General features: G+C 35.9%; 1 protein-coding gene across 2 annotated transcripts; it reads left to right on the top strand.

Moving 5' to 3' along the window:
• Positions 1 to 47,563: 47,563 nt before the first annotated feature.
• Positions 47,564 to 143,209, top strand: PDK3 (pyruvate dehydrogenase kinase 3). 2 transcript variants are annotated; one of them, XM_051985085.1, is made up of 12 exons: positions 47,568 to 47,909; positions 72,095 to 72,236; positions 86,690 to 86,761; positions 90,712 to 90,896; positions 94,968 to 95,057; positions 103,495 to 103,572; positions 118,945 to 119,021; positions 122,464 to 122,565; positions 123,860 to 123,970; positions 129,809 to 129,922; positions 131,261 to 131,400; positions 133,529 to 143,209. In XM_051985085.1, exons 1-12 carry the CDS (start codon positions 47,804 to 47,806, stop codon positions 133,557 to 133,559), a joined length of 1,248 nt encoding a protein of 415 aa, XP_051841045.1. In that variant the 5' UTR covers positions 47,568 to 47,803; the 3' UTR covers positions 133,560 to 143,209. The 2 variants fall into 2 exon arrangements, with proteins under 2 accessions (XP_051841046.1, XP_051841045.1); XM_051985086.1 differs by lacking the exons at positions 122,464 to 122,565; positions 123,860 to 123,970 and having other exon boundaries at positions 47,564 to 47,909.
• The last annotated feature ends 970 nt before the right edge of the window (positions 143,210 to 144,179 follow it).

The following is a 144,179-nucleotide window of genomic DNA, read 5'->3' as shown; positions in this document are numbered from 1 at the left end:
GACTGTAGTTTCACACTTATAACAATAGCTAAAATTCCAAACACTAGAGACAGAAAACCCATTCTGTCACAAAAACACATTCATATTTTGTTCCTTTAGTATATCCATGTTTTGGTGTGTTGTAGTTGTTAAATAATTAACAAAACAGATTATATTTGCATCTGTTTTCTATTTCATGCATCTTGATTCTTACCCTATCTCTGCCCTTTTCTCCTCTCCAAAAAATTTCAACCATTCTTTTTTTTTAAAATAAGCCTGTTGGGAATGTGTATATAATTGGGCTTTTACTTTGCATTTGACCAACAAGACCACTTAAAATGTAGGCAACCACTGGAGACATTACAGAAACCTACTTTAGAAGACATTAAGTCTTCCCCTTCCTTATGGTGGGAGCAGTAACTTTCCATTGATTGTGAGGCTGGAACACAGCGCATCTCAAATTGTGCAACCAAGAGAGTTACACTGTCTTTCCCTCAGCTAAGATCCAGAAAGAGTAATGTGAAGTTCACCCATAGAACAGTGAATGAGAACAGAATAGGTAGGGAGAAGGGCTACCTTTTCTTCTTCTTATCTTTTACTGTATACCTTGGGATTGGAGTTTTGTTTTGTTCTATTTTGTTTGTCCTTTTTAGTTCTGGGACAAATAACTAAATGATAGTTTTTTTTAATAGCTCCTATTTTTTTTGAATGTCTTCAGAAATTCTCGCTAATTCACAGTTTCACAGGCCATAGTGGCTAGCAAATAGTTCCTAAAATCAGAGGAAGATGATAAACTCATGAAATGATATCTTAGCTTATGGTTCTTTGGGTCATCTTTTTCCAACAAGCAGAAAGGCCAGTGGTTCTACAGGCCTTCTTTCTCTGACCAGCACAAAAGTCTATGATTCTACATCCCACCTTTCTCCGATAGGTTAAAGGCCTGTTGTATTGGATGCTATCTTTCTCTAATGGGTAGCAAGGCCTGTGATTCTGTGCATCATCTTTCTCCAGCAGGCAGAAAGGTTAGTGGTATTGTGGCCCCTCTTTCTTTGTCAGGCAGAAAGGTCTATGGTTCTGCATGCCATCTTTCTCTAACAGGAAGAAAGGCCTGTGGTTCTGTGAGTCATCTTTCTCCAACTGGAAGGTTTTGTGAGCCATCTTTCTCCATCAGGCAGAAAGGCCAGTGGTTCAGTGGGCCATCTTTTTCTGATGGGCAAAAAAGCCTATGGTTCTGCAGGCCATCTTTCTATAACAGGAAGAAATACCTGTAGTTCTATGGGCCATCTTTCTCCAACAGGCTTAAATTAAAGGTCTGTGGTTCTGAAGGCCATCTTTCTTCGCTGGGCAGAAAGTCCAATGGTTCTGCATGCCATCTTTCACCAACAAGCAGAATGGCCTGTGGTTCTGTGGGCCATTTTTCTCTGACAGGCAGAAAGACCTTTGGTTCTGTGGGCCATCTTTGTAGGATAGGCAGAAAGGCCTAAATTCTATGTTCCATCTTTTTTCCAACAGGCAAAAAGGCCTGTGATTCTGCAGGCTATCTTTCTCCAATGGGAAGAAAGGCCTGTAGTTCTCCAGGCCATCTTTCTCCAATGGGCAGAAAGGCCTATGGTTCTGTGGACCATCATTCTCTGATACACAAAAAGGCCTATAGTTCTGCACGCCATCTTTCTCCAATGCGAAGAAAGGCCTATGGTTCTACAGCTCTCTTTCTCCGACGGGCGGAAAGACCTATGGTTCTTCAGGCCATCTTCTCTGACAGGCAGAAAAGCCTGTGGTTCTATAGGACATCTTTTTCTGACATGCTTAAAAGCCTGTGGTTTTGAATACCATTTTTCTCCAATGGACAGAAATGCCTATGATTGTTTTTACCATCTTTCTCTGACGGGCAAAAAGTCCTATGGTTCTCCACACCATTTTTCTCCAATGGGCAGAAAGGCCTGTGGTTCTGTGGGCCATCCTTCTCCAGTGTGCAGAAAGACCTATGGTTCTATATGCTATCTTTATCTAACAGGCTTAAAGGCCTGTGATTTTGCATGCCATCTTTCTCCAACAGGAAGAAAGGCCCATTGTTCTGTGGGCCATCTTTCTCCAACAGGCAGAAAGGCCTGTGGTTCAGTGTGCCATCTTTTTTCTTTTTCTTTTCTTTCTTTTTTTTTAAATTATAGCTTTTTATTTACAAGTTATATGCATGGGTAATTTTACAGCATTGACAATCGCCAAACCTTTTGTTCCAATTTTTCCTCTCCTTCCCTCCATCCCCTCCCCCAGATAGGCCATCTTTCTTCAGTGAGCAGAAAGGCCTATGGTTCTGCGTGCCTTTTTTCTACAACAGGGTTAAAGTCCCGTGGTTCTGTGGGCCATCTTTCTCCAACAGGGAGAAAGGCCTATGGTTCTGTGTACCATTATTCTCCAGTGGCAGAAAGGCCTGTGGTTCTGTGGACCATCTTTCTCTAACAGGCTTACAGGCCTGGGGTTCTGCACACCATCTTTTTCTAATGGAAAGAAAGGCCTGTGGTTCTGTGGTTGTCTTTCTCCGATGGGCAGAAAGACCTATGGTTCTCCAGGTGATCTTCTCTGACAGGCAGAAAGGCCTGTAGTCCTACAAGACATCTTTTTCCAACAGGCTGAAAGGCCTGTGGTTTTGCACGCCATTATTCTCCAATGGGCAGAAAGGCCTATGATTCTGTTCATCATCTTTCTCTGACAGGCAGAAAGTCCTATGGTTCTACATGCTATCGTTATCCAACAGGCTTAAAGGCCCATGACTCTGCATGCCATCTTACGGGAAGAAAGGCCCATGGTTCTGTGGGCCATAATTCTCCAACAGGAAGAAAGGCCTGTGGTTCTGAGAGCAATCTTTCTCTGAAAGGGAGAAAGGCTTATGGTTCTGTGCGTCATCTTTCTCCAATGAGCAGCAAGACCTGTAGTTATGTGGGCTATCTTTCTCCAACAGGCTTAAAGGCCATAGTTCTGCAGGCCATCTTTCTCTGACGGGCAGAAAGTTTAATGGTTCTGCATGCCATCTTTCTCCAATGGGCAGAAAGGCTTGTGATTCTGTAGGCCATTTTTCTCCAACAGGCTTAAAGGCCTATGATTCTGCATTCCATCTTTCTCCAACGGGAAGAAAGGCTTATGGTTCTGTGGGCCATCTTTCTCTGACAGGAAGAAAGGCCTAAGGTTCAGTGTGCCAACTTTCTCTAACAGGCAGAAAGGTCTATGATTCTCTGAGCCATCTTTTTCTGATGGGCACAAAGGCCTATGGTTCTGCAGGCCACCTTTCTCTGGCAGAGAGAAAGGCCTGCAGTTCTGTATGCCATTTTTCTCCAATGGGAAGAAAGCATTATGGTTCTGTGGGCCATCTTTCTCCAGCAGGAAGAAAGGCCTAAGATTCTATGCACCATCTTTCTCCAACAGGCAGAGAGGCTTGTGGTTCTCCAGGCCATCTTTCTCTGACAGACAGAAAGGCCTGTGGTTGGGTGGACCATATTTCTCCAACAGGTTTGAAGGCCTGTGGTTCTGCACACCATCTTTCTCCAACGGGAAGAATGGCCTATGCTTCTGTGGGCCATCTTTCTCCAATAGGCAGAGAGGCCTGTGGTTTTCCAGGCCATCTTTTTCTGATGAGCAGAAAGACCTGTGATTCTGTGGGACATCTTTCTCTGAAAGAGAGAAAGGCCTATGGTTCTGTGGGCCATCTTTCACCAATGGGCATAAAGGCCTATGTTTTTGCAAGTCATTATTCTTGAACGTCAGAAAGGCCCATGGTTCTGGGGGCCACAATTCTCTGACAGGAAGAAATGCCTAAGGTTCTTCGTATCATAGTTCTCCAACAGGCAGAAAGGCCTGTGGTTCTGTGGGCCATCTTTCTCTAACAGGAAGAAATGCCTAAAATTCTGTGTACCATATTTCTCCAACAGGCTGAAAGTTCTGTGGTCTGTGGGACATCTTTCTCCAACAGGAAGAAAGGCCTAAGTTTCTGTATGCTATCTTTCTCCAATAGACAGAAAGGCCTGTGGTTATCCAGGCTATCTTCTCTGACAGGCAGAAAGGCCTGTGCTTGGGTGGGCCATCTTTCTCTGATGAGCAGAAAGTCATATGGTTTTGCACACCATCTTTCTCCAGTGGGCAGAAAAGCCTGTGATTCTGTGGACCTTCTTTCTCCGACAGGCTTAAAGACCTGTGCTTCCTGCCGACCATCCAACGACGTGCAGAAAGAACTATGGTTCTATACGCTATCTTTCTCCAACAGGCTTAAAGGCCTGTGATTCTGCACGCCCTCTTTTCTCCAACGGGAAGAAAGGCCCATGGTTCTGTGGGCAATAATTCTCCAACAGGAAGAAATGTCTAAGGTTCTGTGTGCCTTCTTTCTCCAATAGGCAGAAAGGCCTGTGGTTCAGTGAGCCATCTTTTTCTGACAGGCAGAAAGGCCTTTGGTTCTGTGGGCCACTTTTCTCTGACAGATAGAAAGGCCTGTGGCTCTATGGGCCATCTTTATCCAACAGGGTTAAAGGCCTGTGGTTCTGCATGCCATTTTTCTCCAACGGGAAGAAAAGCCTAGGTTCTGTGGGCTATCTTTCTCTGACAGGAAGAAAGGCCTAAGGTTCTGAGGGCCAACTTTTTTCAACAGGCAGAAGGGCCTGTGATTCTCTGAGTCATCTTTTTCTGATGGACACAAAGGCCTATGATTCTGTAAGCCACTTTTCTTTGACAGGGAGAAAGGCCTATGGTTCTGTGTGTCATTATTCTCCAAAAGCAGAAAGGCCTATGATTCTGTGTGCCATTATTCTCCCAAAGCAGAAAGGCCTATAGTTCTGTGGGCCATATTTCTCAGACAGGAAATAAGGCCTAAGTTTCTGTGCACCATCTTTTTTAACAGGCAAAAAGCATTACGGTTCTCCAGACCATCTTCTCTGACAAGCAGAAAGGTCTGTATATATGTAGGTCATCTTTTTCCAACTGGCTTAAAGGCCTGTGATTTTGCTCACCATTTTTTCCCAATGGGCAGAAAGACCTATGATTGTGTTCATCATCTTTCTCTCATGAGCACAAAGTCATATAGTTCTTTGTGCCATCTTTCTCGGCAGAAAGGCCTGTGGTTCTATGGGCCTTCTTTCTCCAACAGGCTTAAAGGCCCATGATTCTGAATGCCATCTTTCTCCAACGGGAAGAAAGGCCCATGGTTCTATGGGCCATCGTTCTCCGACAGGAAGAAATGTCTAAGTTTCTGTACACTATCTTTCTCCAACAGACAGAAAGGCCTGTGGTTATCCAGGCCATCTTCTCTGACAGGCAGAAAGGCCTCTGGTTGGGTGGGCCATCTTTTTCCAATAGGCTTAAAGACTTGTGGTTTTGCTCACCATTTTTCCAAAATGGGCAGAAAGGCCTATGATTGTGTTCGTCATCTTTCTCTGACGAGCAGAGGGTCATGTGGTTCTTCATGCCCTCTTTCTCCAATTGGCAGAAAAGCCTGTGGTTCTGTGGGCCTTCTTTCTTCAATAGGCTTAAAGGCCTGTAATTCTGCTTGTCATCTTTCTCCAATGGGAAGAAAGGTCCATGGTTCTGTGGGCTCTAATTCTCTGACAGGAAGAAATGCCTAAGGTTCTGTGTGCCATCTTTCTCCAACAGGCAGAAAGTCCTGTGGTTCTGTGTACCGTCTTTCTTCAAGGGGAAGAAAGGCCTATGGTTCTATGAGCCCCAGTACTCCGACAGGGAGAAATGCCTAAGGTTCTTCGCACCATAGTTCTCCAATAGGCAGAAAGGCCTGTGCTTCTGTGGGCCATCTTTCTCTGATAGGAAGAAATGCCTAAGGTTCTGTGTGCCATATTTCTTCAACAGGCAGAAAGTCCTGTGGTTCTGTATGCCTTTTTTTTCCGACAGGAGTTAAGGCCTAAGTGTCTGTATGCTATCTTTCTCCAAAAGACAGAAAGGCCTGTGGTTATCCAGCCCATCTTCTCTGATAAGCAGAAAGGCCTGTGGTTGGGTGGGCCATCTTTCTCTGACAAGCAGAAAGTCATATGGTTTTGCACACCGTCTTTCTCCAATGGGCAGAAAAGCCTGTAGTTCTGTGGACCTTCTTTCTTCAACAGGCTTAAAGGCCTGTGCTTCCTGCCGACCATCCAACGACGTGCAGAAAGTACTATGGTTCTATATGCTATCTTTCTCTAACAGACTTAAAGGCCCGTGATTTTGCACGCCCTCTTTTCTCCAACGGGAAGAAAGGCCCATGATTCTGTGGGCAATAATTCTCCAACAGGAAGAAATGCCTAAGGTTCTGTGTGCCATCTTTCTTCAATAGGCAGAAAGGCCTGTGGTTCAGTGAGCCATCTTTTTCTGATGGGCAGAAAGGCCTATGGTTCTGTGGGCCACCTTTCTCTGACAGACAGAAAGTCCTGTGGGTTCTGTGGGCCATATTTCTCTGAAAGAGAGAGAGCCCTAAGTTTCTGTACGCTATCTTCTCTCCAATAGAAAGAAAGGCCTGTGGTTATCCAGGCCATCTTCTCTGATAGGCAGAAAGGCCTGTGATTGGGTGGGCCATCTTTTTCCAACAAGCTTAAAGGCCTGTGGTTTTGCTTGCCATTTTCCTCTAAAGGGCAGAAAGGCCTATGATTGTATTCATCATCTTTCTCTGATGAGCACAAAGTGATATGGTTCTTTGCGCCATCTTTCTCCAACTGGCAGAAAGGCCTGTGGTTCTGTGGGCCTTCTTTCTCCAACAGACTTAAAGGCCCGTGATTCTGCCTGTCATCTTTCTCCAAAAGGAAGAAAGGCCCATGGTTTTGTGGGCCATAATTCTATGACAGGAAGACATACCTAAGATTCTGTACACTATTTTTCTCCAACAGGCAGAACGTCCTGGTTCTGTATGCCATCTTTCTCCAAAAGGAAGAAAGGCCCATGGTTTTGTGGGCCATAATTCTATGGCAGGAAGAAATACCTAAGATTCTGTACACTATTTTTCTCTAACAGGCAGAACGTCCTGTAGTTCTGTATGCCATCTTTCTCCAAGGGGAAAAAAGGCCTATGGTTCTGTGGGCCTTCTTTCTCCAACAGACTTAAAGGCCCATGATTCTGCCTATCATCTTTCTCCAAAAGGAAGAAAGGCCCATGGTTTTGTGGGCCATAATTCTATGACAGGAAGAAATACCTAAGATTCTGTACACTATTTTTCTCCAACAGGCAGAACGTCCTGTGGTTCTGTATGCCATCTTTCTCCAAGGGGAAAAAAGGCCTATGGTTCTGTGGGACATCTTTCTCCAACAGGAAGAAAGGCCTAAGTTTCTGTATGCTATCTTTCTCCAATAGACAGAAAGGCCTGTGGTTATCCAGGCCATCTTCTTTGACAGGCAGAAAGGCTTGTGGTTGGGTGGGCCATCTTTCTCTGACGAGCAGAAAGCCATATGGTTTTATACACCATCTTTCTCCAACGGGCAGAAAAGCCTGTAATTCTGTGGACCTTCTTTCTCCAACAGGCTTAAAGACCTGTGGTTCCTGCCGACCATCCAACGACGTGCAGAAAGTACTATGGTTCTATATGCTATCTTTCTCCAACAAGCTTAAAGGCTCGTGATTCTGCACGCCATCTTTTCTCCAACGGGAAGAAAGGCCCATGGTTCTGTGGGCAATAATTCTCCAATAGGAAGACATTCCTAAGGTTCTGTGTGCCACCTTTCTCCAATAAGCAGAAAGGCCTATGGTTCAGTGAGCCATCTTTTTCTGATAGGCAGAAAGGCTAGTAGTTCAATGGTCCATCTTTCTCCAATGGGCAGAAAGGCCTATGGTTCTGTGTGCCATTATTCTCCAGTGGGCAGAAAGACATGTAGTTCTGTGGACCATCTTTCTCCAATGGGCAGAAAGGCCTATAGTTCTGTGGGGCATCCAATGGGCAGAAAGACATGTAGTTCTGTGGACCATTTTTCTCTAACAGGTTTAAAGGCCTGTGGTTCTGCATGCCATCTTTCTCCAATGGGAAGAAAAGCCTATGGTTCTGTGGGCTATCTTTCTCTGACAGGAAGAAAGGCCTAAGGTTCTGCATGCCAACTTTTTCCAAGAGGCAGAAAGCCCTGTGATTCTCTGAGCCATTTTTTTCTGATAGACACAAAGGCCTATGGTTCTGTGAGCCACCTTTATCTTACAGGAAGAAAAGCCTGTGGTTCTGTGGGAGATCTTTCTTTAAAAGGGAGAAAGGCTTATGGTTCTACAGTCCACCTTTCTCCAATGGGCAGAAAGGCCTATGGTTCTGTGTGCCATTATTCTCCAAAAGCAGAAAGGCCTATGATTCTGTGTGCCATTATTCTCCAAAAGCAGACAGTCCTGTGGTTCTGCATGCCATCTTCCTTCAAAGGGAAGAAAGGCCTAAGATTCTGTGCTCCATCTTTCTCCAACAGGCAAAAAGGCCTGTGGTTCTTGATGCCATCTTTCTCCGACAAGCAGAAAGGCCTATGGTTCTGTGGGCCATCTTTCTCAACAGTGTTAAAGCCCTGTGGTTCTGCATACTATCTTTCTACAAGGGGAGGAAAGGCCTATAGTTCTGTGGGCCATCTTCCTCTGACAGGAAAAAAGGCCTAAATTTCTATGCACCATCTTTTCCAACAGGCAAAAAGGTCTGTGGTTGTCCAGGCCATCTTCTCTGACAGGCAGAAAGGCCTGTGTATGTGTGGGTCATCTTTTTCCAACAGGCTTAAAGGCCTGTGATTTTGCTCGCCATTTTTCTAATGGGCAGAAAGGTCTATGATTATGTTTGTCATCTTTCTCTGACGAGCACAAAATCATATGGTTCTTCGTGCCATCTTTCTCCAATTGGCAGAAAGTCCTGTGGTTCTGTGGGCCTTCTTTTTCCAGCAGGCTTAAAGGCCTATGATTCTGCATGTCATCTTTCTCCAATGGGAAGAAAGGCTTATGGTTCTGCAGGCCACCTTTTTCTGACAGACAGAAAGGCCTGTGGTTATCCAGGCCATCTTCTCTGACAAGCAGAAAGTCATATGGTTTTGCACACCATCTTTCTCCAACAGGCAGAAAAGCCTGTGGTTCTGTGGGCCTTCGTTCTCTAACAGGCTTAAAGGCCTGTGATTCAATGAGCCATCTTTTTCTGACAGGCAGAAAGGCCTATGGCTCTCCTGACCATTTTCTCTGACAGGCAGAAAAGCCTGTGGTTGGGTGGGTCATCTTTTTCTGATAGACAGAAAGACTTATGGTTCTGTGGGCCATCTTTCTCCATCAGGGTTCCAGGTCTGTGATTCTACATTTCATCTTTCTCCAATGGGAAGAAAGGTAATGGTTCTGTGGGCCATCTTTCTCTGACAGGAAGAAAGGCCTAAGGTTCTATGCACCAACTTTCTTCAATGGGAGGAAAGGCCTGTGGTTCTGCAGGCCTTCTTTCTTTCACGGGCAGAAAGTCCAATGGTTCTGCATGCCATCTTTCTCCAACAGGCAGAAAGGCCTGTGGTTTTGTGGGCCATCTTTCTCCAGCAGAGTTCCAGGTTTGTGATTCTACATTTCATCTTTCTCCAACGGGAAGAAAGGCTATGGTTCTGTGGGCCATCTTTCTCTGACAGGAAGAAAGGCCTAAGGTTCTGTGTGCCAACTTTCTTCAATGGGAAGAAAGGACTGTGGTTCTGCAGGCCTTCTTTCTTTGATGGGCAGAAAGTCCAATGGTTCTGCATGCCATCTTTCTCCAACAGGCAGAAAGGCTTGTGGTTCTGTGGGCCATCTTTCTCCAACAGGGTTTAAGATTTGTGATCCTACATTTCATCTTTCTCCAACGGGAAGAAAGGCTATGGTTCTGTGGGCTTTCTTTCTTTGATGGGCAGAAAGTCCAATGGTTCTGCATGCCATCTTTCTCCAACAGGCAGAAAGGCTTGTGGTTCTGTGGGCCATCTTTCTCCAACAGGGTTCAAGGTTTGTGATTCTACATTTCATCTTTCTCCAACGGGAAGAAAGGCTATGGTTCTGTGGGCCTTCGTTCTTTGATGGGCAGAAAGTCCAATGATTCTGCATGCCATCTTTCTCCAACAGGCAGAAAGGTCTGTGGTTCTATGAGCCATCTTTCTCCAGCAGGGTTCCAGGTTTGTGATTCTACATTTCATCTTTCTCCAACGGGAAGAAAGGCTATGGTTCTGTGGGCTTTCTTTCTTTGATGGGCAGAAAGTCCAATGGTTCTGCATGCCATCTTTCTCCAACAGGCAGAAAGGCTTGTGGTTCTGTGGGCCATCTTTCTCCAACAGGGTTCAAGGTTTGTGATTCTACATTTCATCTTTCTCCAACGGGAAGAAAGGCTATGGTTCTGTGGGCTTTCTTTCTTTGATGGCAGAAAGTCCAATGGTTCTGCATGCCATCTTTCTCCAACAGGCAGAAAGGCTTGTGGTTCTGTGGGCCATCTTTCTCCAACAGGGTTCAAGGTTTGTGATTCTACATTTCATCTTTCTCCAACGGGAAGAAAGGCTATGGTTCTGTGGGCTTTCTTTCTTTGATGGGCAGAAAGTCCAATGGTTCTGCATGCCATCTTTCTCCAACAGGCAGAAAGGCCTGTGGTTCTGTGGGCCATCTTTCTCCAACAGGGTTTAAGATTTGTGATTCTACATTTCATCTTTCTCCAACGGGAAGAAAGGCTATGGTTCTGTGGGCCTTCGTTCTTTGATGGGCAGAAAGTCTAATGATTCTGCATGCCATCTTTCTCCAACAGGCAGAAAGGTCTGTGGTTCTGTGGGCCATCTTTCTCCAGCAATGTTCTAGGTCTGTGATTCTACATTTCATCTTTCTCCAATGGGAAGGAAGGATATGGTTCTGTGGGCTTTCTTTCTTTGATGGGCAGAAAGTCCAATGGTTCTGCATGCCACCTTTCTCCAACAAGCAGAAAAGCCTGTGGTTCTGCATGCCATCTTTTTTCAACAGGCAGAAAGGCCTGTGGTTCTGCAGGCCCTTTTTCTTTGATGGGCAGAAAGTCCAATGGTTCTGCATGCCATCTTTCTTCAAAAGGCAGAAAGGCCTGTGATTCTGTGGGCCATCTTTCTCTGACAGATAAAAAGGCCTAAGGTTCTATGCGCCAACTTTCTTCAATGGGAAGAAAGGCTTGTGGTTCTGCAGGCCTTCTTTCTTTTATGGGCAGAAAGTCCAATGGTTCTGCATGCCATCTTTTTCCAACAGGCAGAAAGGCCTGTGGTTCTGTGGGCCATCTTTCTCCAACAGGGTTCAAGGTTTGTGATTCTACATTTCATCTTTCTCCAACGAGAAGAAAGGCTATGGTTCTGTGGGCCTTCGTTTTTTGATGGGCAGAAAGTCCAATGGTTCTGCATGCCATCTTTCTCCAACAGGCAGAAAGGCTTGTGGTTCTGTGGGCCATCTTTTTCCAGCAGGGTTCCAGGTCTGTGATTCTACATTTCATCTTTCTCCAATGGGAAGAAAGGATATGGTTCTGTGGGCCATCTTTCTCTGACAGGAAGAAAGGCCTAAGGTTCTGTGTGCCAATTTTCTTCAATGGGAAGGAAGGCCTGTGGTTCTGCAGGCCTTCTTTCTTTGATGGGCAGAAAGTCCAATGGTTCTGCATGCCACCTTTCTCCAATAAGCAGAAAAGCCTGTGGTTCTGCATGCCATCTTTTTTCAACAGGCAGAAAGGCCTGTGGTTCTGCAGGCCTTCTTTCTTTGATGGGCAGAAAGTCCAATGGTTCTGCATGCCATCTTTCTTCAACAGGCAGAAAAGCCTATGTTCTGTGGGCCATCTTTCTCCAACAGGGTTCAAGGTCTGTGATTCTATATTTCATCTTTCTCCAACGGGAAGAAAGGCTATGATTCTGTGGACCATCTTTCTCTGATAGGAAAAAAGGCCTAAGGTTCTGTGACCCAACATTCTTCAATAGGAAGAAAGGCCTGTGGTTCTGCAGGCCTTCTTTCTTTGACGGGCAGAAAGTCCAATGGTTCTGCATGCCAACTTTCTCCAACAGGCAGAAAGGCCTGTGGTTTTGTGGGCCATCTTTTTCCAGCAGAGTTCCAGGTTTGTGATTCTACATTTCATCTTTCTCCAACGGGAAGAAAGGCTATGGTTCTCTGGGCCATCTTTCTCTGATGGGCAGAAAGTCCAATGGTTCTGCATGCCATCTTTCTCCAATGCTCAGAAAGGCCTATGGTTCTGTGGCCATCTTTCTCCAACAGGGTTCAAGGTTTGTGATTCTACATTTCATCTTTCTCCAACGGGAAGAAAGGCTATGGTTCTGTGGGCTTTCTTTCTTTGATGGGCAGAAAGTCCAATGGTTCTGCATGCCATCTTTCTCCAACAGGCAGAAAGGCTTGTGGTTCTGTGGGCCATCTTTCTCCAACAGGGTTTAAGATTTGTGATTCTACATTTCATCTTTCTCCAACGGGAAGAAAGGCTATGGTTCTGTGGGCTTTCTTTCTTTGATGGCAGAAAGTCCAATGGTTCTGCATGCCATCTTTCTCCAACAGGCAGAAAGGCTGTGGTTCTGTGGGCCATCTTTCTCCAACAGGGTTCAAGGTTTGTGATTCTACATTTCATCTTTCTCCAATGCTCAGAAAGGCCTATGCTTCTCCAGGCCACTCTGATAGGCAGAAAGGCCTGTGGTTCAGTAGGCCATCTTTTTCCAGCAGGGTTCCAGGTCTGTGATTCTATATTTCATCTTTCTCCAACGGGAAGAAAGGCTATGGTTCTGTGGGCTTTCTTTCTTTGATGGGCAGAAAGTCCAATGGTTCTGCATGGCATCTTTCTCCAACAGGCAGAAAGGCTTATGGTTCTGTGGGCCATCTTTTCTCCAACAGGGTTCAAGGTTTGTGATTCTACATTTCATCTTTCTCCAACGGGAAGAAAAGCTATGGTTCTGTGGGCTTTCTTTCTTTGATGGGCAGAAAGTCCAATGGTTCTGCATGCCACCTTTCTCCAACAAGCAGAAAAGCCTGTGGTTCTGCATGCCATCTTTTTTCAACAGGCAGAAAGGCCTGTGGTTCTGCAGGCCCTTTTTCTTTGATGGGCAGAAAGTCCAATGGTTCTGCATGCCATCTTTCTTCAAAAGGCAGAAAGGCCTGTGATTCTGTGGGCCATCTTTCTCTGACAGATAAAAAGGCCTAAGGTTCTATGCGCCAACTTTCTTCAATGGGAAGAAAGGCTTGTGGTTCTGCAGGCCTTCTTTCTTTTATGGGCAGAAAGTCCAATGGTTCTGCATGCCATCTTTTTCCAACAGGCAGAAAGGCTTGTGGTTCTGTGGGCCATCTTTCTCCAACAGGGTTCAAGGTTTGTGATTCTACATTTCATCTTTCTCCAACGGGAAGAAAGGCTATGGTTCTGTGGGCCTTCTTTCTTTGATGGGCAGAAAGTCCAATGGTTCTGCATGCCATCTTTCTCCAACAGGCAGAAAGGCTTGTGGTTCTGTGGGCCATCTTTTTCCAGCAGGGTTCCAGGTCTGTGATTCTACATTTCATCTTTCTCCAATGGGAAGAAAGGATATGGTTCTGTGGGCCATCTTTCTCTGACAGGAAGAAAGGCCTAAGGTTCTGTGTGCCAATTTTCTTCAATGGGAAGGAAGGCCTGTGGTTCTGCAGGCCTTCTTTCTTTGATGGGCAGAAAGTCCAATGGTTCTGCATGCCACCTTTCTCCAATAAGCAGAAAAGCCTGTGGTTCTGCATGCCATCTTTTTTCAACAGGCAGAAAGGCCTGTGGTTCTGCAGGCCTTCTTTCTTTGATGGGCAGAAAGTCCAATGGTTCTGCATGCCATCTTTCTTCAACAGGCAGAAAAGCCTATGTTCTGTGGGCCATCTTTCTCCAACAGGGTTCAAGGTCTGTGATTCTATATTTCATCTTTCTCCAACGGGAAGAAAGGCTATGATTCTGTGGACCATCTTTCTCTGATAGGAAAAAAGGCCTAAGGTTCTGTGACCCAACATTCTTCAATAGGAAGAAAGGCCTGTGGTTCTGCAGGCCTTCTTTCTTTGACGGGCAGAAAGTCCAATGGTTCTGCATGCCAACTTTCTCCAACAGGCAGAAAGGCCTGTGGTTTTGTGGGCCATCTTTTTCCAGCAGAGTTCCAGGTTTGTGATTCTACATTTCATCTTTCTCCAACGGGAAGAAAGGCTATGGTTCTCTGGGCCATCTTTCTCTGACAGGAAAAAAGGCCTAAGGTTCTGTGTGCCAACTGTCTTCAATAGGAAGAAAGGCCTGTGTTTCTGTGGCTGCCTTTCTCTGACGGGCAAAAAGGTATTTGGTTCTCCAGGCCATCTTCTCTGACAGAAAGGCCTTTGGTTCTACAGGACATCTTTTTTCCGACAGTCTTAAACACCTGTAGTTTTTCATGCCATTTTTCTCCAATGGGCAGGAAGGCTTATGTTTCCATTCATCATCTTTCTCCAACGGGCCGAAAGGCCTGTGGTTCTATGTGCCATTATTTTCCAACAGCAGAAAGGCATATGGTTCTGTGCGCAATCTTTTTTCAACAGAGTAAAGTCCTATGATTCTGCATGCTATCTTTCTCCAAAGGGAAGAAAAGTTTGTGGTTTTGTGGGCTATCTTACTCCGACAGGAAGAAAGGCCTAACATGCTGTTCGTCATCTTTCTCCAATAGGCAGAAAGGCCTGTGGTTCAGTAGACTATCTTTTTCTGATGGGCAGAAAGGCCTATGTTCTGCTGGCCACCTTTCTCTGACAGGGAGAAAGGCCTGTGGTTCTATGGGCCATCTTTCTCTGAAAGAGAGAAAGGCCTATGCTTCTCCAGGCCACTCTGATAGGCAGAAAGGCCCGTGTACCACATCTTTCTCTGACAGGCTTAAAGGCCAGTAGTTTTGCACACCATCTTTCTCCAATGCTCAGAAAGGCCTATGATTCTGTTAGTCATCTTTCTCCAACAGGCAGAAAGGCCTTGGGTTCTGCAGGCTATATTTCTCCGATGGGCAGAAAGTCCTATGGTTCTGCACACCATCTTTCTCCAACGTGAAGAAAGGCCTATGGTTCTGTGCTCCATCTTTCTCAAACAGGTTTAAAGACCTGTGGTTCTGCATACTATTTTTCTCTGACAGGCAGAAAAACCTGTGGTTCTGTGGGCCATCTTTCTCCAACAGGCTTAAAGGCCTGTAGTATTGTACACCATCTTTTTCCAATTTGCAGAAAAGCTCATGATTTTATTCATCATCTTTCTCCAACGGGTAGAAAGATCTGTCATTCTGCAGGCCATCCTTCTCCAAGATGCAGAAAGACCTATGGTTCTACACACTATCTTTATAAAATAGGCTTAAAGGTCCGTGATTCTGCACACCATCTTTCTCCAACAGGAAGTAAGGCCCATTATTCTATGGGCCATCTTTCTCTGACAGGAAGAAATGCCTAAGTTTCTGTGTGCCATCTTTCTCCAACAGGCAGAAAGACGTGTGGTTCAGTAGGCCATCTTTTTCTGATGGGCAGAAAGGCCTGTGGTTCTGTGGGCCTTCTTTCTCCAACAGGGAGAAAGGCCTATAGTTCTGCATGCCATTATTCTCTAATGGCACAAAAGCCTATGGTTCTGTGGGCTACCTTTCTCCAACAGGAAGAAAGACCTAAGGTTTTGTGCACTATCTTTCTTTAACAGGCAGAAAGACCTATGGTTCAGTGGCCGTCTTTTCTGATGGCCAGAAAGGCTCTCATTCTGTGAGCTACCTTTTTCTGACAGACAGCCTGTGTTTCTGTGGGCCATCCTTCTCTGAAAGGGAGAAATGCCTGTGGTTCTGTGGGCCATCTTTCTCTGGAAGGGAGAATGGCCTATGGTTCTCCAGACCATCTTCTCTGACAGGCAGAAAGACCTGTGGTTCTGTGGGCCATTATTCTCCAACATACTTAAACATGTAGTTCTGCACTCCACCTTTCTCCAACGCTCAGAAAGGTCTATGATTCTGTGGCCATCTTTCTCTGACAGGAAGAAAGGCCTTAGGTTCTGTGCCCCATCTTTCTCAAACAAGTTTAAACACCTGTGGTTCTGTACGCTGTCTTTCTCTGACAGGGAGAAAGGCCTATGTTTCTGTGGGCCATCTTTCTCCGACAGTCTTAAAGGCCTGTAGTTTTGCACGCCATCTTTCTCCAATGTGCAGAAAGGCCTATGATTCTGTTCGTCATCTTTCTCCAACGTGAAGAAAGGCCTATGATTCTGTGGCTATCTTTATCTGACAGAAAGAAAGGCCTAAGGTTCTTTGTGCCATCTTTCTCAAACAGGCTTAAATTAAAGACCTATGGCTCTGCATGCTGTCTTTTTCCGACAGGCAGAAAGACCTATGGTTCTCCAGGCCATCTTCTCTGACACACAGAAAGGCCTGTGGTTTTGCAGGCCATCTTTCTCCAATGTGCAGAAAGGCCTATAATTCTGTTTGTCATCTTTCTCCAACAGGCAGAAAGGCCTTGAGTTCTGTGGCTATCTTTCTCTGACAGGCTTAAAGACCTGCTGTTTTGCATGCCATCTTTTCCTGATGGGCAGAAAGGCCTGTGGTTCTGCTAGCCATCTATCTCCAATGGGAAGAAGATTTTGTGGTTCTGTGGCCATCTTTCTCCAACATGAAGAAAGGCTGATAATTCTCCAGGCCACCTTTTCTGACACGCAAAAAGGCTTGTGGTTGGGTGGGCCATCTTTCTCTAACAAGAAGAAAGGCCTGTGGTTCTGGGTGCATCTTTTTCTGACAGGCTTAAAGGCCTGTGGTTTTGCACACCATTTTTCCCCAATGGGCAGAAAGGTCGATGGTTCTTTTCATCATCTTTCTCTGACAGGTAGAAAGTCCTATGGTTCTGCATGCCATCTTTCTCCAATGGGCATAAATGCCCATGGGTCTCTGGGCCATCTTTCTCCAACAGGCTTAAAGGCCCATGATTCTGCATGCCATCTTTCTCCAATGGCAAGAAAGGCCCACGGCTCTGTGGGCCATAACTCTTCTATGGGAAGAAATGCCTAAGGTTCTGTGCACCATCTTTCTCCAATAGGCAGAAAGGCCTGTGGTTCAGTGGGCCATCTTTTTCTGACAGGCAGAAAGGCCTATGGTTCTGTGGGTCACCTTTCTCTGATGGAGAGAAAGGCCTGTGGTTCTGCGGGCCATCTTTCTGCGATGGACAGAAAGGCCTATAGTTCTCCAGGCCATCTTCTCTGACAGGCAGAAATGTCCGTGGTTGGGTTGGCCATCTTTCTCTGAGGAGCCAAAAGGCCTGTGTTTCTATGGGACATCTTTTTCCAACAGGCTTAAAGGCCTATGGTTTTGCTCGCCATTTTTCTCCAGTGGGCAGAAAGGCCTATGATTCTGTTTGTCATCTTTGTCTGACAGGCAGAAAGTCCTATAATTTTTCACGCCATCTTTCTCCAATGGGAAGAAAGGCCTCTGCTTCTTTGGGCCTTCTTTCTCCAACAAGCTTAAAGGCCTGTGGTTCTGCAGGCCATTCTTTTCAGACATGCAGAAAATACTATGGTTCTACACGCTATCTTTTTGCAAGAGGCTTAAAGGCCTGTGATTCTATACGCCATTTTCTCCAACGGGAAGAAAGGCCCATGGTTCTGTGGGCCATAATTTTCCAACAGGAAGAAATGCCTGAAGTTCTGTGTGCCTTCTTTCTCCAATAACCAGAAAGGCCTGTGGTTCTGTGGGGCATATTTTTCTGACGGGCAGAAAGGCCTATAGTTCTGTGGGCCATCTTTCTCTGAAAGGGAGAAAGGCTTATGGTTCTGTGGACCATCTTTCTCCAAGAGCCTTAAAGACCCATGATTCTGCATGCCATCTTTCTTCAATGGGAAGAATAGCCTATTCTTCTATGGGCCATCTTTTTATGCCAGGCAGAAACACCTAAGGTTCTGTGCTGTATCTTTCTTCAACAGGCAGAAAGGCCTATGGTTCTGCGGGCCATCTTTCCCCAATAGAGTTAAAGGCCTGTGGTTTTGCAAGCCATCTTTCTCCAGTGGACAGAAAGGCCTGTGGTTCTGCACACCATCTTTCTCCAAAGGGAAGAAAAGCCTGTGGTTCTGCAGGAAGTCTTTCTCTGCCAGGCAGGAAGGCCTTTGATTCTACAGGCCATCATTGTCTGCCAGGCAGAAAGACCTGTGGTTCTGTGGGACATCTCTTTACAGCAGGCTTAAAAGCCTATAGTTTTGCACGCCGTTTTTCTCCAATGGGCAAAAAGGCCTATGATTCTGTTCGTCGTCTTTCTCTGATGGGCAGAAAGTCCTATGGTTCTGCATGCCATCTTTCTCCAACGGGAAGAAAGACCCATGGTTCTGTGGGCCATCTTTCTCTGACAGGAAGAAATGCTTAAGGTTCTATGTGCCATCTTTCTCCAATAGGCAGAAAGGCCTGTAATTCAGTAGGCCATCTTTTCTAAGGAGCAGAAAGACCTATGGTTCTACAGGCCAGATTTCTCTGATGGGGAGAAAGACCTGTGGTTCTGTGGACCATCTTTCTCTGAAAGGAGAAAGGCCTATGGTTCTATGGACCAGCTTTCTTTGATGGGGAGAAAGGTCTGTGGTTCTGTGGGCCATCTTTCTTCGACAGGCTTAAAAGTCTGTGGTTTTGCATGCCATTTTTCTCCAATGGGCAGAAAGGCCTATGATTCTGTTCGTCGTCTTTCTCTGATGGACAGAAATTCCTATGATTCTGCACTCCATCTTTCTCCAACGGGAAGAAAGACCCATGGTTCTGTGGGCCATCTTTCTCTGACATGCAGAAAGACCTATGGTTCTACATGACATCTTTATCCAGCAGGCTTAAAGGCCCATGATTCTGCATGCCATCTTTCTCCAACGGGAAGAAAGGCCCATGGTTCTGTGCGCCATCTTTCTCCAAAAGGCAGAAAAGCCTGTGGTTCAGTGGACCATCTTTTTCTGATGGGCAGAAAGGCCTATGGTTCTACGGGCAACCTTTCTCTGAAAGGGAAAAAGACCTATGGTTCTGAGGACCATCTTTCTGCAACAGGCATAAGCAATAGGCTTATGGTTCTTCACGCCTATTCTCCAACAGCAGAAAAGCCTGTGGTTCTGTGGCTATCTTTCTCTAACAGGTTTAAAGTCTGTGTTTCTACATGCCATCTTTCTCCGAGGGGAAGAAAGGCCTAAGGTACTCTGACAAGCTTAAAGGCCTGTAATTTTGTATGCCATTTTTCTCCAATGCACAGAAAGGCCTTTGATTTTGTTCATCATCTTTCTTTAACGAGCAGAAAAGCCTGTGGTTCTGTGAGCCATCTTTCTTCCATAGGATTAAAGGCCTGTGGTTGTGCATGCCATCTTTCTCCGACAGGAAGAAAAGCCTATGATTCTGTGTGCCATCTTTCTACAACAAGGAAAAAGACCTGTTGTTTTTCCTGCCATCTTTCTCCAATGGGCAGAAAGGCCTGGAGTTCTGTGGGCCATCTTTCTCCAACAGAAGTAAAGGACAGTGGTTGTGCATACCATCTTTCTCCAACAGGAAGAAAAGCCTATGGTTCTGTGCACCATCTTTCTACAACAAGGAAAAAGACCTGTTGTTTTTCCTGCCATCTTTCTCCAATGGGCAGAAAGGCCTGGAGTTCTGTGGGCCATCTTTCTCCAACAGAAGTAAAGGACAGTGGTTGTGCATACCATCTTTCTCCAACAGGAAGAAAAGCCTATGGTTCTGTGCACGATCTTTCTACAACAAGGACAAAGACCTGTTGTTTTGCATCCCATCTTTCTCCAACAGGCAGAAAGGCCTGTGATTTTATTGGCCATCTTTCTCCAACGGGCAGAAAGACCTGTGGTTCTGTCGGCCATCTTTCTCCAACGGGCAGAAAGACCTGTGGTTCTGTCGGCCATCTTTCTCCAACAGGCAGAAAGAACAGTGGTTCTATGGCCATCTTTCTCCAACAGGCTTAAAGCCTTTTGGTTCTGGACACCATCTTTCTCCAACAGGCAGTAAATCCTGTGGTTCTGCATACCAACTTTTTCTAATGGGCAGAAAGGACTGTGGTTCTGTGGGCCATCTTTCTGCAGTAGGCTTAAAGTCCTGTGGTTCTGCACACCATCTTTCTCCAAGGGGAAGATAGGCCTATGGTTCTGCAGGTCATCTTTCTCCAATAAAGACCTGTGATTTTGTGGGCCATCTTTCTCTGAGGGGCAGAAAGGCCTGTGGTTCTGTGAACCATCTTTTTCTGATAGGAAGGAAGGCCTATGGTTCTGTGCACCATCTTTCTACAATAAACAGAAAGACCTATTGTTTTGTCTGCCATTTTTCCCTGATGGGCAGAAAGGTCTGTGGTTCTGCTGGCCATCTTTCTCCAATGGGCAGAATATCCTATGGTTCTGCACACCAACTTTCTCCAACAGGCTTAAAGGTCTGTGGTTCTGCACATCATCTTTTTCCAATGGGACGAAAGGCCTATGGTTTTGTGTGCCATCTTTCTACAACAAGGAGGAAGACCTGTTGTTTTGCCTGCCATGGTTCCCCGATGGGCAGAAAGATCTGTGGCTCTGCCAGCTATCTTTCTCCAAAGGACAGAATGTCTTATGGGTCTGCACACCAACTTTCTCTAATAGGCTTAAAGACCTGTGGTTCTGCACACCATTTTTCTCCAACAGGTAGAAAGGCCTGTGATTCTGATGCCATCTTAATCTAACAGGCTTAAAAGCCTATGGTTCTGTTCTACATATCATCTTTCATTAACAGGAAGAAAGACTTGTGGTTCTGCAGGCTATCTTTTTCTGATGGGTAGAAAAGCCTGGGGTTCTGCAGGCCATCTTTTTCTGATGGGTAGAAAAGCCTGTGGTTCTGCAGGCCATCTTTCTCTGACAGACAGTAAGGTCTATAGTTCTATGAGCCATCTTTCTCCGAGGGGCAGAAAGGCCTGTGGTTCTGTGAATCATCTTTCTTTGATAGGATTAAAGGCTTGTGGTTTTGCATGCCATCTTTCTCTGACAGGAAGAAAGGCCTATGATTCTGTGCGCCATCTTTCTACAATAAGGAGAAAGACCTATTGTTTTGCCTGCCATCTTTTCCTGATGGGCAAAAAAATCTGTAGTTCTGCCGGCCATCTTTCTCCAATGGGCAGAATGTCCTATGACTCTGCATGCCATCTTTCTCCAACAGGAAGAAAGGCCTATGGTTCTGTGTGCCATCTTACTCCAACAGGCTTAAAGAGCTGTGATTCTGCACAACATTTTTCTCCAACAGGAAGAAAGGCCTGTGGTCTTGCGAGCCATCTTTCTCCAATGGACAGAAAGGCCTATGGTTCTGCCATAGTTGTGCCAACAAGCATAACGGCTTGTAGTTCTGCAGGCCATCTATCTCTAACAGGCTTAAAGGCCTGTGGTTTTGCATGCCATTTTTCTCTAACAGGAAGAAAGACCTGTGGTTCTGCAGGCCATCTTTTTCTGATGGGTAGAAAGGCTTGTGGTTCTACGGACCATCTTTCTCCAATTGGCAGAAAGGCCTCTTGTTCTGCGTGCCAACTTTTTCCAATGGGCAGAAAGGCTTGTGATTCTCTGAGCCATCTTTTTCTGATGGACACAAAGGCCTATGGTTCTGTGAGCCACCTTTCTCTGATAGGGAGAAAGGCCTGTGGTTCTGTTGTCCATCTTTCTCCAACAGACAGAAAGATTTATGGTTCTGTCGGCCATCTTTCTCCAACGGACAGAAAAGCCTGTGGTTCTGCAGGCCATCTTTTTCCAACAGGCACAAAAGCCTGAGGTTCTGTAGCCATCTTTCTCCAACGAGCAGAATGTCCTATGGTTCTGCATACTAACTTTCTCCAACAGGCTTAAAAGTCTGTGGTTCTGCAGGCCATCTTTCTCCAACAGGCACAAAGGCCTGAGGTTCTGCTGGCCATCTTTCTCCAATGGGCAGAATGTCCTATGGTTCTGCACACCAACTTTCTCCAACAGGCTTTAAAGGTCTGTGGTTCTGCATGCCATCTTTCTCCAATGGGAAAAAAGGCTTATGGTTCTGTGTGCCATCTTTCTACAACAAGGAGAAAGACCTGTTGTTTTGCTTGCCATGTTTCCCCGATGGGTAGAAAGGTCTGTGGTTCTGCCAGCCATCTTTCTCCAACGGGAAGAAAGACCTATGGTTCTGCGAGCCATCTTTCTCCAATGGACAGAAAGGCCTATGGTTCTACCAATAGGCATAATGGCTTGTAGTTCTGCAGGCCATCTATCTCTAACAGGCTTAAAGGGCTGTGGTTTTGCATGCCATTTTTCTCCAACAGGAAGAAAGACCTATGGTTCTGCAGACCATCTTTTTCTGATGGGTAGAAAGGCTTGTGGTTCTACAGGCTATCTTGCTCCAACTGGCAGAAAGGCCTCTTGTTCTGCGTGCCAACTTTTTCACAGGCAGAAAAGGTCTGTGATTCTCTGAGCCATCTTTTTCTGATGGACACAAAGGCCTATGGTTTTGCGAGCCACTTTTCTCTGACAGGGAGAAAGGCTTGTGGTTCTGTCGGCCATCTTTCTCCAACGGGCAGAAAGGCCTGAGGTTCTGCTGGCCATCTTTCTCCAACGGACAGAATGTTCTATGGTTCTGCATACCAACTTTCTTTAAAAGGCTTAAAGGTCTGTGGTTCTGCCCACCATCTTTCTCCAACAGGAAGAAAGACCTATGATTTTGTGTGCCATCTTTTTACAACAAGGAGAAAGACCTGTTGTTTTGCTTGCCATGTTTCCCCAATGGGCAGAAAGGTCTGTGGTTCTGACGGCCATCTTTCTTCAATGGGCAGAATGTCCTATGGCTCTGCACACCACCTGTCTCCAATAGGCTTAAAGGTCTGTGGTTCTGCACACCATTTTTCTCCAACAGACAAAAAGACTTGTGGTTCTGCGAGCCATCTTTCTCCGACGGGGCAGAAAGACCTGTGGGTTCTATGGACCATTTTTCTCCGAAAGGAAGAAAGACCTAAGGTTCTGTACACCATCTTTCTCCAGTGGGCAGAAAGGCCCATGATTCTATGCGTCATCTTTCTCCCACAGACAGAAAGGCCTCTGGTTCTGCAGGCCATCTTTCTCCCAACAGGTAGAAAGGCCTGAAGTTCTGCAGGCCATCTTTCTCCCAACAGGTAGAAAGGCCTGAAGTTCTGCAGGCCATCTTTCTTTAAGGAGCAGAAAGGCTTGAAGTTCTGCAGGCCATCTTTCTTTCACGAGCAGAAAGGTTTATGGTTCTGAGAACCATTTTTCTCTGATAGGCAAAAAGGCCTGTGGTTCTGTGGGCCATCTTTCTCCAACAGGCTTAAAGGTCTGTGGTTTTGCACACCATCTTTCTCCAACAGACAGAAAGGCTTGTGGTTCTATGGGTTATCTTTCCTCAACAGGCTTAAAGACCTATGGTTTTGCATGCCATCTTTCTCCCATGGGTAGAAAGGCCTGTGGTTTTGCATGCCATCTTTCTCTGAAGGGCAGAATGGCATATGGTTCTGTAGGCTATCTTTCTCCAATGAGCAGAAAGGCCTGTGGTTCTCCATGCCATCTTTCTCTGACAGGGAGAAAACATGTGGTTCTGTGGGCCATCTTTCTCCAATGGCCAGAAAATAGGAACATCTTTCTTTTTCAGATAGATGCAATAATGTGGATGCATGTTAGTTCAAATGAGTCATTCTTTTCTTTAAGTACCTGTGATTTCATTGGTTTGGGTTTTTCTTCTATGAATGAAAATATTTATAATTAGATGGTGAAATAAATCTTAATTTAAGAAATTATGAAATGTGGCAGAATTCCCTTGTTCTTTGGGTACTTACTGAGAAAGACCATAATGACAGTGGAATATGAGGCTGCCATCACACTTCAGTTGTGATTACTAATGTATAGGGGCAAAGGGCCCAAAAAACAGAGACAAAAAAAGGGAGAGATACAAAGATATTTTGAAATGAGGATAGGGTGGTGGAGAAAAGCATATAGCATAAGGAAGAGGGTGTGGAGGAGGATAAGAACAGAGAGTAACTCATATAACCATAGATTGGAGAGCATTTGGAATCATGGACAGAGATGGAAATGGTGCAGAGTGCTCCAGGACAGGAATTTGAGGTCTGATTTTTATAGGATTGAGAGGAATAGACTCTTACCTGGGACACTTTTAGGTTGTCCATTTATTTATCTAAAGCATCTCAAAGTTGCTATTGACTTTTTGTTTTTTTGTTTTGCTTTATTTAAAGTTAACATACTAGGTGGCACAGTGGACCAAACACTGATCCTAGAGTCAGGAGGACCTGAGTTCAAATCCAGCCTCAGACACTCAACACTTACTAGCTGTGTGATCTGGACAAGTCACTTAATTACAGTTGCCTTATCAAATCAATAAGTAAATGAATGAAATTAATGTATCTGGGTCATTTCAAAGTTATCAGTAATGGGTGATGTCCTATTGGACTTAGTGTGAATATCTACAACTCATCTGAGATTACATATCACAGGACCAAAAAGCTGTGACGACAAAGACTAGATGCTTTCTCTAATTTCACACATTACCAGGATGTGATTTTTGGTTAATATATGATCCAATTAGTAAATTATGTCTTTTTGGTCCCAAATCCTTTGCAACCTTATTACTGCCTATCGTTACTTTATGATTGCTGTTGAGTCAGACTCTTCGTGGCAGAGATATTGAGTGGTTTGCCATTTTCTTCTCCAGCTCATTTTATAGATGAAGAAACTGAGGCAAACAGCATTAAATGACTTGTCTAGGGTCCCACAGATAGTATCTGAAGCCAGATTTGAATTTAGATGAGTCTTCCTGACTCTAGGCCTGGTGCCTGTGCTACTTAGCTACCCTACTTCATATTAGCTACTAATAAAACTATTATACTGACTAGAAAGAGATTAGAGGGACCAAAACAAGTTAGAATTTTACACAGATAGTCTTTAATAAATACTTCTGTGGACAAAAACCTTTTATCCTTAATTTTACTTAGCAATGACCTTTCTAAAGTTAACTAGGATGATACTCAAACAATTAGCACCTTTTTTTCCCCACTAGGCCTATAGTGAATCCTTTCTATTTTCTAGTTTGTTAAAACTTGAGCTTTGCTAGCATAGACTTAGGATTATTTCTATTCCACATTTACTCAGGGTTATTTTTATGTCACAATAAGGGTGCAGGTACAGATAGAAGATAAAAAAATTTGTAAATAGGGCAGAAAATGATTATGCTACTTTATATCCTCTTGCTGTTTACCTAGCTTTTAATGTCTTAATTCAGTGGGTTTTTAGACAAGATTTTTCATGACTAATATGGAAATATGCTTTGCATTGACTATACATATTTGTAGTAGTATTTTTTTTCAGGTTTTCTCATTGGGTGAGAGATGGGAAGGAGAGTAAGAAAATTTGGAGTTGGGAAAAAAGTAAATCCTCTGCTTTAAATTTTTTTTAAATTGTTAACAAAATAAAAATAACATTTATGAATTATAAGACTTGTATATACTGTTGCAGTGGTAGGGCAAGGGCTTTGATTTCTAGAATTTAGTACCAGAAATAGCTTATTATTCTTGGACCTCTAAGCCCTCTGTAAAATGAGGGTAGTTTTGGACTAGATGATCTTTTTTAGTCCCTCATAGCTCTCTTATCCATGATCCTATGTGTGGTAGGGATGGTTAACAATGTACCAAGGTTGAGAGGAGAAAAAAAGATGGGACAAACAGAATCTGAATCTGATTCATATATAGTGGTTTTTTTTTAATGAAAAAAGTGAAAGAATTGTTGGCATAATCTTTGAAAAATATTGGAGTGATATTTTAAACACAAAATCTCAATGTATAAGATTTTCTTATTCATTTTTCTTCCATTATTTGGAAATGATTCCAGAAGGTAAAATATAATTCTTCCTTTCTTATACTTGCTGGGAAATACTCTTGATTTAAAAATCTATTACAGAAGCCAATGAACTTAGTGGCAGCCAAGGATAACTGGGCTGGCAGTTCTAAACTGTGCTATATTTTGGGCAAATTTATGGACAAGAGTTGAACAGAATGCATAGAGATGGATGGGTTGCAATCTGCATCATTGAATGAAATACCTAAATCATTGATATCATGGATCCATTTAAGTAAGCTTGGTAGTAACAGTACTAGATTCTAGTACATTTATTTCTCTTCAAGAGAGACAATTTAATTCAAGATAGAATTAGTTAGTTTGTTTTAATATCTTCTTAACTAGTCTCCCTATTTCCAGGCTCTTCCTTCTCTAATGTTTCTGTCATATAAGAAAGGTTTAAGTTAGTCACTCCATTGCTCAAAAACTTTTAGGAGTTCCCTATTGCCCGTAGGATAAAATATAAATTCCTCTGCCTGACATTTGAACCCTTCCATATTATGTCTTCAATCTACCTTTCCAGCCTTATTGCTTCCTTTATGCATTCCACAGTCTTGTTAAAATGAACAACTATATAATTACTGAACTTGGCATTCCTCTCCTGTACTTTTGAACAAGTTGTTCAACATGCCCAGAATATGCTTCTTTATATTTCCCTTTTAGAATTTCTAGTTTCCTTCATAGCTCTTCCCTGATTCTTTCAATTGTTAGCATAGTTTCCTTGCATTTATTTATCTGTATATATATTGAATAATATTTATTTCCAACCCTGTCACTAACACCATCACACAAACCCTAAGAAGTTCCTTTAGGGAAGTAACTTATTTCATGTTCATGGCACCTAGGCCAGTCTTTCATATATAATAGCAACAAGTCATATATAATAAGCAACAAACATTTATTAAATTCCTACTATGCGACAGGCACTAAGGTAAGAGCTTGCATACAAAAGATACTCCTTGCTTTCAGGGAGCTCACATAGGATAGGTAACATGAAAAAAACCTATTCATAAATAATGATATACAGAAGGTAAATTGGAAAGAATTGACAGAGGAAAGGCATTAAGAATAAGAAATCATTATCCACAGGGGGACTTAAAAAGCTAAAAGGCATAAGAAATGATCAAAAAAATGATTTCAGAAAGACCTGGAGAGACTTACATGAACTGATGCAAAATGAAGTCAGTAGAACTAGGAAAACATTATACATGGCAACAAGATTATACAATGATCAATTTTGATGGACATGACTCTTCAACAGTGAGGGGATTCAGTCCAGTTCCAATGGTCTTGTGATGGAGAGAACCATCTGCATTTGGCGAGAGGACTGGGTGTGGATCACAACACAGTATTTTCACTCTTTTATTGTTTGCTTTTTTGTTTTTCATTTTTCCCTTTTCGATTTGATTTTTGTGCAGCATGATAAATGTAGAAATAAGAACTATACTTGTTTAACATATATTGGATTACTTGCTAAGAGAGGGGATGGGGAAGGAGAGGGAGAAAAAAATTTAGAACACAAGGGTTTGCAAGAGTGAATGTTGAAAACTATCTTTGTATGTGTTTTGAAAATAAGAAGCTTTATAAAAAAAAGAAAAGGGCCTGAAGCAAAGTAGTGACAAGAGTGGAAGAGGGGTTTTTGTTGCCAAGGTGGAATCTACAAAATGTGACAGACCTTTTCCCCCCTTTTCCCATTTTGCACAGCCAAAAATGTCTCTGTGTTGTAAGAGAAATAATTATGTCCACTTGAGCAGAATCAGGTTTTGTATTTCCCCTTCCTCAAAAAAGTGAATAAATTTGTCTAGGAAGTGGAGGGGATGAAGACTTGAAACAATGAAATGATTTCCTAGTTGTTTAAGAGCACCAAGAATCAGTAACCAGCATAAGGCATAACTGTATATCCTCATGTCTCCAGAGCAGGCAAGAAAACTGCCCAGTTAAATCAAGGCTATACCCTTAAAATATGATTTCAATGAAATTGTTAAATAAATCTATTCTTTGTTAAAAATAAAAAATTATGAAATCGAAAAAGCTAAAAACCAATGAAGAAACAGTTAAAATATCCAGAATCAGGAGATGGAATATTTTGTTCAAAAAACAAAGAGCTCAGTATTACTGGATTCAGCATATATTCATAACACATAAGAAGGTAGAATGGGGTCAAGTTGTAAAGAGTTTTAAACGCTAAACATGGTATTTTATATTTGATCTGGGAGATAATATGGAGCCACTAAAGATTAGTGAATGGAGTAATGTGATCAGACCTGCACTTGAAAGATAACTTTGTCAGTTGAGTGAAAAAGAGACTGAAATGAGGAGAGACTTGAGACAGGAAGATGAACCAGCAGGCTGCTCAAGTCCAACAAGAGATGATATCAGATTAGTGTTAGTGTGACAGGTGTCAGAGAACTAAAAGAACTTGGTAACAGATTGGCTACTCAAGGGTAAGAGAGATGCATTAAAAAAGGATAAAGAACAAAATTAAATATCATTTGCTTAACTACCAACCAGATGAATTTAAATATATTGACTTTCTTCAGTCACAAGAAAAGATGAAATAATTAAGGAAAGGAAAATGGACTCATGGTACAGCCATTATCAGTCTCAGAGACTAATTAGAATCTAAGAGCTGATGTTTAATTTTTTTCAGGAGGACACATTTTAATAACCATTTATAAAATGCTTTAAAGTTTATAAAATAATTTTAAAACAATTTTTATTTGTCCTAATTGCATATAAAAATTTAAGCATTTAAAGTTTTGAGTTCTAAATTGTATTTCACTCTGAGACAGTAAAAGCAATTTGATAAAGGTTATATATATGCAATCATGTAAACATTCATATTAGCTATTTTGTGGAAGAAAACTCAGAAGGGGAGGGAGAAAGGGAAGAAAAAAGGATAGGAAGGAGGGAGGGACAAAGGAAGAAAGTAAGAGGGAGGAAGAAGGAAAGAAGGAATGAAGGAAGGGAGAGAGAGGGAGAAAAAGCATAGAAAGGAAGGAAAAAAAAGGGAGGAGGTAAAAAAAGGAAGGAGGAAAGGGAAAGAAGGAGGGAGGGAAGAAAGAAAAAAGTATGTTGTGCTCTGTGTTCTTTTTCTGAATGTAGACATTTTTTCATATGAATCCTTTGGAACTATTTTGGATCATTGTATTAATCAGAATAGCTAAGTCATTTCACAATTCAGTGTACAATATAGCTGTTACTGTATATAATGTTCTCCTGATTCTGTTTTCACTCTGCATCAGTTCATGTAAATCCAAGTTTTTCTGACTGATTTCTAATTTTGAGCAAAAATGGCAAATACAAAACAATGGAAACAGTGACTGAATCTGTATTAATGAAGAGGAAGGAGGGCTGACCTTGGGAGTCAAATGATGCTCAGAACTGAAGCTCATTTCCATCACTAGTTTTATGATCCTGGCCAAGCTATTTAATCTCCATTAGTCTCAGTGTTATCTGAAAAAGGGATATATTTGCAAAACTATTAGGTTGTGTGAGGAAGGTGATTTGCAAACTTGTGGGATATAGAGTTGTATTTCATTTATCTGATGGGCAGAACCTATATTTTGACAAGTAATATTACATAAGTGGAAGCTTTAAAATTTCATCGGCAACATATGTGACTTGGTTTTTGACAAAATAGAACATAGAGCTAGTACGGGAAGGGAACTTTGAAGCTATCTAGTCCAACTGCCATCATTTTATAAATGAAGAAACTGAGGGCCATGTCATGAAGAAAAGAATATTCTGGCAGTAAAATTATGTGCATTTTTAAAAAAAATTCTGAATTTGACCTTCCTAGGTAGTAGCAGCCTAGAAAATTGTGTACCCCTTCCTAATTAAATTTTATTAAGCACCTACTATGTGGCAGGCACTGTGCCAAATGTTTGGATACAAAAGGAAGCAAAAAACCTCAAGGTTTTTTAGAGTTTACCAGTGCTGTCACAGTAGGAGGCCTTGCTGAGGATGGTCCACTTACATTTCTTTTGTGTGTGGGGGGGGAAGGAGCTCTCAAGATCAAAACAAGCTTTTGACTACAAGTAGTCTTGGTCTGTGTTGTCAAGTTCTGTAAAATATAAGCATGGTGTTGAAGAGTTTTTTCTACTATGATGACCTGGATAAAATTTTAGCACTGCCTCTCTAAAATTCTCTCTCCCTTGGTTCTCCTACCCAGAGAAATTCTGGGAACATTAGGATCTGGTTCTTTTTTGCTATCTTCTAAAGCAATTTAGACTGCAAGCAATAAGGCTAACAAGACATTAAGTATAAAACACGATTTGTTCAACCTAACAAAAAATACAGGTAGGATTTTATAAAGATCTGAAAAACTCTCCTTTTCTGGAAGGCGTGAAGCAAATATTCCTTATTGTACTATGTTCCTTACAGACTTAGACAAGTGACGTGATTCATAGTGCCATTAAAGGGCAAAGTCTTTGGATTTGCTCTTTCATGTCATGACTTTAATGCTTCATTGCTTTTTTTTTAATTTTATTTTATTTAATAATAACTTTGTATTGACAGAATCCATGCCAGGGTAATCTTTTACAACATTATCCCTTGCACTCGCTTATGTTTCATCCTTTCCCCTCCCTTCCTCCACCCCCCCCCCAAGATGGCAAGCAGTCCTATATATGTTAAATATGTTGCAGTATATCCTAGATACAATACATATTTGCAGAACCGAACAGTTCTCCTGTTGCTCAGGGAGAATTGGATTCAGAAGGTAAAAATAACTCGGGAAGAAAATCAAAAATGCAAATAGTTCACATTCGTTTCCCAGTGTTCCTTCTTTGGGTGTAGCTGTTTCTGTCCATCATTTATCCATTGAAACTCAGTTAGGTCTCTTTGTCATAGAAATCCACTTCCATCAGAATATATCCTCATACAATATCGTTGTCGAAGTGTATAATGATCTCCTGGTTCTGCTCATCTCACTTAGCATCAGTCCATGTAGGTCTCTCCAAGCCTCTCTGTATTCATCCCGCTGGTCATTCCTTACAGAGCAATAATATTCCATAACATTCATATACCACAATTTTACCCAGCCATTCTCCAATTGATGGGCATCCATTCATTTTCCAGTTTCTAGCCACTACAAACAGGGCTGCTACAAACATTTTGGCACATACAGGTCCCTTTCCCTTTTTTAGCATCTCCTTGGGGTATAAGCCCAATAGAAACGCTGCTGGATCAAAGGGTATGCACATTTTGATAACTTTTTGGACATAATTCCAGATTGCTCTCCAGAATGGTTGGATTCATTCACAACTCCACCAACAGTGCATCAGTGTCCCCGTTTTCCCGCATCCCCTCCAACATTCATTATTTTTTCCTGTCATCTTAGCCAATCTGACAGGTGTGTAGTGATATCTCAGAGTTATCTTAATTTGCATTTCTCTGATCAATAGTGATTTGGAACACTCTTTCATGTGAGTGGTAATAGTCTCAATTTCATCATCTGAAAATTGTCTGTTCATATCCTTTGACCATTTATCAATTGGAGAATGGCTTGATTTTTTATAAATTTGAGTCAGTTCTCTATATATTTTGGAAATGAGGCCTTTATCAGAACCTTTAATTGTAAAGATGTTTTCCCAGTTTGTTGCTTCCCTACTAATCTTGTTTCCATTTGTTCTGTTTGTACAAAGGCTTTTTAATTTGATATAATCAAAATTTTCTATTCTGTGATCAGTAATGGTCTCTAGTTCATGCTTCATTGCTTTTTGATGAGTTATCTGCTTGTTTTGAGAGTTCACAAGAGGCACTATCCATGGCTACCCATGACTGTTACTATCTCACTTGATCTGTTATATATATCAATATCATCTTTGATTATTTGTAAATAACCACTCTTGCCTGATTATTATCTCCTTAAGATAGAAATCTACCACATTCAAATACAGAGGATCCCAAAAACATGGTTTCCCTTCAAAGTGAGTCCTACTTTTTAGTTTTCTTGGTCCTACTGCTGACTTGGGGAGGAAGGAATCACAGGTTCTGACTCTACTTCAGGTGATATGACTACGCACTTCCATACTAGCCTTTCAACTCAGCACAGAAGTAATTCCCACAAAAGATCACATATGAACTTCCCAGAAAAAATGGTACTCAAATGGTTTGCCTTAGCAGTCAACAAGCACTATCAAGCATTGTCCTGAGCAATAAGGACACAAAGAAAGGAAAAAAACATTCTTTTCCTTAAGGAGCTAACATCCTAATGGGGAAGGCCATATATAAACAATTGGATATATACAAGACATACGAAGAGTTGATGGAAGGTAATTCAAGACAGGAAAACATTAACAGCTGGAGAGCCTGGAAAAGACCTGCAAAAGAAAGGATTTAAGCTGAATGTTGAAGGAAGCCAGGGAAACTAAGAGATGAGGTTGAGGAGGAAGAACATTATGGGCAGAGGCCAACTAGGAGAGAAAATGTATTTGAGGAACTTGAAGTGGCCAGTGTAGCCGAGTGGTAGAATACAGCAAAGAGAGTCACGAGTAAGAGGCCTGGAAAGGTAGGAAGGGTCCAAATTATAAAATTATATAAAAAGATCAATGAAAAAAATTGATTTTGGAGATGAGGGAGCAACTGGAATTCATTGAGAAAGGGGCAAGATGGGAAAGGAGGTGGTATGGCAGATTTATGTTAGAAAAAAGCACTTTGTTTATGAACAGACAATTCTCAGATGAAATTGAAACTATTCCTAGCCATATGAAAAGATGCTCCAAGTCATTATTAATCAGAGAAATGCAGATTAAGACAACTCTGAGATACCACTACACACCTGTCAGATTGGCTAGAATGACAGGGAAAGATAATGCGCAATGTTGGCAGGGATGTGGGAAAACAGGGACACTGATGCATTGTTGGTGGAATTGTGAATACATCCAGCCATTCTAGAGAGCAATTTGGAACTATGCTCAAAAAGTTATCAAACTATGCATACCCTTTAATCCAGCAGTGTTACTACTGGGTTTATATCCCAAAGAGATTTTAAAGAAGGGAAAGAGACCTGTATATGCAAGAATGTTTGTGGCAGCCCTCTTTGTAGTGGCCAGAAACTGGAAACTGAGTGGATGCCTATCAATTAGAGAATGGCTGAATAAATTGTGGTATATGAATATTATGGAATATTATTGTTCTCTAAGAAATGATTTCAGGCCTGGAGAGACTTGCATGAACTGAAGCTGAGTGAAATGAGCAGGACCAAGAGATCATTATATACTTCAACAACAATACTATATGATGATCAATTCTGATGGACGTGGCCATCTTCAACAATGAAATGAACCAAATCAGTTCCAGTAGAGTAGTAATGAATTGAACCAGCTACACTTAGCGAAAGAACTCTGGGAGATGACTATGAACCACTACATAGAATTCCCAATCCCTCTATTTTTGTTCACCCACATCTTTGATTTTCTTCACAGGCTAATCATATACTATTTCAAAGTCCAATTCCTTTTGTACAGCAAAATATTGGACATGTATACTAATATTGTATTTAATTTATACTTTAACATATTTAACATGTATTGGTCAACCTGCCATCTGGGAGAGGGAATGGGGGAAAGGAGGGGAAAAGTTGGAACAAAAGGTTTTGCAATTATCAATGCTGTAAAATTACCCATGCATATAACTTGTAAATAAAAAGCTATTAAAAAAAAAAGCACTTTGGGAATTCAATGTAGAATGATTTGGAGTGAGGAGACATTTGAAGCAAGGAGATCAGTGAAAAGGATATTGCAATATTGAAGCAAGAGATGATGAGGGACTGATTCAAAATTGTGGCTGTGTAATTGGAGAGAAGGGGGTATATGGGTTTATTATGAAAATAGAGAAAACATGATTTGTTAGCTGGATATTTAGGATGTGTGAATGAGGAATTATAATAGTGTTGATTTTGAAAGTATGGTAGTGCTCTTGATTAGTAGAAGGGAAGTACAGAAGAGAAGATTTGGGGGGAAAGATGAATCTGGTTTGGACATGTTCAATTTGAGATGCTTATAAGTCATACAGCTTTTGATGTCCAAAAGATAGTTGGTGACATAGGACTAGAGTTAACAAGAGAGACTAGGATTTTATTTTATTTTTTCAGGATCCCTATGTCAAGAACCTTTCTTTTTACTATTAGGAAACACTATTTTCAAGAGCTAAGGCCCAGCAAGCAAGCTGTGCCCTAGCCTTGGAATAACAATCTTTTGGATATACTCAGCCACAACAAAATCCCAAAATTATTTCACACCAGCACTAGGTGGTCCCTGAGCTTGAACAAGCACCTTCAGGACTCATGTTCTAGTCAGAAAACCCTTCTATGAATCAAACTTATGTCATTGTTGCTGTTACCTGTCAGGGCTACAGTTCTTTGCATAGCCATTGTTGTATAAAGATTTGACCTCACTATAATGGGTCTCTTCCTAGAGGCAGCCCCAGCACATGTATCTAGTTTCCCTCCTAAAATGGAATTTTAAAAAAAAAAGGCTTTTTACTATGAGCCCTTTGATTATTATAGTTTAGTGTTAATTCTCGTTGTGAAAATCTATATGAGTTCTTTTCAATTTTTCAGTATTTTCAGAGTTAATAGCAATTGCATAGCCTCAATGACTCTTTGGTCATTTGTTTTCTGATTTGACAGTATCATACACTAGTGTTCCATGAGTTTTACCTAAGTGTGCTGTAAATTATATGAAACTTAATGAAGCAGGTTGTGGTCCCTTTAAGAAACTGTATTTCCTTTTGATCTGTCATCCCTTTCAAATTCTCAGCTCCTCCTGGGGAAGTCATATCCCCCTAGACAAGTCATCTTTCCAGGATGCCAGGGCCTTTGATTCAATTAGAAATCCTGGTCAAAAAAGCACCCCTTTTGAAGTGTTGTTAATTTCAATAGGAGACTGGGCTGAAAAAGTCTAAGCCCGGGAAATCGGGCTGTCCCAGTCCTCCACTGGGTTTGACTGCTCAGGCAGCCCCTCACTAAGACCCAATATAACAGCTTCTTTCAGTGAAGGTCTTTCTCAGATGGACCCAGATAGCTCACTCAGCTGTCAGGATCCTTCTGCCCGCTAAGAAAGCATTCTCTCAGCGTCCAAGCTCCATTTTTCAATAAATCTGCCATTATACAAGTCAGTCTCTTGGTAAACTGATTTCTATCCAACAATAAACTTTCATTTTGCAACTAATAATTCAGAAATAAGTGAAGTCTTTCATTTCTAAAACCTGCGGCCGATTTAAAGGGGATTCTTAACAACTCTCTTTTTGCCACTAACCTCTAGACCACTAGGAATCTAGACCATTTAAACCACATCATTAACACTTGTAATCTTATGTGTGATTCTCTTGACTTTACTATAACCTTTCAGGATTCTTGATGTCAAAGGATTTTCCTGATGGGGAATCAGGGGAAGGTTTCTCACAGAGTGTGATATCTGAACTAAGCTTAGCATAAAATCAAATATTCAGAAAAGAAACTATGAGTACATTCCAGTTATGAGAGATGACTTATTCAAAGGGACAGAGATGAAAAACAATGTCAAGTATGATGATATTTTAGGTCAGGACCAATCAAATGGTTGGAATCAGAATGAAATGAGAAAATTGGGGACCATGTAATAGTTAACAAAAGAAACTACTAAGTGAATCTGCTGTTTCAAGGGCCGTCAGGAGCTTTCTAGTCCATCTCATACTTCAAGGCAGTGCCCACTAGAACATGCCTGACAAATGGTCATCCGGATATTACTTGAAGACTTCTAAGGAGAAAAAATTTACAACCTCTACAGGCAACTCATTTCACTTGTGGATAGTTTTGTTAGGAAAATTTTTCTTGACTTGAGCCTCTTCGGAACTTTTAATTCATTATTCCTAGTTTTGTCCTTTGGCCAAAAAGATCAGGTCTATTACCCACTTCACGTGATAGCCCTTCAAATACCTGAAAAGAGTTATCCTAACTTTTTCCAGTTCTTCCAAAGGCCATATTAACATGACTAATTCTTTCAATTCTCACATCATGGATTCAAGGCTCTTCACAATTCTACTTACCTTTCAATTTGTCTCATGTTATTCTTTAAACATGATCCCAACTACAGAATATAATATTCCATTTGAAGTCTGATGAAGATAGAGTACAATGGACTATCGTCTCTGTATTCCCAGAAGTTACACTTTAAAAAAAATTACAGCCCAAGATTGCTTTAGTTTTTTGGGGGGCTACAATACCACAGTACTGTTTCACTGAGCTTAAAAGATCACTAAAATCTCCAAATCTTTTCCAGACATGATACTATCTATCCATGCCTTCCTTTATCTTATGTTTATAAAGTTACTTTTTATATCCAAATGCAAGAACTTAGTTATCTCTTTTGAATATTATTGCTGGCCTGTCAAGATTTTTTTGGATTCTGACTGTTAGTGGATCAGTTATTTCTCTCAGTTTTGATGAGTATACCATCTGTGATTTTATCCAAATCATTAATAAAAATTTTACATAGTACAGGAACAACCACAGACTTCTGGGTTAATCCATTGGAGAAGTCACATTAACAGTTCTTCTTTGTAAAAATATTTCTAGATGTACTTTTTAAGGAAGAAAATTACCTCATTATTTCCTACCTGGCTGCTATTCTAAATTTCATAATCTCCAGTATTTAGCATCGTGTGAGATTAAATCAACTCTGTAACTCATATTTCTCAGATCATTTCCCATTTTGGCTATAGGATTTTATCATGATCCACTGAATTCCTTCCAGCCCTCCTTACTTTCTAGTCTTCTTAATGTATGTTCAGTTATTTTTCAATCTTATCCAACTCTTCATACTCCCATTTGGAGTTTTCTTGGCAAAGATGCTGGAGTAGTTTGCCATTTCCTTCTCCAGGTCATTTTACAGATGAGGAAACTGAAGCAGACAGCAATTAAGTGACTTACCCAAGCTCATATAGTAAGTTCCTGAGCCCAGATTTGAATTCAGAAGTTGTATCTTTCTGACTTCAGTCCCTGCACTCTATCAATTGTGTCACCTAATTGCTCTTTAATTTATTCTCTTCTCTGATTAGCCTGTAAACTCCTTGAGAGCAATGACTTGTCTCATGCCTTTGTGTTCCCAGTATTTAACATATTGCTGGTATGTACTAGTAGTCTCATAATATTTATCGACGCTGAAACTTTTCTTTTAATCTGATTATCCAATTAATTCTGAATTGATATTCTTGTTATTGTATATTTGGTACCTCTCCATCTTTTACACAAAGATAGTATTAATTATAACACGAAAAGGATATTCATCAAGGATGCAGCACTTTTTCAACTGGACAAAACTTCCACTCATCCTTTACGAGCCATACCTGGAGCTCTGCTCAGAAGCATGTGTAATCCTTGAAGATGATTTCAATAATTTTTAAGGAAATATTGTCTGGTTCTTTTAGAGAACTGACATTAGTCCTGTGGCAAAGGAATGACGAGGGACTGAATTTAATTTAAATGTTTAGCAGCTTGAGAGCAGGAAGTATTTTTTGCCCTTCTTTCTATTCTCAGTGCTCAGCAAAGTACCTCTCACTTCCTAGGCCCTTAATAAATGTTTGTTGATTTGTTAACTGAATGGAGACAAATAATTTAAAATAAATCTGGAAAAGAATTTGTGTAGGATGAGATGGAAGAGTTTCTAATTCTTTATGGAGATAATAAGTCCCTGAAGTTGGATTTTGGTTTGTTTTTTGGAGGAAAATTAATCTGACAAGACCTATGCCTTAGGAAAATTTTGCTAGTTGTATAGAGAGTAGATTTGAGAAAGGAGAGACTGAAAACAGGGATAGCAGGAGTCTCTTGGCAGAAGTAACATGTTTATATATATGTACTATATGCATATATATATGCATATGCAGTGATACATATATATGTACTATAGATATATATATGCATATATATATCTATAGTACATATATATGCATACATGTACTATCTTCCTTTCTTGGGTATTCTCTTTTCTTTTGCTTCAGTGACATTGATTTTTCTTGGTTCTCTTTGTTATCTGACTAGTCTTCCTTGCTAGATCATTTACCACCTTAAGGCTTATTCCTGAGTACTGTTCTCTCTGTGTATGTATATATATGTATATATGTATACATATGTATATATGTGCATATATATATATTCATAAACCTATACATAAAACACATGTGTATAAACAGCACAATATTGTAGTATTACACATATATGTATTATACACACACATACATACACATATATCATTTACCACTTCCATAAGGTTTATTCCTGAGTACTGTTCTCTCTGTGTGTATGCATGTATACATATATACATACATCTATTCATAAAACACATATGTATAAACAACACAATATTACAGTGTTATACATTTGTTTTATATATGTGTGTGTGTGTTTTATATACACACATATATAATTTACTGTTTTCTTAAGGCTTATTCTTGAATGCTGTTCTGTGTGTGTGTGTGTATGCATATACATACATACATATGTGTAATACTATAATATTGTGCTATTTATACATGTTTGTATATGTAAAGATGTATGTATATGTATATTTTGAATGAGGAGGCTAGGGGAGAAATGAGTGTGGGAAAAGTCAAGTAGAGGGAGAAGGAAGGATAGATGATTATAAGGGAAAATTTCACAGCTTAAGATCTTGGGGATAGCACGGTTTGGGTTATATTGATGGCTAAGGTTTTATTTTTCTTTTAGGTGGCTGAGGTAAAAGAGAAATGAAGATCAGATGAAATGAAGTTGATAAAAAAGGAAAACCAAAGCATTCAAGAGCATATCTTGTCACATTGAAGCCTTCATGTATGAGGGCAAGGACTGGAATGAGGGAAAATTATCATGAGATTTCTCTTTGGAAAAGAAAGCCGAATGACCTGTAGGTTTGTAGATAACAGCAAAAGGAGGAAATGAAGAAAGGGAGATGGATGGAATGAGCCTTCTAGGAAAAGTTGCTAAATGATGGCCCTGAAAGTTGGTCTGAAGCAGCCACAGGGAGTTAGGAGTCTGCCAACTGCCCACTATGAGGAATGACAAAAAAAGAGGAAATGGCATTAGAGAAGGAGGCTTCATCTTCTTGAGAAGATGAATTTGATTAAAGAGAAAAGCAGATTCCGAAGAGTGTAAGAAGATGGAAAGAGTGTATGACAGCATGAGATATGGGATGAAGGTAGGGGTATGTTAACAATGGAAGGCAAAGTAGCTTGAATCTAGTCAGGAGTAGGGCTAATTGAATAGGGAGAAGTGAGTGGTAAGATGATAAGTTTTTTTTTGTTTTTTTGTTTGCCTCAGGAAAGGTCAGTTCTGAATCACATGGATTAAGGGAACCCGAGGTGAAATTTGCTATTTTTAGGATAGGGAATATATTAGCTGATTGGAAGATTCCATTTCTTAGAAAAGGGGATCTAAGCATCTATGATAAATCACACATGATGAAAAAAGCTACTAATTTTGGGCAGTATGTGGTTAGAGAAGACATATTCTTGTTTCTCTCAAACAGTAAAGTTGAGCTGATACTGGGTCCAGAGGTTTGTTGGTAAAGGAAGTTAAGTTAAGGAATGGGGCCTGCAGGAAAATTAGAGATGCTGACTTTGTGTGAGAATGGTTGGCTGCTTCCCATGCTTATATCAGTAGTACCCACTTGTGCCCTTAGTAGTGATCTGCAGGTTATGTTTTCTCATTTGCACTCTTATATAGCATATGGAGATAGAGGGTAAATTAGTTACTGTCTTCACAGAAGGCAGCCATGTGACCTATGGCCAGAGGCCACCCAATGGAGTGCAGGAGGCTTCAGCCCCCATATTCCTGGATCTGTGTGGATAGAAGAGTAGGTGCTAAGACTTCTTCAAATCTTGATTTCTAGCAACAATAAGGCCTTATGATTCCTGGTGCTAGAACAGGCAAGAAATGTAAAAAGGAACAGAGTAGTCACTATCTTAAAGATTACAGCATAAAGAAGAGGGGCTGGAAGACAAACTATATATTTAATTAATATAATATATAATAAAAATAGAATATATACTAATTAATATGATAATAAAATAGTACAAAATAGCATGGGATGGATCATGTGTTCAGTTGTGTCCCATTCTTTGTGACCCACTAGGGTTTTCTTGACAAAAATATTGGAGTGGTTTGCCATTCCCTTCTCCAGTTATTTACAGTGGAGAAACAGAGTTAAGTGATTTGCCCAGAATCACATTGCTAAGTAAACATCAGAGGCTGGATTTGAACTCCAGAAGGTAAGTGTTCTTGAATTCATAATTGGTACTCTATCCACTGTAACACCAGATATGTCATAGAGATACCAAGAAAGTACAAGGGGAATTCAGATAAGAGGGAAAAATCAGTGGGGGATGGAATCAGAGAAAGTTTTCTTGGAGGTAGTATCTGAGGTAAACCTAGAAGAAAGGGTTAGATTGCCTCAATTCCTTATGATTGCTTAGACCCTACATTTCAGATTTCCTAGGACAGTTTGAATTCAAAGGGAAAATATCATAATTCTAAAAAGGCTTGGCAAAAAGAAACATTCTTTATAGGCAACATATCCTAATTTTTGTTTTGGAAAATATGCACATTAAAGCTATGTTGCACTGGAATATAACATTCAGTTAATGCTTGTTAGTCAAAGAATTGTACTTAGCACTCAAGGCATTGAGCTAGGTGTTTAATTTATGTTTAATTTGTAAATTAAACACATACAGTAAAAAAAGATTTCCATTTCTCACACCTGCCTTAGTCACATACAGATAATCAAAATTACAGAATATCAAAGCTAAAAGGGATCCAAGGACACAGCTACAATTAGCCAATGACAGAGTTGGAGCCAGAACCCAGTTCTACAGGTTCCTAATTCCTTTATCTTTCTATAACCTTTATTTCTATTTTTTAACTGAGAAAAATTTTAGATCCTGAACAAATGGAAAAATCTCATGTTTCAATGAGAAAAAAAAATACAATAAATAAATGAAAAAATACTTATGTGCTTAATGTATTAAGCTCTAGAAAACAGGCAAAACCAAAACATTTCCTGTACATGAGGATCTCATATTCTAATTGGGAGGAACTACACAAATAAGGAAGTGGCAGCTCTGACAGGGGTATTGTGATTTAGAAAGCTACAGGAATGGTGAGTGGAGGTCTAGGAGAGATTAACACATCCTTTTAAGTAGCAATGGCAGTATTGATTTGGAAGCCTTTCTTTCTCTCCAGAAAGTAAAAGCGAGCTTTAATAGGGGATTTCAGTTTAGTGCTGGGTTACTTATCCAGAGGTCTCCAGTTGTCTTCTCCATGCTGTGATTCACTCATTAGTAGCAAACACTCAATCAAAATCAATAAAATTCAGCTTACCACTATCTATAGAGAAAATCCATTAGAAAGTTCAGAAGGCAAATAAATAAGATTTAAGGGTAAGTCATGCTAGTTCCAACAACCATCAATATAAAGCAGAGGATGAGGAAGGGAGGGCGATAAGCTCATCAGGTCCCAGGGAGACAGCAAATTCTGTCTAGGAAAGCGAATTCTTAAATGGGTCAGTGAATCAAACAAGGTTTTATATTCACTTCTGGCTAACTGCTCTTCCTTTACAATTAGCAGGTAGTTAGTGCTGAAAGGTGTGCACAAAGTCCCTTGTCCTCTCCTGGTTTCAAAAGTTCTTAGATTTCTCCCATCCCATATGGTTTTCACTTCCTATGATCCTGCAGTCCCTTCAACTATCTGAGGAAAACTGCACATCCGCTTAGCTGCCTTGTCTAGAAAGGACTACAATTAGATTATGGTTCCATAGCTGCCTTGTCTAGAAAGGGCTACAATTAGATTATGGTTCCACAACTGGAAAAAGCTTAGTGGTGAGGGTGAGTTGGGTACAGCAGGACAGTAAAAGGAAGAAGGCCTAGGATTAAAGAAAGCCATGACTGGTGTCTATTTTGAAATTGTGGGGAATCTACAACACACTAATCAAGACAATGGGACCAGGACAAAAGTTCACTAATCATCTTTTCTGGAAAAGATATATAATGATGGATAATAATAAAAAAAGTTTAACCTTATTTTTTAAAAATAATACTTATTTGTATGAGCAGTTTATGTAGATGAAACCCAATGTTTCAAAAATAAGCCTATTCTTGTCCTTTTGGCACATAGTAGCTATTCTTGTCTTCATCTTCAAAACCTGGAAAAGTTATGAAAGGAACAAATTATTTTAAGAATGAATAATACTTTGAACAATTATTCCATGCAAATTTTCTTCAAATATCATAAAACAGGATGACCCCTGCGAATTGGCCTAATTGACATCTTTTCATATTTAGATTTTGAAATTCGCCTTAAAAATTAATAACATGGCATATTCCAAATTGTGGCAAGTGCTTGATCCCAAACATTTTGTCTGGAAATAACATATAGTTCCATCCCTGGGTATTTTCAATTAACTCAACTCTCTCAAAAATCAAAAACAAAAACAAAACTCAACAAAAAAACAAGTGATAATGCAAGAGGAAATAAAGTAAAATAGGAATTCTTGATTTTTTTCCTGGAAGTACTAATTTTTTATTTCATTGAAGCCTTCAGATAATTGAAAGGGGAAAGGCAGTGCTAGTAGCAAAAGGAAGTCTGCCATATATGTTATCTTAACTCAAAGAGAATAGCAGAAAATTCAGAGAGATTTTTAGATGTGGGGGTAACACAGAAGATAGCAATCAGTCTTCCCCTATGTTCCCTATGTTTGTTTCAGCCAACTAAAAAGTGCTTTTCCCAGACCCATTAATTTGAGCTATGCCAAGTTCACAGGAGCATATTGAATTTAAAAAAATCAATTCTGAAATTCCACCATTTCTTTCAGCACCATGGTATTACATCATTCATATATCATAACTTGTTCAGATAATTGCCAACTGATGATTGTAATGGGCTGAGGCTTGAGTTGATTTACTGAGATCCCAAGCACATGAGGCTAAATAGTAATTGGACCATACTCTATTAATATATAAGCTTGGAGAAAGAATGGCCCCCTCCCACTCTTTGTGCAAGTCCTGATGTGTTGTATAGGAAATGACGATTTTGGTGGGTGGAGGCAGGGGAGTGGAAAAGGAAGGGGAAGGAGAAACTTTTGGCATTGCCATTGCCACGGTTTGCTCAGCTCAGATCTCTCTCCATTAGCTGGCTTCCTGTCGCAACTGCCCATATTGCTATCGCAATCTTTCTTGCCTATATTTGCTATCGCAATCCTTATTCATCTCTTCACTTCAATAAATATTGAAGATTTTTCCCTTAACCTGAATTCCTGACTCCGGCTGATTTTAAATACGCGGTCATTACAGATGATCATCCCACTAATTTCCAATTCTTTATCATCATAAAAAAAAAAAAGAGCTGCTAATCTTTTTTGTGTGTGTGCACGTGGGTGTTATTTTTTTTTTTTTTCTTTCTCTGATCTCTTTGGGGAATGGACCCATTCATTGGATCAAAGGATATGCCGTTTTATAGCTCTACGAACATAGAGCTATTTAAAAAAAAGTTTCAAATTGTTCTCTAGAATGACTGGACAAGTACACTGCTCCACCAACAGTACCTTAGTGTACCAGTCTTTCCACAGCCCTCCAATTTTTGTCATCCTAGCCATCTGATGGGTATGAGGTAGTACATTTATTTGCAATTTAGTCCATTTTTTCATATGACTAATTCCTGGGAAAACTGCCTATTCATATTTCTTGCCCATTTATTAACTAGAGAATCTTTTTTCTTTTGGTAAAGTTGACTTGCTTCCCTATATATTTCAGAAATAATACATTTGGCAGAGAAACTTCTTGTAAAGATCCTCCCCCCCAGTTTATTGTTTTTCTTCCAATTTAAGCTGCATTGGTTTTGTTTGTGAACAAAACAACTTTGTGATCAAAATTATCCATTTTTATCTCCAATGAATCTATCTCTTGTTTGGTCATGAATCTTTCTCGATTCATAGATATAATAAGTAATTTCTTCCATGTTTCAGTAATTTGTTTAGATCATACTGCATATTTTTCTTAGTGGGCAACTTAGTAAATGCTAGATTCCACTGAAAATGTTCTGCTTCCTAGTACCTAACTTGCTATGGGAATGAAAGATATATTAATTAAAGATAAGTTTCTGAGTAATTAAAAAATCCTCAGAAGGAAAAAGCTGATCCCATTACTATACTAAATCTCTACAGTAAAATCTATTAGCATCACCTTAAACTAATGTCTTAGTTTCTTAAGCCAGTGATGAAAGCACTGGACTTGGAGTTAGGATATCTGAGTTCTATCTTGATTATGGGCTTTATCAGTTATGGGACCATGAACAAATAACTTTTCTGAGTCTAAACAAATTCATCTATAAAATGAGAATAACACATAAATCAACCTCCCTGGGGTAGTTGTGAAAAGAGTTTTGTGAAATAGTCAGCCCTGTCTAAATGTGAAATATTCTAATAGGCCAAATATATATATATATATATATATATATATATATATATATATACACACAATCTACTTTGAGAAGTTTATTTGTGAAAGCAAATGAGATGTGTTTAAATGCATGAAAATCCAAGATATTAATTTTATATAGCACTTTTTTCCCATCTATAAAGGTCATCATTTTATAGAGGAGAAATCTGAGGCATTTGGGGTTAAGTTCTCGCTCCTAAAAATGAAATAAAATAATAATATTAATGATTTTTATATAACAGATAATTCTGAACACTCCAAAAAATCTCATTCCCTGAAACAATTACGCAAAAGTCCCTAACAGTATAACTACTAATATATCATGCCAATTCTATTCTTCTGGTTTAGTTAATTTTTCTCTTCTCTTTATTTTTAAACATTTACTTTAAAAATTTTGAGTTTCCCTGTTCCTCCTTCACCCACTGAGAATAAAAACAACATGATATCAATTAAATATGTAAAGCAATACAAATTTCAGAATTCTGAATAACCTTTTTCATCATTGGTCTTTTGGAACTGTGAGAAAGTTCTCTTAATTTCTGTTAAGTAAAATGGTCATTGGTTAGTTAATTGATGTCAGGATTCAAATTCTGGTCTTCTGACTTTCAGTCTGGTGTTCTTTCTTAATAGGAGTTTATTATTTGTAAAAATTCAGATAGTTAAATATTGCATGATAATCTGCAAAAGAAAAATGAAGGGGTGAAAATTAGCAACATGTTCAGAAGAAGTAAACATTTTAAACATATTACTATTTTAATCATTTTGTGGGGGAAAAAAAGAGAACTAAAGGGGGAAACCACAAAAAAAGAAAAAGAATGAAAATGTATGCTTTAATCCTCATCAGTCTCGGTAGTTCTTTCTCTGGATAGGGATGGCATTTTTCATCCCAAATCCACTGGAATTGTCTTTGAACTCCACTATGCTGAGAAAAGCTTAAGTCTATGATAGTAGATCCTCACATAATCTTGCTGTTACTGTGTACAATGTTTTCCTGGTTCTGCTTGGTAGTGTTAATTCTAATGAAGTTATTTTAAAAAGTCAACAAAGATTATAGGTAAAAAAAACTATACAAATATTGGTTCTTGAATGTGAACACCTAAGTTCATATCCTCTTTTTTCCCAATTAAACAGCCATGCAACCAAGGTCAAGGTATTCTTTGTATCTGTGGCAGGCAAACAGGATAACCCTGGTGATAATCTACCAATACACTGCTCTGATCTCTTACAGACTTCTGTAGAAAACCTCTGGAAGTGTCTGCTTGGGCATCTAAAGTACCTTTTTCCAGATCTTTCTCCAAGTAGAGAAATTAATTTTCAGTCCTGGTTTTCCTGTCCACAGCAACAAAAAGAGGCATGTAAATCCACATCTAGGTTATTTCAGACATCTCTTAACCATTATTGCGCTTTCTTTCCTAAAATTTGTAATTATACAGTATTTTATCTCTGTTACATATTTTTTGGGAGCTCCTTGAAGATAAAGGGCTATTTGATTTTTGTCGTTGTATCCTCAGTATTTAGTATAGTGACTAGCACACAGATGTTTCACAAACATTTGTTGAACTGAAATATCAAAGGAATAGTTTTTCAATATAACTCAATATGTTTTTAAAGTATCGATCATAATATGTGCTGAATATTGTGTAAATGGAATACAAGAACATATGACATAAGCTTAAAAATAAAACTAAATTTGAATACAAGGGGAAGTATAATAAAAGCAATGAAAGGGCATTTAGGGAGCCAAAATAGGATGGCATATGCCATGTAGGTAGAGCCAGGAGGACAACTGACACAATGATCACAATAATGAAAAAGAAAACAACTTTTAAAGACTTATGAATGTTAATTTTAGATTCACTAACAAATGACCTAAGAAGACATGCCCAAGTATGCAGAATGAAACTACTAGAGGTGTAGAATGAAAAATTTATTTTCAGATATGGTCATGGCATTGTTGATCTATTTTGCTTGACTCTACTTACTCTGTTACAAAGAAGTAGTTCTATTTGGTAGTGGAAGGGTGGCGTTGATGGGATTTTTAATTTTTTTTAAGATAAAAAGATCAAACATTAAATAAATAGAAACGTGAAGGAAGTTTGGAAGGGGATATAGAAAAGGGAGGCATTTTTTTTTACTTTTATGTCAAATTTATACTAATATTTTAAAATATGAATAGCAATCAGTAGAAATTCACTTTCATATAAAATCCTTTTTGACCCATATACATAATACGTACATGCATATATATATATGCATATATATATATTGTATGTATGTGTGTATATAGATAGATATGGATAAAGGAGCAGTAGCACTAGAATATGAATAGGATTTCAAAGGAAGGAGATTTCAAGAGAGCAATTGAGAGGTTAGGGAAGGGGGAACTGTACCTTTCCCCAAAATAATGTTAAAAAAATGAGAGGGGGGTGGTGGTTTAAGGAAATCACAGGAAAAAGACTCCAATTAACCTTAAAGGTAGACCACTTGAAATAGAGGGAAAAAAATTAAGAAAAAGAAAAAATAGATATGTATATCCAAGAGTCTAATCCAATTGGAGTTTGTCCTGGGTCACACAAGTGGTAGATTGCACAGGACCAAGAATGTCAATTGGAGGGAAAAGACTCAGGCTTCTTTTTTTTAGTAGTAGTGCACCGGGAAATTTGTTCAGGTAACTGTGGAGACACCTAGGAAGAACCCATATGGTATGTCAACCCTTACCAGGTCGATCCCTCACCTCGAAGTCCTTGCATTAAAACTCTGTTGATGAGGAAAGCACAAAACAAGGTGAAACCTACACCTACCTACAGGAGCATCAGAGTTGAGGGGGAGAACTATGGGTCCCCAGTGTATGGATCGGAGCGGGATCCCGGGAGACCCCGTGGATCTCCCTCATCCCCTGACACCAGGAAGGCGTGGAAGGTCACAGACCTCGGGGTGGAGCTGAGAGTGTTGCAGTTAGAAGTGAGGGGCGTCGCTCTCCGGTGTTTGGCTCTAGGGTCTGACCCTTTGGAGCACGCGCCTCGGGATCGGTCAAATCGCGGGGGAAACGAAAACGAGGTCAAAACCCGGGGCCAATGAGGAACCAGATCTGGCGGTGGTTCTAGCTCTCTCGCCTCGGGTGTGTACGGGTGTGTACGTGCGGGCGAAGGGGCAGCCTGTGGCCGAACTCCGCCTCGCAGGGCGGGGAGTGGGAAGCAGACGGACCGCCCGCCCGGTGGGTTGGCAGCAGCCGCGGAGGAGTGGGAGGAGAGGCGAGCAAGATGCTCCGGGGGTAGCGTGGCTGCTGCTGCTCCAGTAGCAGCCTCTGCGGGGCTGAGGCGGGAGCGGCGCGCGCTCGGCGAACGTTCCCCGGATCCCGGGGAGGCGGGGAAGGGAGCCAGGGCGCGCGCGCAGAGGGCGCGAGGAGCCGCTGCTGGAACGGCGGCTGCTCCGGGGCTGCATCCTCTCTCCCGCAGAGAGGGCTCGGCGCGGCCCAAGGGTGCTGCACCGGCCGGTCGCGCCACCGCTGTCTTCCCCTCCTTATCTAGCTTCTGCTCTGCTCCGCCCCGGCGTCTCCAGACGCGGAGCTTCCTCTTTCTTCTGCCGCCCCTCCTCCCCCCGCGGCGCCCCGCGGCGCGCTAGGTCCGGGGTCCAAGAAAGATGCGGCTCTACCGGTGGCTGCTGAAGCAGCCGGTCCCTAAACAAATCGAGCGCTACTCCCGCTTCTCTCCGTCGCCGCTCTCCATTAAGCAGTTCCTGGACTTTGGTGAGTGAATGCCCGGCGTGGGGAGGGAGGAGGGAGGGAACAGGTCCCCGGGTTCGAGACCTGGTGGCCCCAGCGCACGTCCCTCTCGGCTAGGCTGCACGGCCTTGGTGAGCAAGCGGGATGGCGTATTTTGTTTTCTCTGCTGATGTTGCGCGCGTGTGTGTACGCGCGCGTGCGGGTGTGCGCGTGTGTGGGGAGGGGTAAATGGGGGGGAGGGGGTTGCGTCTACCCCGCTCCCCCTCCAAGCAGACCAGAGAAAGTCCTGGTCCTGGGGCCAGAAGCATCCTCAACAACCTGGCCTGGTCTCTTCTTTTTCAAGCTTGCGGCCCGGCTCACCTGAGGCCTTTTCCTCGAAATAATAAAACGGGAGACCGGAGCTCCCCACCCCGATCTCCGCGGCATGAGTTACCCCTTGTTGGAAGCCTTTCCCGCGAGCCAGGCCCCCTGCGCCCACGAGCCCCCGCAGAACGAGAGAGTCACTTTTTTTTGTTTGTTTTTTTGCCCCACCTGAGTTAACTCACCTGTCTCAGAATTTGCGATTTGTGGATGTGAAAGGGAAAGGATAGCAGGATCTGAAGCCTAGGAATCCTAGTTGAGTGGAAAGTGCAGTTAAGGTCAAAGGGCTTTAAAAAAAAAAAAAGTTCTGCTAGAGACTATCTGGGTCTATCTTTTACTTTTTTAAATGTTTTTTTTCCTTCCACCAGCCTACTTTAAAAAAAAAAAAAAAAGGAAGAGTGAAAAAATAAAATGCAACAAATCGATAGTCAAAACCATTTGGACATGTTTTTATTCGTTTCACTTCTGACTCTTGATGACTCTTTTGGGGGGTTTTCTTGGCAGAGAAACTGGTTTGCAATTTCCTCCTTCAACTCATTTTACAGATGAGAAAATGACAATCAGGGTCAAGTGACTTGTCCAGGGTGACACAGTTAGTAAATGTCTGAGACTACATTTGCACTAAGGTCTTCCTGACTCCAGACGCAGCTGCTCTATGCACGGCGCCACCTAGCTATCTCCCACACGGGTATTGTCTCCAAAAATGTATTTGAGTAAGTTGATAGGCTAGAAAGTTATTGCTTCCTTTAAACTGTGGGAGATGTGGACAGTTTTATTTTTATATAGAAATTGCTTCACATTTCCAGATGCAGGTTAATTGAATCATGTAATAATGCTTTCTAGATCTTGAGGACTGTTGTTGAGTTACTTGTTTGTCTGAAATGGGTGACATGTCTGATTTCAAAATTGTATTCTAGTTTAAAAATGATCCTTCAACTTAAAATTTTTTAAAACCTTGGATCTAACTAAATATTAGATTTAAACATCATATAAATATTAAATTTTCATAAAAATCTGGTATGGGGAAAATTGACACATCTGTAGTGCCTTTTCTCATTTATGTCTCCAACTACTTTATTTATATCCATCTTTTAAAGTATTTTCCCTGAGACTGGTAGGCCTTATTACTTCCACCCCACTTATCATTTACAAACAAAAAATACTGTCTCTCCTACCTCTAAGAAACTTGAAAGGACTTTAACTTAAGGACTTAACTTGCTTGCTGACAAAATTATGCATAGATTGCAGTACTGGAAAAAGCACTATATTTTTTCCTAGTAAGCATTGTTTTTAGTCTGGTGGGAAAGTTCTGGATCCAGCTTCAAAATTTTAATACATTTTCTTCTGCAAGCCTTTGACTCAATGCTGTTTACACTCCTAAGAAAGTGAAACTAGGCATTTGATTAAGGTAACAAAGTGAAACCAAGCATTACCGAATAAAAGCAAAATCTGTTTGGAGAGTTTTACCAACCTTTCAACCAATGTCCATATTGCACAGATGATTTATTTAAATAAGCTTTACAGGAGCACTGTTAGATTGGTATCACTAAAATAAAGACTCTTGGGGATGATTATCTGTTATAAAGTAAGGTTGGAGTAAGGAGAGAAAAGAATGTTATGGTATGGGAACAAATATAGTTAAAGAAATTAAACTGTCAGATGAAGTAATATGGTTGATCATCTGACCTATTTTCAGTTCTTCACAACTTTACTCCATGATAATTTTTATAGTGTTTTTGCAATGCCTTCTCTAGTCACCTGTGGAAATTTTAGAGGTTTGAGGAAGAGCTTTGTTTCAGGATCTGGAGATGAAATGTCATTGTTACTATAAATAAACATTTTCCTATCTTTAATTTGTGGTTTGGGAGAAGATTCTGAAAATACCAACCCTTTCATTAGGGCCAGCAGAGACAGGTTAATTAATAACACAAAGAAACAAAAGGAGCTGAGAGTCCTAATTTCATTTCTTTTTCTCAAAGTGGAAGTAACTATTAAAAGTTTTGAGAAATCATCACTTGATTATTATATCTATGGAACAACATTGTATTTTTTAGGGGTCATGGTAGTTCTTTTATTTGCGCATGAAAAACAAACTATATGCAGACATGCATATGTGTATATATGTACACACAGACACATACACGTATATATTTATATGTTCATATATAAATATATGTATACAAATGTATGTTTCAAATTACCAAGTTACCAGGTTTGGAAAAGCTGGTAAGAAGAATCAAAGAATTTCAGATCTAGGAGAATCTCAGAGACTATTTTGACTAAAAAAATTCTCCCATCTTGCATAGTCATCCAACCTCCTTTTTAAATTAATGAGATATGGAGCCCATTACACCTGAAGGCAGCCATTCAACTTTTGCCATAACTCTCATTGTCAGGAACTTCTCATAATTAGCTGAAGTCAGTCTCTTCAAGTTACCACCACTGTTCTTAGTTCTACCTTTTGAGCCAAGCAGGATGTCTAATTGCTCTTACTACACATGATAACCTTTCAGATATTTTAAGAAGGTTCTTATGTTTCCTCTTCAGCTTCCTTCAGGCTCCTTAAGATGATATCTATGTATCAAGACCTCTACTCCCCAAACCATACTTGCTGCTGTGCTCTGGATGTGCTTTAGCTTTTAGTGCTCTTCTTAAAATGTGGCACCCATAACTTATGCACGTTACTTCAGATTTTATTGACTAGAACAGACAATAGCCATGCTATTCTATCCCTTATTCTAGGCACTGTAATGCTTACTCTGCCTAATATTGCATTTTATTTTTTGGCTGTTGTCATACTGTTGCTTCTTTTTTAGCTTGAAACCCATTGAAAACCTAAGATCTTTCCCCCAAGAACTGTTGCCTCTCTATATTACCCTTTCTTCTCTTTTTGGAATTGATTTTTTAAATTCTATTTTTTATCTCAAATGTAGAACTTCACCATTATTTATATTAAATTTATCCTTAGCTCATCATTCTAATCTGCCACTATTTAGGACCTGGCTTGTCAACTAACATTTTAGTTCTTTACCTAAAACTGTGATTGAACTTTGAAATTTTATCTGTTAATAATCTTTCATTTCACTTCCAACTTTCCTTATCTTTTCTACATTTATTCTTTATTTTTTTTATTTTTATTTATTTTATTTTTTTGGCTGAGGCAATTGGGGTTAAGTGACTTGCCCAGGGTAAGACAGTTAGGAAGTGTTATGTGTTTGAGGTCATATTGGAACTCAGGTCCTCCTGGTAGTGCTATATCCACTGACTACCTAGCTGCCCCATTTATTCTTTATTTTATAATGACCTCCTTATTTACTTAGTTCATCATTTCTGCCTTGACCAAACTTTTCTCAGGGACTTGACTTGGAGTCAAACAGAAAGACTTCATATCATGCTTCAGATACTTAGATAATGTCCTCTGTTTCACTTACCTTGCCTGTTAAATAAAAGAGTTTGACTCTCTGGTTTCTTAATATTGAATCTAGATCTAAACCTAGAATCCCTGATCTTGACACCTTCACTCCTGTCGTTTATGTCCAGACTCAATCCTAAGTCTCTTTATCATTTGCCTTCTTTTCCTATTTCTAAGCTTTGGAGAATTGTTGAAGGAAGTAACAAAATCAGGTCAATAGATTCTACTTAAATTCAGTCCCATAATCCATTTGGTCTAATATAATAATAATAGTAAATATTTCTGCAGGATCGTCAAGTTTGCAAAGGCCATTGTATGTGCTGTCACAGGATCTCATAGCATTTTTTTTTTTTTTTAGTTTAGCCCTATAGACATTGCCATTCTGGTTTGTAGAAGAAAAAAAATTGAGACTGAGAAATTCAGTGATTTAGCCTTGTTCTGACAGAAAGTGCAAATGGGATTTGAATTGAGGTTACTTGACTTCAAGTCCAGAATATTTCCAGTAATCTCCCTGCTTTTAGTTCTTCTCAGTTGTTTCTAGGATAAAATGTATGCTACTTAACTTTGCAGGCATGTAAACTTTCTCCAATATGACGTTCTACTTTTCAGACTTATATTACTGACCTTGACTTAAAACTTTACTCTTCATTTTTATTGAAGTCTCCTCTTGGTTTTTATGTGAAGCCAGTATTCCAGTTGTCTTTCCTGTGCTTTTATACTACCTTTGCACAGCCCTCCCTCATTTTAGTCCAGTTCACTTGTATGACATTATTACCTCCCTGATGCTATAGTCCTCTTTGAGAACAAAGAACAAATAAGAAGACAGATCATGCTTCTTGCTTTTAATTTAATTTCAAAATGTTGATTAGTTAATGAATCACACCTTTTCAACTGTTCTAGTCTTCTTCTTTTTTTTTTTTAATGGACTTGCTTACTGTGTGAAAAAGTTTTCTCAGTATTATAAATAGTTTACCAGATTAATATTATTCTGAGAGCCTAATAAAATTTTTGCCAGGAATAATTTGGAAGAGTGAAGAAACCAGTTAGTGATTTCTTCTATTAAGTAGGTCAAAAATAACCCCTTTTTTAAGGTAAATGTTCTCAGACATTTGCTGTGGTAGAGCCACAACAAGTTTTTATTAATACCTGTAATCCAGATTCATTCATTTACTTAAAAACTCAGATGAACAAGAAATTGATTTGTTCAGTGTGCATGCAGAGTACATTTATAAGCATCAGATGGGTACTTCCTACTGTCCTATTCATTGAAGTTGTGGTAGGGCTGACATATTGTTTTATGGCAGGCACTCTGGTTTCTCTTTGGATGGTGAGGATATGGTCCTCAGGCTTTGGTGATGCGGTAGTAGGGCTTGACTGGCTGGCTTGACTAGGGCTTTTCATTAGTCTATGAGAGCTCAAGGCTTAACAATTCTTATTGCTCTAATCACCCTTCTTTGGTGTGTGTTGTTTAGTGTGATAGATGTGGAAAAACAACAGGACCCCTGATTTTTCTTGAATCAATGTTATATTCTTATTGAATCACCATTTTATTAGTGGATGAATTTCTCTTATTAAATGTTTTTGTATGACAGTTTTCCTCTATAAGTTTCTTCAGGACAGAGATTGTTTAAATTTTATCTTTGTACCCCCAGTGTCCATGATGCTAAGATGGGATGGGATCGGTGCTTAATAAATGCTTATTGCTTGATTTGGAGAATTGAATAAACTAAAGCATGAAAAGCATTTTGCAACCCTTCAGATGTTATATAAATGTCAATGTCTTAATAACTGCAGGTGGACAATTAATTGTGCTTGGATTTGAATTAGCATGGAACATAGGAGTTGGGCTACCATGCCATCCTTTAAATGATCCTACATTCCCTATAACAAAGGTATGTTAAGCAACATTTTTCAGAGGGTATTATGTAACTTTAGTTTCTAAAAAATTGAGGTTCACCCAATAACAGTAATGTAAATAGACTATGGTATCAGTAAGATAACTTGTGGAGCAGAAAATGAAGTAGCTTTTTCATGTAGGAAGGACCAGGGATAACAAACTAAATCAATAAATATGCTGGTACCATGTCATATCAAGAGAGAAAAAGAAAGGCCGCAAGCACATAGGAATTTATAAATGTTTAAAAATCTATCTTCCTGACTAAAATAATGTTGTTCATGTAATAATGATGAAAGGATACTTCTCTGTTGTCTATAGAGAGGTAAAGAAATATAGATGTGAAATATTGTGTGAATTGTCAAGTTAAAGTTCTGTGATGACTAGTTTTGGTTAACTGTACTGTTTTGTTACAAAGGAAGATTTAATGGATAAGGAATACATAAAGAAATTATTATAGTATAACAAAAAATCCCTAAAAGGTAACAATCTAAATTTTTTAATGAGAAACTTGTTGGGGGCAGCTAGGTGGCACAGTGGATAGAGCACCAGCCCTGAAGTCAGGAAGACCTGAGTTCAAATGTGACCTCAGACACTTAACACTTCCTAGCTTGTGACTCTGGGCAAGTCCCTTAACCCCAAATGCCTCAGGAAAAACAAACCAAAAAAAATTTGTTGGTATTTGAAAAATTTCAAATTTATGTCCAGTTTTATAAGTTGATAGAATTAAATTATATTATAGTTTAATGGTATTCAAAGATTAACTGAGAATTCTTTTGTTCATATCAGGGTAAAAAAATATAAAAATAACTTCAATAAGGTAGCATTTTGAAAGCTAGGAACTTTGCAAAGTTTTAAAACGCTTATCTTAAAATGCCTTTTTTCTAATATTTGGTAAAAAGTCCCAAATTTGGAATTAATTCTTATCCTATTTATAAAAAGTATCACCTCATTTAAGGTAATGTGTGATATAATGAAAAGAGCCTTCTACTTTGAGTCAGGACCAGCATTTGAATTTCTGTTGTGTACTTATTTGGGTTGTTACCTAACAATAAAAATGAGGAAATTGCACTTTTTCTAATTGCATTTCATTCACTTTTAATTTAAACACTTTTAACACTTAACTTTTGTGACTTTAGCTATAATGTAACTGAGTAAAGAAAGCAAAAATGGGCTTTAAGCAGCCAAAAGAGATGTCACAATTACTGCACAAAAACTCATATGCTTTTCTCTTTAGAGAACATTTCAGAGACTAACTCATTTTGTTTTAACAAGCAAGATCATCTGGTTTCTAAGCACATAATAGAAATAGCAAATTAGGGAAAGACGTTACTACTGAATAATGATAATAAATGATAAATTAAAAAAAAAAGACTAGAAGTTCAGGTTTCTGAGGCCATTTGTTATGGAGGCATAGCTCATTGGATATGTAAGAAGCAAAATCAAGTATTTTCTTGCTTCTTATTGGCAATTTTAGAAAATCTGGCTCGACAAAGCAAAAAATAAATTGCCTTTGCAGTAGTAAACAATCATATGAAGAAAGGAAATGATCTTTAAGGGCAGAATTTTGTAGGCAGGACAGTGAGACTAGGATTGGTAAATTATAGCTGGAGAATTTGTAGGAGGACCAGTAGAAACAAGAATGATAACAAAGATTGAGCCGTCTGAGAAGACAGTGAGCAAAGGAGTTTAGGTTTATTCCTTGAGTTTCTATCTCTTGAGGAGTGATTTCCATCAAAGTAGTCAAGATGGTTTGGATTTTACTCCCAAGGACTTTGGGAAGTATAAGAGAAACTTAAATAGCACACTGATTAATGAGAATATGGTCTAATGGGGCACCTCAGAATTTTTGTTAGTTGCCAAAGTCCATCTGCTTAAAGTGCTTACAGAGGAATTTTCCTTGCAAAATCAGCTGAACCAGTTAGACCCCTGATGAGGTTTCACTTTTTTTTTCTTTTTAAAGGTGATTAAAATAGGTAGTTCTAAATATTTGACCTTATAAGGATTAATTCCCTTTGTATTTGATAACATAGATAGGGAACAATAAATAAAAAAGGGTAAATTTTCAAAAGGGATAGGTTTGGTTGGGGATTAGTAGACTGAATAAACTCACTTCATACCTAGATATCCCCCTCCCTCACCCCCCACCAAGCAGCTTGTACAGTTAGAATCTTGCTTTTTGGCGTCTCCTTTGTATGTTGTGGTGCTTTAACCATGAGCCTTCTCTGTCACACCATGTACTTTTACAGATCAGCTGGTAAAATGTGACTGGAAGCTTGGGACAGCCCCATTAGTTGTCTGGGTGAATAAGTCTGGCCAAAAAATAGGTTTACTGAGGATGATTGGAATGAATATTAGGAGGGAGTTAGACGCAGAGACCTTTAAGTGTGACTTGAAGCATAAGATAGACAAGAAGATAATTGTTGTTTTGTTTCTTGGGGTATTAGAAAAATTATTCCCTGTGTTTCAATACTGAGCCATGAAGAGTCCACCTGCCCTACCTAAATATAGAACTTCCTCAAAAATCCTTACCACTATTAGTTGTGTCCCGATCCTATGTGGTCGTACTATGCCACTAATACTTTCGTTAACAATTGAGGCATCTTTAGGATGGGTTCCTGTAGGCAAGGGCCAACATTCCTGTGAAGCTTGGGATGTTTTTTCTGCAGGATCACAGAAAGCCTTGAGGCAGCGTGCTTTAGTCAAAGAAGGGGGTCCCAAACTTAGGCAACTATTTAATATGTGAAGCCAGGTTATTATTATGCTAGTGAGCCTGATGCAAGTCCATAAGGGATAATCCAATTTCCTTTAGAGGAAAGACCACTGAGGAATGGAGCTTTCAGATAAAGGTGAGAAGAGTTTTTCATGGACATGGCTAATGTGAGTTTATGAGAGGGAAATACCTGTTTTTGGACTTAAGGTAGCTTTTATGCTGGTTGTTGAAGAGCTAAAAGGAAGCCCTTAGAATTGTCTTAGCCATCTCTTTAAATTGCTTTGTTAACATTAAATAATAATTGATCAGGGATGGAGTGAAAAATATTTCTTCCCTGGTATTAGAGATGAAGGTGGCTAGATCTATACACACTTCTCTTAAAATAACGTTATGTAACTGGTTTAAAAAAAAAAAGGTAGGTGGCAGCTGGGAACTTAAAATAGATTTTGCCCTTTTGTATTTACTATTTGTAAGATAAATTTCCATTGTTTTTCTGATTGATATACTGAAACTATGTACATCAATTACAGTAGTAATATAAATTTAAAGGTTCATTGGGGGCAATACTTATATTGATGTAGAGAATGGGGCATTGTGAATTGTTAATAATATTGGAAAATATGGTTATTCTTAACGTTTTGATTTTTGTTCCATAGCTTAAAGTTGATAAAAATGAATTTTGCATAATTAAAACAAAAATAAAAGACTTTTCTGCTTTGACCACTCCTAGAAAACTGGCCTTTTGACTGATCTTTTGAAAATCTTTTTTGAAAGGATGATTTTTTTTTTTTTTTTTTTTTTTTTTTTTTTTTTGCTGAGGCAATTGGAGTGAAGTGACCTGCCCAGGGTCACACAGCTAGGAAATGTTAAGTGTCTGAGACCAAATTTGAACTCAGGTCCACCTGACTTTAGGGCTGGTACTCTATCCACTGAGCCACATAGTTGCCCCAAAAGGATGATTATTTAGAAAAACATTCCTTAAAATTTTTTTATGAAATGAATTTAGTGATATGTACATTAGTAGCAATGTTGCTGTGAATAAGGGCCATTTTACTTAAAAACTTTTTGAAGATGTTTGTTTCTCAAGGTGACTTGCTGAACTCATAAAAAAAAATAATAATAATAATAAAAAAAGATTAGGAAATTCCTAAGCAGCTCTGCCTCTGCATTAACCATTCACCAGTGCCAGAGAAATTACTCTGCTCTGAATGATCTGTAAAGAAAATTTGTATTTAGGATGTCAAGAGTGTTCATTAAGCAGAGTTTTAATTTTTCACTGGATAACTGGTCAAAAGAATGCTATATTAAGAGCCAAAATAAACAGGATTTTTTTTTTTTTTTGAAAACCTCTAATAAGATTTTGTAAAGGGGTGGAATGTTAGTTGAATTAAGAGGTATTAGTTTAATTTGAAATTGTGAAAAGTTGATATTAAACTGTAACATTAAAAAAAAATCTTACCTGAGTGATGAAGAAAGGTAAAGAAAGCATAAATGAAAATCAAGAAGATTAAAAAATTTCTAACAAGAAATTATCAGATTAAGTTTAAGCTTATTACAGGCAAGGATAATTTCATCCTTTGTAATTATATCTCTAGTTTATTATTTTTGTGGATTTAATGGTTTGAGTGATTTACCATTGACCCAGTATATATCCAAAAGATAAAATTTTTTGTTTTAACGTTTATATTACTGTGAAATGATGGACTTTGAATTGTGTACCTGAAGTGATTACTTATATCTTACCAGATATGGTGGGCTTTTTCTTAAATTAAAGGGTGATTTAAATGTTATTTTAGCAATTCTTCATTATAGGTCTGTTTGGATGGCATCTATTAATGAAGATCAATTTAAGCCGAAAGTGGAAAACTGACTTATACATAAAATTATAGAAAATAGTTGGAAAGCTAACACACAGTGGCATTGGTACATTTAAAACCCAAGTAACATGTAAATATACTTGTTTAAAGAATTTTATTTTTATTTTATTAATGTGGTTTAGACTGATAAGAGGTAGAAAGCTTTTAAATGTCAGAAATTTTTTGAATATTAACATAAAGCTATTATCAGTAAATTTTCCCTATTAATTGTCTCTTTTGAGTTTGTAAAGCTTGATAACTAATTATCCAATCTTAAACAACTTGCATGTCTTGAAAACCCCTCTCTTGTTTTTTAAAAATATATTTCTTTAAATGCAAAACAATTTTTTTTACATTAAAAAAATTAGTTCCAAGTCCTTTCCCTTCCTTTTGGCCTTCTCCCCTTATTGAGAAGGCAAGCAGTTTGATATAAATTTATATATTCAAGTCATGTAAAACAAGAAAAATAAAGTTTTTTTAAAAAGTATGTTTTGATATGCATTCATACTGTATCAGTTCTTTCTCTGGAGGTTAATCACATTTTTCATCCCAAGTCCTTTGGAATTGTTTTAACTAGTAAAACGTTCATAGTTCATCATCCTTAAAATGTTGTTTTTACTGTGTATAACATAGTTCTGCTTACTTCATCTTGCTGTTAGTTCATATAAATCTAAAGGTTTTTCTGAAAGCATCCTGCTTATTTCTTATATCACAATAGTATTTCATCACAATCATATACCACAATTTGTTCAATCATTTCCCAGTTGATGGGCATTGTCTCAATTTCTAATTCTTTGCCATTACCACCACCACAAAACAAAGCAACTATGAATATTTTTATACATATAGGTCCTTTTTCTTTTTTAAAAAATCTGCTTGAGTTACAGCTCTAGTCTGGGACAAAGGGTATGCCCTGTTTTATAGTTCTTTGGACATAGTTCCAAATTGTTCTCCAGATTGATTGGGTCAGTTCATAATTGTGCCAGCAGTGCTGCATTAGTCCTTCTAGTTTCCTACATCCCTTCTAACATTTGTCATTTTTCTTTTCTGTCATATTAGCCAATATGATAAGTATGAGATGTACCTTAGAATTTTAATTTGCATTTCTTTAATCCAGGGGGAGAAGAAATGTGGAAAGAAAAGGGGTTATAAGAACCTTCGAAATTATTTGATCTGTCCTTGCCAAGGCAACTATAGGCAACAATAACCTCCTCCTGCTTGATTTCTTTAAGTTATGTATGTATGGCCAATAAATGTTGTTATAAACATCCAAATAGTCCTCAGCAGAAAAAAGGACTTATCTCTGCTGTAGTCAATAATGACTTAGGGCATCTTTTCATATGATTGTAGTTAGTTTTGATTTCTTCTTTTCCTGTCCTTTGACCATTTACTAATTGGAAATAACTTGTTTTCTTATAGATTTGTTTCAGTTCTCTGTATACTTGAGAATTGAGGTCAGAGAAACTTGCTGTAAAATAATTTTTCCCCAGTTTCCTGCTTTCCTTCTAATTTTGCCTGCATTGGTTTTGTTTGTGTAAAAAATAAAAAACCTTTTAAATTTAATATAATGAAACTATTTATTGTCCATTCCTTAGTGCCTTTCTGTCTTGTTTGGTCATAAATTCTTCCTTTAACTATAGATTTGTCAGACTTATTTCATGCTTCCCTAATTGGTTTTTTTTTTTTTTTAAATCACCCTTCATATAAGAATCATGTATCCATTTAGACCTTATCTTGATATATGCTGTAAAATATTAATCTAGCTCCAGCCATACTGTTTTCCAGTTTTCCCAGCAGTTTGTATCAAGTAGTGAGTTCTCATCTCAAAAACTTGCAGCTTTATATTTATCAAACACTGACTTAATCTGATCAATTACTGCTTTATATTATGTATCTAATCTATTCCATCGGTCCACCACTGTTTCTTTGCCTGTACCAGGTTATTTTGATGATTGTTGCTTGGTATTATAGTTTGAGATCTGACAGAGCCTGGTCACCTTCCTTCACATTTGTTTTCATTGATTCCCTTGATATTCTTGAACTTTTGTTCTTCCAGATGAAATTTGTTACTATTTTTTTTCTAGCTAGAAAATAATTCTTTTGTAGGTTTATTAGCATGGCATTGAATAAGTAAATTAATTTAAACAGAATTGTCTTTTTTATTATATTTGCTCAGCCACCAATGAGCAATTAATATTTTTCCAATTATTTAGATCTGACTTTATTTGTATGAAAATGTTTTATAATTGTATTCATGTAGTTCCTGGATTTGTCTTGGCAGTAAACTCTCAGGTATTTTATATTGCCTTCAATTCCTTTAAGTAGAATTTTTCTGTCTCTTGAGACTGGGCTTTGTGGTTATTATATAGAAATGCTGGTGATTTATGTGGGTTAATTTTTTTATCCTGAAACTTTGTTAAAATTGTTAATTATTCCAAATAATTTCTTAATGGATTCTCTAGGATTCTCTAAGTTAAACTAATATACCATCTACAATAGCTAATATTATTGTGCAGTGTTGAATAGTAGTGGTGATAATAGGCATTCTTGCTTCATTCTTTTTGGGAAGGTTTCCTTTTTAGTCCCCATTACAGATAATTCTTGCTGATGGCTTTAGATAGATATTTATTTTAAGAAAAGCTCCTATTATTTCTATGCTTTCCAGTATGGTGATATTGTTGTTTTAATAGGAATGAATGTTGTATCTTATCAAAATCCTTTTCTTCATCTTTTGTTGAGGACCATTCTGGGTGAAAGGGCAGGTCAGTTCTAAGAGAGCCTTGGAAGTTGTGGATTGTGACACTTGAGGGAGTTGCAGGGCAGCCTGTACTGACACAGGTGTTGCTTGTGGACTGGGAATGAAATAAATTGGAGGCAAAGGGAAAAGGAGAAAGGTCAGACAACATAACAGCCTCTCTCAGTGTCCTTGTATCAATCCTCTCACACTAGGAGATTTCATTCTGCAGGTCTGGGTTGGATCTCCAGCAGCCACTGTCAGGTGGCACCCGGTAGCACAACAATCTTTTGATCTTAATATTGAGCTAGCTCGGAATTCCTGGTATAAATCCCATTTGGTCAGAATATGTAATCTCTGTGACATATTTCTGGAATCTCGTTGCTAATATTTTGTTTAAAAATTTTGCATCAATATTCATTAGATAAATTGTTTTATAATCTTCTGTAGCTGTTTTATGCTCTTTTAGTTTTGTAAAAAGCAATTTGTTATAAAGCAATTTGGTTCCTACCTCCTTAGCAAGGGTTTTGGAGTTTCAAATTAGAGGACTTCTAGTAAGGAACTCTCTTCAATGCAATGAAAAACTATGAATACAGAAGACTGCAGATAAAAGCTACTACTTACCTTCTACTAAAAAGATAATGGACTTAAAATACAAAGGGGAATATTTTTAGGTATTTGTAGCCAAGATAGGAATATATTGTGCTATACTATTCAAAGTTACTAAAAGGTTTTGTTTTTGTTTTGTTGTTCATTGTTGTTTATACATTAATAAAATTTAAAAGCTGAGTCTTAGTATAACTCATGCAGTGGAAAAACATTAGGGGTAGTTCATAGTAGCTTTCCTTGGTTTTATGAATAATTACTTTGACCAGGAAGAACACAAAGATCCATTGAACTGGTGGTGATACCTCCAAAAATATGTTATAATTTTAAGTTCTCATATCAATTTAGGCTTCATTCGTTCTTTATTTAGATAGTATTTGTCTAACAAAAGAATTTTGGTAGGTGCTTTCTTTCTCGATTTTTGGGAATAATTTTGTAAGATGTGGTACTTTTTTATTTAGCAAAGGGTGTGTCCATTTTATTAGTTTTTTCAAAGAACCTGCTTTTAGTTTATCATTTCTATGAGTGTTTTGCTTCTATTCTTTTGTACTTGTTATAAATTTATTTATTGGTTTTCTAATTTTTAAAAATTAATTCAGTTTTTTTGATACTGTTTTTCTATTTTGTTAATGTAACTTTGTTATAAGGATGAGATTTTTCTCCTAAGGACTGCTTTGGCTGCATCCCAGAAACTTTCTCATCTTTCATTATCATTTTCTTTTATCTAGTTGTTAATTGTTTCTATGATTTATTTGCTCTACTCATTATTTAAGATTTTTTAAGTCCCAATTTGAATCTATTTTTTTATTTGTGGTTTTTAAATCAATTTCTTTTTATTGTTTTGTAAAGAATGTATTAATTAATTCTACTTTTTTTTAATATTTGTTTATAATATCTGTTTGCCCTAGTTAATACAGTGTCAAGTTTTGTAAAAGTTCCATATAGTGCAAAGAAATATACATATATTCTTTTGTTGTACCATTTAGAAGATGATGTAAGTTTTTTAATACTAGGTTTTCCAGAAATGTGTTCAGTTTCCTATTTTCTCCTTTTTTATCTTTCTTCTTTAGTTATTCAAAACTGATAGAGGAATATTGAAGACTGTTAATTATTGTGGTTGAATACTCTGTGTTGAAGCTCAGATTATATTTCCTTTATGAAGGGATGTTAAGACATTTGGAACATATAAGTTTTATTATAAATAATAGTTTGTTTTATATGGATCCTTTAAGCATAATATAGTTTTCCTGTTAGTTATTTTTTATTTTTTGAGTACTTATATTTGCTTTTCCTGATAGCATGATGGCAACTCTTGCCTTTTTTTAAATTCACTTGATGCATAGTAAAATTTTTTCCATCCCTCAGTTTTATTTTATGATTGCCTTTGTGTTTTAAATGTTTTTTCCAAGCATTAGATTGTAGGGTTTTGTTTTCATATTTAATCAGCCACTTTTTTGTTATATTGGCTTTATTATATTCACATTTAAATTTGGAGGAGCTTCCATCTGTCTCTAAATTTTTTTTTAAATTTATGATCCCTCTTCTACTATAAACACAGTATTTATTATGTTCCTTCAATGTACTTGAAGCCTTTTTTTTTTTAACAGTCACTTGGTTCCCGCTCTCTTTTCCTTTCTCCCTCTCTTCTTATTTGCAAATGTTTGTAATTTTTTTTAAATCCATAAAATTTTCAAAAAATAAAATGTGAATAACCAAAAAGCAAATTTCCACATTGGCCATACATAAAAATATCTCTTTTTCCTGTGCCTAGAGTCTGTCATTTCTCTTGTCAAAAGATGAGTAAACAGCTTCATCATTGGTTCTACTGGAATTGGTCACTGCATGGTGATATAACAAAAGAAGGGGGGATACCTTTATTGGTCCTTCTTGGGGATTATTGAGTGATACTTCATGCTGGGCACCTGCAAGCTTTCACTGCTTCTTCCTTGATATTAATTATCAAAGTCATCAACCTAAATTATTTCTTTTGTTATATCTACAACACTTTCAGGAGAGCTCTTAAGAAACCTATTTTACTCTACTGAATTAACTACTTTATATAGTTAGCAAAAAATGAGAATAATTAGAACTTGTATTTTCTGAAGCTTTCAATCAGTTTTGTTGTAAAGATGTGAGTTTGTAGTAGTGGTGATGGTAACAAGTATTATTTATATAAAACTTTATACATTTATATTTAATTTTAAGGTTTCCAAAGTGTTTTTTACTTGTCTCCTTTGATCATCACAGGAGATATTATTATTTTTCCCATTTTACATATTAGAGAATTGGTAGGTAACTAGTTGGCAAAGGGGATAGAGCACTAAGTCAAGTCAGTAAACCTGAATTCAAATGTGACCTCAGACACTTGACTAGTATTGTGACCTTGAGTAAATCATTTTTCCTAAACTCTTGTCTCCCTTCATCATTTAGACATTTTACATTAGATGTCACATATATATCTCAAACTCAACAACTCTAAAACAGAATTCATTTTTTCCCCTACAAAACATCCCCTTTCAAAATCCCTTACTTCTGTCACTGTTACCTCTTCCTCCCAGTTTCAGAATCTTAGTATTTTCTCAACTCGCTCTGCTCCTTTAGGTGATACTTTTAATCCTCTCTAACATGTTTCATCTATTCCCTTTATATACTCCCAAAAGCACCCCTGTGGTTCTTATCCTCTTCGCTTCTCCACAGGACCTGTTGCAATACTTTCCTAATCATTCTTCCTGTCTTGAATGTCTTCATACTCTAGTTCATCCTTCATACAGCTACCAAAGTGATTCTGCAAAAGCATGACTATGTCACATCTTTTTTATTTTTACATTTTTCACTCTAGTGATTCCCTAATAATCCTCGGATCAAATATAAAGTCTTCTCTTTGGCCTTTGAAATCCTTTACAACTTGATCTAAGTATCTTTTTTCTGCCTTTCTTAAGTTACTTCCCTTCCTATATGCTGCATGCCAGTCAGCCAGTTGGCCTTCTGGCTTTTCTCATATAAGACAGGCATTCCATCTCTGAACTCTCTTGTCTTTGTACTGGTCTTCCTATAATCAATTTCCTGCTTACCTCCTCAGCCTCTTGGAATCCTTAGAAACCTTCAGGTCCCCACTCAGATGCCATTGTTTTTATGAAGACTTCCAGTCCCACACAACTGATCGTGCTTTCTCCCTCATTCTCCACAGCCCTCTCCCAAGGTTACTCTGTATCCATTTTTAAAATATTTGTATACATACATGCTTATTATCTCTCTATATATAGATTGTGAATTTCATGAGACACAGATTAGTTTATTTTTATCCCTTTGTTCCCAGCAGATAGTAGATGCTTAATACATACTTTTTGAGTGATTTGGGAAAACTTGTCATTTCCTTCTCATGCCTTTACCAAGGATATACTTAGAGGTTATGTAGATTATTCTTTTAAATTTTGGGGGGAGATAGGAAGGTAGATTTATGGGTGAATATTTATTGATGTTCTCTCATTCACATTTGACTGGAGATTTTTTTTTATTAGACAGTTCATTGATGACTTACTCAATTTATTTTTTTCTAAAATAAGGTTTTTAAAGCATTTTATTTCTTCTTCTTTTTTTTTTTTAACTTCAGCAAAAGCATAATACATTGTGCTTCAGCCTTTTTGCCTTAGTTGCCTGTGTTTCTTTGCTTCACATGTGCTTTTAGTAAACAAAATATTGTAGGATTCTGGTTTTTAATCCATTTTGCTATCTGGTTCCATTTTATGGGAGAGTTCATCCCATTCACATTCACAGTTTTGATTAACTGCATATTTCCCTTCATCCTATTTTTCCCCATTTATACTTTTCTTTTTTCTTTTTTCTTCTTTCTTTTTTTTTTTTTTTTGCAGAAAAAAAGCCATTTATATTTCAGACATCTAAATGAGAAAATCATCTTTGTTCCTCTAACACATCAAATAAAAATGATATTAATTTGAAAAGCTCATGTGTTAATATATGCTTTCTGCAATAATAATAATAATAAAAATCTTTACAAATAAAATAAGAAAATAAAATTTCATCTGCTCTACAAATAGGGTTAAATTACCTAGTTTATTATAATAAGTGTATGTCTTTCTTGCAACATGTAAACTCTGAAGAGATTCTAGGAGAGAAATCCTGTAGCTTACTTTTTGTAAAATGATTTCTAAAAAGTGAATTAATATAAAATGCTAACTTTTAAAATTAATCACTTCAAATGTAAACCAGAATATTGCTTTGTGATCAGAAAATCTAGATTCTACTTTTGCCCAAATTTTATAGTTATTTTTAACTAAATTTCTCTTTTAATCTGTTTTAATTTACACTTAAGGTTCAGATAAAAACTCACATTGAACATAGAGTTCAGATTAAACAGTAGGATGATGTTTTTCTGTTTTTCAAACTATTTTGGATAAAAGTTAAAATGCATATAGCAGGATATATACATTGAAGATGCCATTCATTGAATCTATATCTATAAACAGGAACCTTAAAATTATGGTAACTAATAGAAACATTCTATTTTCACAGCAAAGTTCATTCATTCACAGTATTATACTATTAAAAATAGCACATGAAATTATATAACTCAACATAACTATTTCCAAAGTAACTTTTTAGTTTAAAAACAGTTTATGAAATTCCATTATCTCTTTAGCTAGAGAACAGTACTTTAACTTTTTTGCTTTATTAAAATATATCATAAAATATAAAATATGTACTTGTTTGTCGTTTGAAAATTAAAAAAAAAATAGTGAAACTCCAAAATATAGGGTAGTGAATTTTTAATACAAAGACCATTATATTTGTCACACTGAAGAATTTTTTTAAATAGCTTTTTCTTGACAGAACATATGCATGGGTAATTTTTCAACATTGTCCTTTGCAATCACTTCTATTACAACTTTTCTCTTCCTTCCCTCCACTCCCTTCCCTAGATGGCAGGCAGTTTCATATACGCTAAACATGTTAAGATATATCTTCTGTAAATACAGTATATGTGTACTATATCTGTACAGTTCTCTTGTTGCACAAGAAAAATTGGATTCAGAAAGTAAAAATAACCTGGGAAGAAAAGACGACAATGCAAGCAGTCCACATTCATTTCCCAGTGTTCTTTCTCTGGGTGTAGCTGGTTCTGTTCATCATTGATCAATTGGAACTGAATTGGAGCTTCAAATTGCCAAAGATGACCACTTCCATCAGACTTTATTCTCATATAGTATTGTTGTTGAAGTGTATAATTATATCTTGGTTCTGCTCATTTCACTTAGCATCAGTTCATGTAAGTCTCTCCAGGCCTCTCTGCTGGTCATTTCTTACAGAACAATAATATTCCATAACATTCATATCTTACAATTTACCCAGCTATTCTCTAATTGATGGGCATCCATTCAATTTCCAGTTTCTAGCCACTACAAAAAGGGCTGCCACAAATATTTTTGCACATAAAGCTCCCTTTCCTTTCTTTAATATCTCTTTGGGATGTAAGCCCAGTGTACTTTTCTTTTTGCTTTTACCTTTTACCCTGTTGTTCCTCACCAGTGTTTTGATTTTGAGTATCCCTCAATCTGCCCTCCCTTCTATCAGTTTCCCCTTTTCTTTTCCTTTCCCCTTTCCTCTCCTACTTCCCTATAAGGTAAGATAAGTTTCTATACCCAACCGAGTGTGTTTGTTACTCCCCCTTAGAGCTATATCTGATGATATAAGATTCAAACAATGCTCACTCACTCCTTTATTTTCCTTTACTGCAGTAGGTCTTTTGTGCTTCTTCTTGTGATGTAACTTATCCTGTTCTGTTTCTTCTTTTTTTCTTCCCAATGTAATAATTTTTTTTCATCCCTTAATTTTTTTATATCATCACATGAAAGTCAACTTAAACCCATATTTTCTCTCCTAACTGCCCTAATAGAGATGCAATTCTCTAGAGTTACAACTATTGTCTTCCAGCATGTGAATATAAACAATTTGATCTTATTGATTCACTTCACTTGACCTTTCTAAACTCTCAAACTATATTTGTTAGAAAAGGTTGTCTATTCATTTCCTTCATTTCCTCATGTTCTGATCCTGTCTTTTGCAGTCTGATTTCCAACCCCAGCAGTCAATTTAAATTGTTCTTTCCAAAGTTAAGCAATACTTGAAAAAATTAATTTTTTCTTGTTTTTATATAACTTTTATTTTCAAGTATGTCCCTTTTGCATTCCTTATGACACAAAATAACATGGGATGGGAGTGGGGTGGAGAACAATGCAGCAACACCAGCATGTCAACTAAGTCTTATTGTATATTGTGTGTGTGTGTGTATGTGTATAAATATAAATAATGGGATACAGTATCCCACTATCAGTTTCCCACCCTCAGTTTCCCACTTCTGTAAAGAAGTCCAGATGCATTCCCTTCTCTCTTCTTTGGGATAAGCTTGATTTTTCATTTTGGAGATTTGTTGTTCTTTGTATTTGCATTGTTGTTATGTCCATTGTTTTCTTCAATTTGCTTTTTTTATTTTGTATTTATATTTCTTCCTAAGTTTCTCTGTATTCTTCATATTCATCATATTCTTTGTCTTTTTAATATAGTAAAACTACATTCATATACTGGAATTTGTTTAGACATTCCCTAAGGGATGGACATATGCTTTTTTTTTTTTAATTTTTTGCCAGTTTTTTAATGTCATAAGAATATTTTAGGTCTGTGGGAACTTTTCTAACTTTGACCATTTTAGAATATATGCTTAATTGTGGGATTTATGGATTAAAAGGGCATTTTTTTTCTTCTCATTTCTTTGCATAATTCAATTGCTCTCCAAAGTGGTTGGATACATAGGTCTATCAATACTGCATTTGTTAGTGTTTGTATTTCTTTTTTTTTTTTTTAACTTTTATTTATGTATTTAAAATTTAAATAGAAAAAGAAAAAAGCCATTTGCACAGTAGAACATTAAAGGATTCAAAATACAAAGCATTTTACTTTCATTTTAAGAAAGCCTATATAATAAATAACTGTACATTATGTTCAGTTATTCATCTTTGTGTTCTTTTCTCTATTGTATACTTTTTACTTTTTACGTTTTTCCTCCTTCCTCTCCCCATCCCCTAAGAACACTACAATGGTGGCTTCAGATATTTGAATTGTTTTTTTCTTGTTACTGGTAATATTTTCAACTTGACCTGGAAGTTTCAGAATTTGGCTATGATGTTTATTGTGTAGGTTTTCCTCATAGAATCATTGGATTGTTTCTATGTCTACTTTCTTCTTTTGTTCTAACAATTGAGGACAATTTTCTTTAATTCTTTATGATTGTATCAAGATTCTTTTTTTTTTTTTTTTTTTATTGTAGCTTTCAGGTAGTTTGATTATTCTTTTGTTTTTTTTCTTGATCTGATCTCTAGATCACTTGTTTTTCACTGGCTTCCTTCCTCTTACCCAATTCTAGTTTTCAAGTCATTTCCTTAAGATTCTGGATTTCTAGTTGGTTGACTTTCTTTTCATATTTTTTTCTTGGATTGTTATATAGTTTTAAAATTCTTTCCTCATTTTCATTTGATCTAGGTTGTAGTAGACCTAGACTCATTTCATTGGAAAGCGTGAGGGTTTTTTCATCCTCTATCCCCACCTGTTTGTACTGATCAGTATTGGATAGAAGAGTAGGTGGAGGCTTCAGACTTCATTTTTAAGTCTAGTCAAATGGGGAGACTATAACATAATAGAAAGAGGCAAGAGGCAGTCCTGACTCTGGGAGCACATTGGGTATGCAGGGAGGACTCTCACCTCTGGTGTGAGGGCTGCTCATCCCCTTTGAAGGCACACCTGTCACCCAACTCTTACCTGTGGCTCCAAAAAGGTATTGCATGCAAGTGGCCACACCTCCGTAAAGCTTTTAGCAGACGGCCTAAACTGGATTGAGGATTACTGACAGCCCATTAGCACATTGCTGCATTTTTGTTGTTCAGTTGTATCATATTTTTTATGACCCCAGTTGGGATTTTCTTTGCAAATTAGAGTGTTTGCCATTTCCTTTTTTAGCTCCTTTTTCAGATGAAGAAACTAAGGCAAAAAAAAAAGATTAAGGGACTTGCCCATAGTTATACAGCTAATAAGTATCTAAAGCCAGATTTGAACCCAGGAAGAGAGTTTTCCTGCCTCCAAGCCTGGCACTATTTATCATGCCACTTAGCTATCCTTGCTGGGTATATGTTTAATAAATGTTTGTTGATTTGTATGATTTAATGTACAAAAATTAGAAATATATACATTTTTACTGTATAAACCAAGATGGTGCTGTAGCATATGCAAAGCATCTGTTTGACTGTCAAATGAAATTCATAATTACAGAACACATATAATAATTCTTATAATAACTGACATTATATAATACTTTAGAGTTTTCAAAGCAGTTTACATGCTACCTAATTTGCATAGTTCTTCACAATTTACAGAATGTTTTACAACATTATCTTATTTGATATATCAAGAATCTTCCTTCATTGTAGTCAGTGTTTTGTAGGTTAGACATTTAATTATATGATTTTAATAAAAGTATAAAGAAAAATTTGGGGTATTCAGAATAAAGTACTCATTAAATATTTAGTTCATATATAGCAGGCAATGTATGGAACGAACTAGTTGAGTACCACTTAATGTTTTTAACCTACTTGTATTACATTATCTTTCATATATACTTCCTAGCTCTTTGGATAGATGGTGATGACAATGAAATGTTTAGGAATCAATAGTGGTCTTGAAGAGCTTTTAAAAATGTCATCTCTTCACAGCTGCAACATTTTTCTTGAACAACTGTGTCTATTAATAATGACATCAACAGGATATGACAACTGAATTGAGCTTCTCATTCAGTACTGATTTGGAGCCAGAGTGCCTCAACCTTTAATAGTTCCTTCTAACTTGGGTAACTTACAGTGAGAGGGGCCGAAAAGAATTCAATCTAGCCGTATGGGTTTTGTAGATATATGTCTTTAGGGTTTTATGAAGTCCAGGAATAGGGTTGATCTTTATGACTAGGTTTCTTTCTGACCAGCCTAACAACTTTGCTGGGAAGAAAATGAATTAATTATTGTTTTTCTGTTGAATTTTTACCTAGCCAGGATTTTGATGGGAACTTTTTCTTTAATTTCCCTAACTGTTCACTTTGGGTATTATAAGGAAAGTTAGGAAGAAAAATGCCAGCCAGGCATTACCCCCTCTTGGACCAATTCTTCATGTTTTAATTTATTTAGTACTAAAAACTTCATGGGAATATGGAACATCAAATACACTGGGAAAATTCAGTAAGTGTGAGTGAGATAGGAGGAGACTATGGGGAAGACAAGTTCATAGTACTGTCTATCTTGTGCACTATGATTCAGTATGAGTGCAATAGGGTGAAGGTGCAGAGAGGGCAGGTTAAGACTTGATATCGTATATGTGCTGAAATATGCAAGCTGGTGAGTACTGGGAGAAGAACCATCTCCTGCTTCTATACAGACTCTTCTTTCTTCCTCTGATTTCCATCAGCAGTCCACTGGTCCATATTTATGTGTAAATATTTAAGTTTATACTACACGTATTCCTATCATATTAGAAATAATCTTTAAGGCTCTAGAACCTCATATGTAATCTCAAACCTGTATTTTGAAGTATATTAGAAGACTAGACCGTATCCCTAACGTACCCAGTGTTTATTATTTTTGGTGACTCCCCATTGGATCACTGATATATACAGATACTTCCTGTGGCAGTGGAACTTTAGTATCTAAAAGAGTACTTTTTATGGAAACATTTAGAAAACATATTTGTGTGCTTATTTGTAATGTTCTTTGTTCGGTTTTCCAGAGGTCTTTAAGGCAGCCTTCGTTTCAGTTCAGTAATCACCAAAAGAGTAGCCAGGGGTTAAAGTCTAAATCCTTTATTATCTCTTTGCCTAATGCTGGGCAGCTTTCTGGAGAGCCTTTCAGTCTGCCCTTGGTCTTAGTGGGGGAAATAAAGGAGGCCAGGCCATCAATTCTACCTGGTACCTTGTTTCAAATTCTGGCTCATAACACTTATTGACTCCCCCTTCCTCCCCTAAAGAATACTGTTAGATAGGAGTCGATTGACATACAACCACAGGATCATAGATTTTAGACTTGAAAAGAACCTGAAGTTAACTAGTCCCACTTCTCATTTTGCAAATGAGAAAAATTAAATTAGAGAAAGATTAATTTTCCTAAAATATATAAATAGTAACTATAAATTGGATTAATGGTGAGTTGTGTGAGATATCTTAGGTTATCTCACTTTGGATCCAACCTACATCTTTCAACAACCTACATATGGTGTTTCACTGGTACTCTGGTATTTGCGTATTATGCAGATGATTTTTCCTATTGTTATCAATTATTAGAAAATCATCCAGTCCCTAATTAGTTTCCATTTTTGTGCTGGTGAAACTGGGTACATGTTTAGGAATTGTTAACCAGCTCTGCCAGTCCCATCTCCTAGCACAAAGGAAGGACTCTTCTAAGTCAATTATACTCTACTTTAAATGTTTTGATTTTTCTAACCACAGCCCTTTAATTGCTTCCTTAGATAATATTTTGTTGCCTGTGTTAATTTGTGATGTTAATAAAATGAATAATATTTCTTTCTCTTAACAGGTCGTGACAATGCTTGTGAGAAGACATCATACATGTTTTTACGAAAAGAGCTTCCAGTACGACTGGCTAATACAATGAGAGAAGTCAATTTATTGCCTGATAACTTGCTGAACCGACCTTCAGTAGGACTGGTGCAGAGTTGGTAAGTAAATATTTTTTCAAAGGCATAATTATCCAGAAATTGTTCTAGATATTTTAGAAACATAATTCTGGTCCATTGAATATTTAGTTATTAGAACTTTTTGTTGTTAAAAATGTATGAAGAGAAAAATCTTGACTTTCTTGAGAAATGAGTCATTCTGGAGAGATGGATTTTCCTCATACCTGACTTCCATTAAAGTCCTGCTCACACTTTTAAGAGAGCATATATAAGCTAGGAACCTCAACCAGGATGCACTTTGGAAGATTCAGAGCCAGGATTCAGTTTTGGAGATTCATAAGTCGAGAAGATTCACGAGTCAGAAGACAGAAGCCCACAAGCCCACTCTTGGTGGCGGAGTCAGATTAATTCCATTTTCCACCTTAGTGCTGGCTCAAAGGGAGCTAGAGGCTGAAGCTGGAAGAGAAAGGACTAGCAGCAAGAGTTCTCCGAACCAAGGAGAAAGAGAGGCCTCTAAGAAAGCTAACCAGGCTATTTTGAAGGAAACAATAAAGGATTTGGACTTTAATCCCTGGCTGCATTTGGGGTGATTACTCAGAAATAAAACTAAGCCTACCTCCAGAAGCCCCCCAAGAAACCTGCTCCCAGAGAACTTTACACGTTAGAGAAGAATATTACAGGAACTGATCTGGATCATCTCATTGTTGAAAAGAGCCAAGTCCATCAGAATTGATCATCATATAGTCTTGTTATTGACATGTAATCTCCTGGTTCTGATCATTTCACTTATCATCAGTTCATGTAAGTCGCTTTGGGCTTCTCTGATATGATTCTGCTGATCATTTCTTACAGAACAATAATATTCCACAACATCTATATACCATAATTTATTCAGCCATTCTCTACTTGATGGGCATCCACTCAGTTTCCAGTTTCTTGCCACTATGAAAAGGGCTGCCACAAATATTTTTGCACATGTGGGTCCCTTACCCTCCTTTAAGATCTCTTTGGGATGTAAGCCCACTAGAAACACTGCTGGGTCAAAGGGTCTGCACAGTTTTATAGCCCTTTGGGCATAGTTCCAAATTACTCTCCAAAATGGTTGCATCACTTCATAACTCCACCAACAATGTATTAGTGTCCCAGTTTTCCCATATCCTTTCCAACACTTATCCTTGTCTTTTCCTGTCATATTAGCCAATCTGAGTGATGTGTAATGATATCTGAGTTGTTTTAATTTACATTTCTCTGATCAGTAGTGATTTAGAACATCTTCAGAAAATTCTTTATTCAAAGCTACCATCATCTGTTAATTGTCACATCTGATGGTTTTTCTTAGTCCTTATTCTTCTTGACTTCTGTGTAACATTTGACACTGTAGACCAATATTTCACCCCTTATACTTTTCCATTTTCTGCCTCTACCCTCTTTTGTTTTTTCTCTTAACTATCTGAATGTTCCTTCTTAGTCTTCTTTGCTTTCTTATCTATAACACATTTCCTAATTCTGTATGTTCTTCAAGTTTTGCCTTTTATTGGGAAAGTTCAGAATATATCTCTAAGGATGACTTCTAATTATAGTACTTAGCTTTGTTCTGATTTTATAGTCAATAAGATTGTTAGCTTCTTGAGGGCAGGAAACATGTTCCATCAAAATTTTTTAATTTCTTAATTGATGTAGTACAACACATTAAGTGTTGCTTATTTGCTTGTCATTATAGACTGTAATATCTTTATAGTATCTTGTCTAAAGAAGACAACTATCCTTTCCCATACTGCTGAATTGGGTTGGCATGTTCTTAGGAATGGTGTGCTGATGTATTTAAGGCTATTAATACTGTTTCCTTTCCACTGTTCACCAACAGTAGAGATATTGTGTACTTTCCTGCACTTGAAGAATTGACTTTGTTTTTTATCTTTTATGATATAAGCATATTTACTGCTTAGTGTCCCAGAAGTATCTCTAATTGCTTTTATAGCTACTGATCTAATTTTTTTTTCTATTTTTTCTCATATCTTTTTTTTGTGTGTGTGTGGGCTCTTAGCTTTTGCTTAAAATGCTCAGCTTTCTATAAATATCACCTGCCAATTAGCACTCCTTTTTTGCATACTAAGTGCATACTAAGACCAGTGATAGAGGGAAGATGACTCTTTAGGTTTTCAGTTCATTTCTGTGTTCCTTTCTAGGTCCTTATTAGCTGCCTTGGGGGCAATTAAAATGGATGTTTTTGGTGTGAATGTGTTTGTTAGAAAGCAGATCTTTAGATAGCTAGAATTTTATTATATTCTGTAGATTTGATGAATATAGATAATGTTCATTTTTTCCTTAAATGCCAATTAAAATATTGGGTTTTTGAACAAATTTCTTCTTTACTCTCTACTAGTACTAGAAACATTCTGACTCATTGAGTAATTTTCTGAACAGGAGGAGAAAAAAATGGACGGTTATTAAATCCTTGTATATTGATGAATTATGACTACTGATTCCACCAAGAAGCTACAGTGATTTTTAGTTAACTCACTTAAAATTGTTTTTAATGTATGTCATCTAATAGAATATCTTGTTTTGTCTTCTTTTTCATTATTTGAAAGCAATTATAAAACATGCAAAGCATTTGCCCCTATTATAAGCAAGTTAAGGAGACATACTGTCCATTAAGTAAGACCACCTATTTTGTTATTTTCATCTTGGGTTTTTTTTTTCCATTGATATATTTTGTTTTGACACATTCACTTCCTTCAAAAAACACAACTTCCCATAGTATTTTCCTACAAAAAGGTAAGTAATTGTTTTGAATGTCATGATTATAATGTCAGTGTGTGTTAATTTCCATTTATATAATTTACTACTTATTAACAGAAAGCTAGACTGTATACTTAATATTATGAAACCAGTTCTTTTTGTTAATACTTGACCTGAATTTTCCTTCCTTTTAGTGTTATCTTTATTTACATTGTTATGCTCTCATTCAAATTCTTTTTTGGCTCAGCTTTTTTACTCTGAATTAGTTCAGTTCTTACTATTATTTCAATTCACATTTGTGGTTAGGACCATGTCTTTTAAAATATCAATATCAACATAGATGTGCAAATAACTAGCAGTAACAACATAAAATGTGTGTGCACATGTGCTTGTGCATGTCTGTGTTTATTTAAGTCTTTGTACCATAACTAAATATATTTTGTTTTGACACATTCACTTCCTTCAAAAAACACAACTTCCCATAGTATTTTCCTACAAAAAGGTAAGTAATTGTTTTGAATGTCATGATTATAATGTCAGTGTGTGTTAATTTCCATTTATATAATTTACTACTTATTAACAGAAAGAGTGAACATTGAAACAGAAAGAGTATTAACATTGAAGAGTGAAGTGTTTGAATTCTGTCATCTAAAAAGCATGAGAATAACTGTTTCTAGACAGTTGGAAAAAGGTTTGGGTGGGACTGAAGGTTATGTTTTCTTTCCTAACTGAAAGGCGTGATTAGGTTGGGAAAGAATTATTAGATTATTTCAAGACTGTTTGGTCAGAAAAATCTTTGTAGAGGAGGTAAGAATTTTATAGTGTTAAAATACATGATGAATCATTACTGAATGTTGAAGTTATACAGAACATTTAAGCATAAGAGAATTTGGACAATTGGAATATTTAGTGAGGGAGAAAAGGGAAGTGGTGGAGAGAGAAGGGGGACTTCAAACCATTAGGAATGGCGAGCTTTTGGTATTCTTATGACCTGGCTCAACATTGGGAGGTGGGGTAACATTAGTGGTGAAAGTTTAGTGAAATTGTCATATGTTTGCCTATATTTTTACTCCAGCTGTGTGAGGTTGGGAGAAGAGCCATCCCTGGATCATACATTGATCATTCACTTTCTTCACTTTTCCTTTATTTCCATGTCCACATATGTAGTTAAATTGTGTAAATACTACACATCCCACTCTTCTCGTTGCTAATAACTCATTAGAAGCATTCTGACGCTCCTTGGGGCCTTGGGGGCAGCATGTTCAAATGTAGCCTGGGATTAAAGAGATGTGAGATACTTGATTTAACTCTGGCCATTTTGGTGGATTGTCTTTTATTTAGGGAGAGGGGTTTGGTCTTCCTCATTTTGAAAAAGTAGCATTGTTTTTCTGAAGACATGGATGACCTCATTGAAAAGGATGACTTGTTAAAGAAAGCTTAGGTTTGTAGAAAGTGGGTTATAGAGCAGCCAATGTTGTGCCTAATGCTGGGAAATGGAAGGACAAAAAGGTGGTTAAGTCTAGCTTGACAATCCATAGATCAGACATTTCCATAATGACTTAAAGATCAGGAAGAATAGTATACTGTAAGAATGAATTTGGGTTTGAGGTAATAGAAATTCTTGTAATGTTTTCTAAATGAAATGTGAAATATTGTTTAGAATAGAAAATTGTTCAGGCTTACATTTTCTATTTTTCTTCCAATTAAATATTTGGATGGTCCACTGTGTAATAATGTCCCAATTTTGTAGAATAGGTATTTGTATCTTATAGTTGCATTCAGGCTAATAGAGGAACTGAGAAAGATAGCCACTTGACCACCAGCAGATACAGACTTGAATTTTATGGTTGGAAAATATCTTTAAAATGATCTAGTTTGATAATTTTATTTTCTATTTTTGTAGGTGAGGAAGCGGCGCAGTAACTGAAGTCCACTTAGGTTATTAGTTGCCCAAATAAGCTAAGATAAGCTTCTAATTAACAAGAGATCCAAAGATCTCTTGACAGACAATTCATTGATTCTTCTCCCCTCCCTCTCCCTCCCCGCCATTTACTCCTATGGTCTTAAATTTAAACCTAGAAGGGACCTCAGAGATCATCCAGTCCAGTACCCTCATTTTGCTGATGAAAAAAAATGAAGCTAAAAAAGTTTAAGAGACTTGCCAGAGTCAAATAAGTGCCAGAGCTTATTCCAAGTCCAGCACTTTATATAGAATACCACTTAAAACTTATGCCTTATAAGTGATAAATAATTGAAAAAAATTCTTTGAGAGATAGGTTAGGGCTAGGTGGCATTAATAGCTAGATTTACGATTAACATGAGAAGGCTGGTAGTAGTGAAATTGTTTTATGTGTTTAGGCTGATTCTTTGCCCAGAAGAAAGAAAAAGAGAATAGAATGGAGTTATGAAATGTTAAGCAACTAGGAAAGAGACTGTAATACAGCAGAATATGAGAATAGGCATGTTGGGTTAGACTAGTGTAGATATTTGAAGGTACTATAAAAAATTTTTATTTGTATATAACCCTTATTCAATGGAGTTTTAAAATAATGATATTTCTTGGATTGAGAGTATACCACTGACTTTTTTATATGTGTACTCCAATCTATAGTGGCACCTCTTAGGCTTTGAGGAGATTGCTTTTGTTAAGATTGCAAAATTTGGCTAACTATTGGGGATTTTGACAATCTTATTTCTTTAAGAAAAAAACACAACAAATAAAAGGGAGACTTTAGGATATTTCTACTTCTTTAATTAAAGTCTAAAAGGAATTCTGTTAACTGCTTTTTAGAATATCATGTGATACCTACTTTGGGGGCTTCAGATAATTTGTTCGCATAATTTGATAGCCAATCAGCCACTTCTGTTAAATAATTTTTTGCACACAAATTAAGGTTAGGCCTGCATCTTAAACTATGTATCACAATAAGCTCAAAATAGATAAGGTCACCTGAATAGTATAGCATAGGGGAAAAAAATTAGAAGGAAATTAGATTTGGTACTTTTCATAATTGTGACCAGAAGAGAATTATTAATCAAACAAGGGCTAGAAATGATCAAAAAGATAAAATAGGTAATTTTGATCACATTAAATTCAAAAGTTTTTGCATAAATAAAATCAGTGTTACTAAGATGAAGAGAAGCTATTGACTAGGGGGGAAATCCTTATGCAGCATATCTCCTATAAGAGCCTGATAGCCAGAATGTTTAGGAAATATATAAAATAGACATACAGTGCAAAGGAAAATTCCCCAAGAGTTAAGTGATCAACAAACATGATCATTTATAAAGAAAATTGCCCAAAAATGCCTAAAGAGATAGCACACTGGCTAGATTATAATAGATTTGGGAATAGTATTATATGAGGTTTGTGGAAATATAGGAACACTACTACATCATTAATAGAGCTGTGAATTGGTACATTTGATCTGGAAACCAATTTGAAATAATGATGGAAAAAGCAATTAAAATGGCCATGACTTTTGACTCAGAAATCTCACTGCCAACATATGTCATCAGTTATGTCAAAGATAGAAAGATAAATCTCATGTCATGAAAAATTTTCAGAGCAATGCTCTTCATAGTAGCAAAGTACTGAAAACAAAAAGTCTTGTTTGGGAGGAATGGCTAAATAAAGTGAAATACATAAATGTAATGGAATATTACCATGCCATAAAATACAGTGAATATGAAGATTTTAGAAAAGCATGTGAATGGACATATAGAAATTGTCACAAAGTAAAATAAGTAAAAACAGAAAAATTAAACATATACTTCCTACAGCAGTTAAATTAAAAAAAAATTGTCCAATAAACAGACCTGAAAGCTGTGTAATTATTATAATTATAATTATAATTTTTTTTTCCAACTTAGAGAGCAAAACTCTTTACAGTGGCCTACAAGTCAATTCCCATCCCTATATTGGAAAAGATTTCTCTCTCCTTCCGTTGTAAACTCCCATTGTAGCCTCATGTCACAATCAAAGGGACACTATGATTGGAAGGATGGGTGGAATACAGAAATATTATTAAATCTGGAAAATAAAATTTTTTTGTCTTTGAGGTTGTTTTTAATTTTTTTAAAATAATAGCTTTTTATTTTCAAAAATTTATGCAAAGATAGTTTTCAACATCCACCCTTATAAAATCTAAATATTCCACAGTTTTTCCCTCCTTTCCCCACTTTCCAAAATGACAGGTAATTGAGTATATCTTAAGCATGTGCAGTTCTTCTATACATATTTCCACAATTATCTTGTGTGCAAGAAAAATCAGATGAAAAAGGAAAAGTGAGAAAGAAAACAAAATGCAAGTAAACAACAACAAAAAAGGTGAAAATACTATGTTATGATCCATACTCAGTTTCTACAGTCCTCTCTCTGGGTATAGATGGTTCTCTTCATTATAAGATCATTGGAACTGGCCTCATTCATCTCATTGTTGGTAAGAGTCACGTCCATCAGAATTGATCCTCATATAATCTTGTTGTTGCTGTGTACAATGATCCCCTGGTTCTACTCACTTCACTTAGCATCAGCTCATATAAGTCTTTCCAGATTTTACTTAAATTTGCCTGTTTATCATTTCTTACTGCAGAATAGTTTTCCATTTCATTCATATAATATAGCTTATTCAACCATTTCCCAATTGATAGGTATCTGCTCAATTTTCAATATTTTGCTACCACAAAAAGGGCTACTGGAAATATTTTTGCACATGTTTTTTTTTTTTTTTTTTTCCTTTTTTATGATCTCTTTGGGATACAGGTCCAGTAATGGTACTGTCAGATCAAAGGGTATGCAATGTTTGGTTGTCCATTGGATATAGTTCCACATTGCTCTTCTGAATGGTTGAATCAGTTCACAACAGTGCACTAGTGTCCTGATTTTTCCACTCCTAGCCAACATTTGTCATTTTCTTCTTCTGTCAAATTAGCCAATATGAGGTGTGAAATTGTACCTCAGAGTCTGTATTTATCTAAAAAAGCATTTTTTCATATGCCTCTAAATAGCTTTGACTTCCTCATCTGAAAACTGTTCATATTCTTTGATTACTTATCAGTTGGGGAATGGCTTGTATTCTTATGAGTTTGACTCAGTTTTCTGTGTATTTGAGAAAGGCTTTATATCAGAGACACTTGCTCTGAATATTGTTTTCCAGTTTTCTGCTTTCCTTCTTATCTTGGTTGCATTGGTTTGGTTTGCACAGATTTTTAAATTTAATAAAATCAAACTTATCTATTGTATATTTCATATTGCTATTTATCTCTTCTTTGACCAGACCTTCCCTTCACCATAAATCTGACTGGTAGGTTATTCCTTACCTTTTAATTTGTTTATGGTGTCACCTTTTATATGTAAATCATGTACTCAAATTTTGGTGGTTAAGCTTTATAATATAGTTTGAGTCTGGTATTGCTAGGGCACTTTCCTTTGCATTTTTTCTTATTAATTTCCTTGATATTTTTAACATTTTCTTCTTCCATATGAATTTTGTAATTATTGTATTCTATCAAATAATTTTTTGGTAGTTTGGTTGGCATGGTAAATCTGACAGGCAGACTATCCCTTTCTCTCCTAATTTGCTTATAGTAAAACACTCTTTATGTCTAAATCATTTCAACCTTATCTTTGTTTAGGTTGTTAAATGTTGGTCAATGTATGGTCAAGTATGTTAGTAGTCTATAGGTAGTCAAAAATGATGATAATTTTCCTAATATATTACAAAGATTGCTTGAAATGCTTTGCTAACATTTTGTTTAAAATTTTTGCATTCATTTTCATTAGGGAAATTGGTTTACAATTTTCTTCCTCTAAGTTGTGTGTCATAAAAGTATTTTTTCCCAAATAGTTTATGTAGTATTGGAATATATTGTTCTTTAAAATGTTTGGTAGAATTCATTTGAAAAATCTGTGGGGATTTTTTTTTAAACTTTCAATCTTATTATTCTCACCTTTAATTTTCAGAATTTATAATTTGGTACTCATTTAGAGATTTTTAGTTTGTTCTTTTTCTAGTTTTTTGCATGCCCAATTCATTGACAATTCAGAGATTGACAAGTTTTGATTAAATGATCAGATAGAAAGTCTAAGGAAGAGGATGAGAAGAGCAGATGGAGCTAGGACTTTTTGTATTGAGAAAAGGAGGATAAGTTAGTAGCTCTAGCGTATGGAAAGGTCAAGCAAGGCAGGTCAAGTAAGGAAAGATTGAAAATTGTAGAGGATGATAATTGTAGAAGTGGTCCAGAGAGCTAGATGGTAGAACATGGAATGTAGGGTACGGGGAGAGAAGATTGGCCTTGGAAAGAAGGACCATCTGCTGCTCCCATCCTGGGGCAGGCCCTAGGGCATCACCTGACCCCGAGATTGTTGCAGTACCTTAGGTTGTAAAAGGCCGTACCTCTGCCTCAGAATTCTCCCCCTAATCTCCATGCAGTTATCACAATAATGTTCCTAAACACGCCTGATCATGTCAGAAGATCATCAAACTCTTGTGATTTCGTCATCAAACTCTTGTGATTTCTGTCACTTCTAGAATCAAATATAAAATCCTGTTTGGTATTAATAGCCCTTCATAATCTCTTCCTTTCCTTCTCTTCCCGCCCACATCTTTGTAATCTTTTTATGCCCTAGGTCATCTTTTCCCCTACTTGATCTCTCTGTTGTTCCTTTAAGAAGATACTATCATCTCTTCACTTCAGGTATTTTTCAGTAGTTGTTCCCCTTGCCTGGAGTGTTCTCCCTTATTTCTGCTTCCTGGCTTCCATCAATTCCCCACTAAAATCTTACCTTTTACAAGAAGCCTTTCTTGATTCCCTTTTAATTCTAGTGTCTTCCTTTTCCTGATTATTTGAAATGTGTTCTGTAGATAGGTTGTTTGGACATAGTTGCTTGCATTTAGACCATGAGATCCTTTTTTTTTTTTTTTTGCCTCTATATTCTCAGTACTCAGCATAGTACCTGATACATAATAGCTCTTCATAAATGTTTATTCTGACCTAGAAAAGGAGGAGAGAACAGGGGGAGACAATCAGGGTATTTTTGAAAAGAAAGTAAAGGAGAAGCAGGGAACCATGAGGACATAAATAGTGTTGCATACATTACCAGATGTAATCATTGTATTGAATGTTTTTTGTAATTGCATTATTTTATCACAAAGGAATAAAAGTTCAGTTTGATAGGGGTGAGATTGAAATGATTGTGGTATGAAGACAGAATGAATAAAATGTATTTTTAAAAAATAAAATCCCTTGTACTTTTATTTTTAAGGTGTGTAAAAAGCCTATGCCTATAATTCTTTCTACTGGGAAGGCTGAAACTGGTAGATTACTTGAACTTTGGAGTTTTGAACTTCAGGAAAGTTGTGCTGATAAGTTATCTATACTAAATCTGGCACCGACATGAAATGTCTTAAGGAAGCAAGGGTCCCTCAAGCTGCCAAAGAAAGGGTGTACCAATCCATGTCAGAAATGGAGCCGGTTAAAGCTTCTGTACTATTTGTTGTGGAATCAGCCTATAAAGTGGTCTCTGCACTTCCAAGCTGGGAAAAATAGGGAGCCGTGGATCTTAAAGAAAAAAATGAAACAAATGTATTTGAAATCTTCCAAATCATTAAGAATAAGGAAAAAAAATCTGTTCTCTATATATCTTTGAATGGGCAATTTAACTCATCTTCCCGAGTTAAAATACGGCCTCAGATATATACTAACTAACTAATTCTGTGACCCTAGGCAAGTCCTTTAACTCAGTTTGCCACAATTTTCTCATCTGAAAAATGAGCTGGAGAAGGAAATGGCAAACCACTCTGATACCTTTGCCAAGAAAACTTAAATGGGCTCACAACACGATTGAAATGACTGAACAACAGCAGCCAACTATTTTGCATATCAGGCAAGAGAAGTTGCTGCCTATTTTTCGCAGTTCATTCTTTACCTTCTGTACTTACCTTTTAATGTGTATTTGTGGGTATGCAGGGGTATGCTGGAGTTAACTCCTATTAAGAAATAATGCTTAAATAAAATTTTAGTGTATCTTCAACTTAGAAAGCTGTATATCATGGTTTGATTTATCATTTTGCTATTATGTAGACTTTACAAAGTGATAGAGATTCTGTAAGAAATGACCAGCAGGATGAATACAGAGAGGACTGGCGAGACTTACATGAACTGATGCTAAGTGAAATGAGCAGAACCAGGAGATCATTATACACTTCGACAACGATATTGTATGAGGACATATTTTGATGGAAGTGGATTTCTTTGACAAAGAGACCTAAGTTTCAATTGATAAATGATGGACAAAAGCAGCTACACCCAAAGAACGAACACTGGAAAATGAATGTGAACTATCTGCATTTTTGTTTTTCTTCCCGGGTTATTTATACCTTCTGAATCCAATTCTCCCTATGCAATAAGAGAACTGTTCGGTTCTGCAAACATATATTGTATCTAGGATATACTGCAACATATCCAACATATAAAGGACTGCTTGCCATCTAGGGGAGGGGGTGGAGGGAGGGAGGGGAAAAAAAAATCGGAAAGGAAACGAGTGCAAGGGATAATGTTGTCAATATAAAGTAATCATTAAATAAAAAATAAAAATTAAAAAAAAAACAAAACAAAACAAACAAAAAAAACAAAGTGATAGAGAAAAGCTTAAAAATTCATATTAAGCTTAGAAGTATGTTGTAGTTGCATCTTCCCCTCCCCAGTCAGTTGTTAAACATTTAACAACATAATCCTACTGTTTCAGTAAAGATACTCAGTCCCCTCTTTCCTCTCTCAAAAAAGAAAGGGAAGAATGCATAATAGGGATTTAAGAATGGACAAGTTTAGCTCTCACAAAGTCCACAATGCCAAACATTTCTTAACTCCTTTTGGAGAGAAGACAGTCTGTTCTGCTCTAACTCTACTGGTATTGATAGCAGGATGAAAGAAGTGGTATGGTGAGAATGCATATGGACAAGATCATTAAGAATGGAAGATTTTTGGATACAGAGAAAAGTAAAAATAGGCACTTGTTTTAAACCAGGAGACATTAGGGAAAAACATACTGACAATGAAAAACATAGGGCATCTATCCATTAGTCATACTTCAGTAATAAATTCTTAGGATGCAAAGTCAATCATTCATGAAAGAATAAGCTTGATTTTTAGGCTATAAACAAAGTCATGTCAGTGAACTGGTAGGAATCACTGAAGTCTATTGAAGTAATAATGAAGTCTCTGATAACATTAACTTCATCTGTAGGTGTAGTCTGTTTTTTTCCTTTGGACCAATTCTTTACAAAATTGGAAATTATTTTAGGAATTATAAAAAAGGAGGCTAATTTTTGTGAACCTCTTCAAAATTATTATAACTTTGAATAATGCTTTATACAACCTGAACTCAAAAGCTGTGTGATTAGATAAGTACTTTAATTTCTGCCTCAGTTTCCTCAATTTAAAAATGAGGATAATAATAGTGTCTGTCTCCCATGATGATTGAATAATAGCACCTATCTTTCATGATGGTTAAATAATAGCACCTATCTCCCAGGTTAGTTGCAAAATTCAAATGAAATTATAACTGTAAAGTGCTTAGCACAATGCCTGACACATAATAAGTGCTATATAAATTTCATCTATTACCATTGTTGTTAATTTGAAATGAAGGTAGAATAGAGATTAATAATTCTGGAAAGAGCTTACAAATCATCTAGTCAAATCATTCAGTAAGCTACTTCTATCTCTTATTTCCCTCTCATTACAGAAAGGTGAAGTGACTTGCCTAGTATACATTGAAGGCATAATACTGTATTGTCATTCCAATCTAAAATTGTCTCCCCCCCCCCCCTTGGCCTGTCCTGATTCCACTAAACATTTCAGACTAGAGTGAAATGAATGGCTATTATCTTAGTGGATCTCAGCAGTATTTCTTATTGCTAGATAAACCAAAAACTAGTAAATTTATGCATAAAATTATTGAGATTTATTTTAACCTGTGTTTGGTTCCCTTCACTTTAGGTTTTTCAGATCATGGAATTGAAGTACAAATTCACTGATTATCACAATTATAGAAGTACCTAATCCAAAAGCTACATCCACAGCTCTGAGAAGAGCTAGAATCCTAGAGATTCAACTAAAACATTAGTTGAAACAATGAACAATTTTAGCAAAGTAGCAGGGTAATCCATAGAAGTCCACATAAATCATTAGCATTTCTATGATCACCAACAAAATCTTTCTAGAAGGATGGTAAAAGATCCCATTTAAAATAACTTTGCAGTATAAAATATCTGACAGTATACCTTCAAAACAAACGCAGGAACTACATGAACATAATGATGAAACATTTTTGTCCAAATAAAATTCGGATTTAAATAGGAAAAATATTAATTGTTCATGGAATCCGAATTTTATTTGGATTTAGTGTATTGAAAGGCGTCTGCTTGAGAGAACTTAATTTAATGTTTGGTTTTAAAAAGTCTATTCTGATAGAACACATTTGACTTAGTTCAATATAATAAAAATAACAATCCGTTATCTACTTATTTAATGCAATACCAATTAAATTACCAAAAATTATTTTATTGAGCTGGAAAAAAACAATTTCTTTGGAAGAACAAAAAATCAGTAATATCAAAGGAATTAATCTAAAAATGTCAAGGGAGGAGATTTAGCTTTAGCAGTACCAAATCTTAATCCATATTATAAGACAGTAATTTTTGAAACTATCTGGTACTGGCTAAGAAATAGGAAGATGGATCAATGGAACAGAGTAAACATACAGTTCACAATAATTGTATTAACTTTGTATTTGGCTAATATAAAAATTTAAGCTTTTTGATTTAGTAAAGAATTTGATTTGGTAAAAAGCTTTTGGGGAAAAATAGAAAGCAGTCTTACAGAAATTGGGTACAGAATAATATACCATTTACTAAGATAAAGTTAAAATACATACATGATCATAAAGGGAGAATAAGAAAATTAGAAGAACATGAGAAATATTGCCTGTCATACTTGCACATAGAAGAATTTATCAATAAATAATAGAGGGAAAAAATAATAGAGCGCATTATGATGTATAAAAAGGATAATTTTGAGCACATTAAATTATTATTATTTTTTTTTTTTGGTACAAATAAAAGCAATGTAGCCAAAATTAGAAAGAAAGCAGAAAATTGGGGGTTGGTAGGGATTTTATAGACAGTTCTTTAGACAAAGACCTCATATTTCAAATATACAGAGAGTTTTATCAAATTTACAAGACCATGAATGGCTAATCAAGTTGTAGTATATGATTTTGATAGAATGGCTCTGCACTGTAAGAAATGAAGATTTGAAGCAGCCCAAAGGATTAATTTACAGTTTATCTCTAGGAGTTATGCTGGGTAGGCCATTTGTCTCTTTTTATGTAAAAATTTTTATATTTACTACCAATATAGATTGCTGGTCTGAGATCAGGAATGCTGCAAGTATTGATGATGACAAAGTAAATCAAGCCCTTAAACCAATTTGACTCACAGAATCTCAGCAATGAAAAGAACCTTCAGAAGCCATCTTAGAGAATCCATACCTGAACAAAAATTCCTCTTTAAAACTTACTCAGCAAATGGATGTTACCCACTATAGCCCATTCTCATTTATAAGAAAAGAAAGGTCTATCCTGATAAAGGATAAAATAGTTTATTGAAGATTTGCCTTATACATAAGTGTGCTTTTTGTAATCTGGCTATAAATTTAATTATTACTGTCATCTTCATTTAATTTTCTAGGTACATGCAAAGCTTTCTTGAACTTTTAGAATATGAAAATAAGAGCCCTGAGGATCCACAAGTTTTGGACGAGTAAGTATTTAATATTACTTTTATTTGAAAGTAATGGTATAGAAGCAGTAAATGGACAAGTGAATTTGGGTCATTAATAACTAAGTCAAATGTACCCAGAAAGGAAAATAGTTTTTTGGTTTTTTTTTTTTTCATAGATAATTCAGCATTGAGATTTCTTCATTTGAATTTTAAATATAGGCAGCACAAAAAAGAATAATTATAGCAATTCATCTTATATTTCAGAGTAGAATTAATATTTTGTATATAATAAAATAGTCAAGAAATATTTGTCAACTTTGAATAATGGTGCCACCTAGTGACAGTTATAAAAATGAATTGGCCTGAGTGTATTGAAAGGAGTCTGCTTGAGAGAACTTAATTTAATATTTGGTTTTAAAAAGTCTAGTCTGATAGAACACATTTGCATATGGATAGCAGAAGCTCATCAACACATATCTTAATTCCATAAGTATGTTTAGTGGACTTTTTAAAGGAAAAAGCCTTCCCATTTCCTCAGACTAAATTTGAAATTAGATTAACTTAAGTTTAGTTCTTTCTCTGTTAGTAACTTGCTTAGTCACCCAGGGCTGATGGCTTCATTTCTTTGGGCATCAGTTTGTTTAGCTGTAATATAAAATGAGGTATTAGACTTTGCTATCTTTAAGGTTCTTTTCAGTCCAAATGTTTGGTTGTGACCACATATGTGCTACTTCACGGTTCTGCTTATATGTAGGGATCTGCTATCAAGATAATTGTTTCCCTTTTGAAGAATGTTTGTTTTACATAGTTTTATAATGTCAATTTAGTGGCCATATGCTTTAATAAAGTCCAGTAAAGATTGATGGAATTATAGGAGCATAAAATCCTAAAACTAGAAAAAAATATTTAGAGCTCACTTAGTCAAAAACTTTCATTTAGTGATTTAGCTGACATTACATAGTAAGTGGCAGAATGGAGTAAAATTAGGATCTCCAAATTCTTAACTCTTTCCATTATAGTGAGTTAATGAAAGTTGTTGGGTCCAAATTCAGGTCAAGTGTATTTCTTTTCCCTCCTCCCCACCCCCAGTATCCGACACCGATTTAATTGTTAATTTTTATCAGAGAGCTAATTGTTATTTTCTAACTTATTATTAATTTTTGCTAGGTCTTTTGACTTCACTCCCCATTTAGATAAAAAAATTTAAGGACCTTTCCACATAATGCTCTCAGAAAATATTAGATTGCATATTTAATTTATAGTTGTCCTCACAGACCTTAAGTATCTGTGAATCTGATATTTAGTTTCTTCTCTGATTACAGCCTCCTTCTAACCTTTGATTTGTTTGGTTTTCTGACTTCTTGTGAGTTAAATACAATTGACTTCAGAAGTGATTGATTTGCTTAGAAACAATTAAAGACTGAAGTATAAGCAACACTCCTAATTGCTGGAAGGTTTTGTTTTTTGTTTTGATGACTGTAATCCATTCTGTTTAGTTGAAGATAAGAATTAGATCTGAGCATCACAGATAGAACTGCTGTTTGGTGAGAGCTTAACTGAAACCTGGGATTTTGTTTCACAAAGATTAGAGAAATTTACTTTATCTAAGGCTGCAAATGAATTCGGTAGTTCCATATTTTCAGAATGTGGTTTGTATTCCTGGAACATATTAGAAAGTTCTAATACGTTTCTAATATTTCTTTTTCAGTTATCCTATGCCAAGCTGTGGAATAGATTTCAGAATTCACTTCACAGCTACAGGCAGTGTTGTAAAAAATACAGATTAACTTGATGATTTTGGCAAGGAAGAGCAAATGGTTGATAAGTAGTAAAATGGAAAACTGTTGTCCCAATTCTACCAAAGAGAATTTCAGGGAGAATTTTCCTGAGAGTCACCTTGGTACTAAAGGAATGTTACTGCAATTCAAGCAGCCTATAGAATTTCAAAGTGTATGTATATAAAAATAGTTTTGGAAGCTATAAAACTGTCTTATCAAATTATTATTATTGGACTTTGTATTTAGGTTTCAGTATAAAATTAATTTCAAAGAATAGATGTATACAAAAGGAAATAAATGCAAACAAAAATTATTGATTGCATATGTGCAACTCTTTATCCTCTGTTGATTCCAATGTTTTGATAGGTAACAAATGCATGTTCCATAACAGATTAATATGCTTCATTTAAAAACAAAGATTATCAGACAGTTTTCGTAGTTTTAAATAACTTTGGCATTTTTAGGGTTATTTTTTTCCCTTTGCACTCTAGGGGTAAATTTGGAGAGTCAGGGATTATTTGAAATATATGGTGTTCAAAAAAATTTTATTTTTCAAAAGGTTATTTTGTGGACTACTTTCCATATGGACTAAATTTTCTGAAGAGAAATGATATGATCTAACAAAATGACAAATCTCTCTGTTACAGTCACTTATTAATTTAGGATGGTAATATGTTGGGCTTCTAACAATAACTCATCAATTTATAATAATAATCGATTTCAGCTTCTTAATATATGCATAGATATGTTACTCATTCTAGTTATGCTTGTTATTTTTTTCTTTATAGCAATGTATTCACCATAATAAGGAAATTGGAGCAGTTGAGATGTGTAATTGTAAAAGCATGACTTTTGAGGGATCTTCCCACCTTTTTTCCAGAATTACTTATAGTCAGCTTATAGGAAGAGAGAAGTCCTTTTTTGCTGGTATTTGTTTATAGGCTGTTCTGTTATATTGCTATTGGTAGAACTTTTTGCCTTTGAAAGAGAGGTAGGGAAACAAACACAAGAATCAAGCAAAATCTCTTTGCTATGACAAATGCAGCTTTAAGAATATGGTTTTCCTGGGAGGTTTTTCTTCTATGTATTCATATTCATATTCCATTATAGAGGGTGTGTGTGTGTGTGTGTGTGTGCGTGTGTGTTGGGAGGGGTATTGTACAACATAGAAGCTAGCTAAATAGTATTTGTTTATTGTCATAAGGTTCACAAAAAAACTATACAAATATTATCTTATTTTACTCTCCTAACTCTGTAAGGTAGGTATTTTTATTTATTCCCCCTTTTTATCAGTGAGGAAACTGAGGCAAACTGATTTTTTTTTTTTTTTTTTTTTTTGCCTAGGGTCACACAGCTAGTAAGTATCTGAGGCATGATTTGGATTCTGAGCACAAATTCAATGCTCTACTCACTTCTCACTCTTTCTTTTTCTTGGGCATCTTGTGTTAACTCTGGTAATACCATTGCTATAGTGTATATATATACACACATATTATATATATACACATATATGCATATATAATTATATATATGTTATATAGAAGGTGTGTGTATATGTGTGTATACTTTTTTTATTATTATTATACTTTATTATTATTAGCAGTAACATCCAGTGTATACACACACACACAATTCAATTTTCTTTATTTTTTTCTGGTTATTGTAGATTTTTAAAATTATATTTGTAAGAGGTGGGAGTGTAAAAAGGTAACTATGCAACAATCTGGAGAAGGAAAAAAATACAGAATTATGTTTCAACCCCACCTCCCACTTATTCCCTTTATGTTTTGTTTCTGGGAGATTTAAAGGTTTATAGTTAAGATGTGTTTGGTTTTGCTAATATTATAAGAAATATTGGAAGAAATACTTAAAGAGAATTTTTTACTTTTAAGACTACTAACACGTGTTTGTCTTAAGATAAAGAGGGTATTTCTTTGAGGATGGTCATCATAGTTTCATAAATACCATATTCATATTATATGATAATCTCATGAATAATGATAACACTAAAAACTTGGAATGGGATGCTGAAATTTATTTTCAGTTAATGAACAAAAAAATATATTAAATGCTTACAATATGTGAGCACCTATGCTAAACATGAGGGATTATAAGAAGACTCCAAATCTCAACTCTACAAGCCAGGAATACTTTAAACATTTTTTTACCCTAATCACTTTCTTTGTCTTTTTTTTTTTTTTCTCCCTGCAGCTTTTTACAAGTCATGGTTAAAGTCAGAAACAGACACAATGATGTGGTTCCTACTATGGCACAAGGAGTAATTGAATACAAGGAGAAGTATGGTTTTGATCCTTTTATTAGCAGTAACATCCAGTATTTTCTGGATCGATTTTATACCAACCGCATATCTTTCCGCATGCTTATTAACCAGCACAGTAAGTTGGGGTTTTGTTTTTCCACTCTTAAAAAGACAATTAGAGTTGTTGCTCCTAAATGCCAAGGTATTGCATTGATTTGAAGTTTCCTTTCCTCACTGATAACTAACTCCAATATTCTAGAATGAAAAGAAGGTAATGGCATATTGTGACAGGTTGTAGCTAGACTAACATTTGATATGACTAGTAATTATTAATCTGAGCCACTTGACAAAAAATAGAAGCTGTCCATTTTAAAATGTTAAATCTAAACCAGAGCTCTTCTTGGTGCCTCAAACTATAAGACTAAGGCTAAATAATTTTTTTCCATTTTTACAGATGGAGGGAAGCATTGTCACAAACTACTTTAAAGGCATTAATAAGCCCTCAATTACATTATCTCTGCCCACTAATCTTTAGTTTCTGTTGTAGGATTTGGTATTTTTAATCTATTATCAGAAGAGTTTTTTTGTTTTTCTGATTTTGCTTTTTTTGTGTTTAAACATAACTTTGTCTTTACTTGAATTTTTGTTGGAAGAAATTTATTTCTAATTGGAGATTTTCCAACTGAATTACCCAGTTAATAATAATTCTGTTGTGGTACAATTATGTGTTACAAAACTGGGTGTGGCTACTACTGTTTATTTTATATATATAATATATCTCGAGATAATAAGCTAAATATACTTCATTATACAGATATTAGGAGATATGATTAATATCTGCTATGTAGGCTGAACAGGTCACCTGGAACTTTTGGCTGTATGTAATTGTTTTCTCTCTGGCAGAAATGATTTGATATGGCTCAATCTATTTGATAAGCTTTGATATTATGGGATTCTAATTTGAGTCTATTGGGGACTGTATAAATTTTCTGGGGACTTTTCTTGATCATAAAGTACCTTCTTTTGAGCCCACTTTTTTCCCATTCTTTTAATGGGACATGGAAATTTGTCCTTCATAATATCTTTTATTGCTACTTTCTGGATTCCTTACACTTATTTAACTTGTATTGCAAACCAAGACTGAGGTTCTTAATTTCTTAAGCATGTTATTTCTCAAGCAAAATATGTAATCCTTTAAAGGATTCTTACTTAAGACTTTTCACTGCTAGGGAAATAAACAGACTTAAAATAATTTAAAAAAAGGAAAAATTATAAAATTATAGCTGGAAAAGCTGGAAATAATAGATATTACTAAGCTTCTTTGAAATAGAACTAGCTCTATTAATGCTTAACTCTCTTTCACTGATATACTTTTCTTATTTAGGGAATTAGTTTCACCCTTTTATATGATATCTTTAGAAAAATAAACATTCCCTACTCTTATTAATAGAGAATAATGTCTCTTAATTTAATTAACTTTTCCTCCCTTTTCCAAAATGTTTTTGAAATGCCATTAATTCTAAACTGAAGGACCTTGAAATTTTGAGGTTATGTAAGATTGATGTTTTTGTTTCAGGGCTCATCTGCTTCTTGTAAGGTCAAAGGTCAGTTCTTCTGACAAGTCAGCTTTGTAGTGCTAGCCCAAGGATTTGATCGATTTTACCCCCAAAAAAAAAAAAAAAAAAAAAAAGCTGTTCCACAGATGGCACCATCTCTCCCTCCGAGTTTTGAAGCAACTATTTTGAAATAAAATATAGATTTCTGGCATTGTTCATAGAACGTTTTTACAAAGTATCAAATAACTTGATTCATACTACTAGTCATTACTGCTGGGGGAAAAAAAATCAAAAACAAACACATATCAACTAAGCACAGTTTCCATATATTAAGGATAGGACACAATTGTTTATTTTGCAAATGTAATGTTAAATAGGACAGCTAGGTGGTGGGGTAAATGGAGTACTACTAGACTTAGAATCGGGAAGAATCAGGTCTCAGACACTACCAGATCTTTGCCCCTGAGTAAGTCACTTAAGCCCAAGGAAATGACAAATCAACCACTTCATTGTCTTATTAAGAGAACTCCAAATGGGGCCACAAAGAGTCAGTTGCATCTGAAACAACTGAATAAAAAGTGATGTTAAATATTCTTAATTCTTATAAACTGTTTTTATGTTATTTAGTTTTTAACCATGTATTTATTCATTTTTTTCCCTTAGTGTATTTTTCTCAAAATGGCCAGTTATAGATGTTATGTTTTGTTTTGTTTTTAACTTCTCCAATTCAAGAAGCATAGGCATTTTGGGATTTTAAATATGTTCATCTATTTTGATTTTGTACAAGATTATAGATTTAGAGTTGAAAAGTACTTTAGAGACCATCTCATTCAGCTCCCTCATTTTGTAAATGAGAAAACCAAGACTGAATAGGACTAAGTTGACAGGCCCAGAGTCACGTAGTTAATAATTGTCTTGAGCCAGGATTGAAATAGTAGTCTTCATTTATCATTTTATCCTTCTCCTACCCAGAGAGCTATCCCAAATAACCAAGAATAAAGAAAGAAAAGGGGTGAGGGAAAGAAAGCAATTCAGTAAAACTAACCCAACAATACCATTTCTGACTGAATTGTACTGTGTACCACATTTGCCTATAAGGCTCCCATCTTTGAAAAGAAAGGAGAAAGGCATATCCATATTTCTTATTCAGTAGTAGATTTGTTCGTAATTACACAATATTCATATACTTTGTTTTAACTGGGACATTTTGAAAATGGTAGTAACTATTTTATTTTACATTATGATTGATAGATATTGTATGATTGAGAGGAGTGAATATTTTTCAAACCATATGATTGGCTAAATAAACAATTAAGGTAGAAAAAACTACATTTAGAAAAAATACATTTTTTTAAGAGGGGGAAGTAGAATATTTACAGCTTTAATTCATTCTGTTATTTAAAAGAATATGGTTCCCAAAAAATGTAGACTTTGACTAAGATTCTTTCTAAATTATTGTAGCCATTTAAAAAATTATTATATTGCATATCATATATTTGATAAAATTGTCCTATTTAGGTAGAATAAATATAAATCTTCTGATTTCATGATGCCTTATAAAAATAATTAAAAACTTAAGTTGATTTACAGGAGATTTTTCAAAAAGAACATTAATGAAACCTTATGCCACTCCATATTCTTTTCTGGTCTTTGTTATTTGATGTTGATGATAACTGTAAAAACTATGTGTAATATCTTTAAAAATTTTTTATTTTCTTTATTTTTTTTCCTGTTAATATTTTCATCCATTGCTTTAGTTTTAGATAGTTATCATTTTTATTAGCCATGTAGTATTCTGTGCTAATAATATGCAAGTTAATTTTTCACTCACTTGTTCCCACTTTTCACCTAATAAATAAGGCCATTATGACTCTTTTTTATGGAAATTATTTTTCTTTCATGTGAATTATTTCCTGGAAAAGTACTGGTTGAAAGGAAATTAATGAGCTAAATGAGGTGACTGGATTTGGAATTTGTCTTTTTAAAAAAGCTTTAGCCATTATTGCATCTGTTAAGGCTGAAAATTCTGTTTAGCCCTATATATATTGATTTTTTCAAATTAAATTTTACCTTTTTTTGTCAACAAAAATCTCATTTCCCTTTCCTCTCCCTTGAAGGGAAGGGGAACCATTGAGAAAGAAAGAAAAATAGAACCCCTTTTACAAACTTGTCTAGTTAAGCAAAACAAATTCCCACATTGGCCATGTCAAAAAAGATAAACCCCTCAGTTTGTAAACTCTGCATCTGCCATCCTGGATAATGAGTTTTCAAAGTTCTAGCCATTATATTACAATTATTAATTGAAACTCTGGTATAGGATGCTCTATATGAATAACAAGAAAAAATAATTATTAAGTTTTCCATTTTAATTCATATTGGAGGAAAAGAAGTTATGAATTTATTCTTTTAGATAAGACATTTGCATCAAACAAATTTAATTATTTAAAATGCCTTGCATTATAATGACCCCTATCTCTTAGCTCTAGTCTGCTCTCTTGTAAACTTTTGTTTTTTAGCTATTACCAGTTTTGCTCATATGTATGTGGAACTTTACATGTTACAAAATGAATTGTTTACTAACTGATATTTCCCTGTTAAGCTTTTCATTGTAGGTGTATATTTATACTAATCTTTTACTTCTTTCCCTTAAGCACTTCTATTTGGTGATGACCCTAATCCTGCTCATCCTAAACACATTGGGAGTATTGATCCCACCTGTAATGTGGCCGATGTAGTAAAAGGTAAGACCAAAATATTCTTGTCACCATAAAAACAGGTGATCAACACATAGATAATTGCACCTATTTATGTGTTGTAAGTACTTAAAATAATAAACAGTCAACTTTATTTTTGCTGATAACATCACATTTTTGCATAGGTTAGGTTTGCATCTAAAGAAATCAAAAATCTTTGGTAAGTTAGGATCAGGAGGTAAAATTCTTTGGATTTCTCTTTTCTAGACTTTAGTTTTCTTCATCTCTGAAAAGAAAGGATTGGATTAGAAGGTCTTTCTACTTGTAACATTCTATGATTGCATTCTCTAGCTTTCTGTAAACTTTTCTTAAAGATTTAAATAGTTCATTATTTTGATTTTTCAAGAAATAGCTTTTAATTTTAAGAATTATTTTGACCCTCCCACTCTTTTTATTTCTCACTGAGCAAATTAAAAAACAAAACAGGGAGTAGCTAGATGGCATAGTAGATAGAACACCAGCTCTGAAGTAAGAATGGCCTGAGATCAAATGTGGCCTCAGACACTTAACACTTCCTAGCTGTGTGACCCTGGGCAAGTCACTTAACCCCAATTGCCTCAACAAAACAAACAAGTCTGAGAAATACATCCCTCAGCATATAGCTTCAGAGTCTAGGAAAACACATTCTCATATTAGCCATATCTAAATACATATGTCTCTTTCTGAATTTTAAATTCATTACTTCTTTGGCAGGAGGTGAGTGACATGTTTCATTTTCATTCTTTTGGACTAATGACTTAAGATTGTATCGATTAGAGTTCTAAAGGATTTCAAAATTGTTATTTTTTTTATGATTTTATTCATTGTTAGCTTAGTTTTGTTCACTTTGCTCTGTCAGTTCATAGAGGTTTTCCTAGTTTCCTCTAAAATTATCCATTACTTCTTGTTGTACAGTAAGTATTCCAATATATTAATATACCATTATTATACCACCGTTTTATTAGCAATTCCCCAATAGGAAAACACCGCCTTTGTTTCCAGTTCTTGACTACCAGGGGAAAAACCCTCTAAAAATAATTATACACAAGAATCCTTTTCTTTGATTTCCTTGGAGTGGAAGCTTAGTAGTGATTTAAGTCAAAGTCTGTCAGTCAGATAGTAATTGTTAAGACCTTACTAGGTGTTCGTGAATTTAGTATGAATTTGTCCTCATGATTTTGCTAGTTTCTGCCTGTGGAGTAGACTGTGGAGTTAAGAAAGTAGATGGTGAGCTTAGCAGAGTATAGTGCGGTGACTAAATAAAGGATTCTAGGGTACTATGAGGAGCATTATTTAAATGACTGACCAAGGAGAAAGATTTCTAGTACTTGAGTTCATATGTAACAACTATCACTGATACCTTAAAAATTACTTTGTTTTCCCACAAAATCTTTTAGGTCAGGGTTTTGGAAAATGGCTAACAATATCTTACCAAATCCTTACCCTCAAAGATCTAGGTATTAATTTTTTTTCCTTTGTATTGTTACAGGGAGACTTTTGAAGAAAGCCTTTTGAACATACAGTGACATTAAGCATTGATCAATCTTAATCTATGAATTATAAATTCTTACACTACAGGAACTGGGTTAATTTTTTTTTTTTTTTTTTTTTTTTTGGTCTTAGTATCTCTCACCTGCAAAATATTCTGCACATGAGTCATGTTGAGAGACAAAAAGTAGAACAAAAGGGAAAACCACAAGAATAGAAAAGTGAAAATAGTACTCATTGATTCACATTCAGTCTCCATAATTCTCTGGACATGGATGGCATTGTTCATCCAAAGTTTATTGGAATTACCTTGGATTGCTGAATTGCTGAGAAGAACCAAGTCTATCATAATTGAATCAATGTTTTTCTTTTTGCTTCACTCATCATCAGTTCATGTAAATCTTTCCAGCCTTTTTAAAAATCAGCCTGTTCATCATTTTTATAGACCAATAACTTCCATTACTTCCATATACTGTAACTTATTCAGCCATTCCCTAATTGATGAGCATACATTCATTTTTCATTTCTTTGCCACCACAAAAAAAAAAAAAAAAAGCTGCTACAAACATTTTTGCACATGTGGGTGCTTTTCTTTCTTTTAGGATTTCTTTGGGATACAGATTCAGAAGTGAATACCAGCATTTTTAATAAAAGATCATTGGCACTCTCAAATGCTAGAGGCAACCATGGTGATGGTCTCAGGGCTTGTATACCCTTTGAAGAGGGCTATTCCTGAGGGTGACAATCAATTAGCTATGATTGGCTAACACTGAATAAAAGTGGACTTTACAGAGAAGTTAGGCTGGCAGCAGGAAGTGGAAGTTGCCTTGTGCTGGTACATATAAAAGTGATTGCTTTGGGGTATCTGGAAGATTCCTAGCCTAGCCCCAAGAAGGGGACATGCTGTGCCTCACAAGAGATAGATGGTCCAAGTTGCTAACATGGAAGTGGTCTGTGATCTTTTCACTTGAGAATGCTAATAATGAGGTGGCAGCAGGAAGTATTAGTTAGAAGCCAGGCCATGTGTTTCTACATGCTAACAACATCTGTTACACTGATAATTTCTTTCCTTCTTTGTTCAGTATCATATAGCTTTCTAGAAGGGCTACACCAAATCACAGTCCACTTATTGTGTACTAATGTGCCTAATTTCCCACATCTACTCCAATATTTTCCTTTTTTCTCATCTTTACTAATTTTATAGGTATGAGGTAGAATCTCAGAGTTGCTTTAATTTTCACTTCCTCCATTTTTAATGATCATTTTTTGATATGATTATTGTTCCTGTTCTACATTTCTTCCTTTGAGAACTACCTATTCATACTCTTCATGTCTAATGAGCAATAGCTCTTTAGTTTTATAAGTTTGATTACAATCCTCATATATCTTGGAACTGAGTTTTTTATCAGAAAAATTTGTTGCAGAGATTTTTGCTTCCCAGTTACCATTATCTCTTCTAAGTTTGACCACATTAAATTTGTGCAAAAACTTTATAATTTTATGTAATCAAAATTGTACATTTTATTTTGGTCCTTCCATGACTTGATTAGTCATGAACTCTTTAACTATCCATATATCAAATGATATTTGAAAAGTCATTCTTCCTTGCTTCTTTAACTTGTTTATGATATGACCTTTTCTATCCATTTGGAGTTTGTCTCTGTCTTTGGGATGAAGTTTTACTCTAAACCTAATTTCTGCTATCTAATTTTTCTAGTATTTTTTTTTTGTCAAATAGCGAGTTCTTCCTCTAGTAATTCAACAAGTCAATAGCATTTATTTAAACATTTACTCTAGGTCAGGAACTGATAGGAACTAAGCAGTGGAAATGCACATTAGAAAGAAAGATGGTTTTCTGCCCTCAAAGAGCTAACATTCTAATGCAGGAAGACAATACATAAAAGAAAGCTGAAAGGAGGTAGGGCAAAGGTAATTGAGTAGATAATTCTACTATCTGACACAGTAGAGATAATATAGTCCTTCCTTTTGATTCCTTGTGATTTTTGTTGGAAGTTTTTATTTTGTGGTTTTACCATTCAAAATGTCTGGTGAATTCTATTTTTGCTTTGTCATCTGGTTTTTAAAAGTTCTGGGAGTTTTTATTTTTAATTTTTTGAAATATGGTACATGGATTTTTTAATTATAATTTTTATATTGTCTGATAGTTCTTATAAATTCTTTCCTTTGCCTGTTTTCTAAATCGGGTGTTTTTGACATTATATTTCTTAGATTTTTCTTATGCTATTTTAAATTTTTTTGCTTTTGTTTTAATATTTTTTGTTGTCTTGTTGAGTCATTTTTTTGTCTACTCTGTTCTAGTTTTCAGGACATTAAGTTCTTGATTGAAGTTTTCTACTACCCTAAGTTGTTGTTTTCCTTTTTTTTTTTTTTTTTAATAGCTTTTTATTTACAAGATATATGCATGGGTAATTTTTCAGCATTGATAATTGCAAAACCTTTTATTTCAATTTTTGCCCTTCTTCCCCCCACCAGATGGTAGGTTGACCAATACATGTAAAATATGTTAAAGTATAAGTTAAATACAATATATGTATACATGTCCATACAGTTATTTTGCTGTACAAAAAGAATCAAACTTGGAAATAGTATACAATTAACCTGTGAAGGAAATAAAAAATGCAGGCGGACAAAAATAGAAGGATTGGGAATTCTATGTAATGGTTCATAGTCATCTCCCAGAGTTCTTTCGCTGGGTGTAGCTGGTTCAATTCATTATTGCTCCATTGGAACTGATTTGGTTCCTCTCGTTGTTGAAGAGAGCCACGTCCATCAGAATTGATCATCATATAGTATTGTTGAAGTATATAATGATCTCCTGGTCTTGCTCATTTCACTCAGCATCAGTTCATGCAAGTCTCTCCAGGCCTTTCTGAAATCACCTTGCTGGTCATTTCTTAGAGAACAATAATATTCCATAATATTCATATACCACAATTTATTCAGCCATTCTCCAATTGATGGGTATCCACTCTGTTTCCAGTTTCTGACCACTACAAAGAGGGCTGCCACAAACATTCTTGCACATACAGGTCCTTTCCCTTCTTTAAAATCTCTTTGGGATATAAGCCACTGTTGGATCAAAGGGTATGCACAGTTTGATAACTTTTTGAACATAGTTCCAAATCTCTCTCCAGAATGGTTGGATGTATTCACAATTCCACCAACAATGCATCAGTGTCCCAGTTTTCCCACATCCCCTCCAACATTCCGCATCATCTTTCCCTGTCATTCTAGCCAATCTGACAGGTGCATAGTGATATCTCAGAGTTGTTTTAATTTGCATTTCTCTGATTAATAATGACTTGGAGCACCTTTTCATATGGTTAGAAATAGTTTCAATTTCTTCATCTGAGAATTGTCTGTTATTCTTTTCAGAGTTTATGCACATAAGTATCTCTCAAACTAAATTATTTATTCATAGGGTTCAGAGTTTTCCTTAGTTTGCTCCTTGGGACCTGTACTTGGCTAAGACTCCAAACTGAATGTTATAGATGGGGCTTGCCTAGTTCTGAGTACAGTAATGAGATGAGCCTCTTCTTTTAAGGTACTCTACCAGGAGACTCCTGTCTTTGAAAATTTGAGATAGACAGAAGCAACAGTGGAACAGAGTAAATGACAAGAGATCAGCTTTGTGAAATTTCTTCTAAAGTTATGCCATATGCCATGGCACTTCCTATATATTGTCTTATGTTGTAGTTATTTGTGAATGTCTTCTTATTTTTATTATAAACTTAATAGCCAGTCAACTAGCATATATTAAGCACTTCATGCCAGATACAAAAATAAAAACAGCCTCTATCCTCAAAAGGCTTACGTTCTAATGGGGGAACCAACATATATAAATCAGTCTGTTTAAAGATGGAAGGTGATTTCAGAGGGAAGGCAATAATAGCTGTGAAACTGAGAGAGATCTCTAATAATGAGTCTGAAAAAATATCAGGAAATCTTAAGAGTTAGAGGGAAATCATTCCAGGCGGGAGTAAGGGAAGGGTGGCCAATTCAAAACCACTGAGGCAGATGAATGTTTTTATGAGGAATATTAAATTAACCAGTGACTATTTTAATGAAGAATATTAAATAAACCATAAAGTACATGGAGAGCAGTAGAGTATTTTAAAACCACTAAGAAGGGGGCAGGTTATAATGAGCGTTAAAAAATAAACAGAAGAGTTTATATTAAAACAAAAAATCAGTTTTAAAAAATAGTCGGCAAAGTTGTACCCAAATCCCTTATATTTTAAAAGGATAGTACCAAAGGAGTTAACAAATAGGCTGTTACTTTTGTCCTGTGTAAACCTTTGCTAAATCTTTCTAAAATTCTATCATCTTTTAACCTTAATTTTCTTTATATTTATTTTTATAAGTTTCTGTGTGTAATATATATGTATATATTATATACATATAAATGCAACAATGATCTCTTAAACTATAGTTTTTGTGAGTACACTGGTGAAGATTCCACTGTCATTGCTGTGAAAATAGTTTTTTTAGTTGTTTCTTAGAGTTGAGCAAATCTCGTAATATAGTACGATTTTCTGAAGGATAGGGTTCTACTTTTTAATGATAATATATGAAGAAAAAATGATAATATATGAAGAAAATATGATAATATATGTCATGAATTATGGCAATTGTTAATTGTAAAATGTCCATTGGTAGCTAAAAAAAGTTTTTGTTAGCACTAACATTGAGGATTTGAAGGAATGTGATTTTGATTACTCGAGTCTCCTACTCTCCTACTCTGTGCTAACATCTGTCACTAGATGGAGATGCAGCATAGCTTGGTACACTTTGCTAACACATAAAGCAAGTGTTTTTCCTTTGAGGTTTTGCATGTCAAAATTTTATATATTCTATACTATTACAGATTTTAAAAACTTGACATTTAGTATAATTCCAAGGTTTTGTTTAGAGTCCTTTTAGAGTTTTAAATTAAACAAATATATACTGTAATATACCAGATTTAGTCTGTACATCTTCCTTCCCACCCCCTTCTACCTCTACCCCTGTCCACTGTTGTATAAAGTCTAAGAGAAGCCTATAACTATAGTCCTAGTATCCTAGATATAACTTAAACTTCACTGGTGTTGAAACCTGTGCCAAGTGCTCCTACTGTTGATATTGCAAGATAAAGAAAGCAGATACCTCCTCCTTATACTCTTTCAGCATTGGATGGAGGTTCACAGTAACACAGCTTGGTCTTATACCAGAGATGAGTTTCAGGGTTTCCATGTACCCCTGAGTAAGGGAAAAGGAACAGTTTAAACTACAGAAATAAGTATGTTCCTGGTGTAGTCAGTACTATTTTACAGTTGTCAAAATGTCTCATCTGTTTTGAGTGTAATGGGGCAGAGTATGAAAACTCTAGCAGTTAACAGTGAAATAAAGCTTTAGAAAGTTTTCAGAGGATTGCCTCTACTAGATTGTGGTTCCCTTTTTATCAAACAGCAGTTTTGAATGATAATGAGATGTTATACAAATTAGGCCTAAACCTTTGCAACCAAACTCAATTTCCCATCACCTGAAAAGAGTACATAATATTGGGGGAATCATTTATGATACATACTCTCAGTAGTTGCCAATATCATTACCCCAGTTCCTTTGCAGATAGAGATCTCACTATAAAACCATTTAACTCTTGTTTTTTCCTGAATTCCTGCCTAAAATGAAATAGGATGGCTAGGGATGTGTGATGGAAAAACAGATCCTTTAGAGTTCTCTCTTCTCTTCTTCAAAGAGTTTGCAGTTTAGACCGTAGTGGTCTTTACTTGCCACTTTGGACTACACCTATGGTTTTTACTGATTTAAGGCATTTACTGTGTGGAAATTACTTCCACTGATTCAGATTGGCAGATCACCTGTAATAATAAATGGAGACTAAGTCACCTGCCTAGTAGGTGTCAGAGCCATAGCTTAATTCTGTGGCAACTCTAGTGGCAGCTCTTTATCTCCTATATTATGAGTTTTTTACAGTTCAAAACAAAACAGACGTTTGCCTTGAGTGAATATTCACCATAGGCTCCAAATATGCTCTGTGATGTTACAATAAATGCCACTTCATTCTTTTTCTTGTACCTCCCATGTTTTCTTTATACAAAGGTGACATATTAGTTACTATCCAAGATAAGAAAACAAATATAAAATCCTTGAAGTCATCTCCACTTAGCTTAGTAGCTATAAGGCACACAAATGCACTTTACTTGGATACTTTGAATGTTCCATAATTTCCCTTTATTGAATCAGATTGAAAGTAGTTCAAATATTCACATGCTGTGTGACTCATTATAAATGTACCATAGAAAATCTCTCCAGCATTTTGGTAACTTTCTTTGTTTTGTATTTTAAATTATTGATATCTTTTGTTTTTATATTTCGTGTGAAAATGTTTTATATATTATTTTGTTTTTATATAATTTTAAAATTATTGATTTATTTTGTTTTTAGATCACTTACATTTTCCATTGTATCCCTTCCCAATTCCTTCAGAGAGAAGTTCAATAAAGAGACCACTTTTTCCATGAAAGCTTTGATCCCTATAGCTACAAGTTAACTTTTACTTCTGAAATCTTATAGGACTTCTAAACTGTTCATATATTACATGAGAACTTGGATTTCTTTGTGTGAATGTTTTGACTTTTTGACCAAAATTCTAAGTTTCATGAGAGAGAAGGGGCTATTTCTTATACTTTTAATTATCTATAGTAAGAAGAGTCCTCTAGTCATTATAGAGATTCATGTTATTTATTGAATCAATGATGTAGGATAATTCTTTAAAATATGTATGTAAAATGCCTCTTTTTTGTCCTTTTTGCTTTAGGGTATAAAAAAGATCATAAAAATTGGATCCTTAAAATATATATCTATGTTTACATATTATATGTATTGTCTATTCTTCCAGAAAAATAATACAACTTTTAAAAAAAATGTTCTCTTGCAGATGCATATGAAACAGCCAAGATGCTTTGCGAACAGTATTATATGGTAGCCCCAGAATTGGAAATTGAAGAATTCAATGGTAAAAATAAAAATTGATTTTGTCCTTGCATGTAGAACATTTTTTAGTTGCCGCTAATATGACCTAACATGTACTATATAAATGACTATTTGTGTAACATTGAGAGAGCTCCTTGAAACTTTCTGAGCCTCTGTTTCTTTAAACATTTATTAAGCCTCTACTATGTACCAGGCACTATGTTAAAATCTGGGAATATAAAAGAAAGGCACAAGACAATCCATACTTTCAAGCAGCTCAAAGTCTAATGTAGGAGACAATATTCAAATAACTATGTACAAACAAACTATATGGAAAACACAGTGGAAATAATCAGCAGAGAAAAGGCACTAGAATTGAGGGAGATCAGGAATGGCTTCTGTAGAGGTGCTATTTTAGTGGGAACTTGAAAGAAGTCCAGGGAAACCAAGAAGCAGGGAAAATAGTCCACAGTCAGGAGATGGCATGTCTTATTTCAGGAAAAGCCTTCTCTCTGCTTTTCCTACTTCTGCTGATAATCCCCTTCCAACTCATCCTGCATCCTTTTGCCTGGCCAATTTAAAAAAATAATTTATATTTAAAATTCTGAAGCTAAACACCTATTAAAATAAGCATTTCTATATAAAAGTAGAACCCCTCAGAATGGATGTTTATACATGAAACTGTAAATTACCAATACATTTTATTTGATTTTTAAGTATATAATAAATTCAACATGTAACTTTCCAAGTACCCAAGTTTTATGCTCCCTTCTAATTTTTGCTTTTTTTTTTCTATTCATTAAAAAATGCTTTGATAATTCTTTTTTTCTTTCATTCATTTATACAGCAACCTTTTCACTAGCTGTATTCTCCCACACACTTGCCCTACACAGGGGAAAAAAATGACAAAAACAAAAATCTTTGCAACAAATATGTATAGTCAGGTGTAACATTCTCATATTTGTTGTGTTTGAACAAAGCCAAACTAGTTTTTCTTAACAAATGTTTTATCATGTTATTCTCTAGTCCAAAAATATTAAATAACGCCCCCTTCCCTATCTATTGAGTATAAATTCCTTTGTTGAACTTTCATATTTATTCATTCCACAAGACTTTTAAGTCCTTGCATTGTAACAATTATTCCATTAGGCACCAAGGAAGCAATGTTATTTCCCCACTCCCCAATATGTACTTCTGAGCTCATTTGGTTACCTCCTCTGGCTGTTCTGTGAACCTAACATGTTTGTTTATAATTTATTTTTACTCATATCATTCCCCTCATGGAAGTGATTTCCCTTTTTCCTTCTGTTCACATCTTTGAAAGCCTAGTTTAGGTTCCACTATAAAATCATCCTGACCTGATTAATTGGACCCACATTTATATTTGCCTTTTCTGAGTTCTTATAACTCTTAATCCTTATAAATTCTGACAATTACTAACATTCTTATATCACTTTATGTTCGTTTCATCTCTGTAACATAGCTATAAGCTGTCTAAAACCCTTTTAATCCTACGGATTTGGGGGGTTTGCATTCCTCATGATATCAAGCACACAAGATGAGATGATTTCTAACTCAGAGAGACCTTTGAGAACATCTGGTTCAACTTCTTCACTGATAAATGAGACAGTTGAGGTCCTCAGAGCTGTGAAGCGTCTTGCTCATTATTTGTGCTAAACTTGTATGTAGAGCTCTTGGATAGTCTTATCTAAACTTTTTTTTTAACCCTCAGATCTAATTCAGTATTCTTCAAATAGTAAATCATTTAATATGTGGGATTAGGGGTTTTTTGGGATGGAAAAGCTAATGAATAGGTACTTATTAAAAATTCACTTAATTGAACTGTCCTTCAGCTTTAGAAAATAAGTTTTAACAGATTTGAGCAAGATGTTTTGGGTTCCTCTTGACTATCACCTGTCTACACTAGTTTTTCATTCTCTTGAACTAAAATGTTGATGAGCTAGATTGGGAGGTATAGACTTTTAGGAGTCACTTCTATCCTATAAGAACTATTAATTGCTTGTGGTTTTAGATGAGCAGCATCTAATTCTCTAGTGCAGGTTAGGTTTGGGGGTTTTTGTGTGTTTTCAACTACAACTGTGACTTCATTTGTGTCGAGCTCCTGGTAAAGGCAAGTATGTCAAAAATGAAAATGGAAACCAAGTCTTCCCAACTTAGGGTCCAGCTTGCTACTTACTTTGCCACATTACCTCTCTGGAGTGTAATAGAGTTCCTTTCCTAGGGAGGCTGGGTCCTGCTAGAACTCTGCATTACTGTGAAAGGAACAGCTCATTCCCTGCTGAAGAGTAGTAGAGCACTCTAATATGAGAGAAATAACAATGTGAATGCATTTCCTTGTTTTCAGATTGTGTTATTGGGAATGGGATAAATACTCGAGGAAGAGTTGCATTCCTTTTCTACATAAGCTTGCCATACCAGTTAAGTGGACTTGGTTTATACTTCCCTGATTAGAAACATTTTAGTAATCCCTCTGTGTCTTCCTACTGGTGTTGGGTGTGATTTGACCTAACTGTCCTGATTTATATTTGTCAAACTAATGGAACTTAAATTCCCAGGTAGTAACAAATTGCTCTTTTCAGTTGATGGCAACATTATTTCTTCTGAAATCTACAGTAACAAGTCTTTTCTTATTGATTCAAGATATTGGCCAGCTGTGTTATACATTCATTACTAGTCAAGACTGTCACATTGGGCAACCTGGTGCCTCTATGATAAGATTTAAAAACAATGAAAACAAACCCTAATTCTGGTAGTACTTCATTGGTAATTTTTGGAGCCCTCTTTTCTAATAATTAAATTTTAGCATAACATAGTATTAGTTTGTTACTGTCTCATGTAGTAGAAGCATATATTGCTTTGGGAAAATCTTTAAAGAATATTCCTCACCTGTGATGAGTAAAAGTTTTTTCTATATAAATGGAAATAAGAAATTGCTGGATAGTGCCTGAAAATATTTAATAAAGTCACATTTAGAGTTGTATTTAAATGTTTCCATTCTAAATGGATTCATACTATAATGTAATAAAATTAGTGTCAAAAAAGATTTCTATAGGTTTCTTTTTCTGGGTTTTAGAAAGTTATGTGACATCTCTGGTACTATTCTTTTGGATAAGAAGGAGAAACATGAGCTACACTGTAGAACAACATTCATAGAATAGCCATTAATAAGTCTATGTTTAGATAGAGATATTTAGTAGAGGCCTTCAGTTATCTGTGCTTGGTCCTCTTAACATTTAGCATTTTTATCAGTTTCTTAAAAATATAGATGGCATATCTGGGGGAAAAAGGGGCGGGGAAGGAAGGGAAAAGTTGGAACAGAAGGCTTTGCAAAGGTCAATGCTGAAAAATTACCCATGCATATATCTTGTAAATAAAAAAGCTATTTTATACACACACACACACACACACACACACACACACACACACACAGGTGGAATGCTTAGCCAATTTTTAGATGTTAAATTGGGAGTAATTTAGTGGCAGGGTTATGATCTCTACAATATAGAATGTTAGGCTGAATTTATAAAATGGTATTTAGTAGGAATAATTTAAAATACTATCCTTTCGTTTAAAAATTTGCAAGTTTAAGATAGGGAAGTCATGTCCATACAGTAGTTTTCCCAAAAATATTGATTGGGGTGGAGGGTGGGAGTAGTTGATGACCTGCAACCCTGAAGTCAGTCTTCATTGTTGATATAGTGGCCTGGAAAGCCAACATCATCTTTGACTATGTTGAGAAGCAAAATGTTCCTAATGTGATAACTGCCTTTGATCCTAGTTGGTCAAATCAAACTTGGAGTTTTATGTTAGATTTGGTATTTCATATTTTAGAAAAGACATTGATAAATTGGGAGCCTTCTGGAAGAAGCTACCAGGGTTGTGAAGGGTCTCAAAATAACACTATAAAGGATTGAAGGTACCAGAAACATTTGGATTAGAGAAAGGAAGATATGTAAAGGATTAAAAGAGAATTTGTTAACTGTCTTTAAATATTAAAAGAGCTCTAACATGAAATAGGAATAAAACTTGCTCTTTTTGTCCTAGAATGAAGAAATAGGCACCATAAATGGGAATTGCAAAGAGGCAGATCTTTATGTTGGATGTAACAAAAAAACTTTCTGACAATTAGGGCTAATCAGAAGTATACAGTGGGCTACCTTGAGAAGTAATGGATTCATACTAGCTAGATTAGGATTTTCAGAAAGGTTGAACAACCATTTGTCATATATGTTATGGAAGGGATTTTACTTCGAATGTGGATTAAATTAAGTGTCCTCTAAAGTCTCTTCCAAATCTGAGATTCTGTGTTAGTGAAACACAGGCCACATCCTCTTGACCTATCTCTATTTAGAACATCTTGAAATTCTCCCATCCCCCTCCTCCCCTTTTTTTTTGGACTACATCTCTATGTATCTCTCTTTTAGATAAGGACTTCTGAGGATTCATGTTTTCATTGGTGTGGATACGCTCTCTTCTAATGTACAATGAAATCCTCCCTGCCTTAGTAAATAATGTTTGTGAGATATCGTAGATGAAAAAAGATTTCTTGGTGGACACTCTTCAGGGACATCTGTCCCAGTCCAACACTCATGGCCCTGACAACATATCTGTTAAATCCTTTCTAGCTTAGTAGAGGACCATAACTTCCAGGTCATGGTGTAGGCCTCCTTTACTACAACACTTTTATGAATTTATGGTACTCTCATATAAGTTTTTTCATCAGTGATGCACATTACAGCCAATTTTGTGCAACTCGGACAATATATGTAATCCAGTGGAACCCTAGATTTGTTATCCCTTGCTTTTTCTCCAACATTGGCCCCTTTTATTTCCACAGTTCTACATTTGTTCGATGGACTCCTTTTTGTTCTTTCTCTACACAGTTTTATTGTAATGTAGTCTATCTTACTTAATTGTCCGGGCTTGTTGTTTCTTTCTTTTTTTTTTTTTTTTAAATAACTTTTTATTGATAGAACGCATGCCAGGGTAATTTTTTACAGCATTATTCCTTGCATTCACTTCTGTTCCAATTTTTCCCCTCCCTCCCTCTACCCCTTCCCCCAGATGGCAAGCAGTTCTTTACATGTTGAATGGGTTACAGTATATCCTAGATACAATGTATGTGTGCAGAACCGAACAGTTTTCTTGTTGTACAGGGAGAATTGAATTCAGGAGGTATAAATAACCCGGGAAGAAAAACAAAAATGCAAGCAGTTTATATTCATTTCCCAGTGTTCTTTCTCTGGGTGTAGCTGTTTCTGTCCATCTTTGATCAATTAAGGCTCTCTTTATCGAAGAGATCCACTTCCATCAGAATACATCCTCAAACAGTATCGTTGTTGAGCTATATAATGATCTCCTGGTTCTGCTCATTTCACTCAGCATCAGTTCATGTAAGTCTCGCCAGTCCTCTCTGTATTCATCCTGCTGGTCATTCCTTACAGAACAATAATATTCCATAACATTCATATACCACAATTTACTCAACCATTCTCCAATTGATGGACATCCTTTCATTTTCCAGCTTCTAGCCACTACAAACAGGGCTGCCACGAGCATTTTGGCACATACAGGTCCCTTTCCCTTCTTTAAGATCTCTTTGGGGTATAAGCCCAGTAGAAACACTGCTGGATCAAAGGGTATGCACAGTTTGATAAGTTTTTGAGCATAGTTCCAAATTGCTCTCCAGAATGGCTGGATGTGTTCACAATTCCACCAACAATGTATCAGTGTCCCTGTTTTCCCACATCCCCTCCAACATTCCCCATTATCTTTCCCTGTCATTCTAGCCAATCTGACAGGTGTGTAATGGTATCTCAGAGTTGTCTTAATTTGCATTTCTCTGATTAATAATGATTTGGAGCATATTTTCATATGTCTATAAATAATTTCAATTTCTTTGTCTGAGAATTGTCTGTTCATATCCTTTGACCATTTATCAATTGGAGAATGGTTTGATTTCTTATAGATTAGAGTCAATTCTCTATATATTTTGGAAATGAGGCCTTTATCAGAACCTTTGATTGTAAAAATGTTTTCCCAGTTTATTGTTTCCCTTCTAATCTTGTTTGCATTTGTTTTGTTTGTACAAAAACTTTTCAATTTGATATAATCAAAATTTTCTATGTTGTGGTCAGTAGTGATCTCTAGTTCTTCTTTGGTCATAAATTCCTCCCTCTTCCACAGGTCTGAGAGGTACACTATCCTATGCTCTTCCAATTTATTTATAATCTCATTCTGGCCTAGGTCATGAACCCATTTTGACCTTATCTTGGTGTTAAGTGTGGGTCAATGCCTAGTTTCTGCCATACTGATTTCCAATTTTCCCAGCAATTTTTGTCAAATAATGCATTCTTATCCCAGAAACTGGTGTCTTTGGGTTTGTCGAACACTATATTATTAAAGTTATTGGCTGTTTTGTCCTTTGAACCTAACTTATTCCATTGATCGACTAGTCTATTTCTTAGCCAATACCAGATGGTTTTAGTAACTGCTGCTTTATAATATAATTTTAGATCTGGTACAGCTAGGCCACCTTCATTTGATTTTTTTTTTCATTAATTCCCTTGAAATTCTTGACCTTTTGTTTTTCCATATGAACTTTGTTGTTATTTTTTCTAATTCATCAAAGTAGTTTTTTGGGATTCTGATTGGTATAGCACTAAATAAGTAGATTAATTTAGGTAGTATTGTCATCTTTATTATATTTGCTCGCCCAATCCAAGAGCATTTAATATTTTTCCAGTTGGTTAGATCAGACTTAATTTGTGTGGAAAGTGTTTTGTAGTTTTGCTCATAAAGTTTCTGATTTTCCGTTGGCAGATAGATTCCTAAATATTTTATACAATCAGTAGTTACTTTAAATGGAATTTCTTTTTGTAACTCTAACTGTTGGGTTTTGTTAGTGATATATACGAATGCTGATGACTTATGTGGGTTTATTTTATATCCTGCAACTTTGCTGAAGATGTAGATTGTTTCTAATAACTTTTTGGTAGAATCTCTGGGGTTCTCTAAGTATACCATCATATCATCAGCAAAGAGTGATAATTTGGTTTCCTCATTGCCTATTCTTATTCCTTTACTCTCTTTCTCAACTCTTATTGCCAAAGCTACGGGCTTGTTGTTTCTACCTTCTTATTGCATCCTTGTTCTTCTCTTTGCCCATACAACCACCACACAGGTTCAAACGCTTATCACCTTTCATCTACACTATTGCAAAAACCTTCTGATTGGTCTCCATGCTTCAGTTTTCTTCTCCCTTTACCCACCACCAAGCTGCCAAAGTAATTTTCCTAAAGCACTAATCTAACCATATCATTTCCTTTCTTAGTAATTCCAGTGTTTCTCTGATGACCCTAACTCAGGCCCACATCACCATTCATCTGTACTATTGCGGTAACTTTGTGATTGGTCTCCTTGCTTCCAGTCCCTCTCCTAAGTCATCTTCCAAAAGCTCTCAAATTGATTTTTTTAAAACATAGATTTGATCACATTACTTGCCTACTGAAAAACTTTCAGCATTTCAGACAAAATGCAAAATTCTGAGCTTTAAATATATAGTTCTCTGCAATCTGGCTCCCATTTACCATTTCGGTTATATTTATTTTCACCCTCTTCATATACTTTTTTTTCCTATTCAGACCCCTTCCTAGCTTTGCTATGTCTCACCTCTTTGCCATATATTTCCTTTTCATCTCACTTCTTAGAATTCATATGTTGAAGCTTCATTTTAGGAGGCAGGATTAGAATATCCAGAAATCATTGTGATACAAAAATAAAAGGCATCAATAAAACTTTTTTTTTAGAAAAGAATCCCTGCCATCTTCAAAGCACAACTCTCCAGACCATCTTGGACAGGAAACCTTCTTGATCCACCAGTTGTTAGTATTCTTTACCATTTAACTTTCCACTGTATTTTCTTATCTGTGTACCTGTTATATCTCATTAAAACTGTGCCTTATACATAGAATTATTTAAATCTTCTTTTGCTCAGTAATTTTCAGTGGGCTCCTACTACATTCTGGCTAAAGTCCAAGTTCAAACTCAAGTCCTGCATCCCATCATTCATTTACTTCACAACCTATCCTCCCATTCCAACTTTATTTCCCACTTTTTCCTATGTGGTCTTCCACTGTACGCATATTGTGTTTGCCATCAGGACAGGAATTATGTCTTTGCTTCTTTGTATGTCCCTTTAGCATCTAGTTCAATTCTTTGTACACCTTATGTATCCAATAAATATTTATTGATGACAATGATGCGTAGCACAGAGGCACTTAATAAGTACTTGTTGATTAATTAATTTCCCACTCAGTTCACGTGACACCTAGAAGAATTTTCAGATTTCACCAAATTAGTATTCTCTCTCCCCTCAAGTTATCTTGTATTTTCTAGTTTACTTTGATGCTTTATTCCCTACAGAAAAATAAAAAGTCCATCAGGAGAAGGCTGTTACTTTTTTGTCTCTGCAAGCTCCTTGTGAGTAGGTATTGTTTCATTAATTGTTTTTGCATTCCCAGTGCCTAGAGAAGTGTATTGAACATGGTAGACTTTTAATATGTGTTTTTTAAATTGTTTAGTCAGTGTTCAGAATGTTGAGGATATCATTTTAACAGAACCTTTTGGAGTCTGAGAATTGGCTGTTTTAAGGTGGTAGACTTCTAGCAAAAGAGATTGTTACTCAGTTATCTATGATTTAATTGGTATAGAGAACTTAGATGAGGATATTCCTTCACTGCGTATATATGCATATATATGTATCACTGCAGGTAGATACCTTTTTAAAAAAATCAACATGGTATATAAACTTTATATTTATATTTTAATATTTTATTCCCAATTATATGTAATAATAATTTTTGACATTTTTTAAAATTTTGAGTTCCAAATTATCTCTCTCCTCCCTTCCTGTAGGCAGAAAGCAATTTGAAACAGGTTATACACATTTGAAACAGGTCATACAAAATATTTTTCCTTATCAATCAAGTTATGAAAGAAAACAAACCAAAAAAAGCCCTCAAGAAAAATAAAGCTTTAAAAAGTATGCCACACTCTACATTTAGACCACATCAGTTCTTTTTCTGGAAGTAGATAGCATTTTTTCACAAGGTAGACACTTTCTTTGACAGAGTGTTAGGGAGTTGCCTAAGCACTGAAAGATAAGTGGCTCACCTGGAATGACCACTAGCATGTATAGCAAGAACTTGAATCTGGGTCTTCCTGGACATAAGATCAGCTCTTTACACAGATGCTGCCTTTTGGTCTTTACCTCTGTTTTCTTGGAATCTATATCCCCATCACTTTGTTTTTCTTCCAAAGGGTAATTCTTGACATTCCTGTAAAATTTATTTGTAAGGACATCTCAATTTTTGTCGGGTACTTGGCCTTGAGACAGAAAGATCTGAATCCAAAGCCAGTCTCAGATATTTACTAGGTATATGATCCTGGGAAAGTCACTCAGTCTTCCTCAATTTCTTCATCTGTGAAATGGGAATAGTAATAGTATTTATTTCATAGAGTTGTTACAAAGACTAAATAAGATAATATTGGTAAAAAGCACTTAATGTAGTGCTTGGCACATGGTAAGTGCTATATAAATACTTATGCCCTCCCTTTTCTCTCAGATTGCTTTATTTAGTTTCCAATCAAATGTTTATTTTCTTTGGGGCTTAATCTTCTTAGCTTATCTTAACAGTGCCTTATTAGGGCTCCCTTATTCAATTCAAGAGAGCTTAAAAAAATTATTTAGCAATTACTATATATAAGGCATACAGACTAGGCATTAGGTGTACAAAGTTTTATCCATTAACTAGGTTTGGGCCTTAAGGAACTTGGAATTCTCCTGGGGCATAAGATAAATATGGATAGCTTAGTGCAAATTATATGAAAAATAATTTTACTGGTGAGAGCACTGACAACAAAGAGTATTAGGAAAAACCTCATGGTGACTTTAGAGGCAACTAGGAATTTCAAGTAGCTGAGTTGATAAGGGAGAACACATCTAAGCATGAGGGACAGTGAGCTATGGGAAGGCTCAGTCAGAGCATGGAAAATTGTATAGAGGGAATAACAGATAACTTTAACTGATTAGAGAGTGACTGAGTAGAAATAATATGAAATAAATTAAGAAAAGATACATAGCCACAAGGTTTTAACGAAACATTTGAAGTTAAGTTATTGTAGAAGCAATATCTAAAATAGGAAAGTGTTTGTGTTCACGTCCTTTAGAAATCTTTTGGAAACTATTAAAAAGATGAATTGGAGAAGATGGACTAAAAACAGGGAGGCAATTAGAAGGCTTTTGCAATAGTCTAAGAAGAGGTAATAAGGAATTTAAGACATTTCAGGGTCTCCCTTGGCATCCTTTTGTTACTGAGAGAAATTATTGACTAACTTAATTAACAAATACATTATTAATTACCCATAAACTCTCTCAGGGTTTCTAGTTGTTTCAGAACTAGTTACATTTTCAGTGTGAGCATTTATGCCTGCAAAGGCTATATCAGAGGTTTATTTAAATCATTTTGTTGATTATCTTGACTTAAGAAAGTGATAAAGAAAATGTTAATATTTATTCAATTTTAAAATGTTAATATTTATTAAACTTTAATAACTTTAATATGTCTCCCTGTTTAAACATTTACCAGCATTACTACAAGGTAGAGTAGAATGGGCCTGAGAAGGAGATGGGAATGAGGAAGGGATGAAAGGTGTTTTTCACCCAAGCAGCTTTGCATTCTCTTATTTATTTATTTACCTATCTCTCTATCTATCTATCTGTTTGTTTGTTTGTTTATTTATTAAAATAACTTTTTATTGACAGAATCCATGCCAGTGTAATTTTTTTACAGCATTATCCCTTGCACTCACTTCTGTTCTAATTTTTCCCCTCCCTCCCTCCACCCCCGCCCCCAGATGGCAAGCAGTCCTTTACATGTTAAGTAGGTTACAGTATAACCTAGATACAATATATGTGTGCAGAACCGAACAATTCTCTTGTTGCACAGGGAGAATTGGATTCAGGAGGTATAAATAATCCAGGAAGAAAAACAAAAATGCAAGCAGTTTATATTCATTTCCCAGTGTTCTTTCTTTGGGTGTAGCTGCTTCTGTCCATCCCTGATCAATTGGAGTTGAATTAGCTCTCTTTATCGAAGAGATCCACTTCCATCAGAATACATCCTCAAACAGTATCGTTGTTAAAGTATATAATGATCTTCTGGTTCTGCTCATTTCACTTAGCATCAGTTCATATAAGTCTCGCCAGTCCTCTCTGTATTCATCTTGCTGGTCATTTCTTTACAGAACAATAATATTCCATAACGTTTATATATCACAATTTACTCACCCATTCTCCGACTGATGGCCATCCATTCATTTTCCAGCTTCTAGCCACTACAAACAGGGCTGCTACAAACATTTTGGCACATACAGGTCCCTTTCCCTTCTTTAGTATCTCTTTGGGGTATAAGCCCAGTAGAAACACTGCTGGATCAAAGGGTATGCACAGTTTGATAACTTTTTGAGCATAGTTCCAAATTGCTCTCCAGAATGGCTGGATGTGTTCACAGTTCCACCAACAATGTATCAGTGTCCCTGTTTTCCCACATCCTCTCCAACATTCCACATTATCTTTCCCTGTCATTCTAGCCAATCTGACAGGTGTGTAGTGGTATCTCAGAATTGTCTTAATTTGCATTTCTCTGATTAATAATGACTTGGAGCATATTTTCATATGTCTATAAATAGTTTTATTTCTTTGAATGAGAATTGTCTGTTCATATCCTTTGACCATTTATCAATTGGAGAATGGCTTGATTTCTTATAAATTAGAGTCACTTCTCTCTATATTTTGGAAATGAGGCCTTTATCAGAACCTTTGACTGTAAAAATGTTTTCCCAGTTTATTGTTTCCCTTCTAATCTTGTCTGCATTTGTTTTGTTTGTACAAAAACTTTTCAATTTAATATAGTCAAAATTTTCTATTTTGTGGTCAGTAGTGATCTCTAGTTCTTCTTTGGTCATAAATTCCTTCCTCTTCCACAGATCTGAGAGGTAAACTATCCTATGCTCTTCCAATTTATTTATAATCTCGTTCTTTATGCCTAGGTCACGAACCCATTTTGACCTTATCTTGGTGTTAAGTGTGGGTCAATGCCTAGTTTCTGCCATAATAATTTCCAATTTTCCCAGCAATTTTTGTCAAATAATGTGTTCTTATCCCAAAAACTGGGGTCTTTGGGTTTGTCAAACACTAGATTATTAGTTATTGGCTGTTTTGTCCTTTGAACCTAACCTATTCCATTGATCGACTAGTCTATTTCTTAGCCAATACCAGATGGTTTTAGTAATTGCTGCTTTATAATATAATTTTAGATCTGGTATAGCTAGGCCACCTTCATTTGATTTTTTTTTTTTTCATTAATTCCCTTGAAATTCTTGACCTTTTGTTTTTCCATATGAACTTTGTTATTATTTTTTCTAGGTCATCAAAATAGTTTTTTGGGAGTCTGATTGGTATAGCGCTAAATAAATAGAGATAGTATTGTCATCTTTATTATATTTGCTTGCCCAATCCAAGAGCATTTAATATTTTTCCAGTTGGTTAGATCAGACTTAATTTGTATGGAAAGTGTTTTGTAGTTTTACTCATAAAGTTTCTGATTTTCTCTTGGCAGATAGATTCCTAAATATTTCATACAATCAGTAGTTACTTTAAATGGAATTTCTCTTTGTAACTCTAACTATTGTTTTGTTAGTGATATATAAGAATGCTGATGACTTGGCAAATTCCCCTTTTGCCCTAACAGCATATCTGAATGTATCCTGCAACTTTGCTAAAGTGTGGATTGCAGCTTTGCATTCTCAACCAGAGAAATTTAGGGAGAAGAGATTTGTTTAGTCGTAATTTGAATAATTAAAATAGTATTTCTGTGAGGTTTTTGTTCTTGGGTAGGCCCTTCTTAGTGCCTATTAAGGAATCATTTTTCTTTTTTTTTTCCTCCCAACAAAATGGAAATAATAATTTCATGTTATTACTATAAAAAGGAATCATTGCCTCTTCTTTATAAGAAGGAAACCAGGTTCAGATAAATTAAGAAATTTGAAGGGAAAACAGGAAAAGGTTTGAGTATAGCCTCAGAAAAGATGAAAAGATTTGCAATTTTTTTGTGGACTGATTGGAGAATAAATTGTACCTTCGATCATTATGTTTTATTAATCAAAAAGAAGATATTCTGTCTAGTTTTTGAGGGTCTTCTTTCCTTTTCACCGGAGCATGCTTAAGTGTTCACAGTACCTTCTGCAGCCTGGTAATCTACCTGTGCATGTTTGAAGCCCAAGGTAAGTTATATGTACTCATATTTCAGAAGTATAGCCGAATGTGAATTCCCCATGATTTTGAATTTCTAAAATTTGAAACCCAGCTACCATTGTGTTGTGATACGGGAGCCACCTGCCAGTGGCTGCTGGGGATCCAACTCAGACCAGCAAAGGCTGCCTTGCAACTCCTTTAGATGTTATGATTCACAGTTGTGGAGGCTCTCAGAGAATTGACCTGCCCCTTTACCTAGGCATGGTTCTTAACAATTCCCTGTTTTCTGTTTTATGGATATTTTCCCCCACAACATGGTCAGTACATTTGTGCATTTGCTGTTATCTGAATCCACACACTGAGGAATGCAATCAGCACTATCGCCTCTGGGTAGTTGTAGAGTGAAATACTATAGCAGGTATTGGTCTTGTGAGATGTCATGGAGGCAAACTTTCAAAGGGAGTAGAGGATTGTAGTCAGAATAGGCATTTAAGTCTCTCATCAGTCTCCTGGTTCAGCCCTGTGATATGTTGGCCCATTTAATTATCCCAACTAAAAAAGTCTTACCAGGGCTCTTCTCCCTTTATTCCCTGCGGGTTACTGAAGGAACTCTGGGAGGATCCTACTCACGAACATCTTTAGAACACTGCTGCTTCTTATACCCCACGTTCAGGTGCCATAAATTGTGATACCTGCCAGTGGCTGCTGGAGGTCTGACTCAGATCAGTAGAATGGATTTCTTCATGTGAGCAGATGATGATGAAAAAAGGAGATTGAGAGGCAGTTGTGCTGTCTAACCTCCCTCCTCTTCCCTCTGCCTCCAATTTATTTCATTCTCTATCCACAAAAGCTGCTTTGCAACTCCTTCAAGTGTTATGATTCACAGCTGTGGAGGCTCTTGGAGAATTGATCTGCCCTTTCACTTAGGCATGGTCCTTAACACCACTGTTAATTATATTTGACATTGTATATTATGATTAATTGTTGTAAGGTTGAGAGTTTACTGTAGGATAGGTAGATGTGGTTTATATTGTTATAATCTATGATTTGTTTTTTCATGAAGTCCCTATTAGCTGACTTTATAGCATAATGAGAAGTAGAGCTCTGGAGTTCTAGTAAAAATGCTTAGTTATATAGCTTAAATCTTTTTTTGTTGTTGTTGGAAGTAGAAGTAAGAATCCATACATGTGATTTCATTGATGTTTGGAATTCCAATTATAAAAACTCCTTTTACATATACAGATTTAAATATATAAGCATATATTAAGTACCCACTATTGCCAGGTGTTGTGTTAATAGAAATAAAAAATAGAAGAATGAAATAATTCTTATTCTTAAGGAGCTTACATCGTAACATGAGAAACAAGGAGTACGTGTAAAGATATACAGAGCAAAGAGAATGAATATAAGATATTTAAATTCAGCATAGGGAAAGCAGTAGCAGTTGTGGGGATCAGGAAAAGCTTAATGTAGATGATGGTTCTTGAACTATGTTTTGAAGGAAAAGAGAATTCTCGGGATGTTATGAGGAAGGAGCACATTCTGCTTTGGGACTTCCAGAACAAAGGCACTGAGATAGAAGAAAGAGAATTACGTGTCAGACTGGTGTTGGACAAGATTACAGTGTGGGAGCTAACATAATATCCCATGGTTGAAAAAGCTAGGTTGGGGCTAAACAGAGGACTTGGTATTTTATTCTAAAAACAATAAGAAGCCTCTGACGTTTATTGGAGAGAAGACTGACAGGATCACATCTGTGCTTAAGGAAAATCACTTTACTAAAGAGAGGGTAGACTAGTGGGAAGAGACCAGAGAAACCAATTTGGAAGTTATTGGAACTGGGCTGTAATTTATTCTTAGAGAAATTATTAGGGCACTGTCAGAGTAAGTGATTTAGCCAGGATCACATACATGATTATTTAATAGGGAATCTTCTTGACTCCTGGATTACCCCTTTATCCACTGTTTATGCTTTCTTTCTACCTCTAAGACAAGCATTATATATACACAACATAAAGGTTCTTGTGTCTTTTCATACTTTTGTCAGAATTTCAACAAAGATTTTATTTTTGTTTTCAGCAAAAGCTCCCAATAAGCCTATTCAGGTAGTTTATGTGCCCTCACATCTGTTTCACATGCTGTTTGAATTGTTCAAGGTAAGTGAAATCTAAGAATATTGAAACATCTTCATCTTAAATTACTTTGATTGGTCTGTAAGATATTCATTAGATAGCATAAGAATAAGCCTTGGACAAAACCATTTAAAAAGTTCTATTTTGATGTCCTATATGTTTTATCATGCATTTTATACTGTACAATTCAAAGTTGTTGCATATAGTATATTTTTTGTGAGTAGTGATCTGGAAACATTTTCAATTTAGTGAATTTTAAATCCTATTCATATTGATGTTGTTAATTATTCACAAATTAATTTGGATATACAAGTTCCCTGAAAGGATGATAAACAGATCACAAATATATTAATATCTTATATTTTCTAAATATTGCTATTATTCCTGTAATGCACTTTAGGCCTTTTACAAACCTAAATCAATCAAAATGATTTTCACACAGCTAAGTCATGGAGAAAATATAAAGGGGATAGAGGAGAAAAGAGAAGAATTTTTAGTACTTCCATTAAATTGTTCCCTTTGTTGATTAAGTTGTGATTGATCTCTTTTGGTTTCACTTCTAGTAATAAGTGAGTAAATTTACAATAAAAAAATGTAGTCATTGGATTTACAGAGGTATTTTTGCAAGCAGATGACATTTTGAATTAAATTTTCATAGTCTTTTTTCCCCCCTGAAGCAATTGGAATTAAGTGACTTGCCTGGGGTCACATAGCTAGGAAGTGTTAAGTATCTGAAATCAGATTTGAACTCAGGTCCTCCTGACTTCAGGGATAGTGCTCTATTCACTGCTCTAACTAGCTGCCCCCTACATTTTCATACTCTTTATCTATTGCATTTATGGAGCATTAATTTTGCACCTGAGATTACAATTGTACTGATTTACTTTCAAAAAATTATAGCATTAATTATTAAAACTTTTTAAGGTAGAGATGTAGGCATTTGAATTATGAACTTTCTCTTTAATAGGTATGCCTGTCTCAGGTTTACAGTTTTTACCTGATATTTCTTTTACTTTTTCACAGCAATATAATTATTTTTTATAGAAAACATGAATCTTTTCTTCCCTGTTAAGCTGTCTAGAAAAAAGGTGTGTTCTCTCTCCCTCTCTCTTTCTCTCTCTCTTCACATAAACATTTCAGCCTCTAAAAAGTTCCTCTAGAATGAGTTACTATACATTTTTGATCTTATACTCAATAAAAGAAATTATTTTGAAGTTGTATTCCCAGTATCTGAATATTTAAGTTGTTTGTAAATTATATACATTATACAACTTAAACAGTTATTAGAAGATAAAAAAAAGATGGGATAAACATGAAATAATATTTGCTACAAGAGTTAATAAGGCAGCTTAATAGGGAGTGTACGAGTAAATGAATGGCATGGTCCTATCTTTGTTTTAGAAAAATCACTTAGCAACTGTTTGAAGGACACATTGGACAGATTGAGGGACATCAATTAAAAAACTTTTAAGAATAGTCCAAATAGAAGGTGAGGAAGAATTGAACTTGGGTGATGACTTTGTGAGTAGAAAGGAAATTAAAATCTAATTGAAAAATGTTTAACAAAGTGAATGAAAATAAACTGTAAAACAGAGATACTATTAATGTTATATATAATTTAGTTTTTCCCCAATTTCTTTTTGAGTTTAATATTCATTTTATATTTGGAGAAATTGTTTCAGAAAATTTAACAGCTATTCAGAATCACAAAGGCAGAAAATGCAGTCAGGTTGTTTAATACCAAACCCAGTGCTTTTTCTGTGGGTTATGGGAATATATTTCAATACCTAAGGAATATTTGATTTCATCAGTGTGGATACTACCTCCAGTGCTAGAAATCACAGCCCCTTTTACCTTTGATAGTTGCCTGTCTTCAGTGATTGTCCTAAGTTTTTCTAAGGGGCAGCCATATGATATAGTGGATAAAGTGTCAAGCCTGGAAGACTTATCTTCCTAAGTTCAAATCTGATTAAAGACACTTACAAATTATCTGACCCTGACATTTAACCGTGTTTGTCTTAGTTTCTCATTTGAATAATGATCTGGAGAAGGATTGCCAAGAAAACCCCAAAAGTGAAGTTCCAAAAAGTCAGACATGCCTGAAATGACTGAACAACACATTCCTATGGCAGTACAAAGACTATATACCTGGGAGAGACATAGTAACAGATAGATAGGCAGGCAGACAGACAAAAAAGATACAAGGTAATTTGAAAAACAAAGATGTAGAAATGGAAGGAAAACTGAGGGATGAGGGCAACTTGGTGACATCATAGTGCACATTGCTGGGCCTGGAATTAGTTATTAGTTGTGTGACCCTGGGCAACTCACTTAACCCTGTTTGCCAGTCTCCAAGGAAAGGTGAAAATCACTAACGACAGTGTGGAAAGTTGAGCTTGAAACTAAGAATTTCAAGACAGCGATAAGGAGAGAGTACATTCCAGGCCTGAGAAACACTCATTGCAAAAATATAGAAATGGAAGGAATACTGAGGGATGAGGGCAGCTTGGTGACACCATAGTGCACATTGCTGGGCCTAGAGTTAGTTATTAGCAGTGTGATCCTGGGCAACTCACTTAACCCTGTTTGCCAGTTTCCTTATCTGTAAAAATGAGCTGGAGAAGGAAAAGGAAAACCACTCCAGTATCTTTGCCAAGAATATCTCAAATGGGGCCACAAAGAGTCAGACCCAACCTATCTAGAACAATAAAAGGATAGCCTTTACAAGCCTTGGAGCACTTCTATATAGTGGGACTTTAATGGTGAACAAAGTAAAAAATAATTTGAATGGAGGGAAAATCTTTTTTATTAAAATAAGTTCAACTGGTCACTTGTAGGGGGGGTGGGGAATGTGTGTACAGAGGAGATTCAGATCTATGATTTCTTTGATGTAGAGTTTACTCCCCACTTCTGACCCCCAAAGAAATTCCCTGTACCTAGGGAGATTAGCAGATCAGTATTTATTCTGCAAATTAATTTCTTAGCAAGTTGCCTAGGGTACTGAGTGTCCAATCTGGGAAGGGAAAGGAGGGGGAAAAAAGACTTTATGTAGTCAGGCACTGTGCTGAGCCCTTTACAAATAGACCATTTACTCCTCACAAGAGTCCTGGAACCTAGGATGCTGTTATTATCCCTCTTTTATAGTTGTGGAAACTGAGGCATAGTCCGTCCAGTGGTACATACTCAATATATATCAGAAGTAGAATATAAACTCAGGTTTTCTTAAATCCCAATTAGGCTATTTCTTTATGCCTTTCTTTTTTTATGGAGAAAAATTCCCCTTTCATCTAAGAAATGGTTTGTGCAAATTAAATTAGGCAAGAGAATGAAATAAATTATTTTCTTTCGAGTTCCTTTAAAAAAAAATTGACTTGGCTATTTGTATCTCAAGGAGGAAAGATAGTTATATGTAGATTTATGAGTGGGGGAGAATGTACCAAAAGCTTTTTTTTTTCTTAAATTTTAGAACTCAATGAGAGCAACAGTAGAACTTTTTGAAGACAGAAAAGAAGGTTACCCATCTATTAAAACACTAGTAACATTGGGCAAAGAAGATTTATCCATTAAGGTAACTGTCTTATTAGTGTTTTCACCTTTATGTCATTCAAAAATTTTTAATTAATTTTAAATTTTAATTCTTTTAAAATTTTCATTTCCTATCTCTTACTGCACTCTTCCATCAAAAAAGAAAAAAAACCTTGTAATTAATATAGTCATTCAAAAAAAGTTCTCCTTTTAGCTATGTTCACAAATGTGGGTCTTAATCTTCATGACTTCTTGTCACATAGAGTGAGTCAAATATCTGACAAGAGGTGGGTAACATTCTTCATTATTGGTCCTCTCTAGTCATGGGACTGATTGTTGTGTTGATTAAGACTTAAGTTTTTCAAAATTGTTTGCTTTTACAATGTTGTTGTTATTATATATATACATATATATAAAGTTCATGTTTTTGCTTCACTGTGCATCAGTTCATAACAAGTCTTCCCAAGCTTTTCTGAAAGCATCTTCCTCATCATTTCTTATGGCATCATATTATTCCTTTACATTCATATGCCATTGGTTGTTTAGCCATTCCCCACTTGATGGACATCCCATTAGTTTCTAGAGATTTCTTTTTGCCACAACATAAAGAGAAAATATACAAGTCTTTGTACAGATAGGATTTACACTTCTTTGAAGTGTGAATAGTGAGATCACTGAATTACAGGGTATTTACCTTCTAATAACTTCTCTTTCCAAATTCAAGATTACTTTTCTGAATGGCTGGATCAGTTTATAGTTTAATTAGTAGGTTATTAATACACCTATTTTCTGACAGTTCTTCTAGCTTTTGTCATTTTTCTTTTTTTTGGTAAACTCTGCCAACTGAGTATAATATAAAACCTCAGAGCTGATTTAATTTACATTTTTTTTCATTATTGCTAATTTGCAGTCTTCTTTTCCCTTGTCCATAGATAGATCTGAAAGATGATTTTTTCCTTTGTTCTTCTAATTTACCTATGATGTAACTTTTTTTATATTTGTCATCTTAACTTTTGGAGCATAATCTTGGTATATGGTGTGGAATGTTAATCTAAACCCAAATTCTGCCAGACTTCAGTCTGACTGTCAGTCAGACTTGTTTACTTTTTTTTATTTAAAATTTAAAAGAAAAATTTTTAAACTTCATAACAAGAAATCACATGTGGAAACTTTAAGTAGAAATTTCATGATATTCATAAAGTTAGCATTTTACTGGTATATTTACAGTACTCAAAGCTTATGCACACCTTTAGAGTATTTCTGTAATTATTTTCTATAGTTAATTTAATATTTGTATATGTTACTTTAGAGAAGAGTCTAATTTTTGTGTGTTGTAGATAAGTGACCAAGGTGGTGGCGTTCCATTGCGAAAAATAGACCGTTTATTTAACTATATGTATTCAACTGCTCCTAGACCTAGCCTCGAACCAACAAGAGCAGCACCTCTGGTAAGATTCCACAAATTTAACTAAACAAGATTCTTAATGTAAATTTTTGATTTAGTTTTTTCTTTAAAAAATAACTTTTTATTTTTATTTTCACTTAAAAAAAAAACAAACTGTAAATGTGCCTTTAGGCAGGCAAACCAACTAAAGGGCTATTGCAGTAGTCCAGACATGAAATCCGATGAGGGCTTGAAACAATATGAGTGAGTGGAAAGAAGTGGACACAAAAGAGATATTTTGAAGGTAGAAATGACAAGACTTGATGATAAATTGTTATGTGGCATGAGTGAAAGTAAAGAATGAAAGATAACATGAAGGTGAGCTTAGGTGACAGGGAAGATACTGGTACCCTAGGCAGCAGTAGTGAAGCTCTGAATCAATAGGGGAAAATTTGGAGGAAAGCATAATGAGCTCCAAACATAATAACATAAAAAAATATAATAAACTCAAACTTAGTGAGTTTGAGATATTTGCAGAATAAGTTCAGGATGTCTAAGAGACAACTAATAATGTAACATCAGAGATTAAGATAAAGTTTAGAATTGGATATATAGATCTTGGAATCGCCTTGGAGGCGATGAATAAGTCAAACAAGACATTATATAGGGATAAGAAAATAGGCTACTACCTTCCATTGTGGGGTTGGGGGGGACGGGGTGGAGGTATTCAGTGTGCTTGACCTACAGAAAGATCCAGCAAAGGAGGTTAAGTAGGAAGAGACCCAGAGAGAGCAGGAGTGCTGGGCTACAGAGGAGCCTGTCAAAGGAGACCAAGTTTCAGTTGAATAATGAAGTAAGAAACTATTGTGCGAAGTTTAGAATGGAAGCACTAAGCATATGAATGACTTTTAAACAAATATAACTTTGAAGGAGAGCAATGTGATAACTAGCAGTGAGGGTAGGGGGGTATTGGTGGATCTAGTGAAAGTAGGTTAGAGATTGGGAAGGCCAGAGGCACATTTGTGGGCTGTGAGGAAGGTCACCAGGGAGAGATTAAGAATTAGAGAAAACAAAAGGAGCAATCTGCTGGAGAAAATGTAATGGAGCGCAAAGACTTGTGCACGTAAAGGGTTTTGTCTTGAGATATGGGTGAAAGAGGAGATAATAGAGGAAGACATCTGAGTTGTACAGGAGGAAAAAAGAGTTTTCAGTATATGATCTCATTTTTTTCTTGTGAAGTTTTTATTGTGAGCCTGATAAGGTGGCTTTTCAGTTCCCTTTCCTGTTTAGACCTACTTTACCTCTTTAGCCTCATATTATATATTACTTCTCTTCATAGTCTACAGTTGAACTAAACTGTCCTTCTTGCCATCCTGCCATGCCTGGCATGCCATCCCCCATATTAATGTTTGAACATGTTAGGTCTTCCTAAACAGACTCATATATGTATTTATTTTTATATGCTTATCCTTATATGCTTTTATATGTATTTATTGGCTTCTCTAATAAAATGTATTCTCCTCAAGAACAGAATTTGTTTTCTTCACTTTTTCTTGGCATCCCTACTGCCTAGCACAATGTCTGCTAGGTAATAGGCACTTAATAATTATGTTTGATTAGTGGAAATAAAAAATAAATTTATGATTAGTGATTCCTAAGAAAATTTTGTAGTGTTGGGAAGTTGACATTGAAATTAATTCCTATTTTCATAATATTCCTAGTAGATTGATTCTCATCTCTCTGTGTTGGTTTGGATATGATGGGCTAAAAGCTACATGGAATTTCACCCTTAAACCTTATGTTCTTAAGATAACCATTTCTTGGGACAGCTAGGTGGCACAGTGGATAGAATACCAGCCCTGAAGTCAGAAGGACCTGAATTCAAATCTGGCCTTAGTACTTAGTACTTCCTAGCCGTGTGATCCTGGGCAAGTCACTTAACCTCAATTGCCTCAGGAAAAAAAAAATTGCCATGACTTTACATATCCACTTTATATTTGTGATTTGTGTTCCTTATAGATATATATGTATATGTCTTCATCATGACTATTGCAAGCAATTTTTTCCTTCAGTATTATATACAAACAAAGGTGGATATATTCTTTTGGATTTATATTTTTAGGGATATTGGTGACTCTTAACACTAAATAGCATCTGGGGGGGAAAGAAATGAAGGCAACAAGTAGTCCATTCTTCTGGCAGCTATCTTGAGTCCCATTGTTAAAGAGATGAAAATTACAGTTATATGGAGACTTAAGAGAGGAAATAAGACATAAGTGAAAATGCAAAAGAATTGTTTTTAATCCTAACTGAATCATCTGGAGCAGCATTATGGCTCTAGCCAGAAATAATAGTGTAAGTAAGAGTACTACCTATAGGTTTTATAGATGTAATTGAAGTAATAATGTTCTCAAATTGGATCATGGTATAATAAGTTTATTCATAAGTATATGAAACAATCAGGTGTTTTGTATTGGCTCTGTCTAAAAATGTATATCTCATTCTGCACCTTCAGCCAAGAGATGCGAAGTGTGCTTCATTATCATTTATTCATCTTATATTCAGTGTTGTTAAAGTCTCAGAGTTTTTTCCCCCACTTTTAGAATATTATCACTTTTGGGAATATATGATTCCAAAATTCTTTTGAGAATAGTTGACCCATTTCACATCTCCACCATTAAGTTACATTAATGTGTCCATTATCTACTGCCCTCCTGCATTGACTTCCTCCAACAATGGACATTCTTCTTCTTTTTTCTTTCTTTTTTTTTTTTTTTTTTGATCATCTTTGCCAACCTAAATACAATCTAGCTAGGTACCATATTGGAAAGAGTGCTGAATTTGGAGTTAGGAACAGATGAGTTCAGATTATGCTTCAACCTTTTTCTAGCTATGTAATCTTAGACATGTCATTCTTTATGTCAGTCTTCTTATTTGTAAAGTGAGGATAGTAATAGATCCTCTCAATACATCCTGTGAAGTTAGAACTATGGAGAAAACATATGTAAAGTGCTTTGCAAACCATAGAGTGATATTTAAATCTTAGCTAGTTTTTAAAATGTAGCTTTCTCTTATTAGTGATTTGGAATATATTTTCATATGGTTCTTGATGACTTGAATTTTTTCTTTTAAGAATTGCTCATCCATATCCTTTGACCATTATTGATTGAGGAATAATTCATTTCTACTTAATATGTATACATGTACATATATATCTTATATGTTTTATACACAAGGTATGTATTTGTACATAAATATTTTTATGTTTTAGATATCACATCTTTGTAGCTAAGATTTTTTCCCAGATAGTTTTTTTTTTTTCCCTTTCAGTTTTAATTGTATTGCTTTTGTTTGGACAAAAACCTTTTAGTTTGATGTAATCACAACCATCCATTTCATCTATCCTTTGTTTGGTGACTTATTTGACGTTGCAGTATTGTGTTCAGTTGCTTCTGTATTTTGTTTATCTAATTTTGTTTCATTGATCAGATCTGTTATTTTTTAAATGGTACCAAATTTTTTAAAATAATTATGGCTTTGCAGTGGTTTGAGTTATGGCTATCTTATTTCCTATATTATTTCATTATTTTTATTGAGAAGAGTCTTGAGATAATTTTGTCTAATTCTGTAAAACAATATTTTGGCTTGGTATAGCATTGAATCTGAAAATTAATTTTTTTTTCCATTTCTAGTATTACCATGGCTTAAACAAGAATCAGTAATTCCTTTCTGATTTTTAAGTTTGTTTCTATAAAGATCATTTTTATATATATTATATTGATATAATTCCTATATGTTTTAGTAAACATGCAGCTATATGTGTGTGCGTGTGTGTGTGTACATAAATATAATATTTTATAGTAACTTTGAATAGAATTTCTTTTTCTCTCACATTCCGCTGGTTTTTCTTGGTAATATGTAAAAATGCCAGTGTTATGTGTTTATTTTATTTCCTCTGTTTGTTGTTCTCTAAGTAAACTATAATATCATCTGTGAAAAACAATCATTTTGTTTGAGTTTTATCTATGCTTATTTCCTGATTTTGTGTGTGTGTGTGCACTAGTTACTATTTCTAGAATTATGCCATAGTAATAGTAACTGCTTCGATTTACCCCTTAGAAAGACTTCTGGTATTTTCCCTTTAAAGATTAGATTATTCTAAGCTCTGTTTTTGATAGGTTTTATTTCCTATAGTAAGAAAAAGTTCATTTATTCCCTTGCTTTATGATTTTTTAACATAAAAGAATGTATTTTGTCAAAAGACTATTAATGCATCTATTGATATGATAGAAAGAGAATCATCCCCAAAGCCAGGAAAAGCTGAATTGAAGCCTTTCTTCCAGCACATATGATAACACGTATGAATCTGAGCAAGCTCCTCAACTTCTTACTGTTCTGGATGACTCTTTAAGGCTTTAAGTTGCAGAAGAGTTATATTCAACTTGCAACTTTCCCTATTTTCCCGTTTCTGGCCTTTGTTCTCTTGTCTGTGCATTTTTTAAAATGCCTCAATGTAGAGAGCTCCAGCCCTGAAATCAGGAGAATCTGAGTTCAAATCTGATCTTAGACACTTAACACTTCCTAGCTGTGTTGACCCTGGGCAGGTCACTTAACCCCAATTGCCTCAGCCAAAAAAAGAAAAAAGAAAGGAAAAAAAAAAAAGCCTCAAGGTGATCCTCTTTTTTTTTTTTTTTTTTAATATCTTTCATTTTTTAGGATGGGGGAGAGGCAGAGGGGACAGTAGTGTGTGGATAATCCTATCATTTCTCCTTGCATCTTTTGAAAAAGATGACCTTGGTAATATGTACATAGTCCAGCAAATTAAATTCCCACATTTGTCTTACCTTAAAATATGTCTTATTTTGTACCTTGAATCTAGCAAATCTCTGTTAAGAATCTTAGCCTAATAGCATGGTACTTGGCATATAGAAGGTACTTAATAAAGGTTTATTGACTGACAATTATTGACAGTCTACTCATAGTCCAAGAAAACCTTTTGGGATAAATGGAATTTCCTTATCCCTGTCTTAAGTAAAGAAACTATTATAAATAAAATTCTAGGTGATAAACTTTTGTGATGGTCTTTGAACAAAGAAATCAGGATATTGGAGTTTTCTTAGAATTCCAGAAAGTAACCATTCTGGGAATTGTTCTCTTTTCATCACTGAGGCCTTGTTATTAGTGGAAGGGAAATCTTTTACTGATATGTTGTTAACTATAGTTTACATGGCTTAAAAGGGTAAGGAAATCTGATGATAAAACCTTGAAAAGTATGGTTTTATTGTTAGCATTTCAAGCCTTTTTGGATGGTCAGAAAGAACTAGTCAATGCTGGGGACCATCTGTAATTTCCATATTACAATTATTTGTAAAATATATTTTGGAAATGATTCGGGCCAATTCCAATGAGAGAGGACTGTGGGGACTGAATGTGGATCACAAAGTAATATTTTCACCATTTTTGCTGTTGTTAATTTGCTTTTTGTTTTCTTTTTTCTTTTTCCCCCTTTTTGGTCCAATTTTTCTAGTACAGCATGATAAATATGGAAATATGTATAGAAGAATAGCACATGTTTAACATGTGTTGGATTACTTGCTGTCTAGGGGAAGGTTGGAGGAAAGGGAGGGAGAAAAAAATTGGAACATAAGGTTTAGCAAGGGTAAATATTGAAAACTATGCATATGTTTTGAAAATAAAAAGCTATTATTTTAAAATACATAACACTGTGAAAGTTAAACATAAGCAAAAGGTTTTGGCAGATGAGTAATTCTAGTATATATGTTGTATTAAAGTGCTGTTAAATTTTAATCTGAAATTCATTTTAATGCTTTTCTTTGTTTGTTTTTGTTTTTTTGATGATACCTGTTCTTTTCTCTTGTTGTGCTGGGCTTTCTTTTTCTAGGCTGGATTTGGCTATGGATTGCCCATCTCCCGTCTTTATGCCAGATACTTTCAAGGAGACCTAAAACTCTATTCAATGGAAGGAGTGGGTACTGATGCTGTAATATATTTGAAGGTATTTCATCTAAATGGTTTTTCAAGAATGTTTAGATGTTTTAACATTAATGTTTTTACATTGTAATTTATTAAAAGCTGTGAAGATTATAATGATATGGGTAGGTAGGTGGTACAGTAGCTAGAGCAGTGAGCAAGTCATTTACCTGCCATCTGCCTTAATTTCCTCAGCTAGAAAATGATGATGATAACAATAATAACTACCTTACAGTAGTGAGCCTGATACATAGAATGTACATCTTTCTTCCTCTGTCCCTCCCTCCTTCCTTTTTTCCTCCCTCCTTTCTCCTACATATAGGTTATACTTGTAAAATACTTTTAAACATTTCTGTATTTGTCATCTTGTGCACATAATTCTAGTCTTCTTTCACATTACTTCTTTCCGTTCTCTCTGCTGTCCAGCCATGCTTGCCTACTTACAGTCCCCTTTTTCTGTGTATTTACTGAATGCTTTCCCTCCTCACTTCCACCCCTTAAAATACCTGACTTCATTCAAGACTTATCTCAAAGACTACCTTCTGCTGGAGGCCTCTCCAGGGTCTCTTAATTACTTCTGTTTTTCTGTTAATACCTGGTATCTACTGTGTAATGTATCTTGTATATATCTATATGTCCTTGCTATCTCTTATTAGAATATAAATTCTCCAAGAGAAGGAACTATTTTTGCTTTTTCTTTCTATTTTAAACATGTTGTACATACTAACTTCTTAATAAAGGTTTATTGATTGATGTACACCTGTATTTGAAGTTCTTAGAGATAAAATAAATAAGTGCTATTTAAACATTAATTTTTAAAAAGAAGGGTACTATGCTGTAAATATTTATTTAAACAGTCTAGAATTTTTTTAAGCTGGTTGATATATGAGTTTGTTTGTTTGTTAAGATATAGATAGGTGTCCAAAGGTATAAGGGCCTAATTCTTATCAAAATATAGTTAACATTTTATAGATCTCTGTTTGCACAATTGGTATATATGTTTGTCTCCTTCTTAACAGTGTGATCGCAGTTTGACTAGATATCCATAGTTGAACAAATAATTTGCCTTTTGGCTTATTTGGCCAATAGGCTTCTCCTTGGGCATGATCGATTGAAAACAATCATCTACATATGTCCTATTTTTTTTGAGACCATAACTGTGCTGATTTTTTTTTTTTTTGATGAGTAAGAAAGAAAAAAGTAGGAGAATTTCCTCACATTTCACTGAAAGGTATTTTATGTCATTGTTCTGATTATAAAGAATTGTCAAAATGTAATTTCAGTATATTGGCTATATTTCAGAATCAGTATTTTATAATACAAATAATATGAATATATCATAGACCTTCTTTTATCCCTTTAGGCTCTTTCAAGTGAATCATTTGAGAGGCTTCCAGTGTTTAATAAGTCAGCATGGAGGCATTACAAGACAACACCTGAAGCTGATGACTGGAGCAATCCTAGCAGTGAACCCAGGGATGCTTCAAAATACAAAGCCAAACTGTAAGTCTCTCTAGCTCTCTAGTTCTCAGTATATGGTGTGCATCATATATAAAATTTGCCTTTCTTAATCTAAGCAGACTTCTTTATCAGCCAGATCTTTTTTAAAACGAGATCTTTGATGTAAGACTAAAGTATACTTGGGAGGAGAAAGAAGCTTAAAACATAATCCCCCCCCACCATGGGAAGAAGTAGCAGTTGTGTGACCAAAAAGGAAATGTTTTCTTTTAAGGTGTACAAATAAAAATCCTTCTAAACTATCAATTTTTTTGCGCATAGGTAGAAGTTGAGAAGCAGCACAACACAATGTATATATAATTTCATAGTCAGATATCCATTTCTGACATAAACTTAACTATCGGACCCCAAGCAAGTCATTTACTTTTTCTTGGCCAAGGTAACACTGAGACTATATTTCAAAGAACATGCTGGCCTGCATTGAGAAAGGGAGTTTACTCTCCAGTTACTTCCTTATACAAATGAAATCACAGTTTTCTAAAGATTGCAAATAAACCACTGTCATGTGACAATTTTTGTTGTAAAGAAATTCACTTTATACTTTTTTACTGGTATGGGAGACTTTAAAATCAAGTGTTTCATGAGTGGAGAACAGCAACAAAAATCTTCATGGAAGATTGAAATAGAATTTGACAGAGAAATAATAAGATACAGGGTAAAGAAGAAAACCTATTTTTGAGACTTAGCCAATGAGGAAATTTTTTTATGCTTGACTACTCTACATATTTGCTACAAAAACTTTCTTTTTTTTCTTTTTCTCTTTGAGGGGGAAAGGGAAAGGAGAGAACAAATTTTTGTGTTTGGAAAAAATAAAAAAATTAAAGTGAAAAGAAAACTATATAAGAGTTAGCCCCATTAAATAATGAAGGTGAATTGCTTGATAGTAAAGGAGTATAAAAAAGAAGGAATATAATATGTTTACATCTTGAGTTCTCAAATTTGCTTTTCTTTTATGAATATTCTTAGACTTTATGTAGTTGCAAGAAGTAATAAAGAATTTGGACCCAAATTTAGTATGTTTCTGTGCGGTATAGAAATCTTTGAATTTCTAAGCAGGAACTTCTGTTCCTCAAATAGATTCATATGTTAAAGTGTACTATGCCATCATCAGATTCAGAAAGATCAGATTTGGATTTTTCTGCCCTTAGTTATTAATTTACTTTCTGTAATGGGCTGAAGCTCGAGTTGACGCACTGAGGTCCCAAGCACATGAGGCTAAATAGTAATTGGACCATACTCTATTAATATATGCTTGGAAAAAGAATGGCCCCACCCACTCTTTGTGCAAGTTCTGATGTATTGTATAGGAAATGACGTAGGGACGATTTGGGTGGGTGGAGAGAGACTGCTGGCCGGGTTTGTGTCGCAGCTGCTCACGTTCCTATTGTGATCTCCCTTCACCTCCACAAAGAATAAAGATCGAAGGTTTTCCCTTAACCTGAATTCCTGATTCCAGCTGATTTTAAAATACGTGGTCATCACACTTTCAGTTGGCAAATAAACAAAATATCTAATTATCTAAAGATGTGACCAAATAGTAAAAAAAAGCTGTTGGAATATCTAGATAATTTTATTAATGCAAAAGTGATCTAAATCACATTTAAAATTAATTTTTATTAAGAAAATACTTTGCTATAATTGAAAATGTTTTAAGTGACAAGGTTCAAAAAGCTTAATTACTGTCTCTGAAACTGTAACATATAACTTGTCTAAAATTGACCATTTCTCATATAGATATAATTTTTCAGTTTAACAGATGAGTATTTTAAAATAATTTACCAAATTAGGCCTTACAATTTATTTTAAATTATAATTGTGAAATATTTATATAAGTATTATAAATAATAGATTTCAAGTCATCTAAATTTTGTATATTTATCATATCATGTAAGTTTTAGAAATAAGAAAGGGAATGACCTCTCTAAAAAATGACCTTTTAATATTAAGAAGTAAGGAATAGAAAAGATAGATTACTTGTACTTTTTCTCTGATAGCAGTAGATCATAAAACTGTGAAAGAGCCAGTTATTAAATAAACTATTTTAAAGTCCCAGTTAGATTTACAAGATTATTGTCAGCACAATAACTTTTAATCATTTTTCCTTTCTTTGCAGTGACAAGATGAAGACAAATAGAACTTTCTAAAGAAATGACTGTATTTGGCCTATTTTGTGAAGATTGTGTCTTCTGCAAGTTGACCAGAGAGCGCTCCTTACCACCACATCTTGGGGGAGGGTGGCACCCTAGCTATTCGAGGGCTTGAACATTTATTTTCACTGAATTAGCTGGAGCTTTTCTATGGACCTTGTCCTGTAGTTACTCCAGTTCTTCCACTAAATAACCTGAGTGCTTTTTACAACACTTTGGTGTGGTTGGCTGTTCTGGGGGTGAGAATGTTGATAAGAGCTTGGCATGGAGGGGAATCTGATGCCTTATATAGCTCCCCTGTCTTTCTTCCCTTCACTCTCATTACTGTAAAGCCCATTGCCTGTCCTCCCTGTCCACAGGAGCTTCCACTTCTGTCCTAAGTCCAGAGTGCTATGGTGTTTTGTGTTTGCAGCTGGATTCCATGCTCCTCTCAAACCACTGTAGGACCCAGGAATTCTGAGTAGTGAAGTCATCTGCTGGGGCCTCATCAGTGGGAGATTCCTTTCCCAAAGCCTTGACCTTCCCTCTCTTATTCCACAACCATCTGCTTTCCAAGTGGTTTAGACACTCCCTTCCCTAACTTCCTGTGTGCTCTATCACCTTGTTAGGTGCTAGGACTTTCATGTTAGGAAGAAATCTCACCCATACATGCAATTGATTTTCTATTAATTTGTACACTGCCATTCTGTTGATTAAAAGTGTTCCAAAAGTTGCCCTGGGACTTTCACTGAGCCTTTTGGTGGTTTGAAACCATTAATGAAAAATTACCTGTGATCAGCTTTGTTAAAGGAAATTTAACATGAGGAATGAGATTTTTAATCCTGTAGAAAAACCTAATTAAACTAATGCTCTGTGCATTTAGATTCTTCTGAGGAAGGTAGAAGTCTCCTTTGAGATCCAGTTCTTTATGGAAATCTTTGAGAAACTGGTACCCTGAAAGAGAGTCAGTTTTTGAAATCTTTACCTTCACTTTATATCACAGTTTAGAATATAGTATCATTCCTGTAATCTTACTTTGATACCTTTTATTTCTTTTTTCTTTTTCTCTTTTTTTTGTTGTTTTTGTTTTGCTTTGTTTTTAACTTGGAGACAAATGGAAGAGAGGTGATAACAAGAGGAATTTGTATTATATGAATTTGTTACCGTTAAAAATTTTTGATATGGCAGTTACTTGGGATTCCCAGCTGCATTTAAGATTCTATATATTTAGAGCAGGTAGATGGAATAGTGGATAGAGCTCTGGCCCTCAAGTTGAGTAGGCAAATTAACACTTAACACTTAAACTAGGTGTATGACTCTGGGCAAATCACTCAAGCCCATTTCTGTTGCCAAAAAACAATAATACAAAAAAAACAAAAAACCCTATGTGTTCATTAGCATAATTGTTTAACTATGAGCTGGCTTACCTCAGAAAGGCTAAGGTGGTGCTTTAGGCTCCATTCCTTATTTTATATTTAGTTTTTGGTGAAGATTAAGAGCAAGGATGATGTAATGTTTATTGTTGTACAATCCACTACTTATTTCTTAGGAACTAGTTTGAGATGGTGGGACTAATTTCTTTCTTAACTAAAAATCTCCTAACTTTTCCAAACCTCCATTATCTCTCTAGTTCTTTGATTCCATTTCTTTTTTAGGATTATATCTTATTAATATAAGTATTTTTGTTTTTAAGAACTCTTAAATGTACATCCTAACTTAATTTTCTCTTTGTCCTTTTTACACAGGACATGGGACTTTTTGTTTTTACTACTGCACAAAGGTGTAGTGTTTTTCCTTCAGAACATACATTTTATAAGGATGTGTACTTTGTTAATTTTTTTTTTAATTTCATTTCTTCCCATGGAACCTTTTTTTTTCTTTTATGTCATTGTGATGCCTGAGCTCATACTTTCTGTAGAAATCTGTTTTTTGCACTTTGTTGCTTCATCTTCTTACAATGAATAATTGTTGGTGGCATAAAAGTTTATAAGACTGAGAATGGTTTGGTCATGCCATTTCTTGTAAAAGAAAGAGTAACACAACTCCAGGAAAGTGACAGCTAACTCAAGCCACTAGTGTTAGATTTCAACAGCATCATGATTTGGGGGATAAAATACTATGGAAAAGTAGGTGGAGGTATGAACTAGAGATGATGCTTGAATTTTTAAGGACCTTGAATGTTATGATCTTTGGACATTAAGTATAGTATCTTTATTGGATTTTGCCTACAGGACCTTCATTTTTCTTCAATAATACGCATATTAATTTCCCTTACTAGATTACAGGTCAGTAGTAGGTTCACCAGATAGTGACAGTTGGGATGTTGAAGATACTCAGTCTTTAAAAGTATATTGTGGGTACTGAATAATGTTTAGCAGAGACAAAGGCTTTGTTTAGCAAAGGTCTTAAAAATAAACTGAATTATGCTTTTGCATAATTCTTTTTTTCAAAAGTTAGTGTTTTTAATTTTTAAAAATTTGGTTATTTTCTACATAGGTTTGTTCATATTTACGTGTCACTGAGTAATAAAATTACCTTCTATTATTCCTCATTTTGGAGCAGGATAAGAGTTTATCTTTGCTATTAAGGTATACACAAAAATTGATTCAGAACATTCCATGTATCACCAAAATTTTGCCAGCCTGGTAAGACTAAAGGAATTTTCACTAGCTTTTTATATTTTTTCTTTTATCATACTATTAATGCCAGCCAATGTAAGTGACCAAAGACAGTATTGTATTCTGCAACCAACTTTCCATCACTTGCACAGATCTGTGATCCCAAAGTAGTTTGTATTCATCTTTGAAACTCAGAAAGACACATTCATTCATACCAGGATTTTATCTGGTCGTTTAATTGTCAGATATTCCTATTCTTTTATGATCAAATTTTCTTCTTACATTCTTCTGTCAGACATTCTTTGAGAAGAATTCCCTTTAAGATACGTCAGTTGTCCAGTTCATTTTTTTTTTCCATACTGGAAATAAGTTGGATAGACTAAGGCAGTATTGGCTGGACTTGAAATAGGCAGTATTTGCTTGAATACAGCAATAAAGGGGTGAATCCCATGTAATTTTACTAGTTTCGCTCTGTCTCATTCAAAGTTCTAATATTTGGATAAATTACCTCTCGGTGATGGGAGTTCTGGTTGTTGCCACAATCAATTGAAGAATCCTCATCTTTGCAGGAACTGCTGGTGGAAAACTGTTGTTTCAGGAGTATTACTCTATTACAGCTTTTTCAGTTAGGGAAAGAACATTATTTTTACCACGTTACTTTTGATTAGCACTTTAAATTATTCAAAGTGCTTTCACATACATTATCTCATTCATTTTTCACATCTAAGATATGTAAGAATAATAACATCCTCATTCTGCAGCTGAAAATACAGAGGTCCCAAAGAGAGTAATTCCTTTGCCCAAAATTACATTTATCTGTTTTGAAATCTTCCACCTAGAGTCACAAGAACTCCATCTGGTATTCTGATCAGCATTCTCCCTGTGGGGCACTTTCTAAGGATATCAGACTTTGTGTTACAATAGGATTAAAAACTTGCCGATTTCAGATTGTCACTCGGTGACAATTTTTGTTTCATTACAACTCACATAATAAAGAATCACAATTTTATTTGCTTTGATAGGTTTTATGTAGCCATATCATTATATACTGAAACATTTATTAAACTCCTACTATGTGTCAGGCACTCCAGGCATCAGAGATATTTGAAGAACATGCAGCATTTTATAGTCTATGTTAGTGATCTAATATTAGCCTCTCTCTTTCGCTATCTAATTAAAAGAGAGGCTAATACTTGTAGGAGGGAAATAACATTAATAAAGTAATGAACTTAGTGTTTCTGTTATAAAAGACACTAAATCTTGAGTAACTATATTTTCCCAAATTCTAAAATTAATAAGGGCATTACAAAAGTGCAGTACATCAGACTAACTTTTGTTACCCACAAATGAATACTGGAATTGATTGCATGGCTTTGTTGTTTATAATTATATGAACTGTTGCTACAGCTAAAAGTTTCCTGTTGAATAATACTCTGCAGAATCAGAATTTTCTTTTAGAGATGTCCAACACAATGCCTCAGTACAATAAATAGTAAATTCTAGTGCTATTATTAATGGGACACCAGTCTGTATTCTTCTCTATTGTACCCAACAGTAGCAACTGTTACATATGTTACATATATGTAACATGATATGTATCATATATTTGGTTGAGGAGTTTGAATTCTTGGGTTATGGGAATCCTAAAATTGGGAATGGCCTAGTCCAACTTTGTGGTGAAAGGAGAAGTCAGACTTCCCCCTACTGTGATTAATATTCATCCATCTACCTCTTCCTGTAGTTGCACAATGTCATAAATTATAGTAAGCCAATTAATGCATTTAATAAAATAACCTTAATAACCTGAAGATTGACCTTATATGACAAAGTACCTTTCTTTCAATAGCATAACTAGTTTTTCTGAGAGGAAATAGTCATAGCAGGTTTTTGCTGATTTTTGTGGGGGTTTTTTATTTTAATCAAACTCATGTACTCCCTTATTGGGTCCTATCTTTGTTGTTAATCCTTGTTTAGCAAGTGAGCCCAATGGACTAGTAGTAGATGTAATGGCCAAGCTGAGGAGTTTGGTTATTCAACAAGAATGGTAGAAACAATTAACAATTAGGAGCCACATTTCTTTTTAAATTTATTTTTCCAATTACATATAAGGGTAGTTTAAACATTCATTTTTGTAATGTTTTGAGTTCCTCCCCCTCCCTTTTACTTCCCCTTCCCTAAGATAGCTAGCAATCTGATATAGAGTATATATGTACAATCCCTTTAAACAAATTTTCATATTAGTCATATTGTGAAAGAAAAATCAGAACAAAAGAAAAACACAAAAATAAAAAACCCTAAAAAGGTGAAAATGGTGTGCTTCAATTCGCATTCAGTCTCCATAGTTCTCTCTAGATGTGGATACAATTTTCTATGTATGCCGAATTTATTGGCATTGTCTTGAATCACTATTGCTGAGAAGAGCGGAGTCTATCATACCTGATCATCACATAATGTTGTTGCTGTGTTCAATATTCTTGTAGTTCTGTTCATTTCACTCAGCTTCAGTTCATGTAAGTCTCTCCAGGCCTTTCTAAAATCCTCCTCCTGAATATTTCTAATAGAAAAATAATACTCTATAATATTCATATACCACAATTTATTCAGCCATTCTCCAATTGATGGGCATCCACTCAGTTTCTAGTTTCTTGCCACTACAAAAAGGGCTGTCAAACATTTTTGCACATATGGTTCCCTTTCCTTCCTTTAAGATCTCTTTAGGTTTAAGCCCAAAGAGATCTTTGGGCTGGATCAGAGGGTATGTATAGTTTGATAAATCTTTGGGCATAGTTCCAAAATTGCTCTCCAGAATGGTTGGATTCGTTCACAATTCCACCAACAATGTATTAGTGTCCCAGTTTTCCTACATCCTCTCCAATATTTATCATCTTTTCCTGACATCTTAGTATGATAGATGTGAGGTAGGACTTCAGAGTTGGTTTGATTTGCATTTCTCTAATCAGTAATGATTTAGAGCATTTTTTCATAAAACTGTAGATAAGCCACATTTCTTAAATTAGTTTTTTGTGTTGGAAATGCTAATACCAAGGGAATTATTTAAAACCTCTACGTGGAATGCTTTGATTCTTTTCTATGTATTTGTCTTGGAAAAGTCCTTCCCTGCAGTTCTTACATTTTTATTATAGGTTTTAATAGGTGGAATAGGGCAATTAAATGGCAACGTAGATAGAACACTAGTTCTGGAATCAAGACCCAAGTTCATATCCAGCCCCAGATACTCACTAGCTGTGTGACCATGGGCAAACCATGTAAACCTTGATTGCTTCAGTTCCTCACCTGTAAAATGATCTGTAGAAGGAAATGGTAAAACATTCCAGTGTCTTTGGTAAGAAAACCCCAAATGGAGTCACGAAAAATCAGAAACGACTGAAATAATTCAATAAAAATAATAAGCATTTTTGTCTGCCTTTCAGTAATGGTTCCCTGCCTTCCCACTTGGCTTGGATAGGAAAGCAAATTAGATAAATTGTTTGCTTTAACCATCACTCTCCCTCTCCTCTCACCTGCCTTTTGTATTCTGTCAAACATAGAATCTTGTAGAGGTCACCTGATCTAACTTTATATAGCAAGTCCAATCTCTCCCCAATCAAAAAAACTAGTAAAATCGCCTTGACAATTTTGAACGCCAGATGGTCCAGTTTCAAGCTATTAGCTGTATCTACATTTTTTATGAAGCTGTTGAGTGATAGAAGGGCTTCTTGAGACAAAATGTTAAAATGACCTAGCTTTGACTTCTAGAGTAGTATGATTTATTTATTATGTGTTAGAAGGTTTGAGATGGTAGATCAAAGAACAGTGAAATGAATATGAACTTAAATTTAAAAATATTTTCTCTGTTCCATAAATCCCTCAGTGACATTTGAATTAATCAAGCATAATTAAGGGTAGTTAGATTTTTGTCAGATACTGTGGTTCAAAATAATATTCATCTATGGAGAGGGTAATATATTCTGTAGAAATTTTATTAAGTACTTCAGTTAAGCAATACTGAAGAGAACAAAATCTCAGGAAGGTTAATTACTAAAAAATCGCACAAAGTATAGTAGATTATCTTCCATGCCTAAATTATTTTAATTTTGAATATGGCTTAAGTTTTTAGTTTACATAGCAAAACATTTTGGATTGATTTTTCGTTACGTTTTCAAAAAGTGCAGAATAACAATTTCATTCTTTAATGTGCTATGTATGATTTCATTTTGTCATTCCACCAAATTACTTAATTTTTGATGAATTGTAGTTTCTTTTCCTATAATTTTTTTTAAGTTAAGAGAAGAGCATAAAGATTTCATTCAAGTGATTGGACCATACCTCTGCCATATCATTCTCTCTCTGTCTCTCTGTCTCTCTTAATTCTTCTTCCCTCCTTGCTCCCTCCCATCTTCCCTCTGACAAAGAAAATAAGGAGAGCAAAAGGATTGTGTTTGTTTTGTACGTTGAGAAAGAGAGTAGTGTGCGCTTTCACTGTTTTTGTGGCTCTGGGAATAGAACTTCATTAAATGATTTCCTGTGGAAATCACAGAATGCTTTAGAATGTGCTCAGACTTAGTAGATATTAGGATACATGCTTGAGGTGAAAGTGCTGTAAATCTCAGGAACACTAATTCACCCAGGAAACCTGATTTATGTTGTCCTCATTGAATCTTCTCTAAGAGTTTTAAAAAATCATGAATAAGTCGTTACTTTTGTCCAAATAAGTCTAAGCAGTGCTTAGTTTTTGACTTCTGTCAATTGTCTGAAGTTTCTAAGAGGAAAAAGGCATGAAATTTTATGATATTTAAGCCACATTCACTGCAATGAGGCATCAGTTCTTCATTGAGTTCTGGAACTATATAAACTCTTGAGCTAATAATATATACTACTATTTAAAATAATACTTTATGTACTAATTCCAATTCTTAGGCCCCAAAGATGGTTTTAGTCTGACATTCTGTTCAAATAACAATAAATCAACATACAAATCCCAAAGATAGAAGCACTTGCCAGCAACATTTCTTTAAAGCAATACATCTTAAAAGTCAATACGTCCTAAAAGTACAAATTGATGCTTCAAAAGAGTGGTATGTTCCATTCTTTGTGAATTGGTAATCCAAAGTCTGTCACATATTTCTATTCATAGTTGTCCATAAATACACTTTTTTTGTTTCAAATCAAATGAGATTTGAAAATTTAGAATCGAGTTCATTTCAATAACAATTTTTTAGTAAAGAATATTTTAATTTGCTCTGCTTTTTTCTTTTATTTTTAATAGCAAAATCTAGTTCTGGTCATTTTATTTCAGATGTTTATTAGGCACATTAAAGGCAGCTTCAGCAGCAATTTATATACGGTGAAAAAGTACATATTCACTGTTTTGTAAATCAAACAAGGCTGTGAAGGGGAACAATGTATCTAGAATCTGTCATTGGTTTCTCTTATTAACAAATGATCCTTTTTATGTAAATGTCAGGTATTGTTACAAACTTTTCATTTTGAAATATATGCATCTGTAGATTCACAAAGATGAACAATAGTTCTTTTGGTCCTAGAAAAATAGTACTCTAAAGGTACCAGCATTAAGACGACTATTTAGAGCAACTTAAAAGTCAAAATAACATTAATCTTTCATATTTTTGAACCATCTAATTTAAAAACTAGGAGCCCAGATGAAAAAAGGACTAGCTATCCCTGATTACTAAGCAGTAACTTTTGTAGATATTGTCAACATTGTGTGTGTATAGATAAACCAATTCATTTATCAGAAAACATGACTGTACAAAGGCTAAAATGGAATAGACAATGTTATTTGGTACTTTTTCCTTAAAAAATAAAGGGAAAAGGTGCTAAAGATGACGTTCTGATACCGCACTCTTTCCTTTTAAATCTCCTGTTAAATCTTAGTGAACCATCTGATCAGTGAATTGTCATGGGTTCTTGGCTTTTTTGGTAATTATCATGTTAAATCAGCTGATATTTCTCTAGTTTGATTTGGGGACTATAATTGTGTACCTGGGAGAGATTATATAAAAGGATGCAAATTTTATTCAAAAGGCATACCATACTGAATTTCACAACTTAAGAGCCCTCATTTTTTAAAAGTTGAAAATTTAGATATTGCCTTACCCAATAATATATTGATTTTAGCTAGTACTAAATGCTGCACTTTGATTTAAAACCAGACTTGTGTTAAAACTAGTCAAGTCTACAGATAACTTGGCACATGTTTTGTGATTAAACATAAAGTTCTTGAAACAATGCAAAACAACTGCCCAGGTTTTCTTAACTGGCTGTAACATTCTTCATAGTTGGCATTAAATTATTGAGGTTATAATTGCTGCGTAAGCCTTACGTACATGTTCTCTGTTGCTCTAAGTTCCTTTTTGCATGCGAATATGTTAATTTCAATTTTGTTTTCTAGTATAGGTCATGATACCTAAGATACGCGTGAACCAAATAAGAAAAGCCAAAATCAATGTAAATTATGTAGTAGTGAAAATTGTGTTCTGACAGATTATTAAGTGTAAATTTAATATTTTGTATATTTTCATCAATATATTTGATTCTTCATAATCTAGAAGAAAATTAATGGCCAAGCTGGAGAATAAAGATGATTTGATAGAGAAGAAAAGAATTGTACATGAAATAAAACTTCTTTACAATATTTTAACCATATAGTAGTACAAACTGGTATTCATTTTCTGAGTTTGTTCGTTTAAAGTAATGAAATGTTTCATGTGTCTAGTATGTACACAAGCACATTGTGGCCTAATTAGATAATCCCTACCTCCATAGTGTTTATAGAGGTTACTCTTACCAGCTGGCAATCTGCTTTATGACTGGACAGTGAATTTATATTTTGAGTTAACTTACTGCTTTAATTTTCTGTAGGAAAACGTTTTGTTTATTGAAATTCATAATTAGAAAAAATGGCATAGGAAAAATGTTATCATCAGTTGCTAAACAACCTGTGATGTCTATTGTAGCCAAACTATCCCTGGATCACATGGAAAAATCTGTCTGATCATATTAAGATAATAAAGTGCTAGTTCTGATTCATTCTGCAGAGTGGTATGAGTGCTTTGGCACTTGGTTCACCCCTGTGAATTATTGTGCTTTTCTCTTCTCTACTGCACACGAGCTTTATATCTGTTCATCTATATTATTATTTTTTTTCAAGTTCAGGCTGTCACACCCTTGTGCACTGATGGCCTCTGCTAAGATCTCAGAGTGCCTTCCATTTTATTGACTGTTCAGAGAGGCTTAAGAAGTCCTTAGGTTTGGGTTCCTCCTATAGACTAATTGTGGAAGATTGAGTTAAAAGTGAGTCTGTTTTATGTATAAAACATATAAATGGTAAAGCATCTTGAGAAACTCAAGAGTTACCAATTAACTACATGATCCCTTGCTGGGATAGTTGGTGTTTAACACTGTATGAATTTGAGCATCTTCTATATGCAAGGTTCTGTGCTTTGATTGTTTTGCTCCTCAATAAGCTTAAAATAATTTTGGAAATACCATTAAACACGTTCCCTTTCCATTTCTGATAAAATTGGTGTTTGGTCAGTCTTCACACAATGATCTGGTAATGAGTCACTTCTTTATTCCACATTCTTCCCACATTTTTACTTGGAACTAATCACATGTGGAAAAGAAAGATGAGTTTTTATGTCAGGGTAAGATAAGGCACCTTATGCCATAAGAAAAGTTTGTTACAGATGCTTTGGTGCTGGCAAACAAAAACTGAAGGTCATTATGGCATTTAGTTGTAAGTGAACTGATTGACCTAACTCTTACCACATCTAGCTATTGTCCTATCTCAACTTTCATAGTTAAACTTAAGAAAAAAAAAAATATATATATATATATACACTATATACACACACCTTGCCTCATATACACTTAACATACTCCCAAGAACAACCAAGTTATTGACTGACACAAAGAACCATCTGACCCATTATCTCTTCTTCAACTTCTTTTCTTTCTTTTGAAGAATCTGGCACATGCTCTGCCCTTTCACCACTAA

This window comes from Antechinus flavipes, chromosome 3 (assembly GCF_016432865.1).
Source record: "Antechinus flavipes isolate AdamAnt ecotype Samford, QLD, Australia chromosome 3, AdamAnt_v2, whole genome shotgun sequence".
In the NCBI taxonomy this organism is placed as follows: Eukaryota; Metazoa; Chordata; class Mammalia; order Dasyuromorphia; family Dasyuridae; genus Antechinus; species Antechinus flavipes.
This window is presented reverse-complemented; position numbering and strand designations above follow the sequence as displayed.

Bases quoted from the DNA above. Each gene is read 5' to 3' on its own strand.
- PDK3 (XM_051985085.1), top strand. From the start codon at position 47,804: ATGCGGCTCTACCGGTGGCTGCTGAAGCAGCCGGTCCCTAAACAAATC. The intron at 86,762-90,711 runs GTAAGTATTTAA...TTCTCCCTGCAG, and splicing joins GATCCACAAGTTTTGGACGA to CTTTTTACAAGTCATGGTTA. The intron at 122,566-123,859 runs GTAACTGTCTTA...TGTGTGTTGTAG, and splicing joins AAGAAGATTTATCCATTAAG to ATAAGTGACCAAGGTGGTGG.